The sequence below is a fragment of the Scophthalmus maximus genome, chromosome 14 (assembly GCF_022379125.1).
Source record: "Scophthalmus maximus strain ysfricsl-2021 chromosome 14, ASM2237912v1, whole genome shotgun sequence".
NCBI classification, from domain to species: domain Eukaryota; kingdom Metazoa; phylum Chordata; class Actinopteri; order Pleuronectiformes; family Scophthalmidae; genus Scophthalmus; species Scophthalmus maximus.
Genome location: NC_061528.1, coordinates 7,459,852 through 7,604,030, shown reverse-complemented (window position 1 = coordinate 7,604,030; position 144,179 = coordinate 7,459,852). Strand labels below are relative to the sequence as shown.

The 144,179-nt window shown below is 42.3% G+C and overlaps 7 protein-coding genes across 10 annotated transcripts in view; 3 read left to right on the top strand and 4 right to left on the bottom strand.

Annotated features, from left to right (window-relative positions):
- Window positions 1-10,495: 10,495 nt before the first annotated feature.
- On the top strand, window positions 10,496-49,775 carry st6gal2a (ST6 beta-galactosamide alpha-2,6-sialyltranferase 2a). Of its 3 annotated transcripts, none has more exons than XM_035651655.2 (8): window positions 10,496-10,727; window positions 11,178-11,347; window positions 25,390-25,447; window positions 25,530-26,637; window positions 36,554-36,651; window positions 36,944-37,045; window positions 39,542-39,716; window positions 46,081-49,775. In XM_035651655.2, exons 4-8 carry the CDS (start codon window positions 25,620-25,622, stop codon window positions 46,326-46,328), a joined length of 1,641 nt encoding a protein of 546 aa, XP_035507548.2. In that variant the 5' UTR covers window positions 10,496-10,727; window positions 11,178-11,347; window positions 25,390-25,447; window positions 25,530-25,619; the 3' UTR covers window positions 46,329-49,775. The 3 variants fall into 3 exon arrangements, with proteins under 3 accessions (XP_035507548.2, XP_047193135.1, XP_047193136.1); XM_047337180.1 differs by lacking the exon at window positions 10,496-10,727 and adding an exon at window positions 10,820-11,000; XM_047337179.1 differs by lacking the exon at window positions 11,178-11,347.
- On the bottom strand, window positions 43,779-62,849 carry tmtops2b (teleost multiple tissue opsin 2b). The gene is made up of 4 exons (XM_035651657.2): window positions 61,879-62,849; window positions 54,701-55,026; window positions 49,861-50,094; window positions 43,779-44,702 (listed from the first exon to the last, which is right to left on the bottom strand). Exons 1-4 carry the CDS (start codon window positions 62,231-62,233, stop codon window positions 44,463-44,465), a joined length of 1,155 nt encoding a protein of 384 aa, XP_035507550.1. The 5' UTR covers window positions 62,234-62,849; the 3' UTR covers window positions 43,779-44,462.
- Window positions 62,850-69,675: 6,826 nt separating this feature from the next.
- uxs1 (UDP-glucuronate decarboxylase 1) lies at window positions 69,676-89,781 on the top strand. The gene is made up of 15 exons (XM_035604272.2): window positions 69,676-70,497; window positions 71,291-71,318; window positions 72,222-72,270; window positions 73,488-73,531; window positions 75,514-75,574; window positions 75,862-76,042; window positions 79,084-79,188; window positions 81,248-81,307; window positions 81,993-82,114; window positions 85,714-85,833; window positions 86,287-86,330; window positions 87,491-87,551; window positions 87,697-87,754; window positions 87,908-88,011; window positions 89,112-89,781. The coding sequence occupies exons 1-15, from the start codon at window positions 70,407-70,409 to the stop codon at window positions 89,241-89,243; spliced, it is 1,260 nt and encodes a 419-aa protein (XP_035460165.1). The 5' UTR covers window positions 69,676-70,406; the 3' UTR covers window positions 89,244-89,781.
- Window positions 89,782-89,885: 104 nt separating this feature from the next.
- On the bottom strand, window positions 89,886-94,562 carry ecrg4a (ECRG4 augurin precursor a). The gene is made up of 4 exons (XM_035603881.2): window positions 94,281-94,562; window positions 92,193-92,240; window positions 91,934-92,103; window positions 89,886-90,299 (listed from the first exon to the last, which is right to left on the bottom strand). The coding sequence occupies exons 1-4, from the start codon at window positions 94,348-94,350 to the stop codon at window positions 90,150-90,152; spliced, it is 438 nt and encodes a 145-aa protein (XP_035459774.1). The 5' UTR covers window positions 94,351-94,562; the 3' UTR covers window positions 89,886-90,149.
- An 8,384-nt stretch (window positions 94,563-102,946) lies between these two features.
- nck2a (NCK adaptor protein 2a) lies at window positions 102,947-130,093 on the bottom strand. 2 transcript variants are annotated; one of them, XM_035603879.2, is made up of 5 exons: window positions 129,829-130,093; window positions 128,571-128,638; window positions 110,842-111,083; window positions 104,577-105,358; window positions 102,947-103,716 (listed from the first exon to the last, which is right to left on the bottom strand). In XM_035603879.2, exons 3-5 carry the CDS (start codon window positions 111,065-111,067, stop codon window positions 103,522-103,524), a joined length of 1,203 nt encoding a protein of 400 aa, XP_035459772.1. In that variant the 5' UTR covers window positions 111,068-111,083; window positions 128,571-128,638; window positions 129,829-130,093; the 3' UTR covers window positions 102,947-103,521. The 2 variants fall into 2 exon arrangements, with proteins under 2 accessions (XP_035459772.1, XP_035459771.1); XM_035603878.2 differs by lacking the exon at window positions 128,571-128,638.
- Window positions 130,094-139,150: 9,057 nt separating this feature from the next.
- Window positions 139,151-143,808, top strand: fhl2a (four and a half LIM domains 2a). Its single transcript, XM_035604031.2, has 6 exons — window positions 139,151-139,300; window positions 141,411-141,587; window positions 141,691-141,865; window positions 142,132-142,301; window positions 142,422-142,608; window positions 142,710-143,808. Exons 2-6 carry the CDS (start codon window positions 141,432-141,434, stop codon window positions 142,859-142,861), a joined length of 840 nt encoding a protein of 279 aa, XP_035459924.1. The 5' UTR covers window positions 139,151-139,300; window positions 141,411-141,431; the 3' UTR covers window positions 142,862-143,808.
- Window positions 143,785-144,179, bottom strand: part of c14h2orf49 (chromosome 14 C2orf49 homolog) — a 2,795-nt gene continuing 2,400 nt past the window's right edge. Inside the window, exon 4 of the mRNA XM_035604032.2 lies at window positions 143,785-144,179. This exon is cut by the window's right edge and continues 531 nt beyond it. The gene's annotated coding sequence lies outside the window, so the exon portion shown is untranslated.

Here is a 144,179-nt window from a genome sequence, read left to right as displayed (position 1 = left end):
ACATAAGACTCGGGGAGAGAAAGAGAGAGAGAGAGTGTGACACAGCATCTGGCTACGGTATCCCAAATATACACAAACAAGCTGAAAGGGTGCTGGAATATAAACACAAGGCGTCTTTGTCAGTGCTTAGTTTTTACTGGAAGAAATTCTAACGCCTTGGCCACATGACATGTCTTCCACCGTTTCTCTACAAAACGATTCTTCTAGATTTAGAGAGGTTTAAATTAGGGTTTGGAAGGGCTCAAGATGACTTATCTTATCGAGACCATGTAATCATTAAAGGTATTACATCCGGCTTACATCAGTCCGATAACAGGCACCTCATAAGCAGAGAGAGAGAAAATAAAAGAGAGAGATGGACATGGGGGAAACGAAAGACAAACAGACAAAGATGGAGCCATCTTCCCAAGTTGCTGTAAAAAAAAAAAAAAAAAAAGGAACACTAAGAGAGAAACAAACAGAAAAGAAAATGCTGCTGTGGTGCGACAGAAGAGTATCTAAGGAATAGCCGAAATGTGACATCAAACTGAAATCTTATCAACATGGTGACTATTGTGACCTCGCACTGTCAGACATGTAGAGAGGAGAATAATTGCTGTTTGTGTAAAAGTGTGAAGCCTGTGCAGGAAAAACTGTGAGATGGAAAATAAATAGAGGCAAAGCAAGTCTGAAGCCCGGGAGACACGGAAAGAGAACTAAAAGTGACAAAAGGTGAGCTGACGGCGCCTGGCATTGCCGTACGCCGCGGCTGGAGGACTGGGGCTGCCATCTCTCAGGAAGTGACAGGTACAGTGTGAAGGAATCTCAGGGAAACCTCATGGGGTCCAACGCCGCCATTAGAAACAGCTTAATATAGCTGCAAGTGACAGCACATGGCAGGATCCGAAAAACACGAAAAACGCATAAAATATGCTCCGATCTACGTGCCGTGATGTTTCCATCACACTGGCACACTCAAATCCTTCGTTAAAGGTCCCGAGTCAAACAGAGAATCGATCATACTCGTCCTCGATTCCCTCCCTGCGTGAGGAAAAAATGACGTGCTTCCGCATATTCAGGTCCTTTTCACCTATCCACACAATCGCACCTGAATATTAGAAAAATGTCTGAATCTCATAATTAATCAGTTAGTTCATTACCGGTCATTTCAGTTGTTTCATAAGTAGAAAAAAAAAAGAAAAATATTATGCAGTTCTACATTTACAAATTCGAGGACTCACTGCTTCTACAGTATATTTGAAAATATATGTTTATATATTAGCACCATTAATAAATTGTGATCTGATCAAGGTTAATAAATGCAACCTGACTGGTTGAGATGTTTCAGGTGGCCGTGTCTCGACTGCAGCAGGATGGCCTATAAAACGTGGCCGGGCTAGCAGCCTATTCTAAGGGCAAACACTGAGAGGAAATCTGTTTTTCCAATAGGAGATCTGGCGCAGAGGGTCCTAATGTGGGATAACGGTGGACTACTGCGAGGGTCCCCGGAGGTTTTTGTCACATGCAGAGGTCATGTGGAGGTGTCAACAGTCCCAACATTTTCCCCCCTTGGGTCATTGAGTTAATCCAATATTTGTTAAGCGCTGCAAGAAACCTGGAAAAGAGCACGCGTAGCCGCTACTGCAGCAAATCTATCAGTCACTGTGCTTCCTAATGCACATGTAATATTTAGGTGAAACAAAGTAGATGTGGGAGCAGCAACACAAGGGAACAGACAGCCACCAGCCTACCTTACCTTTGGACTGAATTAACATTTGCTCTCTGTCTATTCCTGCATATTTGAAAAGGTGGCAGGGGCCATATCTCTGTAATGTCTCCTCGTGTTGACATTTCATAATCATACTGTGTTTTTTTTTCCGGTAAGCATTGTGTGGCTGTTCCTCTTCCGAGCACAAGGCATGAAAGGAGAACCGTCAACAAAGATATTAAATCAGCAGAGGCAGATTACAGGGTCGTACATGTATCACATTGGAAGTTAGGTTACTGTGTGTTTTTAAGGTTTATGCACTTGTCCATAATAAATCATTCATTCTTTGTCTGGGCTTTGTTTGGCTTAATTCAGTGTGGTATCTATTATCTCGTGTTTGTGTCGAGCTCCTCGTGAAGCAGCCCAAGGCTTCGCTTTCAACTGTTTTCCCATCTCTTGGATGTCTTTGTGGGTTTTGGGGAGGTTTAAGTGGTTCCTGTGGACTCACTTGACTGTGACTTTCATTCACTATCTACACTGTCAACATCTCCAGTGAGTGTGGAGCAGATAAAACTTATGCCGATTAGTAAAAGAAAAAACTAAACAAAACAGCACTTTGGTTTTTATTTTCTCAGTGATCATGACCGCAAGATCCACTATTCTATGTTGTCAGGAGGAAATTACCACTCATCTGTTTGGCACTTGGACCAAAGATGACACAAGCAAAAACACCAAAAGGAAGTATGAATAACACGGATGACACGACTGATTTGGTCAGAAACCAACAGATGGTATTTGTGTCAGATGAGAAGACATGTAAGGAGCTTCAGCATATGCAGTTTTCACGTCCATCTGTTGGTGACCGTACAGTGACTGCCACTTCATCACCTTTTCTTTTTAACTACACCAGGGCCGTGGCTCTTTGGTTGGTTAGTTGCTCAACCCAACTATTCAACTATTTTGGTTGTGACTGAAATATCTTGACCAATGTTGGATCAATTACCATGGATTTTGATACACATGTCCATTGAGCTAAGAGGATAAGTACAAATGACTGGTGATCTCCTAACTTTTTGTAGCTTTATCTGAAATTTGAATCCATCCTCAAAACCAGCCTTTCTCATCCCTCATGTGGATGGAAAGGCTTGTAAAAACTCTATCATAATCAGAAAAGATGATGACAGATACCGACTGTGAGGTCACTGATGATGGATTTTTTTTCTCTCAATTTGACAGCAAAGGGCACTCAAACACATAAAGCCTTATTTGAAATATGAACAATGCAATTTTCCAGAAATCATATCCACTCTGCTGTTGCCTAGCCTAGATTCAAACCTACTGGTCTGCGTGGACTGGGTGCATACTTGAGTACGACCATGGAGGCATCAAGGAAGTTTGCTGCAGAGGCGATGGTCAGTAGGGTTTGTGGCTTCGCCATGTACAGACGACTTCTGATCATTTTGTTCTGATAGCCGGACCTGCGGTCTGGAGATTTTAATTACCAGCGCTGCTCTAGCCTGTTTTCAAGTCAGGGAACATTTCTCCCAGGGAAGTCAAAGACTCTAAATGTGTGATTTCCTGATCTTGCGCGCTCTTGCGAGCTCTTGCTCCTGCGGCGTGAGATCCTGCAGCTGCACCGCTCTGTGACCCGTGGTGGTCTCAGACGTGCTCGGTGGTCTACAGTGTTGGGTGTGAATTCCTTACCACCTGACCGCTTTCACTGTTCTAATATGCCTAAATGACGGACGGTGTTCAGGTTTTTCCATTATTGTAGAAAATAAAAGTGAATGATGCACAATATACAGTTACCGTGACCTATGGGTAGATTAGGGGTAGAGGAGTCCCTAGAACCCTATATAAAAATACAGAGAGATAATGAACCTTTTTACCAACCGGCAGCAGAGGTACACAGACATGTCTGCTGGTTATGTTGGATGAGTGTGGCAATGTGTTTAGCTCCCCTTGCTAGTTGTATTCCTGTTTGATCTATACCCCTGTTACATTTTCCCAATGTGACCATAACCATGTGTATTTGGTCGATTATGCACAGTAAACATCCCACCGACTCTATTGATCTTGTTAGTTAACTCCCATAAACATAACCTTTCAGCAATGTCATAAAATACCACAGAGTGTGTTAATCACATTTCCAGCACGCAGATGATTTGGCTTCTCCTTGCGATGTTTGCACACCGCAGAGATGAGCACATCAGAGCCATCAAATGGTCTATTGCCACCAGATTTAATTGTCTCTCTCGTCACTCCGCTTAGGGCAAAGTTACCCATGCCGTCATTTCACCGTGTCATTTGCTTTTTACTGTTCACTCTGTGGTATGCGAGGATATAATATGAACATAAGAAAATGCTCTCAAAGTTTTCATCCCTCAATCTGTCAAACCCTCATTAAACACCTCCGACTGGGTTTTGTGGATGCGAATGAGCCCATTAAGTCAGCACGCCTTTTGTGACATGTTGACTCGAATAATTCCTAAATCAGTTGCGATCAAGAGAAACAGATGGCGTGAAATGACCGAAGATACCGAAGGCTCGAAAAAGCACCCGAGCACATCACTGTATCACCATGGAAACCGTTACGCTCTTGCGAATTTTTCTAATGGTCACAATTAGTTGAGGGGAACAACAAAGTGGGGGTAGATCAGAGAGACGGCCAGATGTTCAGATGTGGTTTCAGCTGCTCTCTCATTCATCTCAATTGCTGTCATGAGTCCAAATTATGATTATGCAGGTATAGTGATGATGCGGGTTCTGGTGGCAGGGTTTTCTTCTTTTTTTTAGTCCAGCGCAGACAAAAAGCCGAGAGTACGTGTGGTCGGAAAAACAGCTGCATATATTTTTGGTTCCGTGTAAAGTCAGACGCTGATCTGATACTTCAGTCAGTACATTACAGCATATTGTGCATAATCAAACATGGCTGTGGTGCAGTAACCATAAATGACAATGACAACAGCAATGACTGTGGCTACTCAAACATGACTGCAACATGTTTTTAAGTGCACCATCTGATACTTGTGTTGCGGATTAAGTTGAGACACAGACTGAGTTTTATCCGTGGACAGGTAAAAAAAACCACTCACACACCTTCTCACACCTGGTTATGCATCTCTGTCTCTTTCATTGGGAAATTCCTTTTTTGGTCATCCACTACAAAGGCTGCAGTGTAATGAAATGTTGCTGACTGACACCACCTGGTTACTGGTGATAGGCACCTGAATCCAGTGCGCAAAACAAAGGGCTGCCAAGCGGCTGGCAGGCTGCCCGGAAGACTGTAGGCGACCTATCAGTACAGAGGTCTTCGCATATTGCTCCCGGGCAGACACTTCCCACAGCCCCCTCCCACTCTCCATTTTTCCGTCACAGTCTCTGAGCAAACCGATGAATTTGTGTCATCTTCCTCCAAACTCCCCGTTATTTAGCTTCTCTTTGAAGACAACAGCGTGTGTGTGTGTGCGCCCGCATGTGTGGGAAATAGCCAGTTTTAGACCACTATTGGTGTTCCTCCTCTGTTTTCCGCGAGGCCATCTGAACATCCTGCAGCGTTCCCGTGGTTAAAGAGGACGTTTCTCCTGTAAACACCGTCTACTGCAAGTTTTCTTTCCAGTTGGCGTTACGGTCCACAGACTGCTTGTTAGATTTCTTTGTGTCCTGATTTATTATTCATTGGCACATTTGGCCGTGAAGCAGTAATTGCAGCATGCAGCAGCAGCGCCTGCATCAGATGGAGCACAAATGAATAAATAAATCTAGATGGCGGAGCTATTTGAACAGGTGACATTTACTGATGAGGCAATTAAGAGAGCAGCACGACCTGCATTACACTTGGCTGGTCCCAGCACGGCACAATAACAGCAATTTTTCTCCCCCCCCCTCTCTCTCACTCTCTCTCACACACACACACACACACACACATGAATTCATATATTATGCAGACAAACATTAAAAACCTAACCCTAAACCTAACCCACTGTCACGTTGGTATAACACTGTTTTCTCGTGAAACTACAGCATCAGTGGTTTGAGCAAAGGCCCGCACATATGTTCATACATTGGAATGAAAAGTGCTCTAGCAGCCATAGGGACTGGGATGGGAGGAGATTAGGGAGCCTGCTGACGTTATTGAGCAAAAAAATCCATATATATGGGGTGGGGGTCGGGATGGACGACTGGGTCAACAAAACTGTAGACTGTTTCCTACCGTGGGTATTTGTAGTTTATTTTTAAGCATGACCACAATCATTCCCTAACCTTAACCAGACAGTTATTATTGTCACCATGACAAGTATGATTTAATTATGTCAAATTACATTAGGGCACCACAACAGTGATTTGTTATGTTTTTGAAAGGCAAAATGAATTTGTCCTGCTGATCGGGGGTCCAGATCAGAAAATTTGGAGGACTTATTTGAAATTCATATGAGGGACATGTGTAGCCAGACTAATACTCAAATGTGTGGTAGTCTGGGACCTCTCTGTTCATTTTCCATTTCGGAGAGGAGTTACCAACGGACCCAGACCAAAATGCCTCCGGACGCAATTGGATAGACCTACAACCAATGAGAGTGTCGTGTGTTGAGTGACGCGAAAATGTCAACGGACAGAGAGGAGATGCCTGTGATGATGATTCCACAATGTCTGTGAACGAGTGTTGCCTTTTTGGGGGAGAATTTTGAAAACATCGGGTACTTTTAGTGAAATGCTCGTTCATCAGCGGCAGCCATCTTGGTTGTTTACATGGTCCCCGCCCTCCATGTCCTGGTATAAACCCCGCCCCTGGCAAGATGTCTGCTGGTTGGAAATCACTCCCCAATGGGGGGGATCCAGACCGTGTTCTGGCAGAGCAAATTAAATGAGCTCCCAGAATTCGTCTGGGTCCCAGGCTAGGTTAAGTCCAGATAACAACCACAATTAGCGTCTGGAGTACATCTCAGATAACAGCACATGACAAAACAATTTCTGAGCTGCCAAACTGATCACATGATCTTCAGCATCATGTGTTTGCTCAGCTGCTGTGGAATCGGTGATGTTCAGCAGTCCATCAGGGGGACTCCTGGTAAAGTTTCACAGTTTATTCCTTATTAGCCTCTAGACACAACAGTGTCAAGGGTTTTTTTGCTCAGAATGATGTGAAAACAAAAAAACATCCAAATACGCCTTGTTGATGAGAGCGAGAATGGCCGGACTGGTTGGAGCTCTGGTAGCAACTCATTACGGCTGTGTTGAGCAGAAAAAAGCCCCTCAGAAAGCTCAGCATGTGAAACATTGACGCAGATGGCCCACAGCAGCAGAAGACCACGTCAGGTTCCACTGCTGTCAGCCAAGAACAGAAATGTGAGCCAGCAGTCGGTGGACAAAGACTCACCAACGGAAGGTCAGATGACGACTAGAAAAACTTAAGTAATGAATCAGGATTTGAGCTGAGGCTGCAGAGGACCGGGTCATAATGTTGCGTCAACAGCATGAAACCATGGACCAAACCTGCTGAGTGAACAGTCTAAAATGTGTTTGGAAGGGTAAAGGTGTTTTCTTGGTACACTTTGCGAAATACCAATCAATCAATGTTCAATGCCATAGCCTATCTCAGTATTGTTGCTGACCATCTGCTTCCCTTTATTGTTTTGAATGTGTTTATTTTTTAATCATCTATTATTTTCAAACATCATTCTAACAATGATATTTTTAATGTGGTATTTTTTTTTTTATCAATGTATTTGCTTGCTGTAGGTTTTGTAGTATTATCTTTATTGAAAAGCAATATAAAGTGATTCTTCACTTTACATAAATTGAATGATTAATTAATTAATTTAAGGCCACAATCAAATATCTCTCAAATGGCTACTTGATGATAATTGATGATGACAGCATGATAATGCACAATGTCATCTCAAACTGTTTTTTATGAACACGGCACAGTTCAGTGAACTTCAGTGGTCTCCACTGTCACCAGATCTGGATCTAATAGAAAACCTTAGGCGGTTGGTAGAACTGGATCCAAATGCAGCTGACAAAAAAAATAAATAAAAAAACCTGAAGAAAAATGAGGCATGTTTCCATGTCAACCTGTAATAACTTGCGTAAACACTCTGGTCTGTTGGCCCAAAACATTACAGCAAAGCTTTTAACAAGACCAAAGTGACAGTATTACCCAAATCCGTGCCTCTCATATTTGGGCCCCTGACAGAATTCAAAGTTAAATCTTCATATTTGTCTATAAAGAACCGCCTAGTCAAGAAACCTCAAAGTTTTATGTCCCCATATGACCCTGCAAGACACCCGAGATCCTCTGTGACTGTTTCATTTCCTCTTCTGACATTCTGATGCACTAATGATTTCAGAACAATTTCTTAAAGGCGTCGTTTTATTTCTATTCATTTTTATCCGTGAATCCGAGAGGTTGCAAGATGATTAATGTGATGGCAAATTTTTTATTTGGAATTATGTTACCCCTTATTTCCCTCTTTCCTTAAAATGAAACAATCTGAGAACTTCACTCTTTGATGCACAAACCTACACAGCCCTGTTTGAGAGTAAACACTCCTTAATTGGGCTCAAGCCAAAAAGTTTTGGAATCAATGATTTCAGGTACTCAATGAATAACAAACTTGACCTGACCTCCTTTTTTAAAGCAAAAGTACCACATTCTGGGGAAACATATTCGCTTTTTAGCTGAGATTTAGAGGAATGCATCGAAAAACACTCCTATCTGTTAGGTAAGTGTACGGCTACAGCCAGCAGCCTATCGAGAGCCGAGGTAAGGAAACATCTCATTACTCTTGTGCAAGACGACAACACAACAAAATGAAGATGATAATTCCTGGGTGAAAAACAATACTATGAAGGGGCCATGTTCATCACTTGAGTCTTGAGCATGCATCATATGTATTGTACTGCACTGCCTGCCAGAGCAGGTCACAGATAATGTTGCAGGCCCTTCCTGGTGCAGCTGGTGTACCATGCTGTGATGCAGTTTGTCAGGATACACAGATTTGCCGATTGGTGGACTCTCCACAGAAAACAGGAAGCTTGTGCAGCAGTTTGGCTCCCCTCAGCTTCCTTAGAAATCTGTTACAAACAGAGCAGATCTGTCTGGGGTCAGTTCCTATTGTCATTCACAATCTCTTCACTCCTATGGAGATCGTTCAGTTTCACGCCTCGTCCCCGTGAGCTGACTCGTTGTTGTTAGATATCGGGCCCGTGCTTGTTGTGTCGTCTGGGAACTTGATGATGGTGTTTCTTATGTGGAAAGGTAGACAGTCATGGGCGAAGAGGGCTTATTTTATTCCACCTGGAGTTGCTGGTTAGGCAACACACCAATTTTCTTTAAAGTGGTGACATTTTCTGTGCAAAACATCACTTGAGACAGCAGAGAAAAGGTGCACAGTTGTGAGTGTGTAAAGGATTTCTCCTACGCAGGTCCAGACGGTGCTCTCAAAGTAGTGCTGTATACTGCAGCCAAAGGCCAAACTCTATCTGCTTTGCAAGTTGACACAACTGTGCTAATGAGTGGCTTGTAAAGTGGCAGCATCGACGAAGAAAGGTGATCAGACTGTCCTGTAGATGAGGGGAAGGTCAAAAACCCCCCTTTGTCTAAGAAACATGGTCTGATGTGTTTTCACCCCGGGCGTGGCATTTAACAGTCTGATAAGTCTGGGGAGAACCGACCTGAGGTTTTACTGACTGCAATCTGCTGCTACGACGAACTCCTCCGGGCTGGGAGATTTTACACTGACAACAGGAACTCTCACTCCCCCTGTTTACCCCTACTACTACTACTGACACGCCTCTGTGTCACTGCAGACAGGAACTGCTTTGCAGAATGGCACAAGTGACTTCTTGGGTTGAAAAATCAAAGGACTTATTTGTTGAAAATGTACATAACTTTTGATTTGCATTAGTAAGAATGTTTTGGATTGTTTTATCTTATAGCCAAGGCTTCAAAGAACAGCTTTCAAGAGGGAAAAATCCTCATCATTGTTGTGTGGTGTTTCATTATAATTAATGTCTGTCAGATTCAATTTCCATTTAGTTTTTTCTTTAGTCTTAATTGTCAGCTTTTCTTTTAGGCCAGTGCCATCATGCTATTTGAAACAAGAAGTAACCAAACTCGTCCGCTGCACGTCCACCTACACCTGCAACCTGCAGCCAGTAGAATGATACTTGCAGTCAATCACACTGTATCCATGCCTCAATGCGTATGGTGCATTATCGTCTATTTTACTCTATATGTGATGATAATTTACAAAATGCACATCATGCTGCATTGAAGACGACTTGGAACTGGAGGTTGAGACTGTAAACTCCTCAGGAAAAAATATTTACTGACATTATAAATCAAGTGACAAGTAGTAATTTTCAGACTTCATTTTGCAACCAGTGGAGTCGCCCTCTGCTGGTCATTCCTGAGAATACAGGTCTCAGGCACTTCCGCACTGGCTTCATTTTCCAGACCCAAAGACTACGTCCATTTCTTATACACATTTACCAAACAGATATGGAAGTGGTATTCAACCTTCTCATTTAACTTTTTGGAAAGGAAACAAATACAAATGTAATTTCCACAATCTGACCTCATGGGAAATAATCAAATATTACAATGAAGCCTATATGCCTCTCCCTCATATCCACATATCCACTCATGTCAGGAAGGAATCAAACTCATTTATCCATGTACCTTTCCTCCCTTTCTTCCTTCTTGCCTTTCCTCGACCCTTCCTCACCAGGCCCAAACGAGCCACCTTGGTGCCTCACTGGGGGGGGGGAGAAAATCAGCCCCTCGCTGACTCCGCCCCTCACTCTCATATGTGGATGTGGGAAAAAGGGCCAGCAACAATGTGACAGGCAACACAAGCCCCGCCGCTACGACCAGTGGATATCTGCCCGGCACACGGAGCGCGGAGGCGGCGAGCCCCCGGACGGAGCCGCACGCTCGGCGCGCAACAAGGCCAACGGGACCGAAATGGACCGGCGGGCAGCAGCAGCAGCGGCACCAGCATCCCCATCCACCGAGGACCGACACGGGTTCTAGGTAAGGCATTGTTCGCGCCCCCTCCGCAGCGTCTCCCCCGCAGATCGGCATGTCCTGCCCCGGAGGAGCGCTTTGTGCGCAGCGCGCGAGGGGAGCACGCGCACGGTCGACGTGTGCGCGTGTATCGGACCAAGGCTGCAGAGGGAGGATGGAGCAGCGGAAAAAAAACAAAACAATATCCTTTGTGTGTCGTTACTTTGCCGGATCGACGCGATCCATCAAGCGGAGCTCGTTCCGCTGCAGCTCCACGGGGAGGACGCGCTGCTCTTCGAGGTTTGCGCGCCCCCCCCCCCCCCCCCCCCCCCAAAATGATTTAATCAACGATAAAGGAGCATTATCGACACATGGAGCAGGAGCTCACGGTGTAACGACGCTCTGCTGTGGGTTGCCATTGAGTAGGTTGGTTTTGTGTGTGTGTGTGTGTGTGTGTGCGTGCGTGGATGAAACCAGGTTCCTCCACAGTGAGGAGTTCATCCACAGCACAGGCCTGCACGCTGCTCTACAACTTGAGGAGAAGATGCTTCATTGTTCCCTCGACCCTCTTGTTATTGTCGAACAGCCTCGTGCACATGGTGTGGCTTGAAAACAGGACCCCCCCCCCAGGCTCATTTACAATCCAGGTAAATAATATGATTGGTCCCTTTTTACCCACTGATGATCAGACACCATGTACTTTCCCGTAGCCCGATGTTACTTTGGTATCTGATAAAAGGGGGTCAGGGTCATCATCATCTGCTCCTGTGCACGGGAAGTGAATCCCAGCAGCAGTGTTGTGATGTTGACAGACTGCTTATTTGAGATGTGTTTATTTTACGCCACTACACTTTTCAAAAGCCGGGGGCAGGCCTTTTTTTTCTTCATTTTAATTAGGAAAAGAGCGAGATACTATGTCGGGCTTCGGCACCTTTTCTGTTGAAATTAAACACGGAGGTGTTACGCTCCCACTCACCTTGACATCACGCCATCGAGGAGAGGAGAAGACGCACAAAGTGTCAGGGGCAATTAGCTGTTTTCTTTAGTTTTCTTTGTGGGGCTGGGGGGGGGGGGGGGAGCGGGCGGGGTCTCGGGAGTGTGATGTCTTCTGAAGTGCTGGCAAGTTGTCTCATATCAGCATAAGGAGAGTGGAGGTCTGTCACTCTGGGCTGTGGGGGGATTTATCCGGCAGACGCTGAGAGGACTGAAAAGGCATCCCAGTAAGAAAACGCGCCGCTGTTCACACCTCTCTGTGGTCCACTTCAATCAGAGGCAGGCTCTGTTCTTCTCTATTGTCTTTCCCGGTGCAGCATAAACAGCACGGGGAGGAACATGGAAAAGCTTCCCTCAAGGCTTAACTTGACATTGCACCGGAAAAAGTGTCTTTTTGTTTGTGTGTGTGTGTGTGTGTGTGTGTGTGTGTGCGGCTGCTGAATAATTATGTCCCCCCTGGTTGTCAAAGCCTTTTGGAGGTTGTCATGGGGACTAAAGTTGAATTTAGTGGACTGTTGTTGTTGTTTTTTTAACCACTTGGGTTTAGATGAAAAGTGAATTATTTATCTTTCTCAGGACATTTTCTTTCACAGTAAGTGTTGACTACCCATTTTAACAATGTATTATGAATGTGCGAATGGATACTTAATGAATGAACATTACTCACCACTACCTTCTTCATTATTGCTTTTGCACATGATGACAATCAAATTTCCGCTGCACACTGGCTGGTACCTCAGTGTCTCTGCAGCTGGATATTTATTGACTCATATGGTGCACCCTCAGACAGAGTGCAGGTGTGCACAGGACTGGCACTCTTTGGACACACTAACAATATCTCACTTCTTTATTATGCAACCATGGTGAGACACCGTGCAGCAGACATGGTGCCATTTTATGAAGGTAAATATGTTGCAAAATGCAAGCGCTTGTAGACTTGTAGATTTGTGAACCTGTAGGAAAAACAATGTGAGAACTTGTAGAAAAAATTTGGCTTGGGTATCATATCTACCGCGGCGCATATGGTTTTAAGAGTAAGCACTCATTCACAGCCACCTAGGAACAAATGCATTTCAGAAAATATAATTCTTGTGAGATCGCATGGAGCTGGACTCTCCCCACAGCAGTAGTCCTCAAACTGAAAGTCTCCGCTTATCGTTACCTGGATGATGACATCTAGTATCAATATGTGACCGGCACGTTAAGTGGGCGTGGCTCACGGTGATAAGCGGAGACTTTCAGTTTTAGGACTTCTGCTGTGGGGAAACACGTCGGCCAGTGGGTTGAAAGGCGCCGTTGCAGCGGGCGATTTTCTTTTTTTAAGCAGCACAGAATAGCAGGGAGAAAATGCTGCCGTTGTAAAGACACTAACTGATGAAATGTGTGATTGCCGTCAGTGATGACCCTGGTACAGGGTGAAACTCAGAGATTGACTGTCCTCGCCAGCACCGGAGCCGAGAGGAAGTACGAGAGAGGAAGCGATTTATGTGGAAGAGGACGTCACGGAGAGACGGTTAGCTGTACTTCAACATTAATCCCAGTAATTAATGATTAATCTTATGTAGTCATTGATATCCTGTCTTCACATTAGTACAACTGATACTGAACAGGAATTATGAGAATGTGCAGTTATTCTCCGCACTATCGCAAATCATTGTGTTGGTGTGTTTGTATTTAGGAGATGAGTCTCTAATGTCTGTTCTATGCTGCTCTGGGGTCCATTAGGAACATCATTTAGTTCTGTGTGTGCGTGCGTGCGTGCGCGCGCAGCATTGGGGAAAAATCGGAAATTGATTCCAGGACAAAGAAAGAAGGGGAACGCTTTTCTATATAACTATAAAGGCGTACAGACTGCTCTGTGTTTCCGAAACACAGAACAGCCCCTACTAAAGAAAAGCTGCAACACTGATTTGAAAATGAAGTTTTAAACCTGAAGGCAAAGCAATGAGCTGAATTCACTACAAAGCTGATTAAATCTGAGGGGAGCTGCACATTCAGGGGATGATTATCTGTACTCTAGGTTCATCACCATTATCTTAATTCAGTGCCCGGCGCCTCGCATCTGCTGATTAACTGGCAAGGCTAAAGTTGTGGGTTGGTACTTCAGCTTCCTTTCCGCTAATCCCTAACATTCTGGTGATTTTACTGTCGGCCGGAGATGGAGGTAGAGTTTCCTTGGTATCTGTTCCAGACTGTGCGTGCTGAGATGCAGTACGGCAGATTGGAGGGACCGCATGGGCAGGGCACTCTGGGAAAGGTAGAGGTGTAATTTCAGATGCACACGGACTGACCAGACCAGCAGTTATCTGAGCTCAGCCTCCAAAAGCAGCAGCGGCGTCGGGAGTCGAGACCAGCTGTGCCTCTCACTCGAGTGCGAGTGTGTGCGAGCGTTCGGCGGACGGGGCTCTCCATGAGAAACACATGGACGTCCATGGTAATTAGCCGTCTTCACACGATTGTAAACTTTCCTTAGAGGCGACACCGCTTAGGAGCTGTGTGTCTGTTGACGTGTCGGCTCCTTGTGCTGCGTCTTCTTAAAAAAGGGACACGGGGACGTTTGAGCGGCGGACTGTGGCGTAGCTTCCCTAGTTGTTCTATTGGCCCCTGATGGTTGGCTAATCTCAGTCCGTGTTTAGAAGTGAGTGTCCAGAGTTCAGAGTGATCACGGAGGGGTTAATCTGCCTCAGGAGTCCTGTCGAGCTGTAGATTAGTGAGCTTCTTCTCTGGGTTGTCAAACATCATCTTTCTTTTCCACAAATACAACAGCCGGTGTGTGAAATATGAATATGAATATGAATGAATCCAGGACTACTTGTTCTACGATAGCTCTCAGATTTCTTGAGAGCATCGTCCAACAACCTTCAGTCCCCAGCACCGTGTCTACACCCGACAAGTTGGAAGTCGATCGGATGAGCGTTACAGAATGAAAGCGGGAGGAGGGGGGGGGGGGGGGGGGGATAAACTCATAAACCTTCCCTGGGCTGCATTGTGTCCGGTCAGTTGGTCTTGCTTCTTCCTGCTGTCTGTTCGCTTCTTTGCTCTGATAGGGTCGTCACAGTTGAGGGCCCCCTCTTTCTCAAAACCCTGGCAGATCAGTGTAGTTCCCCCTTTTTTATTCACTTCAAGTAACACGTCGAAAAGCAATGTTTAAAAACGTCCCCGAGAACGGTTCAGTCAACACAGCACTTTATGGGTTCCTCAGAAATGCACGCGCCAAGGTTGAAGTCGGTCCGATGGGCGGTGTGACGACACCGGGCATTAGAATGCAGCCCCTCGCGTGTCTCAAGTGATCAGTTGTCCCCTGACCTCCCTTTCCTGCTTCGTATGCGAATGCTTTGCCGTTGCTGTTTTTGCGAAGACCAAATGTGTGGTTGTTGCAACCCAGTGCAACCATGACAGATGGGTCCAATAGCAGTCTGTCAGTATGTGCGGCCCCACGGTGCATTTGCATTCTCTCTGCTTAAAGAATGATGGGACCCTCCGATTGTGGTCCGGGGTGATCGGATCTCAAATTCTCCCTCGATGCACCTGTACACTAGCTGTCCACTCGTGATGCGGTCACCTTAATTCTCACTCACTGTTCAGCAAGAATTTCCAACTCGGGTGAATCTATTCCTAGTTCGGAAACAAATGGGAGTGACAGGGAGCGGTCGTACAGTCTGATGGCACAGACATTGTTACGGGCCTCTGGCAGAAGGGGAATGAGCTTTAAGTGGACTTTCTCTACCTTCTCACATCAGCCGCCCGCCCACTGTGGGCGTCGGCAGTCCCAGCTGTATTTATGGGCCATAATGTGAGGTGCAGAGCCTAATTTCCTTCACAGGACCTTGCTGTTGGCAGGCCGTATTTGAGAGTGCCCTGTGCACCGTGAAAGCCTGTCATCAAGAACTGCTGTCCTGTGTGATTTATCAGAATGTAACGTGCTTAGAAGGTCAGAGTGATTCAACTCACCCGGGCCCTGTGTTTTCACCACATGTCCTGTCTTCGTCAAGTGAAAGTTACCTTTTTTGAACCGAGCATTAGTTTCATGTCCCTTTTTTTTGTGCGCGTAAAGGGCGCTAGGCGATTGTGTTGTTTTAAACTTAAGTCTGCCTCCTGTTAAAGCGCCGAAGGGCCGGTGGATGACTGATGTCTGATATCTAATGACTCTCCCTTGTCCGTTACTCACTCGGAATGAGTCAGAGGCTTGTTTTCTCTCAAGTGCGGTGTCGGTGCTGCTGGTTTCAAATGAAACATGTCCTCAGCTCCGGTAATTACAAGGCGCATGAGCGCTTCACATGGTGCTCTAATAGAAAGCGAGCGGCTAATTGCTAGTGCAGTGACCTTGCCCATTTTCTCTGTGTGTGTGTGTGTGTGTGTGTGTGTGTGTGTGTGTGTGTGTGTGTGTGTGTGTGTGTGTGTGTGTGTGTGTGTGTGTGTGTGTGTGTGTGTGTGTGTGTGTGTGTGTGTGTGTGTGTGTGTGTGTGTGTGTGTGTGTGTCCAGGTGTCCAGGTGTCCAGGTGTCAGTTCAGGTTTATGGTCTGGATGTTTGCACTCCTCTCTGCAGAATGAAAGTGCGAAGGAAGTAGACCCTGTTGTGGGGTCAGGTGTGAATTTTCCAGGGCAGATGGACTGTGACAGGTGTGTACAGTCTGCGAGACTTCTACCTCCCCGCTTCTCTTGGCCATTATTGGACGCGGGCGCTTCTTTAGAGAGGGAGCAATGTGCCTGAGCGCGTCTTTGCACAAAAGAAAAGAAAAAAAGAAAATAGACATTTTTGTTCTGCAGATACAATCGGTGCTGTGGAGGAGGATGGCAGGGGGCAGGACGGGCCTAATCTGCCTCAGCGGGATCAGTCTTTAATGGAGTAAGGACTTTCTGGTCTGAACCTGGTTTTACAGCAGCATGAAACCATCCCTCATGAGTCGACCACCGAGAGAGAGGGCGAGAGGAGCGGGATCAGAGATGCCCTGCTTGTTTTTCTTTGGTCCTTTCACAAAATGAAGAATGTGGTTTGATGTTAGTTTTTTTTTTTGTCCGTGCATGTGCGATAAGGAGAGAGACCAATAGATTTTGCTGAGTTGGCATCGTTGGATGATTGTGTCGAGACTGCCATGTGGCTTATCAATCGTTAGATACACACAGCCATGGAAAATACATGCAAAAAAAATTGTACATAAACTTATTTTGAATCTACCTTATTCATTTTTTTCCTGGGTTAAATGAATGTCGGGGAAAGGGGACACTTGTAATTTGTTGTGCTGCTCACAAAACGCAATGTCTGCAGATTTTGCTCCTGGGCATTTTGCAGAACTTTTCCTGGCAGCCCCCCAATAAAATTTCCAGTTACCCCATATGTGATATGTGTAACCCGTATGAATTCAGCAGTAAAGTTTCACAGCCAGCGAGTGGACATGTTGATGACTGTAAACGAACTGCTCTCCGTCTACCTGCCACCTATCTGCTCTACCCAGACGCAACAGAATGTTATATTATTTTCCTTTTACTCTTAGATATCGGGCGAAAATATAAAGATATCTCAGATGGGCTAATCCTAACTACGCCTCTGGTCACACATTTAGGACACGCCCGTAGCTCCCAGTTGGCTCATCCCTCATCGAACACTATTTGACTTAAATAATAAAGTGGCTGAAATCCCCGCTTTTCATTTCCCCGTCAGCTGTTTCAACGCTCTCGTGCCGTTTTGTGGAAAATTGGATCGTACTGACGCTGCAGCCGTGTGCCGCTATATGAATCTTTTTCACAGCCTAGTTTGAGGATTTGATTATTTTTTTATTTTTAGTAAACATTTTAGGCAATGTGTTGAAAGCAGAATCATCACACTGGTTGAGAGTAACACGCTCATGCAGACATGCTGCATTACATTCAAGTCCCTGCAAGTCAATGTCGTCAGGCAAAGGGAGGAATGCCTGGCTTTTTTCTTCTTTCTTTTTTTTTTTTTCCAAGTGGCTAGCCGTTTCTCCATTTAGCCTCCTTACTCGTGAGGAGAAAGAACTGAAATCTATCTCCCGTTTCATTCTATTCGTGGGTAAAGTGTGTGCTTTACTTTGAGGTTTCAACGCTGGCCTGTACTTTGCATTGCATGTATGTGCGTGCATGCAGTCATGCGATCGCATGCCCTTGTGTGTGTGTGTGTGTGTGTGTGTGTGTGTGTGTGTGTGTGTGTGTGTGTGTGTGTGTGTGTGTGTGTGTGTGTGTGTGTGTGTGTGTGTGTGTGTGTGTGTGTGTGTGTGTGTGTGTGTGTGTGTGTGTGTGTGTGTGTGTGTGTGTGTGTGTGTGTGTGTGTGTGTGTGAGATTGGCAGGCGGTCGGATGGCTGGAATGAGCTGCAGCGCCTGCAGTGTGTTCGCAGCTCCACATGCTCGGTGCCAGTGGTGAGGAGGCGGCTGATTTACTGCTGGTAGTAAGTCACATCGCCACACGGAGACTGGCGAGCAAACGGTAGTACAGTATCCACGCGCTCACTTTTTCTTGCTCACACGGACGCGAGGCGCAGCAGTGGATGCGATATGAATTCTGTTCTATTGTGTGGGCAAGGAATGACACACAGACACAAAAATAGTGAGCGGAGCGGCGTCTGCGCGTACATCTGCATGCACAGCTGAATGTAGGTCAGAGAATAAGACAGATGTGGGGGGAAGGAAAGAAGGTGAGCTGTGGAAGTGAGGGGAAATGGAAGCCTTTCATTATGTCATCATCATGTCGGAGCAGCGGCAGGATATACAGTCTCTCCTGCCTCCACACATGTTCTCCGGAGCTCCATCGGGTTCCCGGTCACCTCTCTTACCTTAAGGCCCTTTTCCAGGCTAAGTGCCTGAATCCTTATGATGCGTCTTTTTTTTTTCTTCTTCTTTTTAATCGATTTGCAAAAATCATGTTTTAGCTTTTTCTATATGGCATATATGGCATATTGCGACCTCTTAACACGAGGTCGCAATATGATCACGTAGAAGTGGAAGTAAGTAAAATGTACGATGTCACGGAAATTAGATATTACATAAAAGAAATGGCCTATATTTGAAATAAATATAGGCATAATCAATGCCTCTCACAGGCTGAGCATTTATTTGATGTGTGGCACGGCATGTGGCCTCATGCAGGCTATTGATAGACTCTAGCTTGGTGGACAGGGGCTATGTACAGTGATATCACATCAAACTATTATGATATAAATGCTATTGTCTCATCCTACAGCTTGTTTGAAAATGTATAAATATACCTTTAAAAAGTCGATACATGAGGACGCCCAGCGCACTCATCAGTCCTGTTTTCATGATGCGTCACGTCCGACCCAGAAACTATGCAACAAATTAGTTGCATTGACAGACGTCAAACACAGAACATTGGATGAACCGGTTCTAGTCGACTTATTTTTGCACGGCGAGACTCTGCTTTATATGGCTATTCTCAACAGCTGCACTTTGGAGTTTCAAGATGGGATGAGGTGCAGCGAGCCCTTTGGAAAGCTCGGACACTGGTGGGGGTTGGTATAATTACACCGGGGGAAGTCCCACATGGTAATAACCTTGTTGCCTCCCGAGGCTAAAGCAGGGCGGACCTGCACTAGGGGTTTCATTAAGTGAGGGGACAGAGACACAAATTAGTCTGCACATGTCTCTCCTGTTGGAGCTCTCACTTCAGTGCAGGACTCAAAGTCATCTTCCCGATGTTCCTGTAAATGACGCTTTGCTCTTTGTCTGCAGTGTCTCGTTTTCTGTTTTCTTGTCTGATCCATGACGGCTCAAGCTTCTGTCTCCAGATAGGAGATGTGAGGAAGTACAGCAGCATGTGTTGTACTGTGAATTATTACACCTTGCACTGGCTATATTAGGGGCCATGTTCATGTTATAGCAGTTACAAAAATGGATCAATACCTGTATAAACACCTCTGCATTAAGGGCAGTTTAGTAACTAGAATTCCATTTCTACCACTTGGAAGTGTACCTGATGCAACTTTTAGAAAGCGTTGGACAATTTTTTGACTTTCTCAAAGTCAAAATTTAGTATGAACAGGATGGTGTTGATGAGATCATTTCTATCCGTGTGAGTGCTGTCTAATACATGACAGTTACGATGGTGAAAAACATTTCTGCTCAAATCCTTCACAAGTTTAAGCTTTGTTGTCCTGTCCTGAGATAAATTCCAAATATCGTCAGTGAAATATACAGCCCTTCCCTCCCCCTCACATTTATTGTCCGGAATTTGTTCATTCATCAAATTCAACGTTTATCCAAATCAAGTTGACAAAGACCTCAATAAATGTATAATTATGGAAGTGAACATCAAACTAAACTTTCACTACAATGTTTTGAGGTATTACCAATTCACCCCCAATTCCAACAATAGATAATTTGGGGGGGGGGGCAAATTTTAATAGACACAACAATCATTTTGATTTCAAACATACTTAGGTCCTGAGTTACAGTAGCATTTGATTGTGTTAACCGCCAGAGTTCATAAATAACCCTGGGCCCTCCTAGTGAAAATACACCCACCCACCAACTATATCCTGTTTCTAATCGTGTGCCCTCATGTAATACCTTACTGGGAAATCTCCTCATACATGGAGCTCCCACACAGTATGTAGTCCATCATGTTGTCGGTGCAGATTTACTGTTAAGTCATATGGCGACAAAAGAGTAACATTTTACTTTTTAGTTCCTGACGTTTTCCACTTCGGCCCCCCTCTTCTGCCCATTACCCACGTGAACAATTATTGAAAAAATTTGACTCCGATTTAAACCCCATCATCCACCATTTTGTCACACAGTGAGCAGGTGGTATTGGCTGCAATCTTTGTTTGTGCTGTCCACTCGCGCTCCGACTCGAATGTTTATATACAGTCTACGGTATAATCGGACTTGAGAAGTGGCCATTTCCAATCAATGAGGTTCTGTTACTGTAGTTACTAGTTCCTCCGTTCTGCAGTCTTCTCTCGGAACCTCCACACCGGTGAGATGATGAGGAGGAGGTGCTCACAAGAGCTGGATGTTTGGCAAGTCAGAAGAACGTGGGCTTTTTAAGGCGGCCCGAGCTCATATTGGTTGTTTCAGTCTGCGGTCCAACTGAGTGGCTTTCACAGAGGCAGTCTGAGACACTTTAAAAAAAACTGTTAATCATGCAAAGTGACTCAAGTGGAGTTCTAGAATGAAAATAAGAGCTGGAAATGAGGATAATGGGTTCCCTTTAATCTCTATTAGCATAATCAGGCTCTGCCCACTTAATGTAATTGAGTTCTATTTTCTGCTTAAATAGAGGGAAGTATGAAAAACATGTGAGCTCACCTCTGCATTGAAGTTCTGCAGAATCAATGCCAATGCCAAAGACAGAATCTCTTGTTTCCCTCAGAAACCTCCGTTCGCCTGTTTGAGAATCTTTTTTCAAGATCCCCTCGACCCTGGTTCTTCAGCAGCGTGTGGTAGAGTGGACTAAAATGTTTTTTCCAGTGGGCTGCTTACAGGCTGCTCGAGCACTTACTTGGCACTGAAATTGTGGTTAGAGTTCAGTTGTAGTCACCTCTGAGTCCCAGCTGCAGGGCATGCTGGGACTCAAGGAATGTGGCATATAAAAATGAAATCCCTATAAAAAATACTCTTTAGTTTCCTCTTTGTGGTTCTATTGTTTTGTTTTTTTAGGTGTTTCGTGAGATCCAGTGTTATATTCATCAAGTTTTTTATTTTTTGTTTCAAGAAGGAAATATGAAAAATTGATCTGCACTTGTTATATTCTCACTGACAAAACCGGATCGGAGGGTGATTTCATCGCCTGAACTCTGACGAAGATTCAATCGGTTAAACACTGAATCCATCAAGAAATCCAGAACGGACGGTTGCTACATGAATCATTTATACCTTTTAATTATTCCCCATTACCAGTGATAAATCTATGAACAACAACACGTACATATAAGACCAAGAACCAAACGGGATAACCGACTCGTTGTGCGTTTTGTGCCCTCGGGTTCAGAAGTGATGCTTACACTTTGTTGCATCATACTGTGAAGTATGTTTTTTAAACATTTTTTCCACCCACTATATATTGGCGGTTGCACAATATTGTAAGAAATTACAGTGGTCATAAATCTATGAAGTGTATCTGGTACAAATAGGACCCCAACCTATGCTGTGCATCTGAAGAGTTCTCAAACACCGTCCAAGAAAATCTTGTCTGAATCACTCGTCGCCCTTTTTCATTGCTTTTCTATTTCGTTCCGATTTTTTACTAACTTTTTTTTTCTCCCGTACACATTTTCTTTTTCCTTTACATTGGATCAGTGATTGTCAAAATAGCATTTTGTTCCTGTTCTCCGGCACTTCTATCAACCATCTCCCAAAGACACGTACAAGGTGTGCAAGAGTGGAATTAGCCGGTAACCAGTCTTCCTCGCATAACGTCAGCATTCCATTTTCTTGGATTGATCGGAATGATTTAGGCTAAAACCTTGTACTCGTGCCATCGAACTCCAACAATCTAACATCTGGCATAGAGACAGAATCTTGATTTGTACAGAATGTCAGTAGCCAGTGCCCAGAAATCAAAGTGATTGTAGGTGGGAACAGAGAAAACCAGCGGCCTGGAATATAAAACACACGGACACATGCAGAAGCCATTTCCTACATGTAAACGGGTATTTATGAAATAAACGTGTAGTGACAATGTTATTGAAACAACATTAGTTGCACGCATGGCTTCATAAATCTGGTGTTTGGATATTTCTTCTTGGGATATTTCTGTGCATAGTCTGTCCAAGACAATTACTGTCCGAAATGCTACGACAACTATTTCTGTACTTGCCTAATCACTAGAGATTAGTCATAGGAGTGAAATTACAGGCACCATCATGCATTGTGCCGCCTGGCACGACACTCCCCACCCCAAACCTCTTCATGGAGACCGTCACGTCCGAGGTGGATGAAAAAACACCGTTAGCTCGTCTGACGGCGAAAGGTAGACGTCTCATCAATATTGTGTATATAAAAAAGGATGAAACATGCACAGGGTGATTAAATCTAAATGGTGCATTATTATGATTTGATATTATTACTTTCACAGTGTCACACTCGTCTTTGCTATGAGCTCTGGGTAATGTAGCTGCTGCCACTCGGAAAGAGACCAATCATTACCAAGGTGATGAATTGATGTACTTGATCGACGGATACAATTTTAGAACAAAAAATGCAAAACATTCCTCAGCTGCAGCTTGTATTTATAATAGAAAACAACATTTTATGAATCTCCCCCCTTTATGATTGTTTATAGCTCTCTCTCTCTCTCATCATATATTCCCTTTGATTCCGGCTTTGCTCTTTAACAGGTCTGTGCTTTTTTTTTATTCTTTCTGGCTCCGTTTGTTCATCACCGTCTCCTGGCTCACTCCCACACAGTCATTTAGTCGTCCTTTGCTGTCTGGCAAGCGCGGCGTTTCAGTGTTTCCTTTTTCGTACCATTTCTTTGTGAGGCCCGCGCAAGAGTAGCGCTGTCCTCCACCCCCGCCTCTCCATCTGTGCCACACATTTATGTTGTTTCACTGCATTTGCTGCAGTGAAACAACATCCTGACAGCTGCACACACACACACACACACACACACACACACACACACACACACACACACACACACACACACACACTCTGTGGAGCAGTGGTGCATATAGATGGTATTTGGTTGTTGATAATGTTGCCATTGGGCACTTTGTGATTTCCTTTCTCCTTTTTTCCTTCTTTCTTGCGTGTCAGGCTTGCCGTTGTTATTTCCAGGTGTTAAATGGCATATTTTCCACAAAGCAACATTTGACCTCGGTGTGGTCGACATGTAGAAACTGCTACACGGGAGATTACTGTCTTGGACCCATCCAACCTCGCAGCCTCGAGGCCAGAACATGCCACGCGTTTTCAGAAAGTAATCGGATGCCGTGTGTTTGTGCAGATGTGCGCTCCTTTTCCCGCTGGCCCAGTTGCCCCCTGCTGTTTTCCTCCTGCTTCACCAGGGTCAGTGGATGAGCTTTGGCCTCCTGTGTGGCCCCGGGCGGAGGGGCCTGGATGTTTGAGTATGTGGCGAGGTGGGGAAGCAGGGGGCGTCTTGGATCTGACCTCTGCTGCACTCTGCAGCAACAGACACAGGAAGCTGTAATTAGGACTAGAAGAGGCTTCACACTCAGAGTGGGGTTTTTTTTTTGTCTCCTACCTAACTGCCTCGCCCTCAAGAGAAATAATTTCACTAGAACTCGTAATTAAATGTGGATGAGAGGATTGTATCCCTCCAATCTGAAGTGTTTTACTTTTAATGCTTCATTTACCCCCCTTGATTGCTGCGTATTGCGCTCTGTAAGCTGTTAGTGAAGCCTAAGTGTTGCACAGCAGATTATTATCAAAAGCCGCATCAAAACTATTTGGGCTGATAATGATTTTATGGTGTTTTTTAGAGTTTATCCTTAATCCTTGTGCTACAGCATAGGAATAAAGAAAGTGTCACGTTGAGGAGACAAATCCAGGTTTCTGATGTGGTGTCTTACTGTAGTGGTTGTTAATATTGTGACAAATGACTGTAAAAAAAAATAATTAAAAAAACAGGCAGGAGAGCAAATGCATGTATTTTTATTCAGAGGACAATATATTTCCAAACCAAAGTTAAAGTGTGGCTACCTTTTCAAAATTAATGCTAAAGTTATTTATCAATTCACTTCATTCAAAGTGTAGTAAACAGACAGAAAAAAGTGGTGGTGATGATGATGAACTGTATTTGTGAAGCACTTCTCAAATTAGAGTTTGAAACAGGATAAAATAATTAACTCGATAAAATCAGGTAATTAAAATACAACGAAAAATAAAATGAACAAAAAACCCCAACAATGAGAATAAATGCTTAATATTAAAACAAGTAAGACAATCATGCGATAATATGAAATCTGCATGATCACCCTTTGCCTTCAAAACAGTCTGACTCACGTTATTTCACGTGATCCCAGTTTGAGATCGGGACTCTGTGGGTGGACTCCGGACCATCTGCTGCACGACTCCTTGTTCTTCTCGTCTCTGAAGACAGTTCTTTGTGACTCTGGCTGTTTGTCCGGGGTTGGATGAGAATCTGACCATATAAACCATAGACATAAACAATGTTTCCCAGAAATTGCGGCAGCGCTTTCAAATATTTCACCCGACTAAGAATTAATTGTTTGGTCCAGATAACGTGAGACAATAGTGACAAATTCCCATCACAATAAGGCAACGTCATCAAACAGTCCACAACTTGAATGATCATTTTGTCACAAATGGAAAGCAACAAATGCTCATTATTTAGGAGATGTGACAGGAGAATGATTGACATTTTGATTTCTTTAAAAAAACGTCTGTCATGATTAACTGACTGATGGAATTATCGATTGCTTAGTGATGGCTCAGTGCAACGCCTGCTGGTGTATAAACAGTCAGTTTCAGTTTTTGTTGATACTTAAGTGTATTTAGTATTATATGATGGAAGCTGTAAATTTGATTACAGTCATTAAATGGGGCTCGTTTAAAAAAAACAAACCCCACAACCTCTCCTCTTCTGATATGGAGTGGAAAGCAGCCAAATTCTGCCCAGGCAGATGTGTCTTCCTGTGGCGTGTCCATGTGAGTTGTGCACTTTCATGATCCGCCAGCCTCACGCGTCCCCCCCGCACGCTCGACCCCACTAATTTGTCGCGCTTCTCTTCTCAGGGTCCTGTTGTATCCTGGCGGGACACATGAGCATGAAGAAATAGAAGCATCATTTGAGGTGAGTGTTTCAAACGTCTGTCGCTGGATCTTTTTCTCTGTCCCCCCGAGCTGTTACACTCAGAGCTTTTCTTCTTTTGCAGGCCCTCCAGCTGACTTCCGGGCTAAGTCCTGGCTGTGAGGCTTTGTTGGTGGTGGGCCAGCTGAACAGGTGTCTATGTGAGTGAGAGGTAATGAAGTCCAGTATGAGGCAGTGGCGTAGGCTGGTGCTGGTGGGAATGCTGGCCTGGGTTCTCCTCTTCCTCGCCCTCCTCTCTTACTTCCTGGATGCTCGCGTGGACGCGCCCCTGACCTCTGCTGGCTCTTTACTCTCCCAGCACCCCGACACACGTCGCCTGGCCTCCATACAGGCCTCCCATCAACAGCATGCCATCATGGGCTCCCGACCTGAACTGGCTTTGGCGTTAACTACAACCTACCCTGGAGACGAGCCGGAGCCGGAGCCCTCCGCCAGCTCCGTGACCCCAGAGTCCAGCCTGGAGGTGAGCCACAGCCCCAACAGTGCTCCCTATGCCATCTATGGTAGCCAGGAAGCCAGCCGCCAGGACTACCTGGACCCCCAGAGCCTGGCTGCCTGGTCCTCCTTTGGTACAGAGAATGTGGGTTCTCACTCAGACCCCGCAGTCCAAAGTCGTGAGAGAACATCTCAGACCAAAGAGTATCAGAAGCGTGTGAGCACCACAAACCGTCACGGTGGGGGGGAGGAGGAGGAGGAGGAGGAGGAAGATGCTAGTGAAAATGAGGATGAAGAGCTGGGAAACAAAATGAGGGTGACAGCACACAGGAGGGCCGGTGGGGTCTCCTCTGATTTGGAGGAATACTACTTCTCCAAGTCTGCCTCTGTGGTGCACCGGCTGTGGCGGGGCCATGTGTCCGCCGACATGCTGAGTCCTCGGCTGCAACGCGCCATGAAAGACTATGTGAGTGCCAACAAACACCATGTTTCCTACAAAGGGCGTCGCAGGGCTGCCCAGCGTGCCAAGGAGCTGCTCTGTCAAATGAAAGCCCAGGCCCGACTGAGGACGGTGGACGGGTCGGAGCAGCCCTTCTCCTCGCTCGGCTGGGCCCGTCTCGTGCCGTCCCTTCCGCTGGAACAACTTCACAGGCAGCAGGAGAGGAGCAGCTTCAAGAGCTGTGCGGTGGTCACCTCGGCTGGTGCCATCCTGCGCTCAGGACTGGGCAAAGAGATCGGTGAGTAGGCCTATCAGAGAGTTTGAGTAAGGGCAACGGGTTTGCACTTTTATTTTTATCCCCGCAGAGTTCTACTTGTGTATTGACATTAACCTTGACATTAACATTTGAGAAGAAAACATTTTCCTCTTGAAATTTTGTATAGTGACTAAGAGTTAAGCATTGCATTGACACTAAGACCAAAATGCACAGCCCTGCAGAGGACGGATGAAAAGATGTTGCATGAAAGACAAGTATGAAGGTAAATATGTTGCAAAATGCAAGCGCTTGTAGACTGGATTTGCGGACTTGTAGAAAACAATGTGAGAACTTGTAGAAAACATTTGAACCTGTATGTTGAAATTTGCAGTCACAGCAAAAATTCACACCTGTGTTCTGAATTTAAAGTCACAGATCTGATCTGCACTCGGCTGTTAAAAAATAATAATCGGTTAATGTTAGATTACAAGTTTGCAGCTGCCATTGTATTCATGTAAATATCAATCTACACATATGTGAATATTTTTTTGTGACTTCAAATTCAGAACACAGGTGTGAATTTTTTCTGTGACTGAAAATTTCAAGATACAGTTTTATCTGTTGTTTTCTACAGGTTCACGAATCCAGTCTACAAGTGCTTGCAATTTGCAACATATTTACCTTCATAGACACGACTGTCGACTACAAAGAAGATGAAAGTTGAAAGGATGCGCACAGACCTTGGCCTTCATAAAAAATTTAAAGCCCTTCTACAGTACGCCGTACTCTTCCCCTTGAGGTGGAAATGTTCGCTCACGTTATACCAACTGTGGGACTTAAAATATACTTTTTTTTTGCTGAATGTCCTGAATGTGCTTGTGAGGAAACACCACGTGGTCTATGAATTCCATAAGGGCCCATCTCCCCGGGAGCATGAATTATCATATTTCATGACAATCGGCTCGTTTAGATTACGAGATATCAGCCATGTACAGTTGTGATGTAGATCCCCAAGTGGGAAGCTTAGTGTCATACATATAAAAAAAACAAAAAACGTAAACCCAGATTTTTGGGGGGAAATATTCTCTGATTTTTACAAAAAGTGTATTGGATCAAAATTGCTTACTGCCCCCTTTAATGGCACGAAGGAAAAGCTTCAATAGTTTTGAAAATCATGGATTGGTTGAAGCTCTAGAGCTGAGTAAAGTTCAAACTAAATTTAATTGAAATCTGATGATTAGTCTTGGAGACTTGGACGTGTTTCTTCACTAATAATTCTGCCATTTCAAAGTGAGACGGGCAACAGAACACGGCCCCTGGTTTGGCTGAAGAGCCATAGTCTGGAGGACATGATTCAACAAGCTGACTGTAAACACTGCGACGTGACCGGGATTTTGATACAAAACATGACGTACGCAGCTTTTGTGTGGTTTTGCAGTACTGAACAATCTCAGCAGTCATTGCTCACACAAAGTCCAGAGGGGAGTATTTGTGTCCATTTGTCACCACCTGCACTGCTTAATGCTGAACGTACTCACACAGCACTCAAGTGAGTTGTTTTTTTTTAAAACCAATCTATTGTTGTAGTACCTGCACTTATACGACTGGCAGTTAGTTTGCTGACACATATAGGCTGAATAGGAAGAAGGTGAAAGGGTTGTGCCGGTGTAAAATGCAATTTGTCTGGACGGGAATGTGTTTTGTTCATTTTGCACCGGCGCTGACAATGTATTCCTTGGTGCAAGCGCAGTGGCCCATTGGATTTTAAAGTTGAACAAATATCTATCTGCTCCTGCAGGGATTTTATTTCTTTTCTCTCTCTCCCTGGCATTCGCTGATCAACTTGTCAGGCCGATTGTAAGCAGGGTTGAGCGTGTGCCTAGTAGGCTATATGTCTTTGCATTAGAATGTGTGTGTGTGTGTGTGCGTGCTCTTGGTTTAGAGACGCTGGCAGCTCTTTGGTTAGTGGGGAGAGTGTGAATTCGGTGACAGATGGCTCACTCGAAGGAAAGCAGGAGCCCCTCTGGTAAGCGAGCGGGCTTCTTCACAACACTTATAGCTTCCTTGCATTCGCTTTAATTGCTTATGAATTCAGCCGCCCGGAACAAACACTAGACCTAATAAGGAGGGCCTTCTGCTTCATGCATTTTTTCTACATTTCTTTTTTGATTTCTAATAAGAGACGTGGTTCTACTGACTCCCACTCGCAGTATTTACAAAAAAAGCAGATGCACACAAGTGATTAGAGCCTGCATCAGCATTTGAGGTGTGCTCATGTAAAAGTACTCTTCAATGACATTTGACAGAAGTACCATTACTTCTGTAAAATTGTACTCAAGTACAAGGACATCTTTTATAATAGGGTGAAGGGGACAGTTAAAAAAAAGTTGTATGCTCATAATAATGATGAACTAAAGCAAGAGGCCAATATGCACTGGTATTATCAGCACAAAATTGGTGTGCACCTCATTTACGTCAGAAGGGAATGTAGACGTTCCAGCTGAAGGATTCACCATCAATGTTTTAGTATTTCGTGTAAAGCCGGGGCCAGCAGGCACCTGTCGGTCCCGTGACACGGCAGATGTGTTTGATTTGGGACACTTGCCGCGGCCTCTGCTGCGGCTGCTGCTCTTACTTATTTTCCCCCTTTCTTTTTCCCCCCTCCACCAAGGAGGTTATGTGATTGGTTTGTTTGTTAACAGGATTACTCAAAAAGTTATCATTTTTTCAATCAACGATAGATCTTGGGCATGGTAACAGGCGATGACTTTTTGGGAGGGATCCGGATCTGGATCCAGGAATTTTTTCATAAAGATTCTTCGTCATTGCTAGAGAGGGATTAGGTTTTTTTTCATAAATAAGGTACAAAAAAACTCCCAACTCAACAGTAAATGTTATTTCAGCCAAAACAGAAGTGCTGAACTCGCTGCTAGATGAGTTCCCCTGTTGTGAAGAAATGATGACGTGTTGTGATGATGCATGGTAATGTCGACTTTAAAGCTTTAACAGTTTGATGCAGCGTCACATTGGAGCCCACCGGGAGAATGTATTGTTTGACTCACAAAATGAATAGTAGGATGTTTAAATATTTGGGTATTTGTAGTTTTATGAAGGACATTAGACTTAGTTGCACAGGGAAAAAAAGAGGCAGCCTTTAGTTTTTAGTTTCTAGACCTTGCTCTTCTGACTCTGTCCACATCTTTGTTTTCAGTTTCAGTCCAGTAATAATACCCATGCATATAAACAGAGTGAATGTCAAGCTCCATACTTTCAGTGTCCAACATGCATTAAAGACGCCTTAGAGCCAGTATGAGAAGATACAAGTTGTACAAATTAAGAAACTATTCTTCCTGACCAACTCTTCTCTGGGGACTAACACATACATCCCCATGTCAAACAGAAACAGGCTTTTAGGTTTAGCGTCATTATCATATTATTCACACTTTTCAGTTCTTTCGAAATATATAATTTTTCCTTGAGAGGACACTTCAGAGCCTTGGCAACTTGATGAATGAAAATGTAACAAGGCGGATTTAAGTAGCCTCACAGTGTCGGGGGAGCTTGACTTTGTCACATTTATTCTCAGAATCGGCTTAAACAGGAAATCAAACTGCATTGATCTCACTCTGTCAACCTGTGCCCACACGGCTGTCCTTCCCCAGCAGGCTGCACATTATTCAAACCCCCACATGGTGCGGCTGTGGGAGGTGACGGTTTCCACTCGGATGTGCCAATTGGAGAATCAAACCCACTTTTCTCTGCCACTTGCAGGTTTTTACTGACATTTCGATTACAGGGTTTCTGAGCAGCTGCAGCACTGAGTTCACCGTGAGTGACGAAGGTGATGGTTCATATAGTTCAGTCTCTGGATGTGTGGTGGTGTGTGGCTGCCATCATGTGGTGAAGAGCTTGAACAGCGTCCTCAGAAACAGCACTGGGTGGAGAAAACGTATCATGTAGTACATGAATTATTATAATGTTAAATACTCTGCTGCAAATAATATCTATCCGAAGCTTGTAATTTTTATTACTCCTGGAACTGTATGAGAGGTTTTCATTCTGCGGTTTTATTTGAAATCATAATTTGTGGTTCTGTGTGTGTGTGTGTGTGTGTGTGTGTGTGTGTGTGTGTGTGTGTGTGTGTGTGTGTGTGTGTGTGTGTGTGTGTGTGTGTGTGTGTGTGTGTGTGTGTGTGTGTGTGTGTGTGTGTGTGTGTGTGTGTGTGTGTGTGTGTGTGTGTGTGTGTGTGTGTGTGTGTGTGTGTGTGTGCGCGAATCCCTCTGACTCTTGATTCTTTATTCGTTTCTATAAATTTTGGCTCATAATTCTCAGACTTTAGAAGTAAATATAACCATTTTGTCTACAACTGATTTAGTCCACTTGAGATTTGGTGCTCTCCAGTGGAATGATACAAAAAGACACTGATTTTCACTGGTTATGTTTTGCCAGTACAATAATTTGAGCAAAACTCTTATCACATTCAAAAGTCTACAAAAATCAATACACGGTTAATGTTTAATGAAACTGCGTATTCATGTGTCAGTGTGGCATCGTGCGGCTCTGCCTTTAGTCTTTACATACTGAAACCAGGAATATAAAAAGCATACAATCTTTTTCTGGATCTAAGTTATGGCTTTTGCTCATGATACTCATGATAACAATAGTTTTGACTTGTTTAGTGTATAAGATGCAAGATGTCTGAAAAATACAATGCGCCCAGGTAACGCCTTGAAATTCCTTTGTCCAATTCATAATCCAAAACCTAAAGAGACGTTCAGTTTCACATTGGAGAGAGTGGAACCTGCAAATGTTTAAATTTTGTACCTGATAAATGACATGAATAATTAACCGTCTATCAAAATTATTGTAAATGTTGCTGGTAATAGTCGAATTGATTTGATTAGCTCTTTTGTCTGTGATGATGAAGTTCTTTTGCAGAGCAGTTACAAAGTGAATATTGGATGCAATCGCCACAATTAAAACATGAAACTGAAACAAAGAAGAAAAAAAAGAATAGAAAATTATGAAATGGTAAAACCACAACATATGGAAAATGTTTCAACAAAATGCATGCAAAGACATATAAACTTTCGAAAACAAAGCGTCAAAAGTACGTACATGTGTGTGCCTCATGTAATATGTGACTTAAAATGCCTTCAAACTCTTCAGCATCATCATCAACACACATCGCCTCCACCTCTGCTGATGTCTGACAACTCTGACACATAACAGGTTCATGGCCTTGGTGATGTAATAGCAAGGTCGTTGCAATGCTTTCAATGGGAATGCATCATTTTAATTCATAAGCTATAATGTGAAGCCGTGCAGTGAAAGGAGGTCAGGGCAGATGAATACATGATGCTGTGACAACTGGGGCCATGGTTGATACCAGCACAGTGAATTCTAATAGTTGAGATTTCAGCAGATAACAAAAGTCACAAATTAAAAAAAAAAAAAAAAGATCCCTCTGACTTGGATGAAACGTTCATCAGGTCATTTACTACAGAAATTGACTGCCGCAGCTCGCTCATGACTGTTCCGGTTTGTGTCTGTCAAGGCCCCGAAGCGGACACATTTTTTTTAAGAATCCTGAAAGTGGCTGCATCATCAGGGTCAGTTATATGAAAGTAAAAGTAAACTACAGTTAGCAGCTACGTTACGTCATCTGTAGAAGAGCTCCAATAATCAACGTAGCAGCACTCGAGTGCTGAAAGCAACATACGGTCTCCAACAAGTCCTTTACGTTCAGAACAGCCTGTTGCAGTAGTTGTACAATGCATTTGTAATGCGTGTGCACATATGTGTTAGTATATATATATGTTAATATATATTAACAATATATATACTGTATATATATGTTTATATTTATATATATATATATTGTTAATATATATATGTTTATATGTTTTTATATGTATATATATTAACAATATATATGTTTATGTTCAAATATATATATTCACTTTATATATATATATATATTAAGACCAACAGAGCAGCAGTGGGCTCATGCAGGTTTAATCTCATTGACCCTAATGGCTGAACCTTTTGCATCCACTAATCCACATCTCCGCGACAGAGTATGAAAAATGCGTTCTAATGAGTTCCTTTCCCTCGCTTTTCACACAGTCCGCCTACATTAGGAGAGAGCCCATGTTTACTTTCGTCCATTAATATTAACAACTCGCCGCTTTCAAACATGCTGATCTGTCGGTCAGCAGAAAATCCGAATCTCCTGGCGCTCGTCCTACATACCACGAGACGGGAGAAGTGGGCTCTCGACTTATAGTTATAGAGGTATGGAACTCTATAACCAGCCTGTATAAGCTCTGTGCGTGGAGTCGTGTCAGAAAAGGCAAGCACCAAAACGTGGCAGTTAAAAGGAGCTCCTTCGAGATTGTTTTCTGCAGTTTGATTTTGGTGGATTGCTGGAACATTTTGCAATAATAATTCAATACATTACAATGAATGTGATAATTGCCACTTGATGCGCAAACACATTTTTTAAATGCATCCTGAACTAAAACCGCTCTCTTCTTTAAAAGTGGAACATGTTATGAAAACAAATGTATGTTATGAATCTCCTGAGAAAGTTTTTCACTTTGGACAGGATTGCAGTGGGGAGATGAATTGAAAAGTAAATGGACTGGATCTATCTATCGCTTTTCTAGTCTTATCGACCACTTAAAGCCCTTTTACAGCACGAGTCACATCCCCCCAATCACACACACACACACTCATACAGCGCAGCTATTTGCAGCACTTTTTCTGTCACATTCATACTCAGAGTCAATTCAGGGTTAAGTGTCTTGCCCATGGACACGTGGTAAGCATGCGGACAGAGGGAAGCGGCGATCGAACCATGGACCTTCTGGTTAGTGGACGACCCTTTCTTCCTCCTGAGCCACAGCCGCCCAAGTAAACGCTTGGAGCGTTTATTTGAAGCCACGTCATTTTCGGGAACACCTTAAATGGGCTGACTTTAGACCAAAAGGACTGCGTTTATATGGGGTTTTTGTAGTCTTCTTGATCACTCGAACACATTCATTTACACAGCACTTCTATACTTTTTCTGTCACACGTCATTCACACGCTGCTGGGAGTAGTTGACAGGGGAATTTTAGGGTTCAGTGTCTTGCCCAAGGACACTTCGGCATGCAGACTGGAGAGGGTGGGAATTGAACCACTTGGCCCAAATTCCCAAGCGAACCAGCTCCCAAGCTTGGAATCACATGAGCTGCTTTCGGACATGCAACAAAGTCCGGACATTTTCCAGAAATGTTTCTGGATGGACTGAGTGTGAGAACGCAAACGTTGCTCCGGACTTTGTCTGGAGCTTCTCCTGCCAGCCCCCACAGTGAAATATCTGGAAAATGTCAGATGGGCCCACGCGAGACTGCGGTAGAAAAGTTCACAGCAAGCGAGTGGACGTGTTGATTTCTGTAAAAAAAAAAGACACTGAGTAGATCATGCTAGAGGCAGGACATGACACAAATTCACACCACAAAATGTTCCAGAGATTTTTTCTGCGGCTGTGAACGCGTCCTACTCGGAGAATCTCCTGCTGCGTTGTCGTACACAGGCCGGCCGTGGGCCAGGAGGTACAGGGGGTCGTCCGCCGTTTCGATCCCAGCTTCCACCAGTCCGCAACCCAATGTGTCCTTGGGCAAGACCCTTAACCCTGAATTGTCTCTGGCGGCTCTTCAGGCAGTGTACGAATGTGATTGAAAAAAGAAGAAAAAAAGTGCAGTGAATAGCAACTCTGTGAAAAGGTGAATGGGTGAATGCCATAATGGGTTTTTTTAGGCTGCTCTGAAGAGATGCGTCTTACTTTTTTACTATTCCTACACGGGTTGTATTTTTCTTTTTAAATGCTTCGTTGAGTTGAAGTCCTTGACAGTTTCAAACCTCTAGGGCTCATCTGAAGAGGAATGAAAGAAAATGGAAAAAAACGGACTTTCCTCTTCCCCCGCTCACCACTGCCTGAACACGGGGTCGCAGTTGGAGCATCACTTCATTTCGACGGGTCATAGTCAGAAAAACACTTTAAAATTGGTTATAAATAATATCAATAGAAATAGTTTGGCGTGTGCACGTCTCACAGGTTGGATCTGGTTACCTGATGTGAACCAAGCAAAGTCTCAGTGGGTTTTCCTACACGAAGGCAGTTGTGAGTAGGCAGGAGTGTGCCGCATTGTCTTTTTAGTACTTTGACAGAATATATAAATTATATATATATAATTGTACGTGTTCAATAACACAAAGTGCTGGTTCACAGGATAAACCGGTGTATATGAAAGCACCAGTAGTCTCGGTTGATTAATATACATACAAATAAGGATATTTTATTAACACTGATAAAAGCAGTGAGCTTCATCATATAAAAACGATCAATATTAATTGGTGCAAAAAAAGATAATTATATTTACAAACTACAAATAATACATTTTATATAAAAAATGTATCATAAATACATGCATTATACAGTGATCTTATAAAATAGAATAATTAAGGGAAATGTTCTAAATAAGTAAAGGGAAATGGTAAAAAGTAAATAATTTGGAAAAGCTTTTGTCTTTTGTGAAGATGGTGAAAAACACTGATAATGTGAGTTCCTGCTTCCACAAAATTAGTCTCAGACTATTTGGCTTTGTGGTAAGATAATGTTAAAATAAGATTATAACCATTTTTTAGTCCCACAACAGGGAAATCGGGCCATTTTATGAGAAACATTTCTGCTGAATGTAGACTCTGCTACAAGAACATCTTAAAAATCCATTAGTCGCGTTGTCCTGTAGGGACCAGACATGTTTACAGCATTACATTGAGGCAGGAGGGCAAAGTCAATGTCAAGCTCATGAGGAGCACATGTTTCCCGAGTGTTTGCAGTGGGAAGTGTTGTTCTGAATGTCAAACGGTGCTGTGTTGAAGAAGTACCAAGCTGGAGCCTCATCCGTTCCGCTGTCGGATCAATGCGGTCGATGGAGCTGAAGGATTGATCAACACACAGGCAGAGATTACACGTTTGTAATTATTACCAAGACCATCCGTCAAGTTGACGATCTCATGTTGGCGTGCGGACAGCACAGACAAAATGTGGAATCTAAAAAATTACAGAGTTACCTGGTAAAACTGCAGTATTTTGCGAGTAAAGGTATTTAATACTGTAGCCGATTTAAGACGTGAACTGAAAACCAGACATTTTCCTGAAATCTTCCAGATATTTTCTGGAACTTTTCCCGCCAGCCTTCCCCTACTAACCTGTCCGAGGGAGCCCACGTGTGAATACATCAGGAATATCTGGGGAAGATTCACGGCGGGCGAGTGGGCACTCTGCCCTGGTGCCGCCCCCTCGCCTGACCGTCCCCGTAATGCTCCCGCTGTTGTGAACGCGCCGGGACTCGGACCATCTCCTGCGGCGCTCTTCATGCGGGAACCGGAAAATGTTCGCACCCAATTTCATCGGTCACTTGAAGTTCAGTTACGTCTGTGTGCCAGTCAGGTAGTAATTGAGTCAGTGGGATCATGATTTACACCACTGCATTCTCCACGTCGTCACGGTGACTCCTGCCAAAATACGAGAGCTGCATTTCTCCCAATGCTGCTGATGGTCAGTCTGAGTGTGTGCCTGTGTACCTATAAAACACAGTGGTTTGTTCATCGGACCTTGACAAACTCTGGTAGCTGTGGAACATTTGGTTTGAAAATTGATGTGTTGGAGGTTTGACTGACTTTCTAAACACCCAACATCAGCTGTCGAGTTAAACGTCGTACTTTTTTTGTAGCGGTAAAGAAAGTGGAACATTGTCTTTTCATCGAATCGTTCTACTGAAGCGCAGTTATCTCGCGAGACAAAACCCATCAGTCCCATTCACATTTTTCTGCATGTTGCATGTATAAATCAAGGTCAGTTCATTACCTGCTTCAGGCGACGTGGTCTGTGTTTTTTCGCCTTCAGACACTCACGATGCAGTTTTACGGTTCAACGCTGCTCCTACGGAGGGATACGAGAGGGACGTGGGGAACAAAACCACTGTACGCATCATCAACTCGCAGGTGAGTGAGCGTCTAACCTTGTGTGATGCCTAGTAAATGAATCATTCACAGATGCCGTATATTCAGAGAGCTGCGTTACCCACGGAAACGCTTGTAAGACATGAATCTGATGTGGAGCGGCAAATTATGGAAATAAATGCACCTTGAACACTAGAAATAATCTGGTACATAACTGCCCTCAGAAGCACAACTTGTTTACAACAAAACAAATATGATATGTTCATTAGTGAGCCTCAGATTTTTGGACCCATAGGTTATGTTTAAGGTTTTCTCTTCCTATAACCCCACACAGATTTTGGCCAATCCTAGGCATCGATTCAACACAAGCTCTATCTACAAGAATGTGACCCTGGTGGCCTGGGACCCTGCACCGTACACTGTCAATTTACACAAGGTATGTTTTTTCCCCCCATCTTATCATGTGAGCAACAATACTCGTTCAGTAATCAGCTTGTTGCCCTCCACTACGTTCCTTACCACACAATAAAGCAGCTGCAATAGAAGCGTTTATTGTGAAACCAAGGTCTCAGTGAGCGGATGGAAAATGTTTACAATTCAAATAGCCATTAATTATAATGGGTGAACAGTTTCCACTAGTATTCTACTCCGCCATTGAGGCCACCGTGGTTATTTTCAACAACATAAACATACTGTCAATGCTCATCACTACTGTAGTTGACCCTCCTGCCCCCCAACCGCCCCCTCTCTGTCATATCCTCTGTCTGCTCTTATCTGTCTCTGCCTCCTCCATCTGAATTCCACCTGTCCTTGAAATGGCTGTGATTCATGTGTTCACGCGTCTCCAAAAGCACGTTTTCATTGCGACCCCCTCCTCCATCCTCATCTCCAATTCTGGCTCACAATTGTTATTGAGGTAACGATTTGCCGGCACAATCGATGATCCTAGACAATGGCCGAACCAATCATGTTCATAACCCTAGAAACCGCCCGTGGCAATTAAAATTTGCATGCTGCGGGTAACGATCTCCCAACGATTTGAATTATGATTTAAATTCCAATTCATTGTCTCATAGAGACAAAAACCTTGTCTGTTCTTACTAACTATCTTTTTCCAATTTAATATTTCTGATTTGTCCAAAACGGCAGGGCTTCAGCTTGAAGCAGAGGCCATTAGATTTCAAGCATGCTGCCTCTTTTATAGCCTACACACACACACACACACACACACACACAAAATATACTGTAAAGGATAAACTGTCGCATAGGATTGTGTTTCTTTCCATTGAAACGTAACATTCCTCCGCTTATGGTTTGACTCATTGTGCATCACCATATATGTATATACAGCATCTTGGTTGGTAAAAAAAAAAGAAGAAAAAAAAAGGCAGAGTTATAGAACACAAAGATGTTCGCTGCCAGGATGATGTGTTTTTACCTGAATCCCGTGGGAAGAGACTGACCTTATCAAGGTGGATCAGGGTAGTGATTATTTTAACAAGTCAGGCTTTGAAAACACTTTCTCTTTTTTACTGCTATTTAAGATTCCAGTGACAACTGGGGGGGGGGGGGGCAGCTTCAAACACGTCTGTGTTCATATTCAAGAGCCGTGGTGCCAGCTCCATAGCATAACCAACAAGGCTTGTGAGCCAGGGGCTTTACCCGAAGGTAGGCTTCTAATGACCTCCACGATCCACAGATATGGGTGCAGATGATAAATCACATTGTTCTCCAGTTAGGATAGAGAGGTTTAGGCTCAGGAAAAAAAAAAAAAGATCTGACGGCATCACTTTTTGCCTGAAGCTTGGAAACGTACACGCCACAACAAAAAACGTCTGAACTCGCCATTGGTGTTTGTACAACTGGTCGCCTGACTCCCTGCAGATAGGGTAAACAACACTTTGTTGTCCTTTGTATATTAAAGGCTATTTTGGTTTATTACATTAACTTAGTTTTACCTCTGTTTTTGTTCTTTTCATGCCAGTTATCATACATCATTTATCTCACAAGAGTAAGGACAAAAAAACCCATACGTGAATAAAACATCACCCTGTTCTACTAACTGTGAAAGAATACATGAGTAAGACTCTGGAGCAGTGCAGAGCCACGGCTACGGTGCAACCACTTAGTACAACACGGCACAAACCGGCAGTGAGAGATGTTTTGCCTTTATTGAAGGCTTTTTATTGTTTTCTTTGATGAGGAGTTAGTCATTTCTGCATGTGTTCATACTGGAGTGTCGCCGTGCGTCACTATTATTTCTTTTGAATCCTTGATATTCGTGAAAAGGATCAGTCGCTGACAGAAATGTCAGATAAAACCCATTGCGTACCTGTTCTGGAATTTTGCAATTCAGAATCCAGCATTGTCGGAAGTTAGTCATTTTTATCATGAAGAGATGTATAAAAGGATGAAAAGATGTTTGTCCAAATCTGATGAAAAACAAAGGAATGATTGTTCTCGACATGAATTAACTCAAATTCTATATGTTGCTTTTTTTCTTCTTCTTTCTTCTCTAAATTTTTTTTTACTGAGTTTCCTGGAAACGTTTTTATATCGCAGCTGGAAACTTTCCACACATCAACCAAATTAATTGGCTATTTTGAAAAGCCATCTGAGCACATAATTATGCCGTTTTTCTTCACTGTAATATAAATTTGTTTAACAGATATCTCCACTGAGCTAAAGACCTCCCTCCACACGTTTTCAAGACAAATAAAAATGCCCAGCTTCGAAGAATAATTTGCGCCTAAATTTTATCTACTCCCTTTAATGGCATTGAAAGATGCAAATCTATTATATTGCAGGCGGCTCTCGTGATGACACACATGGTTTGTAAAGGTATGCAGCAGGTTGTTCCAAACGCCTTGGAGAACTCGCCGCAGTTCCTCTGTGGATTCAGTCGTCTAGATTAAACTCTCTTTCTCGTCAGTGGTACGCCAGTCCAGACTACAACCTGTTCGGCCCATATGTGGAGCGCCGCAACCTCCACCCTGGCCAGGCTTTCTACATCCTTCACCCCAGCTACGTGTGGCAACTCTGGGATGTGATTCAGGGCAACACTCAGGAGAACATCCAGCCCAATCCTCCCTCATCTGGCTTCATAGGTCAGTACACACACGTACATGCATAAATACAGTTATTATGCATGCTGTGTGCATATGTTCTCTTGCAGTTGCCTCTGGAGTCTTATCTTTCTCTTGCACACACACACACACACACACACACACACACACACACGCGCGCGCTGACGTGATGACATTTTTATCTTCGGTATGCACAGTGACATTATCAACATGCAGCATAGCTTTGCAATGCGGTCCAGAGCCGTACATCCATGCAGGGGGTGGTGGAAATGGGGCCACTGTAGCATATCTCAGAAACTCTCCAGCATGTCAATGTCTACTTTGATTTCAGACATTTTGACATGGCTATTTGCAATTTTGAATCAAACCAAAACACCAGATTTGACTTCTCCTCGACTGACGGTCTCTGATTTTTAGATTGTGTGTGGTGAACCTGCGCGATATGAGAAAAATCTGACGTGCAATAACATAGTTCGATGTTGAGATGGCGATATGACATTCTGCAATAAATAAATAAACAGATAGTGAGCATATACATTTCATATGTCTTCCTCAGGCATCCAGCTAGTTATCACCAAAGTGGCACTAAATTCATCTGTGGGTAGCCAACGGCTAGCTAAGGGTTTATCTGATAGGCCAAATAATTTGAAAGCATGGTCCGTGCATCCATCTGATAGGTCAAAGATTTGCATGCTGAGGTTTTCCTTAGTTTCTGTAGGGCTTATGTTGCGTTTAGGTGAGGCAGTGAGGAGTTCCCTCGCCAGGGTGCATCTTATTTAAATAATACAGTATACCCAATCCAGTTCTTCATTGATCATTTTGTTGGTTCTTGCTATTATTATTGAAAAAAAGAATGAAAGTTAGAACAGGATTAGATAAATAGAAACAAAGTCCCTACAGCGCATAAACTCATTAGTATCTCTCTGGAAACAAACAGCTAAATAATATTCCTGACATTAAAACACTGAGTGAAGTCCAACGATAAACACAGACATCAGTCAGTATCGGTCATCTCCTCCGGCCTCCTCCCTCTGCTGCTGATGAGGATTCATCGCCTGCAGGTACTGCTGCTGGAGAGGGGGCGGCGGCTGCTGTCTCAGCCTGTAGCTAGAAGTTTGGACACATTGGAAGATATGTAGCAAATGAAGCGAATGGCTTAGCAACAGCTGTCATCTTAGCTTATTCGGAACACTGCACTATTGGCTCGACAAGCAGGCAGAGGTTAGGACCAGTTGAAAATGTCTTGTTTAGCGTGGACTCAAATTGGCTTTTTATTCACAAAGGTGTATGCAGTTGTATGTGTGCAAAGACGAAAGGCTGACCACAAGTGACACCAAAAGCCGGGAAAAGAACATTCAACATAAAAACATTCATTCGTAATGGTATTGAAAATTAAATAAAATTAGTTTTTCTAATTCATAGTTTTTCAGGAAAGTGTTTTACACTTTATTACTTGCACTTTGACAAAGCCAACCAACTGTCCCCTTGAATTCAATCTAGCCACACCAAATTGTACACTCATATATATTTGTATCTTGAATATGCATGTTTTTTTTGATTGCATTTTCCCCGGGGACATTGGGGGCAGTGGTCATGAGTTGTGAGCACTACACTTGACATATCATCATATCATAAATGTTAAATGGACTGTATTTATATAGATCAGAGCCTATAGACCACTCAAAGCGCTTTACAGTCGATGGCGTCCGAAGACAATCTGCCCATCTCTCTCTCTGTATGTGTATTTAGCATTGTCAGAGTAATGTCGTCCTCTCACAAACAGAACAGCTATCTCCATGGTAACAACTGGTATTTACCACTATGTGTCTTTCACAAATTCCACGACTATGACACGACTCACACAGCCTTCAGTTACCCACCAACTGTCTTGGCTTGCCATTAATTAGACGACCTTGTATAATGCGTGAGAACCCTCAACCAGTCACCAGTCCACGTGTTTTCAGTCCTGATTGTTTGTAACTGATTGCAGTTGGCAACACTCTGGTACACTGGCGTAAATCAGTGATTGATTAGACGTCCAACGTGAAAAGCAGAGGGGGTTTCAAATGAGGACAAGAATCTTATTGAATTGTTCGGCTTCACTGCCTACATACTTGTTAATGAAATTAAAATGTCAGCATGTTCCCATGCAGGAGCCTTTTGTGTATAGTCTCGTTATGTTACCAGTGTTCAGCTATGTGTACTGTAAATAAGACTGCTTTCTGATTATACAATGTATGTATTCATTCCTATTGATCCAGCTGTATGTGGGGTTCAGCTATAATTAGGCCAAAACACTAGCCCCCTTCCTACACAACCATTACTTCACTCTACATTCATTTGGAAAATGCAAATCAAATTTGTGCATCCGTCGTCCAATCGGAAACAAAGAGCCAAGACTCTTTTTCCACAGGAAATGAAGTGCTGGCACAGCTGTCAATTCCTGCTTCTAATTAGGTTGACGAGGCAACGTGTTAAGTGGTGATTGCTGTGTAATTTTTTTTGTCTTTTGTGAGGGAATTTAGTCATTATGGCGACAGATGACGGAGGAGAAACACTGTGTGCACTGTCCTGATGTCATGGAGAGATTTTTCTTCTCTTCCCAGAAGACATAGCACGAACACAAATCAGGCTTTGTCTATTAAAACACAATCATGTGATACCTTATCACAGTTTTAAATCCTGTTATGTGACATTTATGTGCACTAACATGCTCTAGTTTGTTGTTTTAATAAATCTTGCCTGAACAAAATCCAGACTGGATGCACAGTTGCACAGTTTTATACCCTGTTTTGCTCATGGAGCTTTTCAAACATCCCACTCATCTATAATAAGTTAAATTGGAACACCTCCGTTACCTATTTCCCTTTTTCAGCACCACAGAGATGGGTGTGGCACATTTTTAGTTGTTGTTGACCAAAGTCATAAATTAACGGCACTGGGTGACATCAAAGTCTCACGTCATTTTTAGCCTTTTTGCCGGTCATAAGGTGCTTGTAGACATGCACTGTTAAAGACCAGGCTAAATGGTCATCGATGCTCATTAGTCCGTATGGGCAGTTGCACAGCAACATTGAATGCCAGTTAACGACCAGAACTCAATACGGAACAGATGTACATCAGTCATCTATTGCTACATATGACGTACTGTAGTGTAATCAGTGTATTCTGTAACATTCATCTTTCATAAAATCATCGTACCTCATCCTTTACCTTCCGCACTCTTGTTGCTATTGGTCATTCTCTTTCATTGCACATTTGTGTGCCTTGGAATCTTATTCTTTATGATTTACGTTGCTATAATTATACGTAAGCGTGTGCCTTGTTATAAAAATAATTTGAGAACCAATGAACAAGACCAGCTAGCCGCTTCTTCCCCGACCTGAGTGCATGGATGAGGCACCATCACATCCTGACTCCCCTGCTGGTACAACAATATGAGATAATGCTCCATCCATTTCATCCAGCCTCCCCTGTGCCTCGCTTCATTCATCCTTTTGTCATTTTGAAAAAAAAGATATATCCTTCCTATGTATGCCCCATAATGCCTCAATGAATCGGCTCCACAGCAGCCACCAGATGCCAACAGTGCAATTAACTAGTGTTGGCGCTCTCACGCTTTATGTTTCTCCTGCTGTTACACACAATGCGCCTGTGCCTTTGGTAGTGTGAAGTAGATCTGTTGCTTGAATGACACGCAGCACCCTAAACTTTCTTGCATTTTGGATCAACAAGAACATGCTTTTTAGAGCAGGAATGGCAGATGAATAGACCCAAGATAAAACATGCAGGGCTGTAGCCCTGGTCATTCAGGCCTAACAACAGCTACGGTGACTCATCACAGCTTCTCAGCCATTTCCGACTAACGACTAACCTCCCTCTGGTGCAAAATAAATAGATGTTCTTCTTCTTTCTCCCAGTGACACTGACAATGTGACCAGTCACTGCTGGAGAGAGTAGAGCTCTTTAATCGAATACAAGTGAAAGGAATTATCTCTTTACTTTACTGAAAATAAAAATCATGCAACACAAAGTAACCATATCAAAAGAGGTAAACCAAACACACATGGAAACAAAACCAAATTACTGGCTACATGCAGACCAGAATGATTAATTTTAATAACATTAATATATTATACACAGGCTTAAAGATAAATACAGGCCTTTATGTGAGAGCTTTTAGGATTCAGGAATATTTACAGTCAGAGCAGTACAGAGGAAGAACAGACAGAAGTTTAATGACATCGATCCACTTAAACACTGATTGCGGCACAGATCTGTGATTTACTATTCTTGGTATTTACAGCAGCACAATGACAAATTGACTGAACGACAAAGAACAGACAAGGTTTTTGCTTTTTTAGAAAGAATGGGTTGAAAAACAAAACACACAATTTTTTTTTATTATAGCAATGAGAAATTCTTTAGTGAATTGGAGTCTTCTACCTATTGTGGTGAACTTGCACCAGGTATTTGGGAAGCTTTAAGAAACTATTTCCAGATTCCAAAACATTTTTACACAGTTTGTATTGGATTCAAAAATGTGCTAAGTAGATAATAATGAAAACAAATGGATTGGCAATTTCATAAAAATGATTTAAAAAAATTATGTGCACAATAACTCAAGCTGGGTGAACACAAAAGATCTGTATTGTACAACACAAGCTCACCCAAAGTACATTTACTGTCTAAATGCATCATGTCCGAGTCCACAGTTCAACGTAGTCAACATTGTAAGCTATTCACGCGTCAGTACATTGAGAATATTCAGGGGCAGGTCATGACCCCGGGGGGTGGGGTGGTCTGCTTGGTGGCCGACGTGCTGCAACAGTGGTTGAAGGCGTCGGTGGAGATCTGGGCGGTGGAGATCTGGGCGGCGCAGGCCACCGTGTTGCTGTAGACTCTGCGGTTAAGCTGGATGACCGTAGTCCTGGAGGGAACCGAGATGTTGCCGTTCTCCGCTGACCAGTGATTACAGTGAAACAGAACCAGGAAACACCTGTAGAACTGCGAGGGAGAGAGGAAGAAAGACATTATGAACATAATGTGTCCCCACCAAACCGGAAAAGGCTGGATTTGGCGCGGGTTTCACAATGCCGGAGAGACTCGTGGTCAAGTTCTGTTCAGTTTGATTAGGCAGAAATCATAGTGCACTTTCGTGTCCTCAGAGTCAACAGGTAGTGATGTTTGCGTGGAGAGATTGGCCCCCCTAATGGCTTGTCGCGCCGGCGGAGCAGAGAAAGTGGCCTCTAACACTTGCAGGTCATTTAACACATTAACTGGAAAGGTCTGAGGAGACGCTCTTTGAAATATAAGTGCTTGCTCTTGTGTTTCATCTGTGTTTCCTGAATATAGTGAGGGTATGAGTAATCCATTTGTTTGGCTTTTTCAACACTGACATTGGCACCTGTGTTTTACAGTTTTGATGCTATCTTGGCTATTGCTTGATTACTGTTGTGATTCTTCCGATGGAACAATTATGCAAAGGTTAAAAATGTAATCAAAGGTGCAAATGTTTAAAAAAAAAAGCAGCTAATTTTGTGGTTAAACTCATGAATGTTTTTAAGAAAACAATACATGGACAGGTGCACATTCTTTTGGAGGCATTTAGCTTGAATATTTGTGAGTGGTTTATCATATTGGAGAAGGAATGCAGTTGTGCAATTGTGTGCAGAATAACAATCACCAGGGGAAAAATGATAAACACAAAAAATCAGCAATGTACAAAGAAAGATGGAATGAAACGCAGCAAAGGTAAATAAATGTATTTGGGAGCCTTGCATCTATCTGTTTCTGCAACCTATCGGGTGCATGAAAGATACCGCGCAGCACCTGCTGTGGCAGCATAACTCACTGTCTTCCTCATATTTTATGTATTCAGATCTGTTTTTGTTTTTTTTTCCTTATCTAAAAGAGGGTTTTTCTGCACAAGCATGCTCTGTTTTCCCAGCACAACCGAACTTCCCATTTGTGCCTGACAACTGCCCAGTCTTAACTGTAGTCCTTGACTTAGGACATTGTGCAGATCCAGTGGGGATTTGTGATGCTGAATGCTTTTCTCAAAGAAGCAGATGCTGACAAGGCTCTTGCATTTAAATCATGGAGAAAAGGCAAATAAATGTTGAACAGTCCCTTCACCTCCAACTGTTCCAGTGGAGCTACTCAGGCCTGCAGATCCGACTGTGGTGGTATTGGGCAGCAGGTGTGTTACTTGCTCTCTGCTAAACTCCAGTGGTTTAAAAAAAAGTCTAAGAAATGATATTTCGATGCTGGTGCATGCCACAAATCGATCTGTTGGGTTGAGGGTAACACCAGGTTTGTATGTAAATCAGGAAATAATTGAAATGTGAATGTGTGAACCCCTCTCTCTCTGTTCACGTTGCAGGCATCCTCCTGATGATGTCGCTCTGCGAGCAGGTGCATGTGTACGAGTACATTCCCTCCATGAGACAGACGGACCTGTGCCACTACCACGAGCGTTATTATGACGCGGCCTGTACACTGGGTGCCTACCATCCCCTCCTATATGAGAAGAACCTGATCCAGCGGATCAACACGGGCCCCGAGAGTGACCTGCGCAGGAAGGGACGGGTCACTCTCCCAGGCTTCAGCACCGTCAACTGTGACATCTGAAATATGAGACCTGACCCTCTTCTCATACAAACAAAAACACACACTGGCCTTTTTCTGGCTGACTAAGGGAGAGGTGCAATAAAGCCACTGGAGACAAGGAGGCTGAAATGTACAAGACTCAAATTAGACCCATGAAGAACATAAGCCATAGCCCTCCAGGGAAGGATCAATGCGGAGGCTTCTGAAAGAACGTGTCTTCATCAAGATGGTTTACTAGACCAGAGATTTCCAGGAAGAGTTGTCCAAGATGTGGATATGAAAAATATGTTTCTCTCTGCTTTAGCTGAGCCACGTTAGCTTTTGAGCTGACTGGGGGTAGCGTCAGATCAGTGTTTTTAGATAGACAAGTGAATTTTCAATAACTGGGTGTGTTTCAATGGTGTAAAATGTGTGTTTTTCAATAGTATGGGTGGTTCCCCACTTAAAGGAAATGCCACTGTTAATAATGGCGGATGTTTGTGTTCCTTTCTTAGGGGTCCAAAGGGTTGTGAAAAAGCAAGGAAGTCGTCCGTGCTGAATGTCACAAATGCAACATGATTTTACACACGCACACACACACACACACCATTATATAAGCAGATATAGCGTCTCCAAAGAGACAGTCACGCCGTCACATCATAATCTCTGTAGCAGGTCTTCCTGTTTGACATTCCTCTGATATCATCTAATGAATACTAAATTACTGTCCTGTGCATGCTGACTCACAATCACTTCTCGTTCACGTTTTGGACAATTATCCGTTCAGTGACAAAAAGCCAGTTAAAAGTTTTTGGTTTTTCTTCCTTTTTCTGAAGATGTAATTGGATCAGAGTTAATGGGGACAAAATGGATAAAAACAGAACAAACAGGTGCTCAGAACAGCAGCAACCCTCTGCCTGGTGGTCGTCGGAACACTTTCCTCGGGTTTGCCTTGCGGCTGTTCGTACACATGCAGTAGCCTACATACTGTGGCAGTACAGTAGTACAGTGCAGCTTGGTTGCCATGAGCCATGCGGAGCAATTGATATTGCTGAATTTATCTTTGTCAGGGGATTCTCGTCTCTGCCTCAGCAATCGCCAGCCCCCAAGTTTTTTCATTGTCAGTTCAGTCTTTATTGAATGTAATTTTAACCACTGTGTGGCCAAACCCTTCCTGGAGCTCACTGCTGCAGCGTGGTCTCTGTGTGCAGCTCGTCGCAGGGATATGTCTCTGTCACGTAACAGCACAAAGCTCATTTCCTACAACTATTAATGTCTCATATTTTCTCAATCCTCTAATATTGGTCTGTACCTGTCCACAGCTCAGAGTGGAGATGATTATAAAAGAGGAATTTGAACCGGTAATATCGCCAGATTTGCTTCGTCTCCGTCTAGGATGAATTTTTTTCTTCTTTTTTCCTTTTTTTTACGTTAAAATTGAGGCAGTGCCACATCTGCGACGAGCTCTAGAGCCATTTAGTTCAGTGTGGAAAAGATGGTTGGTGGTGTTTTTTGCTGCGGGTACGCAGCCAGTCAGTCAAAAAAATCTTGCCTATAACAGAGATTTTTACTGCTAGGTGTGCTATTTTACAAAATGTGCTCGTGCCATTGGTTGTGGTTTGGTATAAGATGTGAAACTTGTCACAGAAATGTTGCATTAAATAGTCTTATGAATCTTGATGAAGATGCCTCTGTAGTTGTAGCGTGTAGATGATTCTGGGGGTTAGTATCATCCAAAAACTGTCTGTATTATTAAAAAACGCACTCTGCTGATACTAAGAGAAACTCGACAAACTGTTTTTACAAGTAAGGCCATATCTGCTCAAAGGAAAAGAAACATTTGACCAAGTATTTGCAACCAATTTTCAATACATAGGGGTGATATACAGTAGGTCAAATCTTCCATTATGTTATATGATATCCAAACACTTATATACTGTATATTGTGATTTTATTTTGTATTTTTTTTAACCCCAGACACTGTGTAGAAGAAATAACCAGACATTAATGACTAATTCAGTGAATTTCATATGTGGCAAAAGTACTTCATCACATTGATGCAAACTTCATCAATCAATATTGCCAAGAAAACTGATTTGCAGGATCTTCCACAATAATCTTGAAATATTGAAGATGTAGCTGTCTCAGTAGAAATATTGTATTTTAACAGTTGTCATGCAGTATATACTGTATATATGTGAAGGCCTATATTAGTATATTACGTGTATGGTTATATCACCCTGGCCAACTTGACAGATTCTTTGGACACATTTTGTTCAGAGTGCAATAAGTACCAAGGTTTGATACCCAGCCCCAGTTTCAAGTTGATTATATAGGCATGTTGTTAGAAGAAGAAAAGAAGAACACAGTCAAGTGTTGGAGGATGGTTACGTAGGTTTAAAGAGCAGACTGGAGAAACATGCAGGTTCTCGGCTCTGCTGTAGGTTTTGAGATAAATGATCCAATGTTTTAGTGCTTGTAATTTTAACACACTGAAGGTGCATAAACCATGAATCATATTGTACATGTATATTTCTAACAACTTTGATCACTTTACAATGCACAGAGCATGCAAGTCAAGATCAGGGCTAAGAGTCTTAAACTGTCTGTGCTGTACTGTGCTGCAAGTAGGCACCATTGTCATTAATGTTGTGAGAGGCGATTGTACAATAAGACCTTTTTTTTTTTTCTTTCTCGTGGTGTTTTACAGATTTCAGTGCATGCTTGTGGATAGGGGAATCACATCCTGCTGCAGTGCAGTTATAAGTAGTTCCTTGGAGGCACTTGTGTAAGTGCGATGCCTTGTGGCAACTTCATCTTTGCATCTGAATATGGTGCCAAATTCCTTTTTTAATTATGTCTCAGCTGGGAAAGTCAAACTCACAATGAGGAATTGGAGCAGTAGCAGGACCTCTAAGGTGCTATTGCTTCTCTCTCGGGGAAGCTTAAGATGGCATATGATTGAATTTTCATCCTCCTCAGTGCAACAATGTAATTTGCCAGTATTTCATACAGGACAATGACTTTGCCCCCTGCTGAAGCAGCGAGGAAGAGAAAACATTTTTCGGAGACACTGTATTACATTTCCCTCTCTCAGTCTCTGTCTTTCTGCTCTTTACTCGTGAGGCCTATTTTTCATGTGTTTTTATTATTCAGTATTGTGGGAATTGCTGCGCCACACACTGCCTGGGGGCGGAAGGATTGTTCAACATTTTCCGTTTGGTTTTTTTTCTACATTTCCCTGCTGCTGCTGTTTGCTGCAGCATTCCCAAAATGGGGAAGAGAAAAAGAAGCATCCACATCTGAACATGGTAAGAGTGAAGGTTGTGTTTCACTCCCAACAGCCTTAGGGTGTTCTTCTTGACTTTGATTTGTCAGTGAATTCTCTTCTTACACTTGAAATAATATTTAAATAGACCATTTGTATGATTTCAGCTGATGTAATTTGTCTTTTTTTACCGTGTAAATAAAGCTGTTGTCAATGTCAAACTGTCCCTTGATTTTCAAAACTTTGAGAAGGACTGAATTTAGGCAACAAAACATTAAAAATAGATAATCACTGTTTTTGACTCACCTGTTTATTCATGAGTATATAAATGAGAGGGTTGATGACGGTGCTGCTCTTGGCCAGTAGTGACGGCACCACACTGGCCACAGGACTAATGATGTTGGGTGGGCCGAACGTTGCCATCATGGCCACCACACCGTAAGGCATCCAGCACAACAGGTAGCAGGCAGCTGTGGTCAGAACCATGAACAGTATGTGGTACTCTCTCTTCCGGGCTGCAGATTTCCGGACCTTACCCACCTGTGGAGGAAAGTTGAAGATGAGAGTTTTCTTTCTTGGCTGCTCGTGGTTTCGTAACACGTACTGGAGTGTGAAAAAATGCAAAATTGGTAAAAGAATAAATCATATTTTCAAAGGCTTCAATGGAAGCTCTCCTTGTTTGTGCATTCAAGGACTCGCACACGATTCAGCAAATGCACAAGCTGTGTTACTAATTAAATTACAAGGTTCAGGAACAATATCAATATAGTAATGGCTTTCATTAGTTCCTGCTGTTCACCGCTCCATCATGCATTAATTAAAAAAAAAGATGGAAAATAAATAAATTATGACGTGCTTATTGAAAACAAATCGAAACTGTATGTGAAAGGCTCTGGCTGCCCTAACTTATATATTATATTTCATATTCATTTTTAATAATTACAAATGAATACTTCTGTAATTACACATGACAATATTCAGGCCACAACTCTTCAGGTTGGGAGGAAGATTAGTTAGAAGACTGCAGATTAGCAGCAATAAACAAATTTCCTTAAACAGATGGTCTAATGTATATTATGTAACCTGGATACTGGACTCCAAAATGGCACTCCTTCACATGAATTACTTTTGATTTATTTTTTGCTCGGTGCATTAGCCAAATGTTTTTTTTCCCCCAGCTTCTGCGTTTGCTTCCACATCTTTGGCCAGAGCTGCATAATAGTGTTTCTATTTATGGAGATGCCCCATCAGCTCATAGACGTACTTTACACCGGGATGATGTCACACACAAAGATGAACCATGAACTGATTGCAATCAGATATCACATTCATGCCTCAAATCAGTGACTCTTGACAAGTTGCTTGGATACTAGGCAACACCTGTGTCTCATGTGGCCTTCAAATGAGCTCGTAAGCTTTTGTTTAAGACATGTGAAGTCTTGCACTCAAAATAGCAAGTGTACACACTGCACCATAGATTGTATATTAAATTGTTTCGTTTTTTTATAAATAGACGTAGTCCCCGGGCGCGGAATATGAATCCAATGCGGAAGTCCCTAATCCCTGAAGCTTGCATTCCCTGGGAAATGAGAAATCGACCCTTCCTACTTCTCACTTGATTTATCATGTCAGTAAACGTGTTCCTGGTGAGTTTATGGTCTCACTCGCTACTTTAAAGTCTTCCTCGACACTGCACCGTGTTCATTTAGTAAATTACGGCCTCGTTTAGAGTAAAATAAACGCTAAATGCGCCACAGCGTGATTGACAGCCGGTCCGTCCAATCGGTGCGTGGTTGCAGGTGTAGGGGTGGGCGCGCAGCGGACGAGCCTCTCGGTCAGGCCACACCCCCCCCCCCAATTCTACATCCGGTTTCTTGTTGTGCGTGTTCAATGAGGCGGCAAACACCACACAAGAAAGTGGACCTTTAGTTTTTTGAATGATCAAAGCAGCCAGGAGACATTCGGGTGAGTGAGCACCAGGATCACATGTTGCCCACCGTCATTTCCAATGAGTGCACAACGGCTGTGTTTGATTTGGGACCACACACACAACACTTCCCTGTGGAAATTCTAAGCCAGTGCACAAAGTACACTGCATACGAGAGTGTTGACTGAAGTGTCTGATTTAGGACACAGTCCAGCGCAGGTGGTCACAGCAGGTTGTATAATAATTGTACTGATCTGACTGTTCCTGTGATGTGAAGCTGCTACAGCCTCCCAACACCACCACCCCCCTCCCCCCTCCCCCCTCACTTTGTGTGCAGAGCTTCTGCTATTGTTGACTTTAGTGAGATCTTATGATCATGTACTGTGTGTATTTGCTGTAGGGTCGGTTGGTTTAGTTTCCCCACAGAAATCCACCTATAGCTTATCAGATTTGACATTAAGATCCAAATGTATAACCATTTGCTATCGGATGTTTCTGTCTGATCAAGGCAGATCATGCGAGAGACATATGTTACTGTTGGAATAACAGAACGTAGAGAAGTTTGTCAAACGCTCACTAAAAACAAAAAAAATCCACACCATTTCAATGTTCTACTGGTGATTTCCTATTAGTGTTGCTGCTTCCATTTGTCACTGTCATTATTGGTGTGAGTCAAATTGGCCTCCACAAACATGCAACAAACAGGAGAGGATTAACAGATAACAAAGACAAAGTGATTTTGTACTGAATACACAGCAATTTTGGAGGACACTTGATCTGTGTAACTCTTAACAAATGAGGCCTAAAATCAGTTTCGGTGGACTATGGTGTGTTCACACTGGACACACGAGTTTTAGATTGGACATATTCGCACGGATGACGCAAATGAGCACTAATGTTTACTTGTGACACGAATTCCAGTGTGAACACAGTATTAGAATGCATTCTGAAAGGACAAAGGATTTAGTCAACCAAGACAGGATCTTTTTATGTCCAGTATGGAGAGACAATTTCAGTGAGTGAGTACTGACCTTTAAAAACAATATACTGTACATAAATACAGGTTAGGACCAAGGCCCTACAGTATCATGGGATATTTAGTGGATGCAATATAGCCTGGGCTGTTCGTGGAGACGGTCATATATTTGAGATATTCTTTATTGTAAGATATTGTTTTCTGTGTTGTTTGTTTTTATATATTATATATCATTTTACTTATTTCAAAAATATACTTCTGGCTCAAGATAAGGGTTACTGTGCGATGTGTGTGTGTATGTGTGTGTCAATGTTTTTGCTGAGTCTTAACAGAAAGGTAATGACAATAAGCTGATCCAATTCGGCCAATGTGATCCAGAAAAAAAGCTGCTTATTGATACCAGGGTGTCAGTCCAAACTGCCGTCCTCCTGTGTTTCATGGGAGCGGAGGTTGTTCATCCTCCTTCTGGGTTTAAATAATCTTCTAATAATCTTTAATTTTTTATAACGTTTGAGTATAACTGAGTTTTGAAAAACCGAAACACTGGATTAAAATGACAAGAAACAAGAGGATGTTTGAGTGGCTTATGCTTTGTTTGTGGAAAACTGTGATAATCCCCTGCCCTGCTAACCCCCTGGATTAGATTATCTAAATCATGGGGAGTGAAAAGGATTTTCTTACTTAAGGCAAGTAAAGTCACTCAACAGAACCCCCAAAACTACTGCCAGCGGTACTTTAAATGTACATGACGGTGTTTGGTGGAAAGTCCAGCTCTACAATCTGTTACTGTCCCTGGATCAACGTACAATAAAATCAGGTTGCTGTGTCTGGTGCAGTCCCTGGGTTATTTGTGGTGACCTGATGCATGCTTCTGCTTTGATTTTGTTTATTCAAAAGATATTTTGTGCCTCAGTTACAATCCCATGGTGTATCTCCTCCATTATCTCTTTTAGCTAATAAGAGCAAAGAAAGACTGTGCAGGAACAGACACAGCTTCACTTCTCTTTTCATTGGAGGTCTTTCTTTTCTGTGATGGATTGCTCCTTGATTTGTAGATGGTCATCCACAACTTACGTTTGCTGGTGATGTATTTGTCCTAGCAAATTCTTCAGTTAAACTTAATTATACCTGCGCTGTGCTGATATCATTGGTGTTGCATCATGTCATCTGTCAGTTTCTCTCTCTTCCGTGATGGAGATGTCTGAGATCATATAGAGTATCCCAGAATTTTTAAACATGATTGACAAGGGGCCATTAACTTTTCCCATGTGGCATCATGTGGGACGAATTCATTTTCCAGATATAGTTTTTCAACTAGCTGCATGCAACACTGCAGATATATGGCCTCCCTGTGTGTGTGTGTGTGTGTGTGTGTGTGTGTGTGTTGAATCATGGCGTTTTGCCTCCGGAGTTGACTTTATTTTCTCCACTGGATGTTTTTGTCGTCATCTCAGCAGCGCATGACTGTTCAAAACAGACTGTTGACAGCACCATTATGTGATTATCAGGACTCCATTGTGTTCTACTTTGTGAAATCTCATTTTCAGGATGTGCATTATCAATTTTCAGGTGAAGATGCTATTTTGATAAAATATTTTTAATATTTTGCGTATGACATAATTAGGGTAAAAGATATATTATTTGTGTGTGTATGTGTGTGTGTGTGTGTGTGTGTGTGTGTGTGTGTGTGTGTGTCTCTCTCTCTCGCACACACACACACACACACACACACACACACACACACACACACACAGATTTCCTCTCAGGAGGAAATGGATGCTCCCTCCAGCAAGATACAGGAGCTGGAGCAGAGAGGAGCTATTTCTGTGGGCCTCACAGAGGACCGAAAAGCTGCGATTATTTTCTGGAAATTTCATGGTCTACAAGAAGACCAAAACAACATTCCAACCTCTGCGTGTAGCAGGGTCAGATAGGATTGAGAGGCCAGTTCAGAGGCTAGGGAACATGAAAACCTCGACCATGTTCTTGGAATGACCTGAGGGTCTGCAAAGGCTGCTCGCCTCCTGTAAGTAAGGTCACTAAATACTGCATATTACGGTTTGCCCTTTTCAGGTAACGATCTGTTCACATCACCCTTGGATCTGCCCTTAGCGTGTTGAGTCATTGACACACAAAAAAATCATTCAAGCATCACGCTCCAAGCAATTTGTGGTATTGCGTTCAACATCTAACAGCGAATTAGTGTAAACACAAGCACGCACATAGTTCTGCCGTCTCTCTACCTGTTTGACTGCCCAGAGCAGCCTACCATAGCAGTAGATCATCACCAGGATGGGTATACCCAAGCAGAAAGTGAAGAGACAGATGATGTAGGCGTGCGACTGGGCTGACTGAGCCGTCCATGATACAGAGCAGCTTGTCCCTGCTCCCTCTATGCCATAGCTGCTCCAGCCCAGTAGGGGGGGCACTGTCCAGAACAAGGAGTACAGCCAAGAGCCCCCGACAGCCAGCAGGGGCTTGCGGTAGCTTGGCCCACGCTTGTTGTAAACGGTTAGAGTGCTATAGCGGTCGTAGGAGAGGATCACCAGAGAGATCAGCGACACAATACCTGAGAAAGACAGAGAGGTGGAGGAGTGAGAGTGGGCAGCTGCGAGTTGTATGACTCAGCAAAGGACACCAAATCGCAACACCACAAAAGTTAAAATAGCATGAAAAAAAATAAACAAGACAATATTTAAGATATTCTAGAGCAGATCTCGTGGGTCAGTTTTTAAAGTTTAAAATGCTGGTTGTTCTCGGAATAATATACTTCTTAAACCGGAGTCGACAGTATCACTAACTCACCTGTACACTTTGAGCCAAATGCTAACATGTTTACAACTGCCTTGCACAGATGTTTTTGATATAATGTTTGCCATGTTCACCATTTAAGTTTCGCAGGAAGTTGGTTAGAAATCATGCAAAAAAATGTTTTGACCTGTTGATGGCGCTATAGATGGAAAGTCAGGGATCATCATAATCAGTGGCCTTCATCGTCTGGGAGCCATTAATATCATTACAAAATCCATGTCAATGCCAATCGAATAGTTAAGAAGACATTTCAATGAAAATATGAATTTTGCAAGGGGAAATGTCAGAATCACCATCATCAGCAAAATTAATGTCTGTTAAAAAAATTGTCTAGAATATGGTCAGATTTTGAACTTTAACCTGGTGGAGCAAACGTAGGCATCACCCAATTCAGCAGGATCATTTATCTGGGAACCATTATTGTCTGCACATAATCTCACTGCCATCCATTCTTTAGTTGTTGAGCTGCTTCAGTGCACTGCATCCCCCAACATGTTTATCTCCCCAACCAACTCACTGAGGTGTGTGTTTCAATCAGAGTGTCTTCATGTGTCAGATCTCAAGTAAAACCTGAAGTCAATGATACATGATGATGGATTATCAAACTGGGTGACGCAACAAACAACCAAACCTAACCCCCCCAGCTGATTTATTCATTTGAAACAATATGTTTGAGTGGAACCAAGCCTTTACTGCCACTTCATTTAATAATTGGTCATTGAGTAATTAATTGTCTTAGCATCATCATTGTCACAGGAATATTAAATTGCTAAAACCTCCCTATAGCTGTAAAGCGCATAAACAACCAGACATAAAACTCCATAATTTATTATTGACAGGTGATAATTTAGATTCATTTTGAATTGTGGGACCAAGTGTTTCTGCATTCTCCATCTGTGGCTGACTATAATACCCTCACCAGCATGTATGCGCAGTGTGATGGAGCAGCGGTCACCGCAGGGTCCTATAGTGCTGTCATTATAAATTTGTCAAAACTCAACAATGTCATTGTTTAGAGCACCTACCATACGTTTAATGGACTAATTCTCTGAAATAGCCCTGGCCAAATCCAGCACTGTGACCTACCTGCCACTATTCATAACTCCCTCTCTGGGGATCTTCACCTCTCTCATTTTTCTCCGATTTCAGAGCCATGATACTACTAACATTTGCCATTATATCTGGGCAAAAACCCGGAAGGACGTGACAAAACCTTCACACTGCCCTCTTAGATTGTAATGTAATGGAGAGTTCAGAATACTCCATCCGGCATCTAAAGAACGGGGAGTTCGAGGGCATTAAATCATGGATCTCTTGCAAAGAAATAAAACATGCCCCGTTGAAACCAGGCAGACTACTTGAAGCATGACAAAGTCTCATTTTACTATTGCTCTGAACTTCTATTACAGAGAGAAGATTAAATTTAAACTCTTAAAGCAGAAACAATTTCTTTTAGAGTCCTAACGGAGAAGTGTTTGTATAGTGAAATGAATAAAACATGCAGTCTGTACTTCAGGTCAACATATAGTTAACATCAGGGATAAAGCACATGAAGGAATATTACAAAGGCACAACTAAAGCAGGCAAACACATCAAATACCCAACTTCTGAACAAACCTTGTTGACGTGAGCCACCATAAATCATACTTTTCATATTTTAATGTAAAACATTAAGATTTACATTACAAATGTAAAAACCCCTAGAATTAACTACATGATATTAAATAGATGGAGAGGCGGCTGTTTGGCCTTCCCCTGCAAAGGGTTTCATCATACAGTGAAATAATTTATGAAATGAGATACGTTCCTTTAAGTTCTGTTTGTTGTCTGCATGAAGTTCAACAAAAACACTGCATCTGTCATATTCTGTTTTTTTAACAAGGATGAAAACAAGCATACTTGGAGTGAGCTGGTCCAGTGGAAAGTAACCTAATGTGATGAACCTGATAAACCATATCCGACATCCCATCCTTGTCCCTGCGCTTTTACAAAGACTACTTTCATAGGAGAGCAAACGGTAGCAGTGTGCGGCTTTGTTTGGATGGGTGTGTCTAAAAAAGTACTTGATTTTTAGATTAAAGATGGGGGATTGTGTAACAGGGATTAATTTTAAATCTTAAAAACTTTAATTATGACCACGACTTTTAACCCTGCTAATTCTGATGCTAATAATTCTAGTTTTCCATTTATCTAGTTACGTGTTTGGTTGGTTCATCACTATCATCTGTCACATAATTTCAGATTGTAATATGGCATCATAAAATCTTGTATTGACCTGTCCGTTCTTATCACCCTCACACACACAAGAAATATGCAATAATTCCAGACATCTCTTAACACTTCACCACAATAAAGATGTCTGAAGACTTTGGCTCCGACACCACCAGCTGCCCAGTTTTTACTTTGATTCTTCTGCAGGATCACAAACAATCACGTATCTCAACATTTATCTAAAATACAACTTCCTTGTCTTATGATTATTAGAGCCTCACGGAGATGCCAGAGAGACTCTGAAGTCTTATGTTCTAGTTATTATAAGAATTACTGTTCTTATAAGTTTACAACTTGTAAATAGCATGTAAATTGTCTTTGAAGTCATATTTCTGACTCCAAAATATCAATCAACCAATTAAACTTTATTTATATAGCCCCTTTCGTGCAAAAAATGCAATTCAAGGTGCTCAACAGAAATCCCATAAAAAGACCCAAACTCAACCAATCTTTTGACTTGGTGCAACCTAGAAAATTAAGTATGATGGAGGTAAAGGATGTTTCAATGTGTTCAAGGAAGAAGAGATCAGATACACCACAGTGGAGGAAAATCTCCAGCCCCGGCCCCGTGTTTCTCTCCGTGGACACCTCCCTGAGGATTACATGTACCACTGAACACCTATTTTTGCACTAAAAATAATGATTAAAGGATTTTACACTTGTGACAACAATACTACATTTTTGATATCTCCATGGGTTTCGAGCTCACAATGCCTAAGCCTACTTCAACACATCATATACCAGCTGGAAAGCAGCCAGAGTGCCAATCATATTCCATACTGGTGTCAATTACCCTCATTTACAGGCATTGCAGATCATGGAATTAGTTTGTCTGACTGGAATTAATAGAGATTTCATATGGGTGTTATTGAGCATTTTATTAACCTTTGAAGAATATGAAGATTGAAATTTTTCTTCCTCTTCCTAATCATCTAATTGGAAAGATAATTTTTTTGACATATTGCGGCTTAAAGCATTCCTGTTGGCCATCCTGGTTTGAGAGCTACTCTCTTTAAATCAGGAGGTTTATAGCAATTGAACCCCATAATGCTTGAGGCAAATACGCTAATTAAAAATTAAAAAAATAACTAGGTAATATTTTGAACGCTCAACGTTAATTCTTAACACAGCCGGTCGTTCATTTTAGTCCTACAGTACATATCATAGTAAGCTTTCCTTGAATGTGTGGTAAAGATAAGAGTTGGTTATTTTTGAAGCGACATGATTGACAGATCCGTGGTCAGGTGGATTTCTCTGGCCAGCCCCAACACATCACCCTCTGATGAAAAAACAGAAAGAAAAAAATAATGGATGTGATGCCACTGACAGCAGCTTTTCTATGCCTCACTCTGGTCAACATAACAGGCGACCAATTCAAAGCGAACTGACAAACCTGCTTTTTTTTCCTGAGCTCAACCTAATATATCATTTTTCTTTATAAAACCATTTATGATGAAGTCTAATGCAGTCAACGGCTTGAACAATGAAGGGAAAAGTCACACCTCCTCCACCAGAGGGAATTTTTTTGTTACCTTCAAGTCACATGACACTTTTTGCGCTATGTGAGCAAAGTTATTTGATTCTATAGACTCCTGAGGCTCTACCTATAGGCTATTCATTTACTGTAGATGGACATACCATCTTGAATGTCAGGGCATGTTAGCACTGTAACATTTTTTAACTAGCACAAGACACTAAAGTACAGCTGCGGCTGGTGGGAATTTGATTTCGTTTTCAGGTATTTGGTCATAAACTAAAATTTAAAGAAAAAGATCCTATCATATGTGAAAGCTAGCCCTCCGCAAACATCCATAAAGCTCAAGTAAACTACCTACATAAACTAACTGTATAAACTTTCAGTTCAATTTCAATTCAGTTTTAGTTGTATAGTGCCAAAACGCATCATACATTATCTCAACACAAAATATTTAGGCCTAATATTTAAGATGTATGTATTTAAATTGCATATCAAATTTCCATCCATTTTACACAAACTCAAACTTAATGTGATGCATATTTGTCAGTCAAACATAAACGAAACGGAGGTGGAAAATTGGACATTTAGATGTCCCAGTGGGACTTCTTATACTCTGCTGCACTCGGTAATATAAATGTCATCCTTTACAGGCATATTTATTTATTTATATATTGTAGTACACCATTTTCTTAATTCATGTATAGGAGCACGATTGTGAACTGTAAAATGGTTTGAGCCTTAAACAATAGAAATAAAGTACAAAGAGAAAGAAATAATACTCTTATACACATATGTACACTGCACTGATTTAATTTGCGTGTCCAAATTTAATGAGCCCATTTGAGAACTGCAGGTGCAGTGTCTGCAAGTAAACCCATAATAATCCTGGATTATATGCTGCTGGTGTCTTGTAACTAAGAAAATCACAAAATGTGCTCCAGCATTCAATGCCACAACAAAAAAATCTCTTTTTTCAGTGATGCATCACAAAACAAAGAAGGTGATAAAAAGAAGCAAACTTCAAGGGCACTGAGTTGGAGTTAAGCTTAGAGGGACTGCGTGGAGGCCAGACAGACAGGCGAGGACGCCGCTCCATAGGGCGTGAGCAAAGGCATGACCGCTCTGGAGAGTGGTGGCACAAGCAGGGACGGAGGCAGGACCCTCTCTGGAGGGTGTCCACGAAGGCATGAGCTTTCCAGAGATTGAGCCGCAGGCTGATGGTGAAGTCGGGGTCGCCTTGAAGAAGGCAGCATCCTGGGAGAAGCCAGAAAGGAGGATGACCTGGAAACTGGTGACATGGGCAGGACCTTTCTGGAGTCGATGCCCGACAGTTGTATCTGCATTACAAATTGTAATGTGCAGATATGTAGTGATCCATATAAATGTATGCGTGTGTCTGACAGATAGAATCCCAGGACTGATCATTAGTCTCCAGCATTCAAGAGCTCCTCCTAAAATATAGCATGGCAGGGATACCAGACCTCCTTTGTCATATTTACAATAATAACCTAATTTATGGCTCAGTTAGGGTTTGCTTCCGTTTTGACCAAAAAAAAAATAACCTTGGTTAGGTTTAGGCAAAGACTATGGTTTGGATAACAATAAGAACATTGTTAAGGTAAGAGGATCTTTGTCATCATGGCTACAGTAATGAACACTTGGTTAAAGTTGGGCTGATGGTCATAATTTAAAGAAAAGGAAATAAATGTCTGTGACACACAAAATTCTACTTTTTGACGACCCATCCATCCACCCCAACCTCCTTCCAATGCGGACTTCAAAATTACTATAACCAGTAAGAGATCCTGTTAAGATTAAAAGTAAGAGGGTAATAAGCAGCTTGCACATACAGTACGTTCCTTAGGAGACGCCTTACAGTGTAACCAGTGAAAAGCCCCTTTGTCTGCATCAATACGGCAAATGTGTCTGAGGGAAAACATGGACATCGACACCCCTTGCAAAAAGGGTTTTCAAACACAGGATTACTTTTTCCCAGAACATGCAGCAGTAAAGTAAAAAGAAAAAGCTCATGTTGTTTCTTTTTTGAAAAAGAGGTCAGTGAGAGGTGATAAGCAGTTTATTGTAGTGGCAGTCAATCGGATTGCAGTCCCCGTTCTTTGGGGGGGATTTTGTATTTAATGGAAAAAGGTGACAGCGCAGAAAAGAACTAGACCAATCAATCATCTGGGCTGATCGATCGGTTGATGGTTATAGCACATATATTGATGTGTTTGTCAGGTTATGATAAGAAAAGTGAAGAAAGAAAAACTCACTACAGAGTTTGTCCACCAGAGGGCAGTGACAAGAGAATTGTCAACTGTGCAAAGCTGCTCAGTGTGTATGTTGCTCAGAATGATTAAAAAAAAAAAAAAAAAACTAAAATGATCTTCATCCATGCAATAATATTTGCTTCTGTTGTGTGTGTGTACATGTTGTGTGTAAATGTCCATGACAGCTCAGCTCACATTACAGCATCAACCAGCTCAACAAATGTTTACCTTTTCCCTGGTAAACAAGGACTTCCATACTCAACTGATGACAACGTGAACACATCTGCATGGCTTATCATCATCAGTACATATATTAGACAATGATATATTACTACTGGAATGTGTGGTAACACACACTATAGCCCAATTGGTTTGACAACAGTAACCTGTAGGAATCTCATAATGATCGAAAGATAATACAAGATACGCAAAATGCATCCAAAACTAAAAAACATCACAACCACTCGCTGCGTTGAATGTATCCATTTATAAGATGCCGTGTTGCCTTTTGTAAAACAGCAAATCTCCCTGACATGCACAAGTTGCACTTTCTCAGCTACCTTCTCTCTGCTTTAATAGTAGAGAAACCTACCGAAGCAGGAGTTGATGAATCCGTACCAGCTGCAGCCGCTGCGCCCCAGCAGCCACCTCCCGCGGATACTGGAGGCGAAGCTCAGCGTGGTGCCGAACAGACACACCAGCATGTCGCTGACGCTGATGTTCAGCAGCAGCATGTTGACGGGCGTCCGCAGCTTCTTGAATTTGCAGAAGAGGAGCAGCACCACGAAGTTGTTGAGGAAGCCAAAAGTCATGATGAAGCCCAGCACCACGGACAGGACTACGAAGCCCGCCGGGGAGAGGCTGTGCCTGGCCGCCGGCGCGTCCACCAGCCCCTGGCCATCGCTCAGGTTGAAGCTGTGATTCAGACCAGCCTGACTGGAAAACATCCTGCAGTCAATTCATCGGAGCTCGTCTTGACCCTGGAGCCGGTCTGGTGATCAAACTCGGTCACATTGCTCACCGGCAAAGTTTCTGAACAGCAGCCTCCCTCCCAAGTCTTTGTCCATCCTGCGCGGGACGCGCGACCTGTGCGATGGCTGCGCTCAAAACGCGCATTCCTCCACTGGCGCTGAGAGCATGTGGCTGTTACCTCGACCCTGTGGAGCTGACACTGACACAGAGGTGAACACACACCAAGGTAAAGAGCCACCTGTTACGCATTGCGAGTCTCCTCCGTTTCTCCAAATTCAAGTGAGCGCACCAGCTCCTCTTCTCGCCTTAAACACAAGACTCTTACTATTCACTCCGGTTTGCACAAGACTCTACTCGTCGTGTTCCCGCTGTTTATCTTCCTGTGGAGGAGGGTCTGTCATCCCCGAGTCACTACTTTTGGACTCATTGTACATCCGTGCTCTCAGCGGAGACGCCTGGCGACGCCTGTTGCGTAAAGTGCGCTCCGCTCCGTTATCCAGCATCTTTTAAAGATGCCTCTTACGTCACGAGGCACTGGGATGGCAGGGGGCTATATAGGGGGGGCTATATACGGGTGTGTGTGTGTGTGTGTGTGTGTACATTAATTTCCTTTAATCTAGCCTACTTCCATTTTGCTAAACATTTTCTGACAGCAGGGTAATTGTTTGATGAATGTGAATGTGAGAACGGGGCATAATAGTAATCGACAATACAGGCTGCAATTACCATGCAGTTACTGCAATTTGGCCACCTAAACAACTTAGATGTATTTGCAGTAAATGTCATATTTGTGTCTGTCTTACTGAGATGACTTTTTTGCTCATAATGTTTTTTGAAAGACAACACATTATTCTGTCATGACCCACTTTGGAAACTGAGCCAGAACAACATTAGAAATGGTAACTGCAGGAAGACTTCATAGAAATAACATTATCACAGATGCTCTCGTAGTTTTCTCCTCTGAAATATGATGTTTTTTCCACCCCTCCTAAACCTCCAGAGTTTTTATGCACCAAAGACACATGGCTCCCATCCTACGCTGACAGGGAACACAAGACTGCAAACCGTGCATCATGAGCATCATAGTGGGTGACAATAAACTCTTTATATAACCACCAGCAAGATGCTCTTGCTAGGTGACGTACTGTGCTGCTGCAAAAAAAGGAGCCGGGTTCAGATTTTTGTTGTGCTGGATGATTTGCCCAAGTATCTCTGCAGGATTTGAGCTTCTCTCTAAAACTCTCTTGTTTCATATCATTGTTTTGTGCACAATGCTACGACGAGGAGAGAACGTACGTGTTCTGCATGTTCTTTTTCTCCTTTCTGTGACAGCAGGCAGGGTGTTTGCCCGACAGTTTGAAACGTATAAAGACACTTTCACTCAGATCACACATTATACAAACTAGAAGTAGAAGTTCATTTCTCTGCTATTTGCCTTTGCAGTTCAATGGCTTGCTTGGGACGGTGCAGACAGGTACGTTCTTTTCACCTGTCATTAAGTTATTCTTTTCTTTTCATGACCCTCTTTTCTTGCTCTAACCACATTTTCACATTTATGTCGGCACTTAATTTTTTACTCAATTTTCCAAATTTAAATATTCTGGCACATTTTCATTAATCTCGTAAAGCACAACATCGGCAGTATAGATGTGGTTTGACTGTGTCTCTGAAATTTAACAATATTGTTTAATATGATTTTTTTCATGAGATCTATTATATGATTGTGACATGTAAATGTTCAAATTATGGTATGGGAATCTCAACAAACAAGGAATTGTAATTCTAACAGCTTGCTACGAGCTGAGATGAATCATATAAAATAATAATTGACCTGCACAATATTTGTTTTATCATTATTTTTTTTTCAGTTTTTAAAGTGAGTCATACTGCGGCAACCACCGACTTAATAAGAGCAAGTCTATCTCAGATGGAACAAAAAATTTCATAATGAGAATAATAGAAAACTGAACTCAAAAAGGTATGAATAAGATGGCCCTGAGGGATAAGTGATCTTGAGCCAAAAACCTTGGCAAAATGCTGCGGTGAAAGGTGAAAAAAGGCTTACATTTCATTTTTCTGAGACTGCTAGGAGAATTGTTAGGAGACCATGACGCCTTTAGCAGAAGCATTTATTGATGCTCAGTGCACTGAGGTTGCCAGCCCAACTCTAAAAGAACCCTCTGGAGGGGTGCCTATAACTCTCAATGTCACAGTTATGACTTGTGTCACAACTTGACAATGAGACACTGGCTGTTTGTTCTGGCTGTGACTTCCTTCACTGGAGGAGGAGCTAAGGCTCCACAGCTGTGATAAAGATTAACAATAAAGTATTGTTTAAAGTAGATGACATGTGAGTGTGACCTGTGTGAGCCAATGGCTGCATAAGAGAAAAGAAGACTAAATGAAATAAACTATGTGAAGTGGATGAACATTCTTTTACAGCACGAGTCATAACAGGCCTCTTTTTGTTCACGGCAGACATTTTAAATGAACCTCAGCAAAACCACAGGTATAATACTCGCATTACCAATGGTTCAGTTCTACTGGTGTGTGCCAGTATGATAGAGATCTGGCATGCATGTGTCATACACCTGCTGGGATGCAATCTCCGGTTACCTGAGCTTGGGTTGTGCCCTTTTTGCGAGCGCTGCCCACACACCAGGGCACTATAATTAAGCATTTGAATGGAATGAAATGATTTGATCTATTTACGCCTTTGCTTTTCCCACTGTCACAATATTGGCTGGGAAAAAATATAGTACAGATAAGGCTGTAGTTGTTTTGTTTTGATTTCGTTCCTACAAGAAGGCACATACCATTCCACATGAGCTTTTTTTTTAATCAATTATACTTTATGAACTGTTTATAAATTGTTATTCAGTGTGACACGGTGGTGCAGTTGTCTTCACATCAAGAGGCCTCTGGGTATGAGTCTGCTGGACCACCGGAGCTTTTCTGTGTGGAGTTTGCATGTTCTCTCTGTGCCAGTGACTTGGCTTTTTCCCACAGTTCAAATACATGCAGGTTAATTAGAGAGTCTAAATCTGAAATGTCAGCTGGGATTACCTCCAGCGCCGCCTCGTGACCCTCAAAGTGTGGGTGGAAATGGCTGTTTATTTTTTGTTAGGAACGTTAGTGTAGGACAAACTGGCTTCCCTTGGTGAGGACAAGAAGCTTGGCAGATGTCAATCAAGTGCAAAGGCAGCGGCCTCATGAATAATTGAGAAGCTCATACATTGTTGGTATAGGTTCAGCAAAAATAAGATTTCTTAGGGCTGCATGTAAAGAAAATCTTAACACAAAGTCCTTATGGATTACATAAGTGAAGGTTAAGTACAAATGAAAATACATGGCAATTAATGGTTCTTAAGATATTTCTCTGTGGACCAAAGTGGTGCATTGACTGACTGCATCAGCACATAGAGCTTCGAGTAGACAGCCTAGCGTGGCAAAGAAAATCATCGTTTTTCAGTGTGTGTTGATCAATCCTATTAGTTGATTCCATTTCTATTATTTATTCTGTTTCATTACAATACACATGGAGATCCGGTTGTTGTTCTTTTTTTGAAACCCTATATTTTCACACTGAATTGTCCTACGCAGCTCTGGTATTCAGTTCCATCACAGAAGCTCTGTGTTTCCATGGTCATCTGTCAGAGGGTTCATTGAACAGCTCCCCTGACAGATGGGTTATTCTGGAAATCCTCTCTCAGGGACAAAAAACATGGGAAAACATTACAGAATAATCCCTATGCATTTGTCAATAATTGTCTTCTGACAATCTTTTGCACACAGTTTGACGAAGGGACACTGTTTGATGTGAGCCAAGTATTTTAAAAAATGAGCCTAAAACAGTTGATTGGAGAGAACAAAACATATTTCATCACATGGCCGTCGACTGAGATTATTCCCGGGGAGTCAAAGTGAACAGCTGCATGCCAGATTAAATTTATCAATGAGCTTTGACATTTGGGTCGCGAACAACTGGATTACTCCCCGCTGAGGGGATGTTCTTTACGTACTTAGTGAGACATTGTATCGTAACTGTCCTCAGGCCAAAACTATCCAGTTTCCCTCCTAATGCATTCATGTGCGGATCTACAGCTTCCTGCATGACATTAATACAGTGTGTACGTCACCCAGCCATCAGGCAGGTATGTGATTCTGATGTCATTCATTTCACCCGTCAGTTCCTGTCTCTCTCTCTCTCTCTCTCTCTCTCTCTCTCTGCTCATTGGTTGTGAAGACAATAAGGTTCCATGTTGCACTGAGGTGATGCAACCACTAATCGGGTTCCATGAGATATGCATAAGGCAAATAATGTGAAAAACACCTTTTCACAGTAGATGAACAGAAAATGAGAAAGAAAGAGAAAGAAACAATAAGTTCCCATGAGGATTCTTTAGATCATGAATAATGCAGAAAACTGTAGAAAATAATAAGGCTCTTCGTGTTTGAAAACAATATCAGTTGATCCCATATATAAGAGGAAGAAAGTGATCATATTAGTCCACCTGAAGCTGGAGGGCTTTCTCTCTGCTTGTCTTTGTACTTTAACCTGCTTCATTGAAGATCACCTGTCACATCAGCCACAGCCGTGCAGCACTTCCCTCCTCCTTTGTAAATGTCTCAGCATTGCATTTTTTTCTATATCATCCTGGGCTGTGTGATGTGTGATGCTCTAGTTTCTGTCTCTGAGAAGTTGCTGTCAGCCCAATGTGGACAAGCTGAATGGGGTTTTGTTTGTAGTGGTCACAAGACTGAAAAGGTTTATTGAAGCAAGACTATAATCTACCAGCTGAGAACCTTATGTCTCTGAGCTGCTCGGAGGTTATTATTATTATTAGTTATCACAGTCTGTCCTGATGGAAACATGGGGCTCCATCCTGCACTTCTCAAAACACAGACTCAACATTGCCATCCATTAAGTGTGGTTGAAAAATAGGGCTGGTTTGTAACACTGTAATTTTTCTCTCTTGTTTAACGACGGTTTCTTTTGCAATAATTCTGTATGGGATAATGTTTTTTGTTTGTTAGAAGTGTCTCCAACACCCTCAGTGAACTGTTTCGATTCATTTAGAGTGAGTAATAACCAATGTTGCATTTCATCAATTGGGCCAATTGGATCTTCACGATACGACACAACCAAATTGTTACAGAAACACTGATGAGGGAGTAAATTGAGCGTCAACTCAGTGAACTGTTCCAAATGGGCTACACAACCTCCTGCTGTTAGACTGCTATTCGATGAAGTTGATTCTGGAGTGTTTAGTAAATCAGAGAGGAGAAGAAGAAGTGGTCTGTTTTATGTTGGACTCTTGCTTCCACATGGTGTGCTTTGTAGACTGAAGTAATGTTTGAATAATTATCTCACTTAATCGTAGGATTACACATGTTTTTGTGTTGGGCACGTCACCATCTGGGACATTTACAACTGACTGTGAGTAAATCCATAAGAATGTTTACACATTATGTTCATCGTTTGTATATTTATTTGTGATTTTTCTTTCAGCAGATATTGCAAATGACAGCTGTGGAAGGACATTTATGTGGTCACTTACATATCAAAAGAATATATTTCACTTTTTCTCCCAAAGCTAAATAAAATCAAAGGATGAAGTGGGAAAGTCAGCAAATGTTAAATTTAACATTTTGATTTATCAGCGATATCAACGCACAGCATATAAGCAAAAAACATTCAATATAGCCTTTGAATCAAATTACATTTCATTGACTCTTGACAGTTAAAAGGACACCACTGCTTTAGAAGATAATTCAAAGTTAAATCCACCAGCAGTTTATGAGCGTGGTGACGTGGTCAATCACCAAAATGAACAGAGGGTGATCATCGGGGAGGCTGAATACCATTTATGAGAAATCAGATGTCAGTATGGACCATATGAGCAGTTCAATGCAAAAAAGAAAAGAAAAAATCGATCAAATCAATTGGTAATCTTTTCATCCTTTCATCTCTGTTAGCGGGATGTTTTTGATGTTTGTCTGTTTGAATTTGTTCACACATGTTCAGAGGGTATGTGAGCAGATATTAATAATCTGAAAGGTCAGTTACAGACCTGAGGGCAACAGCCACACCTTTATCCTACTCCTCACCAATTTATAAACCAACTGTCTGGCTGATTTGTTTATGAAGTTTTATTGAATCCTGCTTTGACGTGGTGAATGTATTCTGGATGCTTCCATACCCACTGTCTTTGACATGAAAAGAGTATAATACTTACTTTTATCCAGTAAAAAAGATCAGTCATAAATCATTGCTTATTGCTTTGATGTGCTCCAGGCTGTCACTGTGTTCTGTAACTTGATGTTGGTCATCACCATTGCAATGACTGAAAGAACATTCAGCTGTGGCTTCCAGATAAAAGCTTAAGGCACAAGCTTAAAACCCACATGAATACGTTAGATGTTTTCTGTTTATCACCCTGTACTAAAGGGCAAACATTCGATTCTTTGTCTTGTCTTACACAACTACAATCTTTCTGTTCTTTTATCTATATTAGAATAGAATATCTTCTGTACAAAAACAGTAGTAAATGCCAGCATATTAGAAGTGTAATGAAATGTCAGATGACACCAGGAGCCCTGTCCTGTAAGACGTCAATAAGGTTTTTAAAAAATTAAATTGTAGTACAGAGGATCTGTACCATATCAGTGCATATCTATGAGGACAACATAGTAAAGTATATGTCCATAATATCGTTATGACTTTACAACACCTCACCTCTTTCTGACAGAAAAACTCTGGACTCTGTTTAATTTAAACTAAAACATAAATCCCGGGACATTTGCACATTTATGTTACCATGTTCCTCTGCACACTATATCCACTATTAATATTCATGCAAATTCTTTTTATTTATTATTCTTATTCTCTATATTTTATCAATTCGTATATTTGTTTGTGTATATATTGTATATATTTTGTGTTTTTGTGAAAGCACTTTGCGAAGCTATACTTCTAAAAGGTGCTATATAAATAAAAGTATTATTACCTATCTATTCTTTATCCCTAAAAGATTAAGTCTTGAAATTCAGGTTTCTCTGATTGCTTACTAAAAAGAATTCCCGGACATACAGTACGCATTGGGCAAATACATGTTACAAGACAAAGCGTTTACAGTGTGAAGCAGGTTTCGTTGGCTGCAAAGGGAAAATCAACAAGGTGCGTTCACTGCCCGTGGAAAGTTTCATGTGGCGGAATGAATGAACCATTGTGCCAATGAGTCGAAAATGATTCGGGAAACCTGAAAGAGCAATAAACAGGATTCAGAATCGCTTACGATGTTTAATTACTCGGTTGAAACGACACATTACAATGAAGGTGTCGCTCGAATAAAACTGTTATTATTATCAGTAGTATTATTATTATCGTTAGACGCCGCGTCACGGCGGCGCCGCGAGAGGAGTCAGGCTGCTCAATCGAGCAATGAGTAATCGCTCATGCGCTATTCCCTCGGCCCAGAAGGAGAAAAAAGCAAACTCCGGTTCGAGTGCGGCGGTCAGAAAAAAAAGCAAAACTCCGGTTCGCGTGCGGTGGTGAGAGCAGGGCAGAATTCGAGCGCGCGCGTGTGTGTGTGTGTGTGTGTGTCCTGCGGCAGCCGCTACGAACAGCAGAGAAATGCAAGTTTTAGCCGCTTGCTAGCCGACGCAGCTAATGGCTAATGTGTTGCTAATGGCTAACCGCTCGGATTCGTAACAGCACATTCGTTGATGTGCATTTAAAGATATCAGCCTATCAGAGACATGATTCTCAACCCTCATCCTTCTCAGTCGGAGGACAAGTGGCGCTGAGGAACACGTGTAGTTTGTGAAGATTGACACCTGACACCGTGAGGCTACCTGTGCGGTGTGTGTGTGTGTGTGTGTGTGTGTTGCATCGCTCCGCTTTGCTAGCCACGTAAACTGCTCCTGCCCGCCCGGTGTTGACGTAGCAGGAGCAGCTAGCTCAGCCTGTCGCCGTGTAGCAGGTGAGCTAGCTGCGTCAGGACACTGCCGGGCTTGTCTCGATCGACACGAACTCCGCCGGGGACATGAGCTATTGTGACTCAAGATGCTGTAGCTGGACTTGAGAGTGTGAGAGTGTGTGTGTGTGTGTGTGTGTGTGTGTGTGGTTCCGTGTTGGTGTCCTGGATGATGAAGCGAGTCATCTGGCTGATATCAGGATTAAACAGAAGGATGATGAAGCTGCTTTTCGCCCTCGCTTTGATCGCCTATATCGCCTGTGAGTATGTGGATCTGTTCAATTTGAAATGTATGTGTTACTAGTCCAAAGTGTCACCATCGCCATTGTCAACACATTCAAACTGAGGTAGTTTAAAGCAAGCAGACTCGACGTACAGGAAACATATGTAGGCTGTTCATCATGAACTATCAAATGATCGGGGGGGGCAGCTACATGTGGTTTTGGATGTTTGGTCTTGTGTTGGTAAAAAAAAAATTAAACAACAGAAGTATTTCATACTTTGATGATAACGTCATCAACAGAAAAACTGATTGATCCATGAGAATCAAGCAAAAATGCTGAACATTCACAGGTTCCAGCTTCCCAGAATGGGACTTTATGTTATTGTAAAGTGAATACACTTGAATTCATAACTGTTGCTTTGACAACAGAAACTATTTCCACAATGTCAGTTTCGGAACTCGGCGAAAAGTGATATCTTTCGCTTGTCTTATGTCTGATTTTAGGTAGTAAATACATTTTCTATATATCCACTGATATTTCTGTTTTCCTCGTGTGTGTGTGTGTTTTAAAATAAAATAAAAAAACCTCCAGCAATTATTTTTGCAAACTATTTGGCACGTTGTACATTAAAAAAAACAAAAAAAAGATTCAGGGGGAAAACACACAGAAACTAAAAACATTGGTGACAATAGAAAAAATAAGTTCACCTGGTATGAGGTTTTTTTCTCCCCTATGTTTATGGTCTTGGATACAGTTGGACTGTATATTTACTATGCTGCATTTATGATGCTGCCATTATCATGACACATTTCCTCTCTCTGTCTTCCAGCTGTCTGGGGAACGTACACGAACATGAGGTACAGTGATTCATTTTCGATTACCTAACTGACGACTCCATAAGTAACTAAGAGATAAGCTTTCTCCAAAAATCGCTTACTGCTCCTTTAATTGTGTCTGTGGCTATTCTCTTTCACCTCACACACTTCATCAGACTTGATTGTAATTAGACATAGCTACATACATACATACATACATACATAGTATACAGTATATACCCTATACAGCACAATACAGCTTCTCACTCTGGGAAAAAAGCATTTCGGAAAATTTGTCTGAAAACTAAATTTTCAAAGACGTCAGATGCACTGGTGAGACACGACAGTTGAATAATGTAAAAACTTTTATTGGATTGTTTTCATTTAGACAGTTATTTTTTATATTACAAGTTTTCTGAAATGTTATGCGAATTAGGAACAGTCTAATTAATGTGTAATAATTTGCATACATTTTCAGGACAGAAATCTGAATACTGGATAAAGTCAGGATCAAAATCCTTGTTTCATCTTGTTGACATATGAAAGCCAAAGGTTTTCAGTGAGGGGTTTTTCAATATTTTTTTATTTTGCAAGGTTTTAAAAATAAATTGTCAGTTTCGAATATATCTCTGGTTGTAATAGACCATTATTGAGTGTTTTTAGATTTAGATTTCAAATGGTCGAATTGGCAAAAAACAAATATTTCCCTGTGGTTGTTTTAGCCATAAACAGTGAACAGAAAACAATACAGATACAAGAATAAATATAGTGTGATATGAAATTATTTTATCCACATACTGTATATTTGGATGGATGACAAGTGGACAGTGATGTGTTGCAAACCAACAGTGTGCTCCATCTCAAGAGCTATTTCCTCTTGCCTTGTGATTATGGCTGCTATTATGCCAACACCCTCTCCTTGTCTTTGTGCGTCTCTCATCACAGATCAATACAAGAACATGGAGAAATGGAGATTGAGCAGAAAATTGATGATGTGAGTGTGACCCAGATCACTGTTTTCACCCTGTTCATCTGTTGTTGTTTTTGCCATTGGCAACATCTGGTAACTGTTGAGTAAGAGTGGAGGTCGCGTTGTTGTGAATTTGCTGCTTTACAGAGGTCTGATCACAGCTCTGAGTATGTTAATTCACGATTAATGATTGAAGCAATTGAATGCACCTCCACATGTGTCTTGAATGACTACTTGTGTTCAGATTTCACCTCGCGCTCTAAACATGTGTCATTTCCATTTGCAAAGACTCAATGTATTATCGTGTTTAAGTGGCAGGAAAAAGCAATGTACTTCTCGTGCCGAGTCTGCCGGAAATTAAGAAAAGGAGGAAATCAAGACAATTCAGACTCTGTCTATTATTTGGCACGGCCAGACAAACCAAATAATCCAAGATGTTTAATTCACTCATAATGGGCTTTTCATCACTTTGTGTTTCACGATTACTACATCCACAAGAGTCAGTTTTTCTGACTTTTTGTTTTGCGTAAATTAATTCTACTTACACAGATTATGTAAATGTCCCTGACAGTCCTTGAATGTGGCCCACGACACATTAAAGGGCAGTAAGCACTTCTAAAGCAATACAGGTCTTTGTAAAAATCTGCAAATATTTCCTCACGGTCCATTAGCTGTCGCTTTTGTGTGTCCGCTGATAAAGAAATCTGGGTATTCGGCTCAGACTGTGTCAGACTGGCTGTGTAAATCAAAAGCAAGAAATGGTGCACCTCACAGCAATGCAAGTGCAGTTTGTAATGATCACTCGTGACACCTGAAGAGACGTGCTAGCGGGTGGCGGTCAATGTGTCGCACTTCCATACCCAAGGTTGCGGGATCGCAGCCCGGCCAGAGCAGTAAAATCACAACAACAACAACAACAAAGAAATAAACAAGTTTTCTACAAAATAGCTTACTGCCCCTTTAACAGGTTATTCTATATTTACATTTTCGGCTGTATTGAATGTTGTTGCGTCTTATGTGATGTCATTTACTCTCTGTTAGTAGGTTGTTATTATGATGTCTTTTCACAAAATTCATACATATTGGTTGTTAAGAGCTACTTAAATAAATGATCAAGAAAATGACATGAATTCAACCACCAGCTTAGAGTACATTAACATACCTACCACTGTAGGATCAATTTAATACTTTCTAAGCATTGGCTTATGCTCTTATATCACTTACTTTTCATCTCACTTTAGGCTGTGGCTCCTCTCAGAGAGAAGATTCGTGATCTTGAACAAAGGTGAGTACCTGTGTTTGTTATTTTCCTCGCATAAATGTGTACACCCTCACAATTCGTTTGTTTTGCTTGGCTTTCCTTCCCTGGGAGCCGGATGTTTGAAATGGGGATACAACAAAACAACTGTAATATTTGCAGTTATGACGTAATTATTTATGTCACCTCTTATGCCATGAATGCTGATGAGGCAGCAGTAAAAGGGCACATGTTTTGATTGCATCCAAGTGAGCCTAGGTATGAGATCTGAGAACCTGTCTCAAATGCAAATACAAATTGCCAAAAATAAATTCAAACAAATCCGTCTACAGTGCTGGAAACAAGAACAAAATGGAGGCATGGCGGAGAGGAAGATACAGTCCAAAGCATGACTAAATTTCAAGAAGAAAGATGACCACAGCGCTATTTGTAGCATGCATCATTACATACATAGGTGGCCCGCCCAGATAAAATTACTATCTCAACCTGACATCTTATTTTCACCCTTTTCAAACTCATTAGATTCTACCCACATACCTGTCTGAGTTGCATTTGTTGCAGTTACTGAGTGGGAACTAAAGGCTTCTTCTGTAACTGTAAAATGACTTGGGTTAAACCCTCCCAAACTCCCAAGACACATCAAGGACACATTAGAGATTCAAACCCTCCCGCTTTAGGAGGTGGTCTGGGCCGCACACAAACACATTGACAAATGACCCATCTGTCTCTGGCAAACAATAAAGCATTCGGTCTCTTCAGTGTGGCCCAAGAACGCATTTACACCCACACTGCTAAAGGACTGTGGCCACATGCTTGCCAGACCACCACCGTATGTGGTCTATGAGTGATCGGATCTTAAATGCATCCTCAGTACGTCTTGGGTGTGTTCACATCTGTTATTCAAGATTAGCTCACTTGAGACGGATATTCTAACCAGATCTGACCTGGACCCAAGAAAACCCCAAATGAAAACAAATGGTGCACAGTTCAGAGGATAAGGCGCTGTTGCTACAGCTACCTCTCTCACTTCAGACTTGGAGATAATAAAACAGTTGCACTGATGCTGAAAACCTGTGGGCAGCCCATGTAGAAAATTGATCAGGAATCGCAAACAAATGGACCATCAAGCAGAATTGACAATAGCATTGGTGTCAATAGAATCTAATCAATTCCTACTGTTCGCTCCCTTTTCTGCAGTAAATCTGCCACAGGCCCCTAGTCTCATCCTGACAAGCCCCTGTGGAGTGTTACTGGGGAAATGTGTTGAACATTGTGCAGGCTCAGGCTCATCGGTGAATGAAGCCCCTGATGTTCTGTTCTCTTGCAGCTCCTGATGCATTTACATGTCATACATACATACATTTATTCCTTGATTACCATTGAGGCAGAGGCACACAGGCACTTGTTCAGATGATTATCTGAGCGAGCCCCATGTTGCTACTCTGTGCTCCGTCCTATAAATCTCCAACATGTAACAGGATTTCAAGATTCCTTTCAATGTAATGCTGGACAGCCTCTGTGGAGTGTTACAGGTCAATTGTGAGGAACACAGTGTGTTATTAGTGAATTAAGCGCCTGGTTTAGCAGCTAAATTGATAAAATGTTAATGCACAAAAGCTAAAGTGCACAAATTGTGTTTTCAGATGTTGAGACATGTTTTACGCTTATACCACAAAATAATTTATGGTACTAGTGATTTAAAGAACAAGTCTTGGTAAATACAACTTGGAGGTTATTTTCATAGGTTTCACCAGGATTTTCTCTCAAATGTAATTTCCAAGATCTGTTGAATGGGGCAGTATTATCATCATTCAAGCCAAAAGGCTGTAGATTACAATCACTCAACCATCACTGACACTTCATTCCGTCAGTCGGTTTATTAAGGTCAAAGAAAGATACAGAAAGACAACATGATGCGTCAGTGCATAGGATATTGTTTTGTTCTGTTTAACTCATGCAGTATGTCTTCCAGATCTTCACCTCTAAGGAGTTTGTCTTCTCTCTCTCAGTTTTTCTCAGAAATACCCTCCTGTCAAATTCCTGTCAGAGAAGGATCGGAAGAGAATATTGGTATGCAAGCAAACACCTGATTTCAAATGCACAAGATAGCTATGATACTGGGGGGATAAGTTTACTTGTTATTGTATATAGTATTTGTTATTGCATATTGTATATGACATTTGTTGTTGTGTAGTATTTCTATGTTATTTACTTTATATTCTTTCTTCTGTTGGTATTTTATCCTTATTTCTCCGGGGATAAGTCTGTGCTCTTGGAAGTGAACCTGTCCAGTCTGACTTGCTGAACGCTCTGATATTGCATGATATTGATAAAAAAAATCTTTGTTCTCCCTCTAGATCACTGGAGGTGCTGGTTTTGTGGGTTCCCACCTGACTGACAAACTAATGATGGATGGCCATGAGGTAACTGTGGTGGACAACTTCTTCACAGGGAGGAAAAGAAATGTTGAGCACTGGCTTGGCCACGAAAACTTTGAGCTCATCAATCATGATGTAGTGGAGCCTCTCTATATCGAAGGTGAGCAACAGAGTAAAGCTGTGGTTGAAGAAATCATTTTTTTGAGTGTCAAAGCTGGGCTGGCCTGGCCTGGCCAGGTCGGGGAAGGCTGACAAACATATTTAGTTGTTATAAGTAATAATAATTCTTATATAAAGTGTATATAGTATAGTGTATTTATATTAAAAGGCTTATTTGTCTTAGTTTCACTTTACTCAGACTTGAATTGTATTTGTTTGAATACAAAAATATATTGCTAATTGTAATGATCTTACCTTTCATCTTGTTGTTCTTCAGTTACATGTGTACATGACCAAGAAATCCTCTTTCTCTATTTGAAGCTTCGGTTAACTAGATTTCCCCTGAAAACCATTATCTGCTCACATAAGTGCATCTTTATGCCAAATTGAAAGACACATCCACAATGCCTTTATCTTTATTCATTCTATGATGAAGAACCCTTTCATTTTTGTTTTTCAGTTTTCGGGCCATGACTCACTTGTCAGTTCCGAAAAGAACTGTTCAAAGGCATAGGCTGTTCCAATCAGAGATGCATGTCTCCTCAGACACGTACATAGAGTCTATATGGACTCGTGCAGAGAGAGGTCATTGCAGCTCAGTGATTTTGTTTGTAGGTTGTCAGGAACAAACGGTAGTTACACATCAAATAACATAACAAATATGTGCAGTTCCTCAACAAATGCATTCGCTTTTGATTTTGCAGAGTATAAAAATGCTGCATTGCTGTCCTTTCCATTTGCAAGGCTTGTAAAGACAGCCACTCATCCCTCATATCAAACTATGGCAGTAATCCCACACAAATGTTTTTCCTATTTTCCTATTTATAAATTCCCACCTGATATGGATCAAATCGTCTCTCGGGACTCATACAGCCTCTGCCATAATCTATAAGCATAATTTTTTTTCCACCAAGGAAAAAAAAAAGTTTTTTACTCTTGCTCTGACCTGTTTGAGGAGCAAATGGCAAGTCTCTGCAACTGCAAAAGGTTGGCCCCAGCAGTCAGTATACAAATTGCCATTCAGCACATCTGATCTAATGGCCTATGCCAGTTAATTGCTTTTTTTTAACGTTTTTTGTTACCCAGTGCTACATCAGGTTATAGATAGTTTTTTCTTTTTAATATGGATTATGCACACGATTCATGAAATTTGTTATTGTCCGAATGGAACAGAGCAACACAAGACATTAACGCACAATAGTCCAGGATCAGAGTAAGGAACTTAATTAGGTGCTGAGTTTATGTTTTCCAGGAATGTGCTCCACATTTACTACACCAGTAAAGGGACATACTGTGATCATCAGAATGAGCACTTTGTTAATGTACAGAATCACAACTCGTGACTGTGCAACAGGTCTTGACGGTACAGTTTCAGCGGTGAGCTGTGTTGCAGGAGAGTCACGTTATACCTAAAAAATATTACACAAAAAAGATCAAAGCTTTATAAGATACCAACTTGATTTGGTCAGTCTGCTGTAGCCTCATTTTAGCCTTCGATTACATTTTTTTTTCTCGCTTGAAATGCCAGTGGCTGTCCATCACTTACATTACATTGTTAACTTGGAGTATAATTTCTTAGTGGGTGCTCATAGTTGCTCAGAATATTTTAGGCCAATCTAAGTATCTTTGAATGGAGTATTTTTGAATGGATGTGTCAGATCAGAACAGCAAGAGCAGGCGTGCCGAAGCAAAAGAGCAGTCTGTGAACTGATGGCTCCGATAGCCCAGACCAGCTGAAAAGAGTACACTGAATATCTGCTGCAGTAATATATTGACACAACAATAGAGCCTGTGGGTTCCACTGTAATCACCTAAGAACATGGGTAATTAGTTCTGCATCATTTGTGTGTGAAGTCATATTGACACTGTGAGGTCACTTGCTTTTTGTTTGTGTTGAACAGCACAGAGACATAATGCCAATCTGTCTCTGCTCCCTTGAAAAACATCTCAGCTCTCAAAAACAATTTTAAATAAATACTTTGAAAATAAGTAGGTATGATTTTCACTTTTCCTCGTCTAGTTTGTTTTAAAAGTCTTGAAATAAAATTTTCAGGTTCAGTCGGCAGATCATTTGAATTATTTTATTATTTTTGACATTTTTAATTTACTCTTTTTCTTGTTTTGGGACTTTTTCAAGTGCCCATGACAGAAATAGCTTCATGCCTCTAGATGTACTGTTCAACACAAACAAAAACCAGATCACATTCCACCAACAAGGTGGACCATCTCATGAACTCTATGAACTTCCACCGCCGTCATCCACCATGTTGTGAAGTAATGACGAGACACTCGCTCCACCCACACACAAGCAGTGACGCTGTTGATCAGATGAGAAACCTGATAGTCTTGGCATAAAATATCTTTGCAGCTGCATATCGACTCACAGACTTGCTGGAAGACAAAACAGTAGCAGCATCAATTCATAAATATTTATAAGGTTACAGGCACCAAGAGACAAACTGTGAAATTCCATGATCCTAGTGAGCATATGGCTCTTATGCCTGTGTTTTTTTGCGCTATGGTAATATTTTGTTCTTGAAAGGAGTCTTACCAACTACATGGACATGACAGGCCACCTCATAGTCTCCACATTCATCCTCAGAAATCTTTGCATTTGTTAGACAAGAAAATTACTGTGCTGTTATTTTATTCATTGGTCATTGAGTGTACAGGGAGAGAAGATTCACATTTCTTTGCTCTGAGCTTCGTTTGAGTGTCGATTAATTTAGCTATTCCTCAGAACTGGAAATAGGACACAATAGACAGGCATGTTGTTCTCCTTCAGCTTGAATCTACTCTTATTAATTCAACACTTTTATTTTAAATTTCAAATCTATTTTCTCATTATGCCACATGTTACACCTCCAAGGCTGGCTATTAATAACACAAGGTCAAGGTTCCAAAAAGCAGTGGCAGCAGCATTTAGCAAATGACACAGGAAATCATTCAGTTGCCCTGTTTTAGCATTCTATCACAAATGGGGGTTTTATGTTGTTGATTTTTTCAAGGTAAGATGATTTATGTTTCTCCTGTTTTTCACAGTTGACCAAATCTATCACCTGGCATCTCCAGCCTCTCCTCCCAACTACATGTATAATCCTATCAAAACGCTCAAGACCAACACCATTGGCACACTGAACATGCTTGGTGAGTATGTAAGAGTTCATATAGTAGGATTAGTTCAGGATCAGTTTCGTAACCCACAACTGACCGCAAATAAGCTGGTTGTCCAGGAGATTCTTTAGTCCTTCGAGATTTAGTTTGTAAAACTGTGTTTTCATTAATTGGTTTTCTTGAGTGTCACAGAAATTACCAGACAAGTCCTCTCCCTCATTACATTTTTTAGCTGTTTTCCATGCTGCATAAAGTCTAAATATCCAGCATAAAATAGTTTAGGCCTTATATGAGATTCAAAACTTCACGTCTTTTGTCTGGGTGCTGGCAGACTGTTCAGAGTTAGGCAGCGCAATCCTATCTTTGGTGGATACTGAAATTGATGAGAAGATTTAGTGTGAGGCATTCTGCCTTATCACTAACAATGGTCATTAAGCATTCAACTGCAAAACAAGCTTTAAAATCTATAATTCATAGCGTGAGAAAAACAGAGAACATCCGTATTTTTTATTTTACAGCTCTCTGCTTTTCTTCAGCAGTATCTACCAGATAAATACATTGTTCAAGAGATCTTTGTTCAAAAATCCAAACACCAATACTTTAATACATGGGTGAAGCCAGGAGTGTTACAGATATCTTGTCTGGAAACAGAGTAGTGACATGGTTAAGATGCCAACTCTGGTTCATTTCAGAGTTTGTGATAACTATTTTTCATATTCACAAAAAGTACTGTGTGAATACAGACACATACTCAGATTATATTCAGGGCATTGTGCAGAAAGAGAAATCAAACAAGTGCACTGTGTATTTCAGTAAAAGACCTATTTTGTACATTGTGAAACCTGAACATTGGTGCAGTATAGTGGCAAGAACAAGTAGGTGAACTTTGTAATTATCTCCATTTATGCACCAGTTTGCCTCAGAATGTGGTTTAATCTTCATCTGATCTATTTAACTAATACCACACAAATCTTTGGATCATTCCTGTCCATATTAGATACACGATTTAAACATTCACAGTGTAGGTTGGAGGAAGTACGTCAACCTTGAGGCTAATGACATCAACAAAAGCTTAGTGGAGTCAGGAGGTGGGAAACCAGTCCAGTTGATGAAACGAGATGAGATGCGTGGGTCAGAGCTGCTGTTCACAAGAAGCATCTGATGATGCAAGCGGTTCCTCACCAGAAAGAGATCTCAGGAGACTTCTGATCAGGAATCCTTGATGTGCATTAATCTAGAACTTTGTTCGAAAGGGATAACTGAGGCCCGAAGTTTTCCAAAGAACACCTTAACACTCCAGAACTACTGTAAGCATATTTGTGGATGAATGAAAAGAAGGTTGAATTATTTGGAAAGTACATGCAGCTCTTCATATTGTGTTGAAAAGGGCCCTGCACATCAACATGAAAACATTTACTCTAGAGGTGAAGTACGGTGGAGAGAGCATCAGGATTTGGAGCTGAATTGTTGCCCCTGGGCCTGGACGGCTCGCCATCATCGCAGGGGAAAAGAATTCCTAAGTTTATCAAGGTATCTTACAGGATAACCTAAGAGTGGCTGTCCGCCAGCTGACGCTCGGCACAGGTCTGGTGATGCATCATAAATATAACCGCGAACATCAAAGAAAATCGACAGCAGATTGACTTCAAACGAAGAAGATTCGCCACACAAGACAATCCTAAGAATATGGCTGAGCTGAAAATGTCCTGTTCAGAGAATGGTCCAGAATTCCTCCTGAACGTTGTGAAGGTCTGACCTGCTCAGGAGGTTTTGACCAGTTAACTCCGAGGGTCCATTATTTACTCATCGGCAGTGTGGATGTTTAAGGGATGTACTCGATAAAGGCACAGACCATTGTAATTGTTTGTGCCATATTATCTCAACTTCATTGGGATTGTGTTGTGATTGTCAATACTCGTGACTGGAGATCAGGTCACAATTAAAGTAGAAAACCAGGTAATTTCACAGGGTTCACACTCTGTATGTTTATGCTGTTCTATTTTGTTTATTTACTCATGTTTAACGTGACGGTCTGATCCCCTTCTGGTTCATGCACAACAAAACTGTTCTAAATGTGTTGTTTGGCTCTTAGGTCTTGCCAAACGTGTGGGTGCCAGACTTCTCCTGGCTTCTACTTCTGAGGTTTATGGAGGTAAGAAAGACGCCTCCCACTCACATCTTAAGTGTTCTTTAAGTAACCTGATTGAACTGGTGCTGGTTCTGCAAAAAGGAACCTTTTGTCTTTCAAAGAAAAAAGGTTGCCCTTGAAGATGTCTTTGTAAAGGACTCAATGGATGTATTGTGTAGCAATATGTGTGAACACAAATTTTAATATTTGAACCATCCAGCAGCCTTCATGAAAATACGGTTGGGACTGCTAAAGCAACCACATCCCAAGTCATATTTTTTTGTTTCACACCTTTCACAAACATGTAGTAAATTTTATTATATCCAGTCACACGAGGACAACTGATTCATTCAAGGGTCTCATTTCAGCAGCACAACAATTATGGTTAGTGTTTTTTAAGAGGCACCATTTATGAGCCTGTTTCACTATCTGTAGTCAGACAACACAAATAGAAATGTTTTGTCCCCCGCAATCACACACACAGACACGCCGAGAATGACAGAAAAATTACACAGAACTGAAGAGAGCCATTTCCTGAAAAACATATGTCATTGAACCTCACTCTGCTGCTCTTGCGGGGAAATGTGCTCACACAAATGTCAGTCTGCATGATGGGAAAAATGCTAATCCAAATCAAACTTTTTAAATTTTTCTTGAAAAAAAAATCTTAAATGTGTCGTGAGATGTTTCCAAAATCGTCGTTTTCCAGATCCAGAGGTACATCCACAAAATGAGGAGTACTGGGGGCATGTGAACCCCATCGGTCCTCGAGCGTGCTACGACGAGGGGAAACGTGTTGCAGAGACGATGTGTTACGCCTACATGAAACAGGTATTAACACCATAACTCTATAGGGGACGCATTTGGTAAAAAATACAGGCCTAAGAGAGATGATGCGGGGCATATTCCTGTCACTACAGTGGTTAGTATAATTGTTGGTCATGTTGTCTGTGTGTCTCCCATGGAACAACAGTTCTGTAATTGTAGCCATTAGCCAAAATTAATAATAAAATAATTTAATCTTTCCACTTCTACACAAAAAATGATATCTGTTATATAGAATTGTATCCATGATTGGCCACTGCTATCACTGTTATTAATACATGATGCTGCCATATAATAAAATTATACAATTTTTTTTTAAATTCTGATCTTAATGTAACCACTTGTTCCGTACAACCAGTTTTTCGTTCAGTTGGCACAAAATCATTTTTGAAATGAAATTTTTTTGGTTTTAGATCTGACCAATATTATCAGAAAGAAAACATTTATTAAATCAGGATGTGCCAACATGCCCCTATTGTCACCAGGTCTCGTAACAGTATTGTAACATTGTTCTCATGCTGTTAAGTGGCTGCTTTTGAGAGGACCATGTAGTATTACCTAAGATATGTCCGTGAATTTTGTGTTGAGTTTTTTGACAGACAATTCAGTCGAGCTCAGTGAAGAAAAATCCTTGCATGTTTCCTGAAAGATGCAGAAATTTTTTCTCCCCGTTATGACTTGATTGACACCAGCCTTTGATTATCAGATATGATTGATATCTCTTGCCTTTCCTTCAGGCAGGTGATATTTATTTATCTTCCTAGACTCCGGCACCTCCTCAGCTGCCCATTATTATTTTTTTCACACTCACGGGGAGAATTTCTTGGAAATGACAGCCTTTCAATATCCAGCTGCCAGTTGTTTGTGCAAGGGAACAAGAATATCACACATTACATCTATTGCCCAGTCATGTAATCAAAATTCATTAACCTTTAAAAAGTGATGAGCGTAGGTCATGCAGTGGATGAAAGAGCCTTTCGTGCCCGCAGCCAGAGGGAAAACATTGAAGACTATTTATCAGTGGATCTGATGCATGATGCTTTTGAACATCATTTTAATTATGAAATCGATTTTATCTTTGCTAATATTGATACTAGTTTTGCTGCTGCTCTATTGCATCTACTAGACTAAAATCAAAATAAGACTATAGCGGAGCTGTATAAAGTGAAGAGCAGTAAATAACTGTGGTCATGTAATCACATTCTGTGATTGATCTTTAGAAACAACTGGATTCAAATGTATAATGTTTACTTAGATGCACCAGTGCTTCTTTATTTCATGGGATCACGGCATCTTCCTCTTATCAATTATAATAATAATGAGTGAGTATTACATGGTTAGAAAACCTCAGTTCGGTTCAGTTGGCTTAACTAAGACGATATTATTGCCTTTCCAGACATTAAACGTACAATATCCACATGATGCAGGACTGACTTGATTAAGTGAACAATTAAGTTATCATGACTGAACAAAGGACAGGCATGCACTTGGTTAACTAATGCACATTTTCAAATGTGTATTTCCTGCCGCACTGTAAAGCCCTGACATGACAACGGTTATATGATGACGCACACTGAAGACCTCATCTATACGGGCCAAGTGAAGTCCGCTTAGTCTGCACCTCGGCATGAAGAACAGTTGTGTTTTGTGGCAGCCTCATAGAAGGGCATATCGGAATTTTGGCTTTCTCAGGGTAGAGATTGCAGAAATAGGACAAGACTTGAAGGGAGAGGCAACTAAGTTTTTGTGACAGATTCAAATCGGGAATGTTGTGGTTCACGGTCGGTGTCGAATCCCCTGAGTCGTGGTGCACCTCAACAATCACTTTGTTTATTGATTGATCGATCTTACGTGGTTGTGAATACTGAAACACACAAATAATCCTGAACAAATACTCAGCCGATGGTTTCAATGATCAGCCTCTCAGGGTTTTAAATCTCTTGTCACATTTACACACACGTGGTTTAAGAAACATTTAGTCCCCTGAGTGTGTTCCTCAATGTAGTCCATGGCACTGTTACACTGTTAGTTTAAAAGTCCAATTTTGTGCTTATTACCGTGACATCTTTTCTAGTGTACTTTGTTCCAGGAGGTGTAGCCTGGAAACGAATGTATGTGTAGATTCACATTCAAAATGATAATTAGTCGATTTAGTTTGACACAATTACACAGATGTACTTTTAGATGTAGTTTTTTTTTTTTTAATAATGAACTGTTGTTTTACGCATACTGAATTAAGACAATTCCTCTCAGCAATGAGAAAATTGGTGTTAACCTCTTCGGTGACGTGTGTAGACCGTGAAGTATTTAAATGAGTGAAGAAAAGAACTATCAGATTAGTGTTTAACTACAGTGCAGAACTGTACCATTTACATTCAGAGTGCGTTATCTATACACACACACACACGAACACACACACACACACGCCTTCCAAAACCTCTCTATCATTTTGTCCTCATTGTGTCCTTGCGCCTCATTGTACGGAATATATTTCCAGGTTGTGTCAATCGAAATGCATGCTCCCCATTTTTAAGAGGACAGTCTACATAATTTTCATGTTTTTATTCATGTTTTCTGACCTTAAATGGGTCCACTTCCCATCCAGAGTAGTATGTATTGATGCAGCAGGCTGATTTAAGAAGGCCATGGATAATTTTAAAAGGGGACATTTTCCACATCTGTGTGATCAGAGTGTGTATTTATGTATGTATCTATCATCAAGAGCTTAGTGTCATAATTGCCTCAAGACTATTTTGACAAGACGTTAATTTCGTCTGACACATTGACACCTAATGCTGCTAATTCTGCTTCACATTTTAAAAAAAAGAATATAACACTTAATCATCAACTGTATATAGGAAATGGTGTGTAGGAGAGGGAGCATGTCCCATATAATTATTGCTGCCTTTTTAATATGACACCATATATTTTAGTTCTATATCTGCACAGACATGTCCATTGATCTAGAGGGTTAAACTCTTTTTAAAAAAGACCCACCCGTATGAAAAGGCAACTTCTAGATCAAATAAAAATTAAACAGCAGTTACACAATTAACATTTCGAGACTATAAACTACATGGATTGTAAAAGTGGCAGATGGAAGATATACTGTACCCTTCCCTCAAGTACACTTCAGAGTACTCAATTTGTTTTCAATCCAGTGGACAAGTCAGAGAGTGGATTTTAATTAAGTGTTAGATGACTATGCCAGGCACGGACATAGGGGAGAGAAAAATATCAGATTTAAGGTAAATGGGTAACTTACTGCAGATTCATGTAGGAATCATCCGATTCATTGTTGTAGTCCAGATTAGCATTGTTACCGCTAATACTGTAGGTTCCATCTCTTTGTGAGCAATGTTTTAATTGGTGTGTATATTATACATATGTTTCTGCAGGAATATGTGTACAATTTATAACCCCTCAGTCTCTATTTATTCCATAAGATAATTTGATATAGAATACCAAGTAATCATTTTTTCCCCAAACGATGCAGTGTACTTTACAGCATAACCTTAAAATGTAAGATGAATGAAATCATTAAGAATGTTACAACTGAGTTTGAAAATTGGTTACAACTCGTCCACTTTCTTCTTTGCTCACAGGAAGGAGTCGAGGTGAGAGTTGCAAGAATCTTCAATACGTTCGGCTCCCGCATGCACATGAACGACGGACGTGTTGTCAGCAACTTCATCCTGCAGGCTCTACAGGGAGAACCTCTCACTGTACGCATTCTAAGATTTCTACTGACCATGTGCTTTTACCTGATATATCAGAGACAAACCTCTGTACGCATTAATTTTAAGTGTTTATAGAAAACAAAACCTTTTGATTAATCATGATTTTAACTTCAAGGTCAGACACTAAACCTCTAACCCTGGTTTTGAACTGGATCCAAGTGTCTTAAATTTCAATTATATTTAATATTTAGATTTTTGGTTTAATAGCATTTCATTCTGATGTGCAAAACTGAAAGTTAGTTTAGTTTAATGTAAAAAAAAAACTTACGATAGTTTGAACATAATCATGACAGAAATAATCAGTCAGACTTGCTCGTAGTAAAAGAAAGGTCTGCTCATTTATAAGTATGTTTTGTAGAAATGTGTTGTTGACAAAGAGACATCTTAGTTGTGAGCATTGTGCAGAAATACAAAATCAGTTTTCTTTTGTTGTTCTAGGTTTATGGTACCGGTTCCCAAACACGAGCCTTTCAGTATGTGAGGTAAGATAAAGAACTGTAGCATATTTTTACTTGTTTTCTCATGTTCCCCCAAATGCATCATTCTTCTCTACAGTCTGTACCTGAATAGTGTCGTAACATTTTTAAAATTTTGATTCTTGTTGTCCTCTCACCAGTTAGGAAACAGACGGAACAAAACATTTATAATATAATTAAAGAATTAATGAAAGACATTAATCGTATTACATAATTGATGACAGTTGCATTATACAATGTGTCGACCTCCACACATTCCAGGTCCTTGAAGTCTGCGGAAAATGTGTGTATGTGGCAGAGTATTTATTTGGTTTGTGTGCAGGTGATAGTGAAATTAATTTGATCAGTTTGCAGAAGAGAGAGATCAGAGACATGCAGCGCATTTGATGATCCCATATCTCCAGAAAGCATCCACCTTCTTCCCCGAATGAAGTTATCAGCATTTTATAAACAGCTAAATGCCAAGGTCTTTGGGTAAAGTCTCAGGAAACCTGTAAGGACTTGAGTAAACTTGTATGATTCCCTCTATTACTAACATTTATGTTTAAATGTTCACATCTAAAGACCCCCCTATTCTGTTTTAACATTTTTAATGATTAAATGTTGTTTTCCTTCAGACTGATCAACAGAATTTACGTGATGTAATTTTTACTTAATTATCTACAATTGTAAAACGAACTAAAAAATCTAAATAATTGATTAATTAATTAATTCCACAATCCTGATGTCATTATAATATTTAAAGTATATTTATATAATGGGGTACAGCTAAAAACGAATTATCATTAGAACAATTAAGTTGTGTGCTGTATTACTGTATGTGCGCATGTAGACAAATCTGCAAAAACAGGCCTGCAATACATTCATAGTCATTTTGGAGGCTAAAGTTCTTGGTGTAATGTTGTGTTGTGATGTATAGGAGGAAATGAAGAGAGTATTTACTGAAGCCTTAGAACCGTTTGTTCCACAGTGACGATTTGCTAAATAGGAAAGCTGTATCGGAACAACTGTCTTCAAGCTGAGCTGTTAACATTATGTCACATAATACATAATGTTCTCATGAGCAATGCACATGACGTGCCCTTCATTCAAAAACGAAATAGTGAGCATCTAAAGGAAGATGATCCCTATATAAATTCTCTGCCCGTGTTTAATTTGTGTTCCAGTGATCTGGTGAATGGCTTGGTTCTGTTGATGAACAGCAACATCAGCAGTCCCGTCAATCTGGTGAGTTCTTCTTGCGTTTTTTGCGTTTTACAAATTGAAATGGAAAACAAATTCCACAAAGGCACAGATTTACCAGGCACAGTTTGTCTGCCTCCTGCTGACATTGATGTGATGGAAGTGTATGAAATTTGTGTTGTTTTTTAAGGGAAACCCAGAGGAACACACCATATTGGAGTTTGCTCGTCTCATCAAAAGTCTCGTGGGTAAGGCGTTAGATCGTTGGAGAAAGTTAGCACGTGTCAGTTCCAGTCGTGGTGAATTACACTGCATTGTGCATGCATTTACTCAATCACCGTGAGTTTAGGGAAAAAAAAACAACCCGCCTCTCTCTCCACGTTCTCTTTTGACACCCGCAGTGAGCCGAAGTCAGATCCAGTTCCTTCCAGAGGCCCAGGACGACCCACAGAGGCGACGACCCGACATCCGAAAAGCCAAGATGATGCTCGGCTGGGAGCCGGTGGTACGTGTGAACAATCCCAGACTGTCACGTCCTGTATGCTCAGCAGCTCAAATGCTTATTTCTTTGATTCTTGTTGTGAGGCCACTGTATGCACACGGTGAAACACAACTTCTGCCTTATGCACGTGATCAGCTGATAAACCGCTCTGCTCCTATGGGGGAGATCGGTGGCACCCAACCAGGCGCCCGCTGCCCACGGCGTCACGCACAGCCTGAACTTGCCACCGAGCTCCACGCTCAAAGTTCAAATTATTTCAACTTTGACTCCGCTTGCTGCTGACCTTTCAAAGTGCAAACCAATCACATAACCGCTGTACGTAACAAAACCAGAAATGACAGGCAGAGGAGACAGAGTGATGGGGGGAAATTAATTCTGTTTTTCATACTGCGCCCGACAGAGCAGTGAGCAAAGACCAAATTTCTTATCATCTGAATGCAGCAACGACTGTTGTTGCACTGTAGTGAGATGTGCAATCAAATTATTTTCTTTCAAGCTTAAACATTTGTTTAGACAGATGTGGACAAACCACATTAATATTCAAATGATAATTATTACAACATTCTCTTTATTGCGGCAAAAACTTTCGTAACACATAAATGTCAGTTTTCGCGGTGAGCCTTTATTTAAATATGAGAACAAGACATGAGACCGCCTGTTTTTTTAAAAAACTCTATTACATATGTTATATTACATTGCATTTTTATTGTATTATTTTGAGATATTTGTGAAAAGAAATTTCCATCGTTAATGATGGCAAGTATTTAGTATTGCCAGTTCGAATTCCATCACCACTGAAACATTTTTAAATGATTATGTTTAATCCCTTATTTTGGTCTGTCGATCTCGTCAAGGCAGATTTACCGAGCACAGTCACTTGCAGAAGAAACTCTTGATACATTAGGTTATTAGCTGATCTATGAGGAATTTACAAAAAAACAGATTTTCAGCTAGATCAGTCCATCATTCGCATAGACTACATGACCGGCTTATAGATATTTATAGCCATTATATGACTAATATTATCTACTCAAAATATTTACCTGTAACTTGTATTTTTTTTGGACCTGGTGGTATGTTGAAGTTGTGTCCTGTGTCAACAGGTGCCGCTGGAGGAAGGCTTGAACAAGACTATCCATTACTTCAGCAGAGAACTCGAGCACCAGGCCAACAACCAGTACATCCCCAAACCTAAAGCTGCCCGCATGAAGAAGGGAAGGCCCAGACACAACTGAGGTGGGGGTGGTCTCCCTCCACAGACTCAGAGGGATGTTCAGACTCCTCGGACGGACCTTTTGACGAGCGTCTCCTCTTGAACACACAGAGCGGAGCAGCGACGTCTTGTTGAGTCTCTTACAGACGATAGTGTTGCCTTGTGTTGGAGCTTCAGCTGCACTGGGGTGCGAGGGGTTTCCGCTACCAGAGTTTGCGTGTTGGATGGACAAGCCAGAACCCCCCCCCAAAAAAAATATCTGAAACTCAGCCCACATTGTTTTGTGAATTTGTTCTTTTGCTATTTAAACTGCAGACATGAGAATCTTGCAGTGCTTTGTGTTGAATCACGGCGTTTTGCCTCCGGAGTTGACTTTATTTTCTCCACTGGATGTTTTTGTCGTCATCTCAGCAGCGCGTGACTGTTCAAAACAGACTGTTGACAGCACCATTATGTGATTATCAGGACTCCATTGTGTTCTACTTTGTGAAATCTCATTTTCAGGATGTGCATTATCAATTTTCAGGTGAAGATGCTATTTTAATAAAATATTTTAAATATTTTGCGTATGCCATAATTAGGGTAAAAGATATATTATTTGTGTGTGTGTGTGTGTGTGTGTGTGACCATTGTTCAGTGGAAGTGGAAAAAGCAGGCGATTCAGTCGGTATGGAGCCACATGTTTATTTACAACGGTGCCAGACCAAAGCCAAGACTACTTCCGTGTCATTCCTCGTGTCTGACATGTTCGGATGAAGAGAAAGACAATTGGTCACACACTGGCCGATGTAACGAATGAAGACAAAGAGCATTTATGTGGCAGGTCACGACTTGACGTCATTCTCTCAGAAGAGAAGGCTGAACTTACACGAAGAAACAAACACCTTAGACCGCCCACACGTCCCTCGGACTGCGTGCGAGCCTGGAGTTAATAGTATTCGTAGTTGACGTTGGCTCCGTGTCTGTAGGAAGCGTGGTCACGCGGGGCGATGGGGGCATTTTCATCGTAGTGATGCTGACGCCCTTGGTCGCTGGAGCGTGCCTGGTCCCTCCAGTACGACAGGTCGGTCTCCAGCCTCTGGTGATTGAAAAAAGCAGCACAGACGTGACTCGTTAGGGGAGTCGGCCTCGACAAATCTCTGGCTAATAGACACAGAGCGGCCGGTGAGGCTCCTGCTGAGACCGTCAGCAGGCACAGCTGGGCCAAATAGACGTGCATGAAAGGCAAATATTGAAAAGGCCAATGCTGTGACAGCTTTGGCCTTTCTAAGGAAGCAGCAGCAAATGGTATAACCCCAAGGTGTCATGCACGGGGCTGTTTTGAGAAACACTGCTACAAGGGCGGAAACGCTGTCAGTTGTCAAAAATAATGGGGGATGGGAGTCATTTTGTGCACTCTGCTTCCTCTCCCCCCGTCCTTGTTCTCTGCTCCCTGCTGTCCCTGCAGTCCCAGGTGAATTCCACCTGACGGTCACTGACCTGAAAGACAACTGATGCTGGGTGTGCCCGTGGGTTTATATTAGAGAGGGAAGTCGTGAGTTGTCGTGTACTGTACTGCTCGTTATTTACCCTTTCAGTCAGACGGCAACGTTTCGAGCACGTGTGCCACTTATCTGGTCACTCCACATTTCCGTCCTCCCGCATGTATAAAGATCCAGATAACTGCAGGTTCTATTGTTAGGTATCTGTTTTATCTTTTGTATGTTTTTTTTTCCTCAATGAAATGAATATTGTTAACTAACTACCAACTATGATAGCACACACAAAAAGCCATTGAATCTGTGCTGTGCGGACGTGGTTTGATAAACATAAGCATAAGTAAAACAACCTGACAACTGTCGTCACCCTGCTGCCGTGGTGCAGGTGTGTACTTCAGGGTGTGTCAGCAAAGTAACACACTACTAAATGTGTCACATCATCATCAGAGAGGGGAATGGAACGCTGCGGTGTTCCGTTGCAATTCTGATTTGTTGCTCAACAGACAACGCAGTACATGACCTCCCCATCATACCACGTGCCCCGCCCTCTTCGACCCAGCGAGCGCAACATGGACGAGAACAGATACAGAAATATCGCAAAGTCATCGAAACGTTTCTTATTCCATTAGAAAACACTTTGTGTCTGCAACACTCTGTTGCTCATGGAAAGAAGATGACATTTACACTCACAATTGTAGTAGTAGGAAAAAGAAGTGAGATTATTCCTCCCGGAAGCTGTGCAGGAGCTTTGTCATGTCTGAGAAGATGATTCAGACTTGAGACATTATCAGGTTTTGTTGTTTGTTATTTTTTTAGCAATGACGGTAATACCATTTCTCAAGACACTGGCATTTACCAGGCACCTCGTACGACACCAGTTGCATCATGGGAATTGTAGGATGAAGTGCATTTGCAGATTGACCCTTATCAGGGAGTATTTCAGCATCTGATGCTTCAATTTTGATAATAAATCTCATCATTACAGACATTTTTTAATGCTAAATTATTCTCTTTGTCTTCTGTGAACATCCAGTTGAATCCTGCTGCATTAGGATGTGGAAACAGATTTTTCACTCACAAAATCTGAACAGTTTGGAGGCGGGGGGAAAAAAAAGCCATGTTGAACTTTTTATGTCAAATGTGTTTTGTTGAGAAATTCTGCATGGATTTATGATTTCTGTTTGCTTTGAACAGAACAGAAAATCTGAACTCTCCTGGAACAGACACAACGCACCTGCTCATCAAATCCCATGTACATGAACTGCATGATCCACTGCTGCACGTCCGGTTGGCTGCGATCCCAAATGTTCCTCTTGGTTCTGCTCAGCTTGGCCAGGAACTGTTGAGCCTCGGAGGGAGGGACGGCAACCGAGGACTTGGACAGGGTGATACCAGGTCCTGCCACTGGGTGGAAGCACAAAAGGGCAAAATAATGAAAGGGCTATTTAAAAAAGAAATCAAATCTTTCCAGTGGAGTTCGTTGGGGATGTTACCGTCTCTTTTCCTCAAGATCTTGTGCAAGCTGCTCTCGCCGGCTACATCTGGGAAAGTGACAGAAGAGAACGGATGAGCTGCAGCGTGAACACCTTCTGTCACGATGGGTAAGTTAACCATTCACTTCTGAAACAGTCACACACAATTTGAGCTGCAACAGTTAATCGATTAATCGATCAGTAATTGGTAACTAAATTATTTACCAACTATTTTGATAACCGCTTAATTGGTTCTAAAAAAAAATTCAAAAGTCTCTGATTTCAGCTTCTTAAATGTGAATATGTTCTGGTTTCTTTGCTCCTCTGTGACAGTAAACTAAATATCTTTTTGTGTGTGGACAAAACAAAACAAATCATCTTGGGGTTTTGGGAAACACGATCCACATTTTTCACCATTTTATGGACCAAAATACCAATCGACAGATGAATCGATTATGAAAATAGTCGTGAGCTGCCGGTCTACACACAATGGTTACGATCAGTTTATTGGCAATCAAAGTGGATTTCTATTGGTCAATCTTTAAGTCCCCGTCTTAACTATATGTTAAATTCTACTTTTATAGCTTCAGACTTTATAGCTTTAATTTCATCAAAAGTCTTTGATTTGAAAATTAATATTCTGATTAGCAGAAGCAGTTTTACACTGAAGTTAAACCAAACCAGTTTCACGGGCGAGTTTGTTGTCAAATGTCAGAGTGGCGCCTCGAGCGGGATTAAAGGAGAAGTTGTCAACTCACATCCAGGGATTTTGATTGAATTTGTTTTGGTCCAGATTGCATGTAGATATATATGTTACAGCAGCTTCCCTCCCGCTGCTCTTCTCCCCCACTGCGCGTGGGGCAAAGCTCATACTGATGAAGTGCATTAATGAGGTGTCTTGCTCTCAGCCCGTTCAGACAGATGACCTTTCTACACCAGGACTGTGCATCTGGGCCACAAATCCAGCCGTCCAAGGGGCTTTAGTTGGGGGGAAGAAGGAAAAAAACAATGCCTCAGAGTGTGCAAAGACACCAGTCCGAATCTTAAGGTAGACTCTGTCATCGCTTGAGCACAAAACATCCTCACTGGGGTCAGACGTGGAAGGATACGGTTGGAGGAAATTGCTTGCATGTGTGTGTGTGCGGTTTTATTTTTCTTCCTCCGCTTGTTTTCCATAAAGGTCTGAACAGCAACTTCCCATCGGATTTAACATGTGTCCACAACATGTGCAGTGTCAATGATTCTTATCCCGTGTGTACTAATCTTCTCCCCCGCAACTATTGATATAAGTGAACATAGTGATGTCTGTGACCTTTATCCGCTTGCAGGCATCATTTGCACCTCGCAATTAAAGTAAAAGGATCAAATTCATCCAACTACAAGATCAGTGTTCTGATCTCAGCGTGTGTTGATTTTTTTTCAACAGATATTCGTGGTCCCCAGATGATGAATCATATTCTGGTGATCCCCTGACTTTTTTTTCCCTCTAGCATCATCAAATCCCCCCCAAAAAAGGTCATCTGTTCATTACTTTGATTTGTGATCAGATACCTGCAGGTTAATGTTTCCACCGCCCTGAACAGCAGCGCACGCATGATTGGTCACATGAAGTGAGATTGAAGTCTGTGTGTTAGTGTTGACTTTCCTTCTGAATCAGAACGAATGGGCTGTAATTACCATATTTCAGGATGGAAAATAACATTCGACACGTGTGCTTCAATCAGGTCCTGATAAAGTGGGGAGCAGAAATGGAAATTACACTTTGTTTTAAGTCAACGGGGGGAAGGCATCGATTCTGTTGTCCACTGATGAGTCCACATTTTCACTGTACTCTTCTCATCTCCCGCGTCCGCGTTACCTCGAGGGGTGGGCGAGAGAGGAAGAAGAAGAAAGACGGTGGCTGAGAAAAATCATCAGTCTGCCGACATTCTTTCTGCAGCGGCTGCTCTCTCCCTCGCTTACTTCATCCCCACACACCCTGACGTGCAGGTACTTCATCTTCCTTTCATCCGAGTGTGCTGTTTCAAATCCCAGCTGCCGCTATTTCACTTTTCTGCTAGTTGACTTTTGCTTCGCTTTGTCAAGAGAAGAGAAGGAGACTGAGCTCACCCGTCAGCGCCAGTAGTGTCACGATCGCAGCCAGCCCTGCGGCCCTCACACACTGCTGCTGGGGAGCCATCTCCCACCGGCTCAGGGTCCTGACAGTGCGGCTGAGAGGGAACGACTGTGCACAAACTCTGCGCGACCAGAGGGAAAAGTGGAAAGTGGCCCGTGGTATCGGAATGTCCTTTACCTTCCCCGCCTGCAGAAACAAGACTGGAACCGGGAGCTTTTGCTCTCATGAAGGAATTTTCTTGTGTCCCGGGTACTTTTCCATCTCCCACACACACACACACACACACACACACACACACACACACACACACACACACACACAGAGCACACGAGTAGCAGGGAGAGAAAGCTGAATTCCTTCTTTTTTTTTCACCTTTTAGAACAGAAATGAGAAGAAATATGATTCCACTGTCTGAGGTGATTGTAAATTGCGCTGAAGGATGAATCCACTGTCTGGATGTTTTATTGACGCTGAAGGTGTCTCTGTAACATTCATGTCGGCATCCCTGTGCCGATCCTACTGAAACACCCGAGGAGAAATCTGCGCAAATGAAGTCAGTGAAATACCTGAGCACGTCTTGGCTCTCGTCCCAGACATAAATCAGAGAGTGTCCTGAATGTCCGTGAATGTTCGAAAAGGCCTAATTCTCCAATTGGTTCAAATCTTTGGCCCGAGGAGACACAAGTTGTCCACCTCCCCCAGTGCTTCGTTTCAATGTACAGTCTGCTTTACCTTGGCCTTGATCTTTTCATTTAACAAACATGCCTCGCTTTTTTTTTATGCATATGGGTAATGAATAAAAAATCCATACATTTCCAGGAAAGATAGACGTTCCTTTCACTTGGATGGAAATTGCTTTGCTGAGCAGATAAGCTGAAAGGATACAGAATTAAAAGAAATAATAAAAACCTTTCTAGTGTCCCACGTTTGCGTCCATGTGGTGAGGCCAACTGCCACATGTGCATTAGTGTCTGTCCTGCTGCCTCCTCCTCCGCGCTCAGGACGCGTGACTTTACACTGGGGTGTCGTCGTGCTGTAACAAAAGACTTATGGATAGAAACTTTCTTTTCTGAACTGAAAATTTGCAATAAATCTGGTCTATGTGGAAAATACATTCTGGTTTAGCAACTGGCCACAGGAACAAGGCGGAGTGTCAGCACTGTATCCAGCTCTCATGTACTCTGTGTCTCAATGTCTTCCTATATGTCTCCTAACATTAGCCACTGATCAAAGCTGTATACTTAAAAAAAAGGCTGAATATTTTTTAAGCTGGGTATTGGGACATTTTCTAACACCCACCAAGAAGATTATGTCTTTTTGCTTGTTGGCTAACCACGTTCTGTTTTCTTGAACGTTTTAAAACGTGTAGGATTTTTCTTCTTTGTGTGTGTGCCTGCGTGCCTGCGTGCCTGCGTGCGTGCCTGCGTGCGTGCGTGCGTGCGTGCGTGCGTGTTTGCGTGCGTGCGTGCGTGTGTGTGTGTGTGTGTGTGTGTGTGTCCGTGTCCAAGTGTGTCTCCAAGGTGGAGACTAGTGTTTGGTTTGGACCTGCGAGCAGCCTCTCAGTCTCTCCCGAGTGTAGAGCTGGAATGCAGGAAATCAGAAGAAGGGAGAGTCGAAGGAAACAGAATTCACAAAGAGGAAAGATGCTGATTGCGGCTGAGGACGAGTGAGGATCTTTCATTCCTCACACGTTATGAAACATGCATGCCACCGGCTGTGTGACGGCTCACCGACGATTAGGATTCACGTGCACACGCCTCACGCCTCACGCCTCACGCCCAGCAGGTATATTAACGTACATACTGAAGGAGGCCGAGTCCCCTGGCGCCTCCTTGCAGCGAGTCTTATCAAAGGCCCGCTGCCCTCAAGCATTACTTGAAAACAGTTGTCTGTGGATTTCTCCGATTCACATACATCATGGGCCCCCGTGGCCCATTAGGTACAGAAGGTTGTACGCTCATCTGAAGGACGGCGGTTCAATCCACATGTCCAAGTGTCCGTGGGCGAAATACTGAACCTCAAATTGACCCCTTGATGTCGCATCAGTGTATGAGTGTGTGTGTGTGTGTGTGTGTGTGCGTGTGTGCGCAAAGCACTCGTACGTATACGTAAAGACCAAATGCTGTATACATGCGTGTGTGTGAATTTTACCTGTCGTATGAAACGCTTTGAGTGGTCATCAAGACTGGATATGTGCCAGATAAATGCAGATTTCTTTTGTATGAAAGTCCATAACCACATTGTGGAAACACACTGATCACTAACATCACCCGTTTCCCTCCCTGTGCAGTTTGTCATTTAATTCTCAGCCATGGAGCCGATTGGAGCCGAAGAGCGGATGATGAGAACCGGCGATGGACTGACATGAAAAGCCCACGGCGTTTCTAACAGGAGGAAGAATTTCATCGCCACAACACCTTCATACGACACCCGGTGTGATCCTGCCTCTCCAAATGTACCGCACACTGAGCTGGAAAGAAATGCAAAGCATCGTGACGTGTGAAACATTATGCCTCAGATCCAGGTACGAAGCTCTTTCTTTTTTTTTCTTTATTTGCCCCCAAATCTGTGAAAAGAGCATCTCGGCATCAGAGCAGCCGCGGACAGGGATGATGCAGAATGACCCTCATCATATCATATGTGTCAATGTTTGTTTTGGTCGTCCTGCGGATTCGGAACTGGAACATCCGCAGATCGGAAAAAAATGCTCGTCTCCAAACACAATTCCCCTCATTTTGTTCGCTCGCTCCCGCGTCACTCTTTGTCCTCTTTTGTCCGCTGTGACCACACAGACATCACGGCGGACGCTCTTCTCTCACAAGAGAAAATACCAAATACTTTGCTGAAAAAAGCTCTTATTTTTATGGATTCAAAGGGTCACAGCGTCACCATCAATCTGAACTGCCCTCCGTCTCTGCCTCGCTCCTCCGGTCGAGCGCCATCACAGTCAGAGAAAAGAAAGAGAAGATGGCCGACATCTCCAAAACCTTTTGGCAACGGTCAAGTTCATTTTCCCCTGTACTTCAGAATATAGCGTCACATTTTTTTTCCAGCCATGGAGTGTTGAACTTAAGATTGAAGGTGGAATGAAAAGGGTTCATTGTTCCGACGGAACATGCAGTGCTCCAGATGTGGCCTGTCCAAGTGAATTTCATATTTGTTTTGGAAATCTATGCCAGTGGTTTTCCAGCCTGTTTGAGTGTCTGCTCTCTCTGCGGGCGCGGGAGTTGTGAGCAGCGTGAACAAATATCGATTTGTTTTCCTGCTCAGATTGTTTCATTTGAGGGGCTGATGAGGTGAAGACCGCCCAGTTGTTTGACAAGAAATAAAATGAATAAAATATGAAGTTCTTGTGATCTTGTGACCCCTCAGACGTTGGTTGGAGGCCATTGGGGGTGCCCCGGACTTCAGGTTGGAAACCACTGGTCCTCAATGCAAAAGGAATGGAACAATTTGTCTGTTAATCCAACAGTTGATCAAACAAAAAATTCATCTCAAACGATTTTAAGATGAATTAATTCTGTAAGTCTTTTTTTTTTTTTTCCAGATCTCGGGTTCTGAAATATGATCTGATGCTCTTTTGTCTTAAATTATAGAAACATGAACAAAACAAGATATGACCCTGTGTTCTAGGATGGTTTTTTTTTTCATTGTTTTTTCTGATGACTTATAGAACAAAAAAAAGAATTGAACTGAATCCAAAAAATACGACGCAGAAGAAAAGTCCATGAGGACGACCAGGGTTTCTTTGATAACAGGACTCTGTGGGATTTGTTCACAGCAATAAAAGGAACAGAACGTCTCCGGCCCCTCGCATCCTTTGAGCACGGGATGGAGAGGAGACGTTGTGTGGAACTGGGAGAGGAAAAAAAGGACGAGATTAGAGCATCTCCATCAGTGTAATTCGCTGCTCGCATCCCGTCTACTGTACACGTGGGCCTCTGAAGAAGAGTCGGTGATGAGGAGTGAAGGAGGTGGAGAGAGGTCTGAGCAAAAGAAATGTGCAGAGCGAGGCAGGCGGGCCATCATCGTGTCAATACATCGTTGCTTGCTGACAAGCGGGCTTCCAGTCAACATTGTTCCATTCACAGGGGCTCATGCGCTCCTGCTGTCACAACAGCCCGCATCGCTTCTGCGCAATCAGTCGGTCATTTGTGCTCCTGATGGCCTCCGCGTCCCCGCGTGCGTGTGCGCAGCTGGCTCGTGTAGGGGGGGGGGGGGCAGATGATGGGAGGTGGAGGGTGGATGGAGGCGGGAGCAAGTCAGCGGGAAAGAAATGGAGGAACGACGGCGGGAAATTGACTGTTTTCGACTCAACTGAAGGCGATCGTCCTCCGTGAAACAGCCAAATCAATATTCATTCAGATGTTGTCCCTGATGTTGTTTTACCTATATGAGCTGTATTTATGTATCCCTTCTCTGGTCTCATCGACCACCCAAAGCGCTTCACGGTTGCAGGTCACACTCGCCCATTCACGCACAAACACATTGCCTTTTTCTGTCAATCGTCATTCATACACACATTCATTAGCTGCAATTTAGAGTTGAGTGCACGTAATTACTGCTTTGAGAAATTATGAGGTATAATGAAAACTAACACAGCTTAAGGTTTGGGTTCAACCTCTTCTTGCTCTATTCTCCAACCTGTGACATCGGGGCCAGGTCCCTGAAGAGCATCAAATATTGTTGTGTTCTTTGTGGCCAGTGTCTCTCTCTCTCTCTCTCTCTCTCTTGACTCCCAGCATCCCTCCCCACCCCCCTGTGTGACCTCTCATTTTGTTTCCAGCCTTTGGCCAGGACGCAAAAAAATGGGGGATTGTTTGGGATCAAAAACTTTTTATTTTTTAGACCTCGGTTGCGTTGCACAGTTGCTTCCTCTCGTGGCAAAGTGAAGGCTGTGTCTGTAGACATTTGCAAATGTGAGACGTACTGGTTGAGGTTTGGTTAGCGCTGGTGCATTATGTATGTTTGTCTACTTTTGTCGGGGTTTGCACGCATTAGCTTTTAGAATGGCACCCAGTAGTGGTCATACACCTCCACCAAGGCCCAACAGCTCAACCAAGACGTTATTCTTGGCATTATTCCCTGGGAAATCAGTGAAAATCCATAAACATGCTCTATATAACATGGTGTTAAGTGTAGGTTTTGTTTTGCCACATATTAGTTTTTTACAGGACCAGAAGCTCTTTGTATTTGACAATGTTGTTGTTCGGTCTCGGCCTCAACACAGACGTAGTTGCCTGAAGCACGTCTCCCTGTTTAAAGATGTCGTGATCTCAGGGAGTCGCCTGTGACACAAACACTGTTGTCTCTGAGCGTGACGTGTAATTACAGGCCACAAAGAGATGTTTTCTGTGATTCATGTCTTTGTGGGGGTGCTTCCTGCGAGGTCCAACAGGCCTCTCACTGTGGGGGCCTGGGGCACGGCACTGTCCTGCATAATTGATTCTCTAATTAAATGATTTTTTATTCCATTTCTTTTTCTGTCAACAGGGCAGGGATACTGTGGATAATTGAATTGTCAATGAAGACTACAAATTGGATGGTTTATTGTCAAGTAACTGTATATACACACCTTAATTTGACAACTCAAAAACTGGATTTGATATTAAGCCGGCGAAATCACTCTGGCCTCAACTCTTTGGATTCGCTTGTAGTTCTCTCCCCTGTGAGTCTATCCTAGGGCCAGGTTTGTAACATTTTATTTTATTGTGAATTAAGGTTCACTTGGAAGAGGCTGAATGAAACACAACTTCCCATATAAATTTCATGGTTTAATGTTATGAAACATATTTTTTGCCAGAGACATAAGTGACGTACGTCTTTTTATTCTTATTTCTACTCTGCATAATCCCAGTCTCATCCACGGAATTGAATTCACTGGTAACCAACCAAGCAGATTTTTTTTGATGACAACATCTCTTGCAGACATGTGTGTGATAAATGGAAACATGGAATACTGTCTGGTGACACTGTAACAAGCACCATACTGCCACCATGTGGACATTTCAAGGTACCGCAGCTCACATTTCAGTAGAACAGCTGTGCGAGGTCAACCTGCCTGCCCTCCATCATTGTGCCAGGCGGATGTTTGTCTGCAGATATTTGGTCCAAAAGAGACGAACTGAACTCCTTCCACCCCAGAAAGTAATGAATTCATTCATGTCCCCGAAGTGTTGCACATAAACCACAGCACTCTGTCTGTAAAGTGTGTTTCAGCCATTGGCCTCACTCGGAGAGACGTGGAATCCCAACTGTTGGCAGCGAAGTGCCATCAAAGCCGAGGCAGATGGCCCTTTAATCACGAGTCTGACGCTGACAGAAAGTCTCCTCTCAAGTGACCTCAAACATCCGCCAGACTCTGGCTGCACCAGCTGACAGGTACAGTACAGTATATACTGTATAGGGGACAGCAAATTGCCCAGATGGACTCAAACTCCTCGAGGGAAAATCCTCATCCTGACGGCTGACTGAGCTTGTACACAGTGTTAAAAACTGAAGTATTCACAGCAACATTTGGGATACTGAAAGGTAATCGCGCTGATATCAAAGAATAACACATTTTTCAGGCATGAGTGGAAAAAATAGTATTCATGCCTGGCCATCATACTATAATAGCTCGAGATGATCAGCGTTTTCACAATACGTTACTGATTTAAACCAGCATAGAGCAGTCGAGGAGTAGCAGCAGGTCTGTGTGTTTTTTGTGTGACAGATGTGGACGACAGTTCGTTTCGGCTACAGCTCAGGTGGAGGAGAGTGTCGCTGCCAACTCTCCATCTGTGGCTCCTCCGCACGTCAAGATGTCCTCGAGTGTGATGCTGAACACCGGGTCGCTTGAATTGTGTTCGGAGCACTGATGTCCGAAGGAGCTGTATGCGAGAACGCAAAAAATGTTTGCTTGGAAACTTTTTCTGCCAGGCCTCTGGTGATATTTCTGGAAAATACCATGTCAGAGTGAGACCATGTGAGAATACAGAAGGAAGTTGAGGGATGAGGTATGTCCAAGGCCGACAACAAGGTGTCTAGGCACTATACTCTTTTTTTGGACTGACTTTGGAAACCTCCAGCTGCGCTCTTCATATGTGGACAGAAAACTCCCAGTTTTCTGAACCTCCTCCGGAGTGCATGTTTAAAAAAATAACTCATGTAACGTCTATAACGTAAAGATTGTTTCATGTCAAGAGTTGAGCATCATGTGGCCTCGAGCTCTTCTAATTAACAAATCACACGGTTCAACAGGGCGTCGTTTTTTTTTAGTATTCTTCAAAAGATTTTATTGAACAAAAGTATTTCAATTCTCATCATGTTGTCGGTGATGCAGTACCATGGTTGGATCTCGACGATTCATATATGCACCTCATCTTATTTTGAATATATACATACAGTGGAGACAAGAATTAAATAACGATGCTCAATAAACATTCAGATATATCATATAAAAGCTGAGGACTCCATGATCAACACTTCCATTGGTAAACATATGCACGTAGCAAAAATAAACAGGAACCTGTTTGGTAGGACTAGAGTTAATTTCATCATGAACCAGGTGCCGGTATTTTTGGTTTGTCGACAGTGAAAAGTGGATGTTTCTTAGAGCCCTGCTCCCCTCAATCATTGCTGCTGCTACACCTGAACCAACGTCCCATCCTCTCCCAGCAAATGTGGTTTAAAATTGGCAAACACTTGCACATTTCCAACTAGATTGTTTTTTTTCTTGTCGTTTTTCTTTCCAATGTGTGTTTTTTCCAGACAGAAGAAGACAAAAGCAGGCTCCTCGTTTCTAGGTTTCAAGGGTCTGTTCTTGAAAGACTTTGCGAAAAGGACGCACTTCCTCAAAACTCTTGTACGGCTCTTACTAAGAGTCCCGAGCTTGACAGACCTGCTGCTGTCGGGTTACGTCCCCCAGCAACAACTGGACAATCGCTGTTCGGGATTAAACGACCGGACAATAGCTGTTGTTGGACTACTGGCTTCAACCCTTTAATAGTTAGGGGTCTTTTAGGGTCCTATCACTAAATTGTATAGATTTTTTTTGTTCGTGTGTAAATTACATTTTTCCTGGGAAAATTCTCTGTAGTCACATGATGTAATTATCTTTGACAAATACTTCAGGAGAAGTACTTTTTCACAACTGGAGCAGATCAAGTGTGTTTACTCGAAAGTGTTGTCAAAGAAGTTTTTTTTCTTTCATTATTATTCTTCTTCAGTCGGCATCCTCGTATAGCGACAGACATAAACCGGAAACCGTGTCCAATGTGACAGCAATGTAAAGCATAGAGAGCGATGAATGAACGAATGCCATGTACGGTGAGTGCAGTGCAGACCTGGAGCCAGCAGTACGGGTACAGGGTGGCACATTTGGTTACATTGATAAACATTCAAACTCTACTATTGCATGAAACGCTCCCCCCACTGCCTTATATAAGAATTACAGGAAGTTTCTGTATCCAGATTTTCAAAAAACATTGCTCATAACGACTGGGTGACGGAAGCAAGGAGGAATCTGTAAAAGTATTATAAGACGCAAAATTCAAATGGGGAGAGAGAAGTCATGTAGAGGAGGAATGGTGAAAATTAGGAGGAAAAAAGGCAAGAGAGTGATTCTGGTCACTGAATGAAAGACCTCCAGAGAAGAATTTAAATTAGCTTTGAAAAAAAACAGACAAAAATAAAAGAATGGCCAGGACAACATCGCGGTCAGGTCCCTCAGAGGTTCGAGTCCTTGTCGAACTGATGACGCCCGTCCTTCTGTGTGGATTAAGAGCAATGGTTTAACCTACAATGTGCGTGGAAGTAAATGGGGAAATCATGTAGAAGGAGAGCTCAACCCCCAGCAAGGCCTCGGCCGTTTTGTTCCGTTCTGTCCTGTTGGCGGCGGGTGTTAGCAGACTGCATTTCAGCACATCCAGAATAAGAGAATTGTTTCTCCGCACTGTGCTGCACATGAAGGATGCGGCCGGCGGAAGTGGCAGACATAGTGTCAGAAGTCTTGGTGGTTTGCTGCTCAGCTGTAGAGCTCGAAAGACTTTCTGGTCTCAGTTTCTGGACGTGGTGCAGACGCCACAGCGAGAGGGTTCAGAGCTAAGGCTTGAGTTAAGACAGTTAGGGGAGTGGCGTTAGTATAATGTGTGTGTGTGTGTGTGTGTGTGTGTGTGTGTGTGTGTGTGTGTGTGTGTGTGTGTGTGTGTGTGTGTGTGTGTGAGATCCAGTGTACGTGTGTGGGTGTGCGAATCACAGCAGCGCTTTGACCAGGTACAGCTTCTCTCCATGCTCGCTGGTGAAGATGGGGGCTTTCTTGTAGTGCTCCACCAGTTCGTCAATGGAGCTGAACCTGCGCTGGCCGATACAGAAAACGCCGTCCGACTGCCGCACTTTAAAGTGCTTATTCTTACCGGCTGCCTTCAGGGACACGGAGAAATCGTTGGGCTGGAAAATAAAGAAAGAAAGAAAGAAAGAAAGAAAGAAAGAAAGAAAGAAAGAAAGAGAGAGAGAGAGAGAGAGAGAGAGAGAGAGAGAGAGAGAGAGAGAGAGAGAGAGAGAGAGAGAGAGAGAGAGAGAGAGAGAGAGAGAGAGAGAGAGAGAGAGAGAGAGAGAGTTGTTGGTTAGAACAGAAAAGGAAGACAATGACATTTTAAGGTTTGTGCCAGCAGGTGGCAGTATATTCTCACATTTACCAAGCTGCTGCATTTTCCCTCTGTGTTTTCTTTTTGTTCCCATTTCACCCAGTTTTGAAATATTTCATCACAATGTATGAACTAGATTCATCTTTCTGTGTGATTTCACAGATTTTATAAACGGGAGCCAATTTTATTAACGAATATAAATTTAACCAGGAACTATTTTTCTTTTATCTTTTGTGATCATTTACAATGTGAGGATTTACTGCTTTAAAAAAAATATTATTTTAAACTGACTCTCTTCGTGTTTGAGACAGTTGGTTGGACATAATAAGTCATATGATGATGTCCACTGGCATTGCAGGCAAAACGATTAATAGCGAAAATTATAGGCAAATTCATGGATTATGAAAACAATATCTAATTAAGAATTTATTAAAGGGTGATCTCTAGGTGAAATTCTTGTGTCTGATTGGTTAATCTTGTCGGATTGGTTAATCTTGGCTAATCTTCTTTTCCCTTTTTTTCCCACTTCTTGTCTAGTCCTATAGGAAAAACACTTAAATCCAAACTTTGCATTTTCAATCTTATAATTCCTAAAGAAAAATAAACTAATTGGAAATATATTTCCAGCTTCTTCCTGAAGAAGAATATACGAGACAGACTCACCGATGACTCGCTGTCTCGTATGAGGAAGTCGCCCTCCTCCCCTCGGTCGTTGAGTATACTCTCGGCCTGGAGTCTGGTGACGCTCCCGTAGTACCAGTCCCGCCCGGCGAACTTCCCTGTGCGCGCTGGTGCCACCGGCTGGTTCTGCGGGGAGCTCGACGTGGAGGACGGCAGGCCGGGCCGCTCATCCAGCACCATCACATAGTTTTTCGGTACCAGGCCCACCATGCCACGTGAGTTCTGACATCTCCACCACTCGGGGTCGTTCTCAGGCTTGTCAACCACCTCCATCACCTCTCCCTTCTCAAAGTTCAGCTCCTCCTCTGTGACAGAGCTGAAGGGGTAGAGCGTTTGGACTAGGTGGAGCACTCCCCCGCCACCGCCCGCACGCCCGTTGGCCAACAAAGTCCCTTGAGACCCCGCGGGGTAACCCCGCGACGAATCTCCCTCTCCTCTGTCGTCCGCTCCCTCCAGCTCCTCCTGGACGTAATTGGAGGGAAACCAGCCCACGCGGCCCGACTGGCTGCCCCGCCACCAGCCGTCACTACACTTCTCCATCACGACCACCCGGGCTCCCTTGACCAGGGTCAGCTCGTCCTCCCTCTCCGCCGTATAGGCAAACTTGGCGACAGCGGGGATGTTGATGTCGTAGATTCTCTCCGCAGCTCCTCCTCCTCCTCCCATCCCGCCACCCCCGGTGCCATTGGAGGGGTACTCTGTATCTGAGCTTGGTGTCGGCGAGGCATCGCGGGCGCTCGTCTTCCGCTTGGTTTTTCCCAAACCTGCAGCACGAAGAGAGAAGCAGTGAAGATAGTAACAGCTAGAAAAAGATCAGTGAGAGTCACACTTGACAATTGGTTAGTTGACTTGCGAAAACCAATTCATTTTTTAAATTTTTTTTTTAATATTTTTACTGAAAACTGCTGCAGCCATAAACAACAATGACGACAACGGAGAGAGTGTATCAAATCCTAAAATCAAAACAATGAGCTGCAAGAAACCAAAACTTCTCTATGGAGCTAAGAATTCTGGGAGCGGAGGCAGTTTAGGTCAGCAGGACACTTATTGAGGCTGCATATCCCACGCATGGGCCCTGAGAAGCAAAGAGAACTACTTTAGAAGTAAAGGACACAGACTATCCTGAGAGGAGCCTCGGTGGCTGAGGACAGGTCGATACTTCTGATAATAGAATTATCACATCGACTGCGCTGAAATCCCCACGTCCCTTTACGCAAAAAACTGCAAAATCAAAGCTCATTATCTACTTGGTATTCTGCCGACGCCTTCTATACACACACACACACACACACACACACACACACCGTACACACATCTATACTAATCAGAAGGCTGAAAATAGGTGGTGCAGAGAGGGAAAGAAAAGTGGGGCAGGCACCATGGGCTTGATAATGACAGGCATATGCAGGATCAAAGTCGGCCCCTGTCTTACCTGTCTTACCTGTCTCTGACATTCGCGTTCATTTTCTTTCATAGAACGAGTCTTTAAAACACGTGTTTGCAGACTTCAATTAGACCCTGAGTTTCTAAAGTACCTCAGCTGAACGTAACCGAGGAGGTTCGTCCTCTTCGCGTTCAAATATTAACGACGCACTACGCGGGCTGACAACATTTAAACCGTTTATTTGACAGCTGATGCTGGAGTCGGCATATGCTCGTGCGTGCTCCTAATGACTGAAGTGGGTTTCCTGACAGCTAATCACCCAAGTGTGTGCCACAGAGCCCCGCTGAAATGCCACAGAAATGTCACCGCTGAATGGTACGTTTGAATTGTTTGGAAGATTTGCCGGGTTCACCGCGAGTAGCATGAAACTTGTTGGCAGAGGGGAAAAAGAGGAGAGCGGTGAAGAAAGAAAGGGGGGGGGGGGGTCCCCTGGCAGCTGTTTCTCACACAAACAGTAGACCGAGCAGATCAGAGGCCGCAGCTGACAAAAAGACGCAACGGAGAGGGATGAGACGGGAATAACAAGCAGATCATGTTTATGGATAGCAGTGTGTGTATCCGACGTTTTCTGATTGCTGTTTGAATTGCGCGAGCCGGATTCTGCATCCCCTGGCTGCGAGCCAGAGACAAAGGGTGGCTCCTGGGCAGACTTCAGGTGGTCCCATCGGAAAAATAAAATTGACTGTCGCTACCGCGGGGTTCAGGAGAGAAAGACAAGAAGGCAACATGCACGCACGCACCTTTCTTCTTCGCTCATTTCCACTTCAAGGCGCCGGCCTGTTACAGCAGCAGCAGGCTATATTCCCTCCTCCCACACATCCACTCCCAACCTTCACCTGCCTCTTCATCTCGCAGAAGGAGACTCGACTTTTCGAGGCCCAAGGGCTTTGACTCAGAGGGAAGTGATTCGATGAAAAGCCTCGATGACTTGCGCGTTGCGGCGTATTGCTTCACTCGCTGGCTTTACAGTGGAAGGGCAGTGTGGAGTCACTGTACTAAATGAGTCCACACAATGCCACACCACCCACCTGGCGGGTTTTAAGTGTGTGTGCAGTAAAAAAAAAAAAAGCACAACCTGGCCTTTAAATGAGGCATTAGCATTGTGTCAGTGAGTGCTATGGTTTTCAAAGAGATGAGCAATAATGTGACCTTCTAAATAGCCTTAACAGTGCTGCTGTTCTTAATATTCCACTAGTGCCGTAGGGTTTTTAAATACATTACCGCCCTGAGATGAGCCCCTAAGAAGCCCCTGAGAAAATATTTTTCAATGAGACTAGTGCTTAAACTAAATCCAAATACAGGAGTTGGTACACAAAGCCAGCAGCCTACACAGCATGCAAATGCACATGCAGCATTGCAGCAGATTCTGTTTTGGCATTTGTCCTTTACTGAACATAATGCAGTGGAGAATGAAGTAGATGAACAAGACTGAGACTGGGGCAATGATGCTTGCTCTTCAACCTCTGCAGCCAGAGTGCAGATCCTTTGCATCCCTTTTGAAATGTTGACCATCCCTGTCTTTGTCGCACTGACCTGCTGACGTTGGCCAGTGGAACCCCTCATCTGGGGTTTCTTCTCTGTGCTAGAAAACCATCACTGCTTTTGCTGCTCTTCTACTGTACATCAGCCGTCCACCACAGAGTCATACAGCAATGACAACTCCCATAAGATGCTTCCCCAACTGAAGTCCGGACATTTACAGAAGATTTTCCAGAGGGGCTTGTATGTGAGAACGCAAATGTCCGAAAAGGTTGCTCCGGACATTTTACAGAATACGGTAGGAGAATCACCGGATGATTCACAGCGAGCAAGTGGGCGTGTTGATGACTGTGAACAAAAACACTGCCTTCCGCAGCGGAATTATCTTCATGTCCTGCCTCCTGTGAGTGCGTCTGACTCGGAAAAATCTACTCCTGTATTTGTCAAACGCAAACAGGAAAAATCCAAAAAGAGGACCCAATTTAATGGACATTTCCTAGAGTTCTGAAAATAGCTATACTCCCATGATTTGAGTGATTATCGGCACATTAATTGTGGTGTTCATTGATAACATTAATTGTCATGGAACACGTCTGCACAAAATCCCATGGCAATCTGTCCAATAGTCGTGATGCCTCAGTGCGGACCAACTAAAACCACGTCACGTGCAACAGAAGCCACCTGCTGGAATCACACTGGGGACGTGCAGTTTTAAATCCTGTGTTCATCTTAGACCACTAGGCCACCGTGACACTCCACAAATCCTAACACCTGCCGGGCTTTGCACAGACCATTTACAGACAAGGGATATTTGCAGGATCAAACAGAAGCAGAAGCCTTTATTAGGAGCTTTCTGACTCAACTGATGCAGATAACATATTGTGCTTTTATACGGCTCCGTGTTTCTCGCCTCCTTTTGCAGCTGCTTGTCTGAGCTGGAAATTAGAACATTTTGCTGAACTCCTGCAAATTGACAGTACTGTTCTTCACACAGCCTCACATTTACCCACGTGCACTGCGACACACATTAACAGTTAAAACAAAGGTGGAGACAGAAATCTATCTTGCCATTATGTTGTACGAGTGAGCACTGCCCCAGTTTCAGCAGCGAGTCGGACCACTGCTGAATTATTTTGCCCCATCACTGTTTTTATTTCCTGTGAGAGGAAACTGGGACAGAAAGCAGCAGGCGGCCATTTACAATTCAATTCTGCCTGGCTGAATAATGTGGATGATACAACCACATTGAAAAAAATAAATAAGCGCAGTAAATGAGGAGGAAACTCTGCAGATGACACTAATCACAGAGTATCTGCAAGGTCCATGATCACAGAGTTGACTCACCAAAGAGCTGGAAAGGAGAGAAAAGGGAGCCGGTGACCATGAAAGGGATGAGGTAACCGCGCTGTCAGCCAATCACATTCTCCATTCGAGTGTGTGAGTAAGTTCCATTAGCCCCTGACCTCACCTATAGCTCATCACCTCATTGTGAAAATGTTTCTCGCCTATTGGATTTACTCAGGCTTTTAACACCGAAGAGCTGCCGGCTGGGAGCAAACTACTTAGTCTGAAATGGAACTAGGCCATAATGTTGTAGTCAATATGTAACATGGTCAGGGACAGAGAGGTAATCCATCACTGCAGCGCAGGCTGCTGATTTCTCCACTGATCAATCTACTGATCATAGTAACGCAGACTGACTACATCAGCCTTGTTTCCTTCAACATGTTCTCATCTGCATTTTTGAAAAATCGCATTAGAAAAGGTTGATGGCAATAGCAAAAGGAGAAAAATATAATATAAAATATTCTCCACTACACAAATTTTTTTTTTTCCCTTTTCAAAAGAAAGATGGAAATGCCATTTCCAAAAAAGGAACACATGACGAGCCATCTTCTTCTAGAGGAGAAGAAGTAGCTAATATACTAACTGAGACATTTTAATAACAACAGCTTGTCCAATTTGAAAAAAAAGCAAAAACAACTCTCTCCAGTTTTTTAATTTTTTCTCTCACAGATGGCCAAGGCGACTGGTTTGATTTATAATTCCTCCTCTTAGAAGTTTTATTGGCGGTTGGCAAAAAACTTGTTTTGTTTCCACTTCTGTCTCTGACCTCTACTTCTTCTTAGTCTTGTTTGTCACAGCGCAGCTTATTCGCTCCACAAACAGTCGATGGAAAACACGCTCATTTGCATTCCAATCTTTTTTCTATCCTGTTTCACGACATCGCAAAAGTTTACTTCAGATTCCCTTGACAATAATATGAAAATGGCTAGTGGGGAAAGAAGAAAGGGATATGATGGGCACTGTATCGAACAAGGGGAGTGAAGTGGAGATGCATGTCGTCTCTGCACACAATGAGCCGTGGTGAGGGCGACAGTGGAAGGCTGTGCCATGCTGGCCCATATAAAGCCACAGTTTCCCCCCCGAGGGGTTTGTATTCACAGAGCTGAGAGGAATCAGCATATCAGACCAGACTCCCCTTCATCCCTCTCCATTCTCATCATTTTTAAAAATGAATTCCTACATTCTTGACTTGAGCTGAAAACCAACATCCCAGTTTAGCACCAAGTCTACAACTGACGGCAGCTTATTTTGTCGAGGCTTCCTTCTGTCTCTGTCGTCTCGTCTTTGGGATCTGTGCTCTGCGGCTGCAGGACGGCACCAGTGATTAGGACGCTTCAACAGCCCCCAATAATTCTGTGCCCTTATCTCCAAATTCCCCAAAATTATAGAAAATTAATTGGATCACATACAATTCGAAAGCCTGATATCTGTTAGAAGCTGGTCATGAGATAACTCATCTCACTATCGTGATAAATTAAACCAATTTAAATGAGGCCCGAAGTGATATGACGGGGTTTGTTTTGAAGCAAGAGTTGAAGACTCGGAGGCAACGTTACCCTTTCAGACAGCTGTGCCCAGAGAGCGCACACAGATAAATATCAAAAAAAATAATTAAATACCAACACACAAGATAATTGGGAAAAGGTTAAAGCTGCTGATCACTCACAGGTAGGAAAACTGTGAGTTGTAAAATAGGCAGTTTAATATATTGGAGTCACGGTTGGGGCACTGAGGGACTGAGGGACCCTGTGCTGACAGCTGAGAGCAACGGCCAACTCAACAGGATCCCTGAGGGAATCACGTTACTTCTGAGAAGACTGACACACAAACTGAACACTGTTTATGGCCACATGTCATCACTTCCACCAGGGAGCACAAACAGGGATTTTCCACTTTTATTAAAAATAATCTACTGACAGTGTCCCACACACAGGCGACCTTTAACGGAGCAGAGCGAGACTAAATGATTCTCCTTACCCAGTGTGTCTTTGATGTTCTTCACCAGCGAGCCTTTCTTCAGGCTGTTCTTGCGCTCCACGTAGTTGGACGGCACGTACCCCGTTTGGTTGGCGGCGTTGCGAACGCGCCACCAGGTCTTTGAGTCGTCCAGGAGGAAGAGACGCTCGTTTTTGCGAATGTCAAGTTCCTGGTCCTGCTGGGCCGTGTAGTCCCACTTGGCTACAACAATCACCTCCTCTGTCATCTTTCATGGAGTCCCCCTGTGGAGAGGGAAGGGGGCCGGAGTGAGCCGAGGAGCATGACACGTCACACACTGCCACACAGACGGAGGTATACAGCAGTCAAAAAAGAGTGAAATATTGTGGTTCAGGTTACCATTTATAGACATTACCCCCCTCAAATGGTATTATGATATTATGAAATACTGTGTTTGATTGGATTAATGACTGGATCTATTAGGTGATTCACATTTTAAAAGATACAGAGTTCTTCTTTGGTTCCTTATTAATTGAGGATCTTTTGTGCCAAATTATTAACAGAGGCTGGAACTAAACAGGAAAATATTTTCTATTACACAACGAAAAAATATGTGAGGCACGTGAGAGTGTGTGTGTGTGTGTGGCTCAGTAGTGCTGTGACAAATGACAAGTCATTACAAAATAATCCATATCCATCCATGCACACGATTTCTTAAACCGCTTATCCCCAGCTCACATTGGGCTTTAGACGGGATACATCCTGGACAGGTTGCCAGTTCATCACAAATTTCCGGCCCAATACGAGTTTAAGGTTAGCGCGGTAATATTCAGTGAAATTAAACTGATAATTCTTTTGGGACAAAGATTATGGCGAAATCTCAAAACTGCTGACCCGACCACAGGATCATCATCATCAAGAGTAACTGCAGAGGATGCAGCTGAAAATATGATAAAGCACACACAGGTTTCAGGACAGTAACAGAACTGTTGCTACAAAATGCATCATTCAGCCTCAAAACAAAAGAAAGCACATTTGAGAAGGATTCTTTGGTAGAGAGCAACACACACACACACACACACACACACACACACACACACACACACACACACACACACACACACACACACACACACACACACACACACACACACACACACACACACACACACACACACACACACACACACACACACACACACACACACACACACACACACACAGAGAGAGAGAGAGAGATTTTTTTTTTTTGATTTTTAAAACACAATGTTTATTAAGATTGAGAGAGAGAGAGACTTGCCTATTAGTTTTGGAGACAGACAGTGCGCAGTTGCACGCTCCATTTCACCAGGCCTTAGGTGAGGTGATATGACGTGGGTTTGCCGGGTCACCTCAACTTCTGAGAAATTACATGTATCTGTTTTGGGAGGGAGTGAGCCAAATGGAAAATGGGACTATTCTGGGAATATGCATGTAGAGGTTGGGGGAAGTTTGACGTGATTTTTCTTTTGTTCATTCCGGTTCTGTGAAAAACCTCTTCTGCGATAAAAGCCGTCTCACGGCATGAACCATCCGAGCGAGCCAGTATATATTTAGCCGACTGCTGAGATAATAAACCGCAGCTGGAAATAAGATCACTGGAATAAATAAAGGAAGAAAAACACACAAAAAAAAAGGTTTCTGAAGATATGAATTCTAAGATATTGATTGAATAGTCATGCTGTAAAGATTGTGTTGAATAAGAAAAAAAAACCTGCCTGTATCATCTAATCTCCATCAAGTCCATCAGTAGTTATTGTGGGACATTATAGCACATGTTCAATAATAGTATCAGGTTAAGCCATTTAAAGATGATATGTCATATGTTTCCCAATAAATACTCCACAGTCAAACACAGTGGAAGTGGAAAAACAGAATTCATTACTGTGTGCGCCAGGAAAGCATGTGGGTGAGAATTAGCCATGGCCGTGCATATTTGGTGTTTGTGCACAACAATACATAGTTTTCCACAGACTAGACAAGAGGAATGAAACACGTTTAAAGATGCAGGGTGACTGCGTGTTCCCTTTAATCATATTGTTGTTTATAATTTTATTCTTTCAGAAGGACAGAGAATTCACAGAAGAGGATTATGACTCGTGGAAAGTGTAGCTGCGCAAATTTAGAGCAAAAAATTATTCCATTACTGGTGGAACAATTGATTTCTGTGTGTGTAGGCTATATTTTATGAAATGCAAATGGAAACACTCTGAAGCACTGAAGATGTTTGATTCCACTTCGATGACCACAACCACAGTCGGCACGGACATTACTGAACACATTCTTACAGTAACTGTCAGGAGAAGAAAAAAAAGGCAGGGTTGTGTTTCCCTGCAGCAGGACACTGTCTAATAGCAACTTTCCATCGCTACCGCAAGCCTTAAAAATTCAAGCGCAACAGTTTCTAGAGCAAAAGCATTGCACTCCAGAAATGTGCCTCTGCTTGCCGCCACTGAAGTTGTCAAACTGGATTTCTCCGCAGGCCGGGACAGGGACGGCCGAGGCGGAGGAGGAGGCGCCTCCGCAACACGGGGAGGGTTTATGTCAAGTTCACTGTGAGTTAAGTTGCTCAGATTTCTGAGATGTGACAGCTTTGACTGCAGCTACAAAGGCAGCAGAGGGAAGAAGATGGAGGGGGTCAGGTCGACATTCAGGGGGAGGAGAAGAAGAAAAAAACGCAGCAGCTGTGATTCTCTGGAGAGGCGCAGGCAATAGAAATGGAAGAGGGCAGATTTATGACAAGATGAGGCATGGTGACGTCAACGCTTCCTGGAGAAGGGGGGGGGGGTATGTGAGCGTGCTGTGGTCTCTATCTGCCTCAGGCTACAGCTGCTGGATTACACCAGGCAACTTCTTTCTTTCCATTTCATTGCATTTGTTCCTCCCGGTGCGGATGAATGCCTGAGAAAATCTGGTGAAGCCTGTTCGGAATATGCACCGTGGCATGTGAGATATTGAAACACAAAGCGGCTCAGAAGTGCTCAGTGGTATTAATCCGGCCCTTTTTAGCGGGATTCCTTCCCTTTTCATTTTCCTCCTCTACCCAGCGGTGATTCCCGCCGTCGTGCAGGCCTCCGAGCTCAAGGTCACTTTCACACCTGTGGTGCGATTCAGTCGATCGGCACCCAGTAAAAAAACAATTATGTTGGTGCCTTGTAGTTCTGGTGTTTATGTTCACGCTGGCTATTCAGCCACAAACCATCAACTGTAATGCTGTGTTGTGAGCACTTTATGAATCCATGTGAAGAAGTTTAATTCGGGCGATTGTCAGCAGGTCGTGCTGTAATTAACTGAACCGTATGAGCTTATTTTTCTTACATATAAAACATTTTCTACTGTAATATGGGGGGATAGTGATGAGAGCTGCAGTCAGAGAATGCATTCAACAGTAGTTTAGCTTTTGAATTCCTGCTGCAATCACATATCGATTAGTTGATCAATAGAAAATTAAGCCGCAGTTATTTTTGATACTTGATTAATCTTTTTGATTATTTTTTCCAAAGAACAATGTCAAACATGCCAGCTGTGACCTCCAGCTCTATCCAATATAGATCCCTATCCCTCTTCTTTGGAGTCATTTCTTTCCCCTTGTGACTTTACGTCAGACGGAAGAATAACGCCTTTTCTTCCGTCATAGCATGATACTTTTCCTCCCCTCATCCATGATACAAATTTCTGTCTCCTTGACAACCTTGCTCATTGGGCAGACTGATGGGAACGCCACTCCAAGTCGAGTCGATCTTTCTCTGTGGGCAATCGTGTATGTCAGAGTGGCAGCTATACCACTGCTCATTCAGATGCCTGCAAACGTGCCTTCACTCGTGACATGAAATCCATGAGGACAGACTCGTACACAAATCAATCTGACCGTCTTGGCTTAAACCTTTAGCGCTTCAATCAGCTGTGGGTAAAAACTCAAAGAGAAGTCATTTAATCAGAGCCACCGACTCAGTCTCCTTCATATGTTTAATAGATAAATCAGACGGTTTAACAAAAGCGTCTTTTTCCCCCCATGGGGGTGCATACAAATACTCACAACAGAAAACAAACAGATTTGGGAGACAGCCGGGTTTCAGAAAGGGAAAAGCCCGAGAGCTCACGCTCCTCATGACCTCCCCATTCCTCCGCTGAGAGAGTTAAAAGGGGAAAGATGAGTGACAAACTGCTGAGCTGGGTTTCACCGAGGAGGGGGCGGTGGTGCTCACAGGCTCTTTTAACACACAAAGAGAAAGGGAAAGTAAAAGAGGATTATTTTTTAAAAAAAAGGGGATGTTTAAAGAAAAAGAAGAAAAAAAACGTCTGGCAAAGCTTTCTGTGTTTGGCATTCAGGTCAAAGACAGCCAGGATTCAGGCAATAGGAAAACATGTCCACCTCCCCCCCTCCACTTCACACTATTTGCAGTAGTTACTTCTCACAGGAAGGAGGACTGCTTCACTCCCTACTGACAATCAGCATCTGAAGCATTTGGATTGAACTACACAGACTGAAACATGAGGAAGTCGGACTCAGTGTTACGGCCACTGTGGACGAGCTTCTGGGATTTTAAAGAGGCACGATCTTCTCTTCACAGAGCGATTGGTCTCTAACTGAAAACTGGGCTGGAGCAGTGTTTTTAACATGACTTTTACATGCAGTCAATGCAAACAATGTTTTCAACGTGTATTTTCTGATCCTGTGTTATTAACAAAGCCCAATAAACAATATTGCAAAGCAGGCGATGTTTCATAACTCCAACAAGCTCTCAATCTGTCACTCACATACATACACAGCCCGTCAGCGTTTTGTAGAGGTCATTTTACGGAGGCATTACTTTATGGTTCTTTCAGGCATCTGACCAAAATGTTTCCGTTGAACCAACTATCAAAATCTGTCAAAAACAATTTAGGTATTGTACTGGCAGCAGTATCAAAAAATCTCATACAATACCAAGCCCTAGTGCAGCGCAGCCAAACCAAACGTGTGCATGTATTTCAAAAATTTGATAACCAATGAATTGTTACAAGCAAAAGAACATTTCATTTTCAAGAAAAAAATGCCAAACTGATGCCCGATCCCTGCTTCAATATCATAAACTTGGTTTTTGAAATGTGGGTTGGACCAAACAAGCAATTTGAAGACACCACCCTGTCATCTAGCAATATTTTTTGGCATTTTAGAGACCACATGATTAATTACAAATCAAATATATATAATAAGTATAAACAATTGTTAGTAGGAGGCCTATTGCTCTGTATCAGAGTCAATTTTAGCATCCAAAGCTGCACTTTCACAGAGTTCTACAGAAAAATGCTTTGACTCTTGTCTAAATGTTTGATGACAGACACGTGGAATCCCCTTCTTTCTTCAACCAGATCCTTCCCTCACCCCACCAAACCCCCTCTTTACAGGTTATCTCTCACTTTCATTACTTCAACCCTCCTCCTCCTCTTCTCCTAGGAAGAGTCCACATTGTTGAGTGGGTCTCCATGACAACAGTCGCTGGGTGGTCCCATTTCCACTGACGGGGGTGGGTGCTCCCGTAAGCAAGAATCTGACTTTTGTGCGTCCTCTCTTTGATTTTCCATATTTATTTACAAAGGATCAACATTCCTTCAACACAAAGGGTGAATGTAGACTCTGCACATACCAAGTGGTGGTTATTGTTTATCCTGTTGAAGTCAAAGAGTCTACCAATAAGACCCTTGTATGATAGTACTATCATTTCTGAAAAGGTGTTGCCAACATGTTTTATGTATCTCATAATGTGCATTTATCACCCTATTCTGACAACAAAAGATGATGGCACTACACTGTTATTTAATCCCGGCTTCACACATTATCTGCGCAGACAGATGGTGTTGATGGTATTTTCAGCCGAAGCATCAAACTAAGGTCCACATTATTGAGATGCTGTTTCAATTAGTATCTGCGTAATTTAATATTATTTTCCATTATTGTGATTGAACTGGCAGACGACAAGCAATGTTCAATGCCTCTTCCCCCTTTCTCCAGACGTAAATAGCAGACTGGTCGTCTCTACTCCTTGATGGCCACTTACCTCCTTTCACGACCGTGCGATGTTTATTCACTTTGCACGTCTCCCTGCTCTTTGAGCACATAATGAGAATCCTCTTCTGAGTTCTCAATCCTCAGTGCACGACCTCTCTCTGCTACGAGCTATTACCTAGTAGTATAGATTTCCTTTTTTGGAGCTATTGTTCAAATGTAAAGAGGAAAAGACTGTATTTTTTTTTACCTCTGTATGTGACAGTCTGGTGTACATGTCCCCAGGCACAACAACAAAAGGCTAGCGCTGTAAAGCACGGCAGGGCAATTGTAGTGAAACAGCTTTGATGTACAACGCTGCTCGTTTTCCTCCGACTGGAGGACACAGAAGAACCTGAGGTGATGCTGTGTTTGTGTTTTCTACACACAAACAGAGAGAGAGAGGGAGAAGAAACGGTGTGGATGAATAAGGAGTCACTCCCAGGTCAAACACCAAAGATGTGGCAATGGCTATAAGCTATAGTATTGTTTTCAAACTGAACTACACTCTGTAAATAAAAATGTATTTTTCTAAATACTCATCCTCCAAGGCCCTTCTCAAAAAACGGAGGTTTTCAAAATCCTTCTCCAGTGCAGTAATAGTGGGGAAGAGAACAGAGCTTTTAAAGAAATATGATCAAAGTTTGCTTGGGGTCAAAATGTCAAGGAGAAAAAAGCTGTCTCCTCTATTCTGCTCTGTAATCACAGATCGGATCACACTTTTCACATTAAACTGCATTCATGTTGAGAGTGAGGGTTTGTTCTTGACTTTAGTAAAACTATACCTTGCACATTAGATGAATCAGTTGTGACTGAGATGGTTTAGTTTTGATCGACTTCAATCACATGAAAACAGTTTTTTTTGTAAATGACCACGGCCTCATGCCTGGTTCACACTACACAATTTTTTTGCCAGTTTTTTCACTAACCGACCAATGTTGGAACTCACCAACAAAAGTTCAAGATCGGAGCCAAATCGGTGTTTGATCGGCAGTCGGCAATCGCTGTGTGAACTCTTCAAAGACACATTTCGAGAGGCTCGTCGCCTCCTGACCTACATTTTCTAGCAGGTGAAATATCTAGACAGTCACGATCACAAGGCAGCAAGTTGTGTAGTTTCTTCACAGCAACCCGAGGACTTTGTGTCGTAAATGTTAAAAGCTTCAGAAACAAGCAAGTTTGGCCCAGTGTTTCTTTTCTCTCCACATTAAACTGCATCTGTGTTGATTTTGTCTTCAGCATCATAAAATAGGAATTTGATTGACGTCTCAACACAGCAGTAGGAAACACTGTAAGCCTCATCAACAGGTAGCATTTATAGCCCGTCATCAAATCACTACAGTGTGTGATACTCGCTCACATGAAAATGTGATAATTATGTAAATGACAAGAACCAAATCATTAATTCAGCTGTATTAAAAACACGTGGGTGACCATGGCGACGAGAGGAAAGACAGCTGCTCCATATGTGACAGCTGTGATACACAGGTTCATTTATGGATGATCAAAATACACAGATGAGAAGAGATTTATGAGATTTTTTTGTTGTTGTCCATTTAATATATAGTAGTAATCACTTGAGGAACCAGTGAGGAGGAGGGACGAGATACAAAATCAAGGTCAGAAGGTCAGTTGTGGATTAGCAGATCCTCACAAAATTAATTCACACATTTAATGATAATCCCGCCAGCATTTTTTTTAAGTAGGTGGGTGAAGGCAAGGGGAGTGAATTGGGCCTCATTCGCTTGCAGCGAAATTGAGTTGTAAAATTCAGATTATTAATTTTTCTTTATGGAGACATAATCGCTCAAAAGAGAATCACGATGTAGCTATGAATCGATTACTTCCCCCACCCCAATTCTTGACTATATCTAAGTATAAATGTTTAATGTTTGGTAGCAACTGTGCAAAAGTAGGCATCATTCACACACTATGAAACAGAGGAATCAGCATCATCCTCAGGATTCCATCTCATTACAGTCAATTGAAAAATATATATATTTTATTAGTGAGAAAGCTGGACAGCTTTGTGAACTGCTCCTCGTTCAGATTTAAATGACAGACTGGCTGTTGTAAAATGAATAAACAAATACAGTATTTCACCGTGAGTTTGTGAAGAAGTCAGTAGCTGGTTTAGTTCTCTTACACAGTGTTGAAACCTTTCTCTGAAAGGTTTCAACACTCGAGACTCAACGTCAACCAATGGGCTGCCAACTTCATTTTAGAACTACCAACGCCGGGAGCAACTTGTGAAAGAATATGTTGTAAAACGAGGTTAGCTCGTGTGGAAACACAGCACAGGAACAGTCCTCTGAAACTCTCTTAAATCACCTCTCTTCTTCCCTGAGCAACACAAACCCCTGTTGACTCTTTCCCAGCTTGAGCTTCACCTCCTCTGTGTACCTTCTGCTCCATAGGTCTTTGCTCTGCTCCGCTATCGGCTCTGGATCTGAATTATTCTCTTTGATCAGAAAACTACACCTTGAGGGCTCCCAAGACAGAACACATGCAGCAACAGCAATGCAGAAGGACTTGTGCAACAACACAACGCAAACCTGTTGAACGCCTAAAACTGTCCTCAGCGCATATGTGGATCATTTATTCAGGCTGTTTACATAAAGTCAACGGTTGAGTGGACAGTTATTGGGAATAATTCAACAGTCTGAGCCACAAACAATAAACCGGTTAAAGTGGATTATACAAACTGAATGTAAATCGTGTAAATCATTTCATGAAAGTTATAAGAATCTAGATATGCAATCTATAGTTGGAGAACTTGCACAAAAGCTGAAGTGGAAATATGTTTCAGACCAACTCCATAACGTCCTTCGGAAAGACTGCAGGACAAATGTTTGAATTAAATTGAATGAACTGTGACATGACACATGACATGTGACATATCGTTTGATTAAAAATATATTTTAAAATGCTCTGAAAACATAAATGCCATGACTCTTACATCTCAAGTTTCCCAGTTACGGGGATACAAGTCCTGTTTTCAGCAAACGGAAAAGGTGAAAAATTCACCAAAATACTTTCAAGGAAGAGAAAACATTTTCTGCAACATTCATTCTTGTTATTTATTTTCCATGAGAAACAAGCTAAATTTATCCGGATTTTCCGAGACACGTGGGAAAACTCTTTGAAGGAGCATGAGCTGGGAGTCGTTACTGGTATGTCCTTCTTGCACATGTTTGTTTGTCTATGTTACATAACCTTGCGTTGACGTCAGAGCCGTTGGGGTAACAGAACCCTATGGTGAATATGAAAATGGCAGACGCGCTCGGTGGGAGCTTTATGCTGGCGACCCCTTAACGATATCAGAAGTGGCTTTGTGAAATCTCTGGAGAAGACAGTGATCTGCCAGCAGAAAAAAAAATTCTGGGAATGAATATATGAAGCAACTACCCAAAGATCTTACTGCATGCTCTATGCTCTGTTGGTGTAAACGCTTCTGACTCAGATGATCTCCTGCTGCGTTCGTCATATGTGAAAGGCAAACTGCGGGAAATGTCCGGACCCAATTGATTTTTCTGCCACTCGGGGGGCAGAGGAAGATAGGAACACAACACTGACAATTTGTTGCAAGTGGTGATTGATAAGTTCACGGCCTAAGATAGAGTGAGCGGTTTATATTTCAGTCTCTTCCTACATAGTCCAGCAGTCGTGGAGCATGCGGATCCCTTCTATCTAGAGGTCGGATCTTGTCAACTGCGGTCATCTTCCGTACTCTCTCTGACACATTTAAATTCAGCAGTCGACCTCTTCACCTTAAGAAGGAGCACCATCCCCTAGTGTTGCCACCATGTCCTAGTCAACCTCTGTGGGTGATGAGCCCTTGAAAACCAGGGTAGCAGATGACCACCAAGAACAAAGTTGTGTTCTCGAGTTTAATATGAGGATTTTAAGGACCTTGCTAAATGCTCCCTACTGTGGACAGAAGACACATCTCTAAATCATATGAGCAACTTTGTTATTAGATTATTTTAACAGTTTAAATGCTTCTCTTATTGTCATCGTCGTTATGGTTTTCAGCACCACAGGAATTGCACAAGTTGACATTTTACGAGACACTCGAATGCTGCCCGTCATTTCTTGTGACAGGATTGCATTTCTGCTTCTTTAACATGCGGCTGATATCACTCCTCCTTCCACTGAACTGCTGCCACATAAAACAGTGAAGCACCCCACTCAGCAAGCATTTGCCAGCGGGCCTCCGCTGCGCACTGCGGAGGGAAGACAGAGGTCACGCTGAAGCAACTGTGGATCTGCCAAGGCAAAACAGCAGATAGGGTAAACAGATGTCTTGCAGCAAGTGTGTATGACTGTGTGTGTGTGTGTGTGTGTGTGTGTGTGTGTGTGTGTGAGAAATAGTGAGCAGGAAATAAAGACTCCACAGGCCAAATATTGTGTATGTGTGCAGTCTTGAATTCTCAGGAGGCCCCTGTGGCACTCCGAGCTATACGTCTCATAAAGAAGGGAAGGATTTTCCTGTGGCAGTCGTCATGTGTGCGTGTTTGTGTGTGTGTGTGTGTGAGAGACAGAAAGGGCGCAAATGGATTGGAAGAGGCCAATCATATTGCTCCATTCAGCAACTAACTCAACCCCGATGCACGCAACACAGCAGCATTTTTCAGGGCAAATTAGCTGAAGAAAGGAAGTCTTTACAGCCTTCATGTTAAACATTACATGAACTGGTGTTTCACTTGATTGATCCTCCTTAAAATAATTTAAAAGTATTAAGTGTAGAATTATCGACGTTGAGCTGTTGTTGTCAAAGCGTCAATGTGTCCTCATGCAAAATTCATGAGCAGTGAATTATCGGCCACGATGAGCACCGACAGTTGTCCAGATGGTCGGTGTAGCCGCGGTTTTGACTGAAGTTCACGGAGGCTTGGTCACATGACGTCTCCTTGTTGTTGAACAATATCTATATGAACAGTTAAGAGTTTTTCTTTCATATGACGCCTGCAACCAGATTCAGCTGTGAGATATGAGCTAAGATTTGAGCTGGGGAAAAGACAAAAATATTTATTTTTTTTAAATACAAAGACTATTTATAGGAACTACTACAGCTGTTACTCAATTCATTCAGAGGTCAATAGATATTTCCAAGCAGCACAAATCAACATGGTGTAAAATAAAAACCTCACAGCAGAAAAAAAGATTGAGGAAGATTCAAGAGAATTCTAATGACAAAGAAAAAACACAGCCCTTAATTCTGTGGATCATGTCACTCGACAGATTCATCAATATTTCAAAAACAAGACACTCAGCTGGGGATGTTGTAAATGAATCACAGCTGCAGAGAAAAGGACAATGAAATGCAGCTCCGCCTTGGGACAGAACCACCCGTGTGTTCAAGAAAATGCGAGGACGCCTCATTGTGCCATCTTTCCTCGTTCACACTGAGCCGAACAAACCAACGCATTGTTGCCCCGGTGTTTGATTTAAGATAGCATTGTAGATTTCCACAATCAGAGATGTGACAGAGTCGGTATCTGTCCCCCGCCACGCCGACTGTCGCTGCAACACAGACATCACTCTGGTTCAGTGACTACCTCCGGTGCCGGATTAATGCCAGAACAACAGTTCCCCACCTCTTTCTGGGTTTGTACCTTATGTAAAGAAAAGTGAGGCAGAATAAAGGCACAGTATCTACCAACGAGATCAGGCTGTATTAAGAGGCCAATCAAACGTGATCCATGAAAACTAGTTTTTATGATTTTCCAGACTTGTCGTGTGGCAAAAAAAAAAAAAAATTCTAAAAAAATTCTATAAACGAATGTAATAAAACGGACAGAGTGGTAATGATTGACAACAATTTCAAGTTACATAGCAGAGTTAATGTCAGTCTGAATGCAGCCTTGCACAGTTTAGTCCGGCATGTAACGGATCACACAACCTGACTATCGGATGAAAAATGACAGAAAACCTGCCGGTTCAGAAGCCAGGCCTCTGATTCACGTATGCAGCCATTAGCTCGCCCTTTGTTGTGTCCTGTCTTGCTCATTGTGTAATTTTCCGGCAACTTGCAATTTGCCTTTCACAATTTCACAATTGTTGTTTTAAGAAATTTATTAGGAACACATTCTTGATTCTCTCTGTAAGCTTAAATCCCATGGGCTTGCTCTCAAGGGACTTTTTCGTAGTGACGAAAATAATTTTTAATCCAAAACAAACAACTTGGCAACCAGTGGGTATGCTTATAGACTCTGAGTTTGTTTTTTCACACCATGTGATACAAAGACATGTGAGTATGTCGGAGAGTCACACAGATACAATTTCGGATCATCTTACGTTTTCCTTCCGTTACACATTTCCTACAAAGCTGCTAAGCTCTTCAAACTTTAGTTATAATACACTGCTGTTCTTTTTACGAGAGTAGTATTGTTTGTTTCAGTCAAAATGAACATTCAAACAAATAGACCCTGAAGTGACAAGGTTTTCATAGGAATCAATAAGACCCATCACAAAAAGTGAGCCGCCCGAGGAACGATTCATTAATTCGCTCATTAGTGAAAACCCTCATGAGAGCATTGCTGCCTCTCGGAGCCTGCACATGAATGGGCGGAGAGATTGTTGTGAGGCTGAACCTCGGAGGCACGGACGTAACGTGGGCTGTGATCGTCTAAAGGCATCAGTTATACTGCATTGCAGACGCTTTCACCGACAGCTGCAGACACCAGGGAATATGTGGTTGTTTGTATCGCACTCCACATTGCGGAGGACCTCCTCGCACACCATTTTTGTTTTTCAGCTCATGCGCAGTTGGTACCAGTGTCCGCGCAGACACAACTCATTGGTGGTTACCAGCCACAGAGTCTCTCGACCAACCCCTGATGAGTACATTTTCGTCAATCTGACCTTATTGGACCCTCGCGTCCTCACAGATGCGTAAAAGTATAACACTGGCTGGAGGGGAGGTTGGATCGCGGATCATTCTGTGAAATACAGATAGGAAACAGCCCTTGTGCTCTGGGGCGAGATAACTCAATGTTTATGTGCATACTGACATTTTGTGCATCAGCACGGCCAACGGGGAAAACGTCCACTTAATTAAATCAATTAGAGCATGAAGGGCCTGTCAAAGCCTCGGCAGAAAAAAAAACACGATGAAACAAACTCACAAAAACAGCTCAACTGGTGACGTACGAGCCACGGCCCTCACTCCATGTCACAACGTCTAGCTTCTACATTACAAGACAACGGCATCTGAACAAGATGCTGAGCTGCTGAACGGCTAATGTTCCAACATATCAAATAAAGCATGTGTCGTCCAAACCTCAACAATCCAAATTAAACTGTTCTTTCCGCTGCTGTCATTCACATTGTGCGATTATTAGTTAATCAATGTGTTTAAATGAGAAAGCAGTGGTTAACATTTATGGGTTAACAAACATAATTTACTGTGAGTTCTTTCCAACTTTTTATTAGTGATGCATGTCAAATTTCATATCAATTGCGAACTTGACTTTTGGAAAAAAGTTACAGCCCGACTTCACGGTCTATCTGGTCACAACGCAGTTCACTTCCTGAACAAACTGTGCACGCACTACACAAAAAAGTGACATATGTCTGTGGTTATGAGGGTGATCCATTGAACCGTCACAATTTAATAAACCACACGTTACGTTACACACAGAAGATTGATCTCAATTTGTTTAACACATTAAAATTTAACATTTTGGGAAAAACATCGCTGATGTCGCTGCTCAAAAAATGTACCGGTGAGAAAGGGTCAGTGCATCCCCAGTGTTTTCTTGATAAATTTCTTAATCGTTCAAATTAATTGGAAATATTCTTGTTTGAGAGACTTGAACTGGTTAATAATTACGATTTCAGATTTTATGCTATTTGCAATGGCTTAAGCTGTAATACTTTATTTGTACATGCATGCATGCGAGTGCAGAGGCACAGAGGCAGATCACGTACTACTGTACATTTTACACTCTTCAGCTAAGAAAGTGTTGGGTTACACGCATCACTCCGTTTCTCTTAATGGTCTAAAGTACCAATTTTCTGCTATGTAATATGAACCCCCAACACACAGGGGGACAGTGTGGGGGAGTCACAGACCGCTGATTACAATTTAATGAGCAGTTCTCAGCCTGTTTATAAATTTATAGCCGTGTGTGTCTGTGGAGGGAGGGGGAATTCAAATCTCCGAAGGAATCTATCTGAAGACCGAAGGAAGATTTACTGAAATCTTATCATTTGATAAGAAGAAATAAGAAAAATTAAAAGTCCAAAATACACAGATGACTGTCATTCATTTAGATTTTTTCTTCAACTGAAACATTCTCGTTTCCTACATTCACACGCTCTCGCTTCAGTAATGGCCTCTCATGCCATCTCAGGGCTTGACAACATCGTGCACCGTCCAAGTCCACAGCTGTGGCTCCGTTGACGGAGTGAGTGTAATGCTGAGATACTGCACGACTGTGCCATAACCACCTCCACTTGCTCCCAGTTCCCTTCCTCCCATCCTCCCTCGGTCTCACCCCCTTCCCTTCCTGGTCTTCCCCTCAGTGTCCCAGAGAAGGATTAGGCCTGGTGCCCAGTGGTGACACTGGGACACTGAGGCCAACAGACTGTTAGTTCAGTTGTTTTGGCATCGACTGAGGAACACTCGAGCCGGGTGGCGGAGGAGTGAGCTGATAATAAAAGTCGAGTAGGAGGAGAGGGTGGACAAACTAAAGGAAAAGGACAGAGAACCAATACGAAGCAGAAAACAGAGCCATAGACAAAACTAATGTGTAAAAATAAAGACAAAAGAGACAAATGCTCATGTATGGATCATTCTTAAGAGACTCTACTTCAGCTAACATGATCAACAACAACCTTTAGTTTCTGATGTAAAATACGATGTTTGCCATGGAGACCGTCTTAAGCTGTTTTCAGACAAGAACTCTCTGTCATGAACTCTATGTCCAGAAATTGGGGTCCGGACCTTTTCCGGAGTCAGACGCCTTCGCACCAAGAGGAAAATCTTGATCATTCTGTGGTGTCTGGGTAGACATGATGACACGATGACGATAAGTCATAATACAATGATGATGATGATAATAATACATTTTTGTTTACAGTCATCAACACGCCCACTGTTGATGACTGAAAATGGAAAAGGTAGCAGAGTTTGACACTCATCTCTGTTCATTGCGTGGTTTCCCCAGCGGCACTGAGGACGACTGGAGATACTAAAAGTGAAGGATATCAAGTCACAAATCTTCAGAGGAACAGAAAACTGTTTCATCATAAACTCAGGAGAGGCAGACTGTAGTGACTCTATTATTGACACGTAAAAAGTTATGTTATTTTGTTTGGGATGTCTGGACAAAAAAATGTAAAATAAAACATGCAGACACAAACACAATGAAGTGATATGTCTCAGCAACAATAAAAATTAAAGAAAAATGTTTAAAAAAAACACGCGTAGTTAATTCTATCGAAGTGGCATATAAATCTATTTAGAGTTTAAGATGCAATCAACTTCGAAACTGTTTTCTAACAGCGTGCACATGCAAAAATGAAAAGACATTTTGCCCTGCTCTTAGAGTTGCTCTTAAATTACTTAACTGCCAATTACATTATGAAAATCTGAGCGTTTTTTTATTGTTACTTATCATAGTTTTTACAGTTATAAACCATTTGTATACAAGAATAAGCCCGTTAATGTATTTTTCCAGCAACACCTACTCACAGCAACAGATGAGCACAACACTTTGAATTTTAATCATCACTTACAGCGTGTGAGGACATTTTAGGCCCATTAAGCATCATATGAGAGAAAGACAAGCAGAGTAATTAGCCTGGGCTCGTAGCCGTGCAATTAAAATAAGAGAGAGAAAAAAACGAAAAGAGGATTTGGCTCGATGTGGCCCAAATGGCTAATTTTTGTGTGTTAATTAAAATGACAACCGATCTCAAAGAGGGGGGGGATCATTTTTATGCCTTTGTCAAGTGATGTGAAAAATAATCCCACCAAACCCCAAAATTGGCAGATAGGGTAATATATTTAAACGGTTATTAATTCACATTCACACAAAAGCCATTATGAGAGCTGATTTTCAAAACGTCAGTTCATCATCTACCAACAAGTCTGAAGCTGCAGCACCACTTTGAATCCCATCCGCTGTTAGATTGTGCATTCACATGGTCCATATCAAGAGAATTAGAAACTATCATATGACGGCAATTTATTTACATAAGGCATTCACACACCTCCCTTTCTCCTTTTAATGAACCTGGATAATATGTTGGTTATCAGTACACACAGGGCTGATTTAATTACTTGAGGACAATATGAAATTATATTTATGTATGAATCATTATGTTGGATTGGCCAATTTTCCGCTATGTCTTAAAATAAACACCACAACTCAACTGTAAACTATTGTAAAACATGCTTTAGTTTTTCTTTGGTAACAGGATGTTATGGAGCAACTCCCTTGAGGTTGACTTTTTTTTCTCTTTTTTTGTTTTTTGTTTTTTATTAATTTAGTAAGGGGCCACTTGAGTGCAGCACTAGTTATTCTCTGTGAGGTTTAGGACGTGACTCATTTGGAAAAAGATTCTTCTATCTGCCAGGGCCCCTGTGTACTGACTCGCACATCAACTGTAGGTCTGCAAATAACTGATAGTGCAATTCAAATTTTTCTTATGTCTAGATTTGTTGGTTGCTGTTTTGTCCAATACCGTAGAAGGGAAAATTCATGATATTAAAGAGAGAAAGTGGCAAATTCTCACGTTTTTTTTACTTGAAAAACAACTGATTATGTAAATGATTGCTAAATATTTCGTCTGATACTTTTTCTGACTGATGGATTAATTGATTCAGTTTTACACAAACAACAGTGATTATTTTCATCTTTTCAACTAAAAAAAGTGCAGTAAGCTGTATGTTATACGTCACGAAATACGTCCTTATCGTACTGAATTCCAAGAAGCGGTGAATGATCTATGCTTCGACATATATTTGACTTTCAAGAGTCATATTCCTTACAGGCAGGAACAGGTAAATGGTTGACAGAGGAACAATCCTTGACCACCATAAATTCCTTCAAGAACAAGACCTCAATGTCAATCTGGATACAGTAGAAACAGGGCGAGGCTGCAACTAACAAACATCTCGATTAATGATTACTGTACCCATTGTGTTTTTGAGGAATTGTTCAGGCTAGAAAAAATGTCACAAAAAAGTGAGAAATCACAAAACCAAAGATGACAAATTCATAATTGTTGCTGATTAATTTTCTCCTACATCCAATCTACTATATCGGTTAAAGTCAGAATAACTGCTAATAACTATTTACCGAAATAAAGACAGCAATGGCACTTTGAAAACAAATGCTGAGTTCAGATTTTCAATTAAATGTAAAATCATAGTTGGCAACGTAACCAGCATTTTTAGCCTTCAGGTAAGTTTAGTGGGGTAAACATGTACAAATGTCCCTCAATAATGTAGTATGAAGTATAAAGTGAGCCTGAAATAGAAACACTCAAAGAACAAATTGATTAAAACAATTATGAAAGTACAGTAACTGACTAAATGGCTGTTTAAAAAAAAAAGAAATCCAGTGAGTTTCAGTCCAGTTTTAACTTTGACTTACTTTGTATGGCCTTGAGGGTTGTTAACTTATGATGAAAGATACATTTAAAAAAATTGTTTCTGTTATACAGGCCCAGCAGATTGCCTTCCACATACCTGTCATGCTGAGCGAACCTTGTCCTAGAGACTCTGCGTTACCATGGTTCCCTCAGCAGAGGGTGTGTCTGCGGAATAGGTGTGACAAGGAAGTGTGACTTGGAGTGACCTCAATCAGGAGAGGGGCATTAAAACCGAAATAACACACACACACAAACACACACACACACCTCTAACGATTATTATCGATTTATCTGTCGATTATTTTCTCGATTAATCAATTAGTTGTTTGGTCCAAAAAATGTCATAAAATGGTGAAAAATGTCGATCGTGTTTCCCAAACCCCCAACCTGATGTTTTGTTTCATCCACACACCGAAGGTATTTAGTTTACTGTCAAAGAGGAGAAAAGAAACCAGAAGATATTCACATTTAAGAAGCTAAGATCTGAGAATTTTGACTTATTTTTTTCATACAAACTACTACTCAAAAATAGTTGGCGATTCATTTAGTAGTCGATTATTAATCGATCAACTGTTGCAGCCCTACACACACACACAATCCACCCTCTCGCTGCAAGACGATAAAAGAAGATTATAATGTGCAAAAACACCAGAAAAGCTAAATAATCCTAAGCTTTAATAGTGATGAGAATTCACGGTGCAGTTACCACGAGCGGCCACTAGGGCTTATTGACAGGCTCTGCTGCATGTGGCACCAGCGAACCAATCTATGGTGTTTTGGGGGCAACTGTGGCTCCTTGTGTGTGTGGGGGGGGGGGGTACCAGAAGACGTACAACAGAATGTATTTTGTATTTTAAAGTGAAAAATAAGTATGTGAAGAGAAGAGAAACTCCTCAAACAGAACAGATGAGTAACGACACCAAGAGATGTCTTGGCTGCAGCCGTCTGCGCCTCGCAGGCCCTTAACAAGTGCTCCTGTGTGCACATTGAAAAACTATTCGGGTGAATACATTTCACACCGTTATGTATCAGTTGTGTGGGTGGAAATAACTCGAGGAGAGAACGCGCAGCTCGCGGTGTGAACCGAGCAGCGGGCACAATGTGCAGCGACCACAGACAAAGAGGCAGCGTCAAATGTGGAAAGTGACACGAGCTCAAGACTCGATCCGCGTCGCAACTTTCACCGCCGACTGTGTTTGCACTTTCCGTGAGAGAATATCTGCGTATGTTAGGTTTTTCTTTAAAAAGACGCTTACACAAAAAGCTTGACTAGGGCAAATAATAAAAAAAAAAAAGTAGCTCGTCCACAAACTGCACCAACTTCCACAGCCGCCGCTCGGTCGCGGTCTTCTTACCTTAGTGTTCGCTCCAGGGAGGACGGACCGCCGGGGCGAGACGCGGTGAACGAACCAAACTGCGAGTCACTGAAGCGACGCGGCTAACGCGCTAAATCCACATGTCCTCGCGGTGTCTCTGTGTTTTTCTTTTCTTTTCTTTTCTTTTCCTTTCACGGACAGGACCATGAACCACTCGTCCTGCCGCTCGCTTATTTTTTCTGTCGCAGGCTCACACCGCCTCCACCTCAACCACCTCGCGTCAAGCCACCCGTCACCAGGAAGGAAGCACTTCCGTTCGCGACTGTCAAAATAAAACGTCGCTTGGGGAAGCTGCCGTCGGTATGTTGAACCAAAAAAATGCAGTCGCTATTCCGGAGCTATGGAAGCCTGTAGGGGCCTTAATTCAAATGATAATGCAAATGTGAAAATGCAAATGTAATAATCCAATTTTAATTTTCACATCCTTGTATGGGCATTCTATGACTGTATTAAAATTATAATACAATTTGATAACGATATGAAAATTTAAATGACAACTCCATTTGACGTCTCATTTTCAAAGACTTAACAGCAGCAAAATAATTAAATGAAAACACTGTCAATAGAAAGTCAGCAAACATATCTTGTTTGCTCAATGTCTCTGTTGACCGTCTCCTAAAAATGGCATTTTCTTCATTTCTCCAGGTGACCAGAAACCACCCAGTGCTCCAGAGCAAAAATTAAATGATTCATTCATTCATGAATTGAAAGAAATTGATAATGAATTTGTACATTTTTTCAATATAATTGACTAAACCTCTAATCTAAACTATTGTCTTATTGCTCCAAATGCAAGTATAAATCTTCATTATTTGACCTGGTTCAGGTCGAGCTGATTTAACTATTTCATTCCTTTCTGTATAAGTTTGATAACAATAACAGTACATTATATTTTATTGGTAAAGAATGAATTTTATGAATATTAACACATATGGCTCTTAAACTTTACATGAAATGGAAAACAAGTACAAACACTTTCAATATTATAATTATTCCAGCTATGTATTGCACATACATGTAAAACTCATGAACAAAAAGTATTTGTTCAGTTTTCCATGCAGAATATGAGCAGCACTTGAAGTCCATCAAATTTTATGCTAATAAAAAAGCTGTGTTGCCATACATTGTCTATACTGTGTATTAATACTGTGTTGGTTTTTAATGCCATTATCTTCTGTCATTTTCTTTTGCATCAACAATATTTCATTTGTTCATTCATTTCCGTAGCCTACTTCATTATCATGGTGTTGTCCTTTTTATTTTTCTCTGTACCATGATTATACATAATTACATTGAAGAATGAGATACTGAAGAGAGTCAAAACCTTCATTTTGAAAGGAATATCACATAATTTCCGGTGGGATACCGTCTGTCGTCAGGTGGCCTGCTCGCCGGTCCGATTGGTGACGTCACCGACGCCGGGACCAGAACAGGACAACGACAGAGGAAAAGGGGATGAATTGCGGGGGACTGTGTCGCCCCTTGCTGACGACAATTGGAAATGGGACTTTTTTGTTTATAGCACAAGTGATTATATGGTGAACTCACGTCATCCCAAAATGAGTCAATACATCCGTCCCATTCATGAATTCAATAAATGGCAGACATAAAACATGTATTAATTAAATTGATACTTTCTGTTACCCTGACTTGTGAATGAATAAACTTGGATGTCTGCAGCAATTCACATCAAAATGGCAGAAATGTTGAGATTCTATGGACAAATACATCTAAACACAGCTCAATACTCACATGTCAGTGACAAAATTAGACAGTATGAGAAAACCTGGAGGTTGATCGATGTAGTGTTAACTGTGTGTAAGATGTGAGGTAGATATATGTGTATTCTTAGCTTCGGCCATTTGAAGTTTAATGTAAAATCAAATGATTAAATAACAAGCCATTTAAAATTGCAATAAATGTTCAATCCACAAATCCATAAAAACATTGGACACTCAGTTTTATCGTGGCATGAAAGTGAGAATACATCTAATCGTAAAGCAGAGGATGACATCATATCCTTATCACATAAATTCACAATGCTAAAATTAGTCTCTGTACATTTTGACCAATGTCTTGTGTATTCATGTAAATTCCCTTGTTCCATGTTCCATGTGTCTGTTTGTTTCTCCTACACTGAAAAAGGGAAGTAAGAGTATACGTGTCTTCATACCCCTCTTAGAGTATTGCTTGTGAAACTGAACCTGAATACTTTAATTTGTAAAGTGTAAATCATATCATAATACAGACATTTGGCTCTTGAAGTTTTCTGTTTCCTGTCACAAGGGGGCAGTACCTGGCAGAGAGGGGAAGCACTGTGTCAGTCTCTCATAGCAACATTTACCAGCGCATTACATTAAAGTCAGGTTGTTACAATAACCAAACCCACTGGTGACTCTCATTCCACCCGGACAATGACTTTCATTCCCGTCAGAGGGGAGTCAGATGAATAAGTGCAAGCACATGCTCATTTGCTTAAAATCCACATTTTTACAATAGGCCAAACTCCAGCGTAATTTGAAAGAGCTGACATGCATGTTTACACTACCAGACATAGAATTGGTATTATTAGATTTCACGGGTGAATTTGATTTAACACAACACAGTGGATATTTGGTGGACTGCGACGAGGATAATAAATATGTAAAAAACTTATACAAGCACATATGTGAGTCAAAGCTGCTGTAAAAATGCAACATAAATGACAGGAGTGTCCCTCCTACTCTTGATTTATTAATCGAGGCTGAGTAACACCTGTCAACACTCAATCTCCCAGTGCTGCAACCAGGATGTCTTCCATCTTCCTCATCATCCCACTGAGTGACCGCTGAGAGCTGAGCGGAGGTACAGTTACAAAGCTGATTTAACTTGGATGTTTATTTTGGCTGCAAGGCGCCCGTCTGTAAGTCCACCTGACTGGACGTGATGATGTACGTGTTGAAGCAGTGGCTCCTTTGCTATGTTTGTTACTCTGCGGGCCCCCGCAGGCACCAGTGAAATGGGAACCACAATAAATGTAGATAATGTATAGGAGGAAAGAGTGCGGCCATGTTTGTTTTTGCTGTGGCAGTGTTGTCATGCATGCAATCTCAGTCATCTGGGAAAAATACATTTCACAGAAGACGAAGGCTGAGAAGACTACAACTAAAGAAAGAAAGAATTTTGTAAACTGTTGTTTAGATGTTGTTGAGATATTAATAAAACTTATTAAATATATAATTTAAGTTCGGAAGAAAACTTCAAAGATGCTTATTTCTTTTTTGTTGTCTATTTAGTAAGCTAAGTCCAAATATTAAAAAAAAATCTAAACGATGGAAAATGATCAGGAGGCCTAAACATTTTTTAGTTTGAATGAATTCCTTGCACACACAAGAAATAACAAGTAATTTACACCAAATACATAGATGCAATCTGCCCTGTTGCCTGCAGTTAAAACAATGAAAATGTTAAGATAAACTAACTGTTGTTTGGAAATCCAATTTCCACTGTAAGAACAGAGTTAATCAAGTTGAAGTGCCATACACAAGGGATAATTGGATTGTCTTAACATAGTTAGGTTTTCCCTCCTAATTCTCTTGTTCCACAAAAAGTAAAAAAACAAGTTTTTTTCAGTTACATACTGGTACAACTGTGTGACACAGCATGGTGGGCACAATTAGACAGGAGAATTTTTTAAAATGTTTTCCTTTTTTAGGAAACCGTCTGTGCTGTATGAAAGGCATGTATATTGACTGTTGAAAGAGATCCTTTCATACGCGTAATGAAAATCACACAGAGTTCCCTCACATGACGGCCAGCACCGCCAGCTTTCTTCCAAAGCATTAAAACATTATCCATGTGAAAACTCGGTGTTTACATTGGATAATGGGCGGCTTTGAAATTTAAACGTCAAGGTTGCAAAGATTCAGATGGAATTGTCCATTTACACACTAACATACAAATCACAAATGAATCTGCAGGACTTGTTGAATACAAACATGGTATGGTCCACTGGCATGTACCATTGTCAGGGTTGTGCTTCAAGGAACCACAGGGTTGCATCATATTAGTCGTGTCCAATCACCAGAGTCGTGATTCCATGGAGTACAGCAGCCTAGAATGGACAAAGCAAACTCCTGCACATTGGGGCATGGATACCGTGTGATTGACAACTAGTACCGTCCAATAGGTGCGGGTTGCATGTGAAGGTGGACGAGCAGAGTCCTCTAGCTCTCAGTCAGGCCCGCCTCCCGGCTCCACCAAATATCACTTCTGATTTCAAAAAACCAAGATGGCGCTGGCCAAAATACTAAACCCTAGCATTTTTTTCTTTGTAGAAATTGTCTTTTGCTTTCGCCTTTCCACAAAACCAGTCCTTTGCTGTCAGAATAATCAAATAGCTGAATAGCCTAACAGCATTACAATGTGGGGATCGCTGGGCACATTTGGTCCCCAGCTGCCACCACACCTCCAGCCTCGATCCATCCCCTCGCCCACCCTGATCTTTTGGATCTGTACTTCCAAGACCTGGTGACTTGGTACTAGCTGCCAGCCAGAGTGCCACCACGACAGCTGTTCTTGCTTTGCAGCAGACAGAATTAGTAAGACAAACACAGCCAGAGACAGAGGGGCCCAGTTGTTGTCCAGATAAGTGAGGTCAGATGAGACTGCTGCAGTCTTTTAAGTAATTAAGACTGGGAATTTTTACTCAAACTCGTTCAGAAAAGCAGAAGGTCATCATCGGATGGGTCGGACGAAGTCGCTTACTTTTAGGAGGAAGCAGAACAGTTCCACAAAACGTCCCTGCACTTCCACCCGGTCCATAAATTAGTTGGCTCTAAAAGCAAAGAAAAAAAAAATGCGCTGATCATTGCCTTACTAACTTACCTCACGGATGTGCACAAGACAAGGCTTTCATGTGGGAACAGAGTAACACAATAATGTCAGAGCCTAGTTGAGAGGTGACTTCACCACATTCAAAAGAGTCAACGATTTATAAGGCTCCTCTCTGCTCTGCTTGCTCCCAGGATCCCTGAAAAACTGCGTCAAACCGACAAATGTTTCTACGTGTCACACCAACTATCTAGAGGAAAGCAGGTCATTGTAATCTTGCGCCGGTGTCAGGTTGATGGTCTCTGTCTCTACAGAAAGAACAAAGGGAAAAGAGAGAAACCCCGGCATCTAAATAAAGTGTCCGGTGAGTGCTGGGCTCCAAACATCCCACCAAGCCCTGCAGGGATTTAGCAGCCCCGGGAACACAACACCAGCCTAAATGATTGAGGCTTTGCTGTGTCGCATATAGACCCACATCAGTGCCACGGCACCCGGAGAAGAAAGTGAAAATGAGCGCATTAATTCGGCGTTAGGTGACATAGCATGAGTATTTTTGAGTTTATATTCTGCAATATTTGCAAAGAGAAAAGAACTTAATTGCACGTCAACATTTTGGTGGCAAATATTGTGCTATTGTACTTTTTACAGCTCAGGTAGAGTGCATACCTCGCCAAGGTACAGCTCCCATAAATTCAATCGAGCTGCCGTTCAGTAGATTTTGCGTAATCGCGTAGACAAACAAACCAACCAACAAACAAACAGACGGGTGAAAACATAACCTCCTTGACAGAGATAATAAAAACTATGATTCAAAATTAAAACCAGTTCAGAAGTTCCCAACCTTCTTGGCCCGTGGCCCCTTCAGTCTGTTACCAAGAAGGACACATGTCCCCCTGTAACCTTGTCAGATTAAATCTTTAAATAACTTTCTGAAAACCCAATATACTGGAATAATCCAAACATTTAAGAAAACTCAAAAAAAGAAACATGAAGAAGAAAAGAAATACTACTAATTTGTGTTGCGAATCTTTGTGTTTTTCTTCTTTCCTCTTGCATCTCTCACGTCCCGACCTCTCAGCTCTATCTTGTGACCCTTTGGAGGGGCCTAACCCCGGCCGCCGGACTAAACTATTCCAGCCATATACAGAGCAGTTAAAAGTAGCTGCAGCTCGAACAGCTTTAATAGTAAAACCCTGCTTACGAAATTGACGATCTAATAATATCAAATGCAGTAATATATTAGTCATGGGGTCGTTTTTTATTATATAGAAAGCATATTTTTACTTGTTACTTACTTCGCTGATAATTCATACAGTGGGGTCTTAAAGTCTGACCCAGACTCTGTGTACTCTTACATAAAAATCGGCTGAACGCTTGACTTTTACTTCTACTGAAGAACTGTTGCTTCAGACATTAAAGACATTGGCGCTTTTATTCAAGTAAAATATGTGAGTGCTGCTTCCACCAGACAACAGACAACTTTGTGCTAGTTTCATCCTCCTCAACAATAATTGGGTACAGAATGTTGCGCGCACACAGGGGTGAGATTACAGGCAAAGTAATCCCGTTCATCTCTGCTTGGCTTCGTCGTGAATAGTGGGACATAATCGCTCTGCACTGGCAAAGGAAAAAGGAACCCTCTCTTTTCCAAGCACGTGAACTTCCTTTGTGGCCCCTGCCTCCACCCATGTCTCAGGACATGGAACAAGCAACATTAATATCTTTAATTCAATCCCTGTGGTTTTTTAGTGACCACAATTCCAAGTTTAAAGCCGAATTGGATTACTCAAGAAAAGTAATGCCACAGCAACAGCTGTCAAAGATGTCTGGTACTACCAACAACAACAACAACAGAAGAAGAAAGCTTTATTCTAAAATGATAGTACCCCTGGAGGGGTTTTCTGCTCTGACTTTGTCCAAGTAAACAAATTTCCCCCCAAAGCCCAATAAGTGACGAGTTAATCTAGATCTAATAGATATTTACTCATCCATTTTTATAAAAACCAAAGTGTAAGAAATGACAAACTGCAGTTTTATTTGGATTCATGCATGGGGAATATTTCCTTGCTGCGAGTTGTAGCAAGTCGTTCACACAGTCTATGCTCCAAACATCTCTCCTCGGACGGAGCCAGGTTAGCGGTTTCCTCTCTGTTTTGCAGTTGCTGAAGCTGAGGTAACCGGCTGCTAATCTTTTATGGTCTTCTCATCTCACTCTCAGCAAGGAAGCAAAGAATCTCCAAAAGAAACTTCCCCTTGTGTAACATCCAATAAAGCCACGTGGCGTTCTCAAAGACACTCCTGTGTACACTTGCTTAGCTGAGAGTACACCCTATACCCACCATGGGAGCTCAAAATGATTCTGTCCCTCTTCATCAGTTCTAATTGCCCATTTGAGAGCTTCATTATGACATTGCACATTCTTCGAAATCAGTCGCTGGCACCCATTTCAGCCGGTTTGACCGACGGTGCAGTGAAGTTTCTTCCAGAGGATCACATGGATCTTGGATGACTCAGAGACATTCCAGTCCAATTGGTTGCCGTGGTATTAATGATTAACGGTTCCCCAGTGATGATGGGGGCCTGCTTGGCATGACCTTTCCCCGTGGCTGTATTTGCAACAGAAGTAAGCGCCAGGCTTTAGCATCACGATAGCCGCGCAGTGCCCAGACAGCTGCACCTTTATCCGCTGGCCTTAGCGGCTGAGTTGGTGGGCGAGGGATAACTGTGCCAGTCTTGGGGGAAGGTTGGACAAGGACTGAGGGAGTGACTTGTGCAGTAGCTGGTCACGACACAGATTTGTTCCTTGAGGTATAAATTAGACCACAAGTGAACTGAACTGAACTTTGCGGTGGGGGGGGGGGGGTTATGTTCCCATGGGTACTAACAGATTAAATGTCAATGGGATTATGCAATCAGACGACAGAAGTAAATTACTTAGGAGCAAGTTACATTTGAAAAAAAAAAGTGTGATTAGATAAAAGCTTGCAATGGATTCCATGGTAACATGTTTTAATAACATCTTTAAAATATGGCAATTAAAAAGGGCGTTGACTCAAGATGGTTTAAGCAGCGGCAGTCGAAACAGCCCTCTATTGCTGGCAACATCACTTTGGTTTTTAACATTTTAAACATCTATGTTAAATGCAAAATTTGTGCAAGCTGAAAATGAAGTTGCTGTAAAAACTTGAACATGTGATTTATATATCGACATATGTGCTCAAATTCAGAGGGTGAAAGGTCGTTTCTTCACCAAAAGTATATTGCTTTGTGGGAAAAAAGGAAAAATCTCCGCATGTCTGTTACAGGCGGGTAAATCTTATCTATTTCTTGTCTTGCCACGTGGAACTAGTACAACATCTCCTTCTGTCTCCTTTCTGCAAACTGTCACCTGACATCAATTTGGCCAAACAAATTCAGATGACACTGCTTCCTGTTTTTCTCAGCTGCTCATTCTAAATCTGTTTAGAGTGGTATTAATTAAGGCACTGAGCTAGTATCCGAAGTAGAGTACAGTACAGTACAGGTAGACCAACTGATAGCCATGCTTATAGTATATAAGCATATACGCATATACATACATACATACATACCTTAAGATTTAGGGTTAGGGTTAGTGCTCTTTTATCTTTTGTAAGATGCTATTTATGGTTTCGGGCTTTGCAAAGTGTTAAATCAGTTTGGGTATATTACCCACAAACTGATTTAAGCTGATTTGTTCAAAATAGCACTTGAAACACTGCTGACGCATTTTCTCACTGGAGTGTCCAGGGACCACCAGGGCAGGAAGACCTGCTTCAGAGAGAGAGACAGAGAGGGGGTGGGGGAGAAAGAGAGAGAGAAGAGCGGTGGGGGTGATGGAGGGTGGTACTGCAGCGTGAACAAGGGAGAGTGGGGTTGCAGAAAATAGTGCTACAATTTTCTTAGAAACTATGTGGGTGTCTGTCATTGCCAGGCCCAGATACCATATCCAACACTTTGGACGTTTGGGAGTGAACGTGTTTTCCCCTGTGAGGCGAAAAATATAGGGAGGTAGAGACAGATGAGACATACGAGTAGAGACAAACGTCACAGGAGCACAGATCTTCGACATTTGACCCTTGGAATCCTTTCCATCGGTATTGAAGTCCATAGGAATATTGAGGTATTGCGTAACTGTGTGCGTATGTGAGTGTATGCGCAGAATTTTGATAATGATAAGCACCAATATCTCCGATGAAGAGAGGACAGCAGTTGAGAACAATGACTGGCTTTTGTGCAGGAGACGTGGCACGTCGGTTGTGGGGAGAAACAAAATACTGGAGACAAAAGGCAAAGTTTAAGCAAGTAAGTGAGAGAAATTATGTGAGCGAATGAACAACATCGGAGTGACCTTAAAAGGCCACATGGTCTCGCTGGTGACTGAATGAGCGAGTGAACGGGGGCCTCGGGGTTATCTCTGTGAAGCACCACTATATTTATAGATCTTCTCAAAAAAGATTTCCTGCTCCCTTGGTACCACTCCCTCCGTGGCGCCTCCCTCGTTTTCAATTAGCCCCCGATGGGTGGAGTAATGCAATCAGGAGTAACTACAGCTCAGACAAAGCTTCCTCTCTCAGTCTGCCACAGACTCTGCACAGGCACACACTCCTCAAACAGGAAGGTAAGACCGAACTCTGTTCAGCTGCTCCACTATCCATCCATTCGCTCATCCATCTTTCCTACCCATCCATCCATCCTTTTCACTGGTCTTCCCTCACCATGTCCTCCATTCCCTGGGACATAGCTGCCCTCTGTGCTCTGGCCTCCTGCTGTCTGCCTCCCCCTACCACCCACCTTGCTCACGTTCTCCCTCCTTCCACCTGCACAGTATCCTCACCATTTCACCACCTCCTCTCACTTTCTGTCCTCCTGATTTTATTTTTGTCCCCCCAAAAATGCACACCCCTTGTTGACCCCTGTTAGCAGTTCATTCCACCCTCCTTTCATCTCTCCTCATCAACCTCACACTTCCCTTTGGCAGAACTGTGTTTATTAGGGTGTCAGCTCATTATTAGGTAATGTTACATTTTGTCAAAATGGTTTGTTCCTTTTCCAAGTGCAAGTGGATGCTGTATAGACCTTCTCTGTTGATGAGCGTTCCTATGGCAGAATTGCCTTGGTAGGGTAAAAGAAGGATGTTTAGCTGTCTCCCTTTCAGAGAAATTACATACGGTTCGTATTTCTTGATGTTATTGCGTAACGTAACTTTAAGACATTCTTGTACATCTTTGAAATTAAATCCCCCCAATTTGTGAGGCGGTAGAATTACTTTCTCAGCTCAACTTAAACTTCCAACTTTTTTCTAACTTTTGAAGAAACCGTATGGTAAGAAATTTCTAGCTCTGTTTTCAGAGACTCCCAAATGGGAAGCATCAAAGAAGCTGGGAAACAGCTGCGTGGCATGGCTGCATAACGAGAGCTTTTATTTGTGGCGGTTCGGATTATCCTTTTTTTATTTTTAGGAGTCAGATAAATCCATATATAAGCAAGGTGAGTCATTGTGGGAGCAACAGACAATGAGGGAATGTGGGAGGGGTGGAGAAAGCTCAGAGCAGAGAGGACACAAGTAGATTAAACGTCTCAACTTCGACCAGACATGGGAGACACTAACCTTTTGAATGTGAGGAACATCACAAATCACTCATAGATTAAGGGGGGAGACATTCTGATGATCTAAACACAGTAAAACAAACCAGGTAAAGATAAGCTGTAATAAACGAACCAGTGGACAGAGGGGAATCACTTTCTCCAGTCTCCTTGTACGGTCAAAGCTTTGCTTTTAAAAAAATCAATGGACACATAGTCGCGTGAATTGTCGAGTAAGTGAGTGAGGGAAAAAGAAAAAAGCCTGGGGCGGGATTGAAAGCTGTATGTACGGACACTGGACGGCTGCACCTTCACCCCCCCCCCCCCCCCCTTTTTTTTTCTCTAATTTTTCTTCTCATCTATATTGCTCAGAGGCGCACACAGTCAAATATGCAGCCTACACTCTTAGCGAGTAATAGTATTCAGGCACAGCCGGGATAACCCGAGGGCTTAACAGCCAGACCACAAACAGCTGCAGATTGCGGGTAGTCATTATTACAAGTGCCATTCAAACCTACTCACTCACTCACTGACTCACTCACTCACTCACTCACTCACGCACTCGCACGATGACAAGGGATACTGTGATCTGGCGCTGACAACTGGAGGTGAGGCGATAGATGGGTCAGTGTACGGTGGCATGGCGGGTGTTGGTATGCATCGGGTCAAAAGTTGACCGTCCCTGAGCAGGACTGATAGGAGTTATTTATATGCTCCTCATCTGTCACCTTCTGCTCCTGACACCGAGAACAAAATGCAGGACTGCTGAGAGATGAGACGGGGAGATGAAAGGGGGGCAAATGCATTGTGGAAAAAATCCTGTAATGTGTAGGATGGTGATGCCGAATATTGATACGGAGTGCTGGAAAGTATTTATTGCTAAGAACCGCTAAGAAATGAGTGTCAGTGTCACTGCAGAGATTACTTTTTTTGTGGGGGGGTCATAGCAAAGAGTAGCACAAATTTAAAAAAATAGAAAAAATTGTTAACGGGATAGAATGCAGAAAATCTTTTGTAATCACCCAATTAGAGCTGATTCATATGTGAAATAGCCTTTCCCAGCGGCCATTCCCTCCTATTTCCATTAAGCCACATACTTTCCTCTCACTCTCTGTTGTCACTTTCTTCTTCCCTCTCTCTCCCAGGTTCAGTGACCCCGGGTCAAAATGACTGAGCGCTACGACTGCCATTACTGCAAGGAGTCCCTGTTTGGGAAGAAGTATGTGCTGAGAGAGGAGAACCCCTACTGTGTGAAATGTTACGAGAGCCTGTACTCCAACACCTGCGAGGAGTGCAAGAAGCCCATCGGCTGCAACACCAGGGTGGGAGATGTCACCAAAAAACACATTGTAACACTAGCATGCTTCTCTGTGCGAGTTTGCTAAATCAGCCCTGCTCTAACTGTAACATCTGGCGCTCTCGTAGGATCTCTCCTACAAGGACCGTCACTGGCACGAGGAGTGTTTTAAGTGCTTCCAGTGCAAGCGCTCGCTGGTGGACAAGCCCTTCTCCACCAAGGATGAACAGCTCCTCTGCACTGAGTGCTACTCCAATGAGTATTCCTCCAAGTGCCATGAGTGCAAGAAAACCATCATGCCAGGTAGGGAAGGAAGGAGGCTACAAAGAGAGACAACCAACTGATAAAAAAATGCTATTTCATCTATTTCGTTAGATGTTTCCAAAGAACCATTAACGCTCGAGTTTTTCTACAGGTTGTTCCAAATGTAAAAACACAGAGAACACAATTATACCTCGACTCTCTCTCGACTCCAAAACGCACGTTTGGGTTTCTCTAATTCCGTCCGATTTCTGTTCCCTTTGCGGACCTTTAAGCTCCATTCATCCCCTGACCTTGTTTTTCTGAAGGCTCCAGGAAAATGGAGCACAAGGGCAACAGCTGGCACGAGACCTGCTTCACCTGCCAGAGATGCCAGCAGCCCATCGGCACCAAGAGCTTCATCCCCAAGGAGAACCACAACTTCTGCGTGCCCTGCTACGAGAAGCAGTTTGCGATGCAGTGTGTGCACTGCAAGAAGGTACGGACCCCCGATTACAGACATCATGAAATAACGTGTGGGAGCAATTGATGTTCACTCAAAGAACCTTTAATTACGCCTGTTTGTGCGACTACAAATGTGACCGTTTCCACCTGTCAGCCCATCACCACTGGCGGGGTGACCTACCGTGACCAGCCATGGCACAAGGACTGCTTCCTGTGCACCAGCTGCAAGCAGCAGCTGTCTGGCCAGAGGTTTACCTCGAGAGACGACTTTGCTTATTGCCTCAACTGCTTCTGCAACCTTTATGCCAAGAAGTGTGCCTCCTGCACCACACCCATTAGCGGTAATCACCAATTGCTGGTCTCCCTGATTCTAAAAAGGATCTCTCATGATTTTTTGTTTTTTTCTCTGAGGTCGTGACTTATACTCAATTTGCTCTTTCAGGTCTTGGAGGCAGCAAGTACATTTCCTTCGAGGAGCGCCAGTGGCACAATGACTGCTTCAACTGCAAGAAGTGCTCCGTGTCCCTGGTCGGACGTGGCTTCCTCACCGAACGCGATGACATCCTATGCCCGGAGTGCGGCAAGGACATCTAATTCAATGAGCGACGGCCGACAAATCTGATTGGATGCAAAATATTACGCTCGAGGAATGAGAAACATGCAATGAATACTATCTTAGCACAGAGCATAGCATCTTTACTACTTAGCATTACTATGAATTGTAAATTGCTTTATGCCATGAAATAAAACTACTAACAGTGTTATTTGAATTCAAAAAGTTTATTTATGTGAAAAACGTTCACTCTCTGAGAAAGAGCCATGACTAACAAAGTAGCCGTTGGCGTGAATGTAAAGACGTCTGCTCATGAAACAGCAACAACAGCAGATAGACACTGTATGAAGCATTTTGAAATAAGTCTACCATATGAATGCAGACTTTGCTTCATAATAATTACTGCTTTGCGCATGGACTAGCTTGATGCTGTAATTAGTAATAAGTTTTGTGAATGAGTTCTTCTGTAACCAATTAAATATTAGTATTGCATCTTTACGCCAATACATGCTAATTGTAGTGGTGCATGAAATGACATAAATTTTAGAATTGTTCATGCCTACAAAAAATAAACAACATCATGAAGAGTTCAAAATGTTTCTGTTTTTAGATTTTGAGCAGAATATGCACACAAATTAAAAATTTACAATCAAAATTTTAAAATGTTTACAGATTGCTAGATACATCTATTTATATCTACATAAATATCTTTTAAAATATGGAATTAATATGGAATTAATATTTAATCAATATTCATTTTCAATAATATTTTTGTTACCTTTGACTTTCCAACTGTAATTAAATCAACCAAAGTGATTCATTGCATTGGATGATTAAAAACTGGGGGGGAAATGCTGTTGTTATAAATACAACACTTGATTTGACAGTCAGCACTTTAAGAATCTTGTTACCGTGTGTTTTTGATGAACTGCGACAACAATATTCATCCACAATTTCAAATAAATCGACTTCAAAAAGACCACTCTGATCAGGCCCTTTCATTTATTTTTCGGAATCATCAAAAGGAGATATTTACATAAATGTGACCTTCTTCGTCTGAGTCCCAATGGCTACTTAGCAGTGAATTATGATCCAGCTGTACAAGAAAAATCACTTTACTTTGTGTAAAGTATACCACGCTACACAAACATTTAAAAACCCTGAAGAAGTTATGCAACAAGTACTGAGATTTGAATAAATCTCAGCGAAATTATTGATAGAAATCATAAATAACATTTCTTCATACACACCTTCTATTCTGCTATTTTCAACATCAAGTGTGATGGGTATTATTTTATGTGTGTATGGATCAACCAAGTTTGTTTAACATTGCCACGTGTTCACAATGCCTCTTGGACA

Bases quoted from the DNA above. Each gene is read 5' to 3' on its own strand.
- st6gal2a (XM_047337179.1), top strand. From the start codon at position 25,620: ATGAAGTCCAGTATGAGGCAGTGGCGTAGGCTGGTGCTGGTGGGAATG. The intron at 37,046-39,541 runs GTATGTTTTTTC...CTTTCTCGTCAG, and splicing joins ACACTGTCAATTTACACAAG to TGGTACGCCAGTCCAGACTA. The intron at 39,717-46,080 runs GTCAGTACACAC...TTCACGTTGCAG, and splicing joins TCCCTCATCTGGCTTCATAG to GCATCCTCCTGATGATGTCG.
- tmtops2b (XM_035651657.2), bottom strand. From the start codon at position 62,233: ATGTTTTCCAGTCAGGCTGGTCTGAATCACAGCTTCAACCTGAGCGAT. The intron at 50,095-54,700 runs GTAGAGAGACGG...TTTCCTCCACAG, and splicing joins TGCTCTGGGCAGTCAAACAG to GTGGGTAAGGTCCGGAAATC. The intron at 44,703-49,860 runs GTGAGTCAAAAA...TCTCCCTCGCAG, and splicing joins ATATACTCATGAATAAACAG to TTCTACAGGTGTTTCCTGGT.
- uxs1 (XM_035604272.2), top strand. From the start codon at position 70,407: ATGATGAAGCGAGTCATCTGGCTGATATCAGGATTAAACAGAAGGATG. The intron at 71,319-72,221 runs GTACAGTGATTC...CTCTCATCACAG, and splicing joins GGAACGTACACGAACATGAG to ATCAATACAAGAACATGGAG. The intron at 72,271-73,487 runs GTGAGTGTGACC...ATCTCACTTTAG, and splicing joins TTGAGCAGAAAATTGATGAT to GCTGTGGCTCCTCTCAGAGA.
- ecrg4a (XM_035603881.2), bottom strand. From the start codon at position 94,350: ATGGCTCCCCAGCAGCAGTGTGTGAGGGCCGCAGGGCTGGCTGCGATC. The intron at 92,241-94,280 runs GTGAGCTCAGTC...TCACTTTCCCAG, and splicing joins GACACTACTGGCGCTGACGG to ATGTAGCCGGCGAGAGCAGC. The intron at 92,104-92,192 runs GTAACATCCCCA...GCTTCCACCCAG, and splicing joins GATCTTGAGGAAAAGAGACG to TGGCAGGACCTGGTATCACC.
- nck2a (XM_035603879.2), bottom strand. From the start codon at position 111,067: ATGACAGAGGAGGTGATTGTTGTAGCCAAGTGGGACTACACGGCCCAG. The intron at 105,359-110,841 runs GTAAGGAGAATC...TTCGTGCTGCAG, and splicing joins GAACATCAAAGACACACTGG to GTTTGGGAAAAACCAAGCGG. The intron at 103,717-104,576 runs GTGAGTCTGTCT...TTTATTTTCCAG, and splicing joins TACGAGACAGCGAGTCATCG to CCCAACGATTTCTCCGTGTC.
- fhl2a (XM_035604031.2), top strand. From the start codon at position 141,432: ATGACTGAGCGCTACGACTGCCATTACTGCAAGGAGTCCCTGTTTGGG. The intron at 141,866-142,131 runs GTAGGGAAGGAA...GTTTTTCTGAAG, and splicing joins CAAGAAAACCATCATGCCAG to GCTCCAGGAAAATGGAGCAC. The intron at 142,302-142,421 runs GTACGGACCCCC...TCCACCTGTCAG, and splicing joins AGTGTGTGCACTGCAAGAAG to CCCATCACCACTGGCGGGGT.